We start from the raw sequence: 144,179 nt of genomic DNA on the forward strand, positions 1-144,179 counted from the left end.
TTTGACTTTTTGTAGAATATGGAAAACTGACAATGTATGGTCCTAGTTCAAAGACTTAGTAGTTAGAAAACATTAAGCAAGTCATGTAACTATTGGGAATTTCAATTTCCTTGCCTGTAAAATAGAAATAAAAATATTCTCTTACCTCATATGGTTATTGTGAATATTAAATAAGGAATATATGTAACCATTCCTGAACATTGTCTGAATTGTAGTAGAATCTCAATAAATGAAGTTTTGAGTCATTATTATGATTATTAAGGAAGTTACAAAAACTATCCAGGCATAAAATACGATAATTTTGATGTTACATACCAAGATTATTTCTGTTAATTAATAAGAATTACCGGGCAGCCCAGGTGGCTCAGTGGTTTAGCACCATGTTCGGCCCAGGGCATGATCCTGGAGACCTGGGATCAAGTCCCACATCGGGCTCCCTGCATGGAGCCTGCTTCTCCCTCTGCCTGTGCCTGTGTCTCTGCCTCTGTGTATGTGTGTGTGTGTGTGTGTGTGTTTGTGTTTGTCTCACGAATAAATAAATAAAATCTAAAGAAAAAGAATTACCTAATAGTTCTTAAAGAATTATTTCTATTTTGGTCTGGTTTGAGTTTTCTGATATCCTGCACTCTGAACAAAATACCTTATGAAGTGGTGGATATGGGAAACATATAGACTATTCCAGCTTCAGAGAAGCTAAGTACTTTTGGAAGACCCTCCATATCATCTGAATGTACATCACTAGCTCGAATCGCCCCACTGAACATCACAGGCAACGTTTCCTAAAAACCTCTTTTTTATAATAACTTTCTAAATTAAATGGACAAATTTGTAACTGTTTGAAGCCTGCTATATATAATGTAGAGCAAACTGATAGTTATGACTGGTCCTAGTCTATTGTTTAGAAGACATGCCAAGAACAGTTTAGCATCTTAGAAATAAAAATATGTTGATGACTATCACGTGTCTGACCCTGAGCTGAGCAATAAAGTACCAGAGACCAAATAAAATCTTAAAAATCATAATTTAGTGCCTGAAAATTCCATTCCAGCTGTGTTTCTCTGGTGTGAGAGCTTGAGTTTTCTGCCAAATTAAAGTTGAAACAGAAATGTAACATATTCAGTTGGTAAAAGTTCTCCTAGAAATAAATAATATCCAGTGAGTAAAGTTAGCCCTGATGCGTAGGCTTGTTTATAACTGCCAGTAATTTCCTGAAACACAGCTGCAGGATTAAAGACACAATAATGTTTAGCCTTTTCCAAAATTTCCATATCTTTTATCCAATAAAATCCTTATATCAACTCCCTAAGACTGTTAATAAAGTTAATTAGTTAACATAGTCTAGGTTATGCTCTGCTAATCAACAATCTAAAAGTCGGTGACTTAACAAAGTCAGTTAATTTCTTGCCCACATGATTTCATGCTCACTGAAATTCTAAGTGACTCATTGATCTAAACTCTTCTTATATTTTAACTCTACTGTCTTAACATGTGGACTCTACCCTGGCTATAAGGAAGAGTTAGAACAGCACCTTTCATTGGAAATGGAGGGCCACCACATGCATGCACTGCTTTGTATGAAGAAAAGTAGCATTCTTTGGTGGATCAGAGCTTGAGGACCTGGGTTATGGGTCCAACTAATACTTGCAGCAGTGGGATTGAGCACTATTTGAGTGTCATTAGTCCAGTATTCTCTTTAGCAAGTGGTAAAAGCAAGACTTGCCTTGAATTCATCAAAATAATATATTGAGGGCTCTTGGGACAATATATAATAAAATTATTCTTATTAAGGGATCAAGAAATCTTCATTGAATTAGGGTTGTTGTGATGGTCAATTTTATATGTCAACCTGGCCGAGGTGACTCATATACACTGCCTAAGTAAGTTCCCTCACTGTGGAAAAGAGACATGGACGGGGGAAATTCTTAGTTGGTTAAGGGAGCTGGACCCCAGCAATCAGAGGCTCTTCATTCTTCCCCTATCCTTTGTTTTGTTGTTGTTGTTGTGTTTGTTTTTTAAAGATTTTATTTATTTATTCATGAGACACACAGAGAGAGGCAGAGACATAGACAGAGGGAGAAGGAGGCTCCTCACAGGTAGCTTGATGTGGGACTCAATTCCCAGATTTGGGATCATGCCCTGAGCTGAAGGCAGATGCTTAACCATTGAGCCACCCAGGCATCCCTCCTCCCTTATCCTTTGAATGTGGGTTTTCCTTTCCTTCTGTGCTCCCAGAAGCTGCCCCAGGATATGGTTGGTGCTGAGACCACTTGCACAACACATATGATTGATTTCAATTAAGGTGTTAAGTGACAGTTTCGTACCACTCTTGCAGGACTGCATCGACTCAGAACATCAGAAATGGCTCTTCAAGGGACACATGTAATGAGCTGTCACTGTACCAAGGAGCTCACTGAAGGTGTGGAAGGCCCCTGGACTCTGCCAAGCAGAGACTTGGCTGAGGACAGTGACGGACCCACCTGAAACCTGGTCGCTCTACTTTGATAAGGAAGTCATTTTACAATCTGTGAAGGTGATGCTGGATTTAATAAGCTATGTACTGATTTTGAAAACTTCAAAACTGCTCCCAAGTGCCCTATTTTCAAAAGGTGATCATAAAATGTTAACTCTTGGTGTTCAGAGAATTAAAACCTTTAAATATTTTTCTAACAAGAAAAAAAAAGCTGGAAGATGGTCCCAAGTTCTTGAAATCTGAGGATGCTGCCATTGTTGATATGGTTCCTGGCAAACCTCTGTGTGTTGAGAGCTTCTCTGACTACCCTCTCTGGGCCGTTTTGCTGTTTGTAACATGAGACAGATGGTTGCTGTGGGTGTCATCAAAGCAGTGGGCAAGAAGGCAGCTGGAGCTGGCAAAGTCACCCAGTCTGCCCAGAAAGCTCAGAAGCTAAATGAATATTATCCCCAATACCTGCTACCCCAGTCTTAATCGGTGGTGGAGGAACAGTCTCAGAACTGTTTGTGTCAATTGGCCATTTAAGTTTAATAGTAAAAGACTGGTCAATTATAACAATGCATCATAAAACCTTCAGAAGGAAAGAATGTTTGGTGCACCATTTGTGCTTTTTTGTGCATGTGTGCCAGTTTTAAGTTATTAGTTTTTAAAATCCATACTTTCTAATGGAAACAACTTGACCAAAAATCTGTCACAGAATTTTGAGACCCATTAAAACAAGTTTAATGAGAAAAAAAAATAAAGTTTAAAAAATTTTAAAAAGCTACATATAATGTAGCTTTAACATTTGATGGGCAGGTGCAAAGATCTACTTGTCTTGAGGCTGCCCAAGACAAGCCCTGTATATCAGTCCTTGCTTATTACAATTGCCACCTACCAACCTGGAGTGGCTGCCTCTTCCTTCCACATTTCCCTGTACTGCAGTACATAGGGGCTGGCTTCAGATACACCCGAGGAGTTCCAGAGAAGTTTGAACCAATATACCCAAGAATATTTTCAATTGTATATGGTGGAAATTCAGAGGGCAGATGAGGATAGGGAAAGGGGGAATGAGGTGTGTATCAGATCTTTGAGAAGTACACCCTTTTACACCTAAACTGGTGTTCATTTTCCTATACGATATCCTACACATGGGAAGACCCTCAAGTCTCTCTGCCTAAAAGAAACCTTCCAAGAAACCAACATTAGGAGCCAATTTCTCATGAAAACTTTATGACTTTATTCCCAACTAGTGATTTCTTTTTTCTTCAGACTCCCGAGTCTCTTACATTCTGCACTAATTTTTTATTAACAGGACCAGTTAGATGACCCATTTGAATATAGAAGGACCTTGGTACATATAAGCAAACTGAATGAAGACTTAGATTTTTAGCTTATTCCTTAAACCCTGTATGAGTCTAGACTTCACCCTGACACGATTTATGTAACTTTGCACATATGACAATATATTAGCTCTTAAATTTTCATTTGTGACCTATGCGATTTAGATGGCCTTTAAATCACTTTCCAAGTTGAATGCTACTCATTGTTTCAAGAAATATGTTTTGGACCAGGAGGTCAGCTGTGTTCCTGGAGGTAATGACCAGTATTAATGATGTGGAGTTTAAGATACAATAGGGAAGATATTAACAGAAATTATGTATGCAATTATTTTATCTATATATCTCTCTGTATATGTGTATCTGTATCTTTATCTACATCCATATCTATAATAACTTAGGATATTGCCTTTGGTGGTAGGATTCAATGAAAAAAAAATTCCTTTCTTTCTCCCTGTCTTCCTACTTTCTTTTTTCTGAACTACTCTGCAGCCACTGTCAATGTAAATTTGATCTGGCACATCAGCCATCGCCCTAAATTCAGAGATGATGTGTTCCCTGTCTACAAGGCAACAGATGAGACTGTATGCCAAGCCCCTGCTCTCTATATCACTGTTCCATCCTTCATCATCTCCTAGAGACAGATTCACAGTCCTCAATGGTTTCACAGACTGAGAGCATTGTTATTATTTACACTTAGTTTCTTCCCACCTGTTTCTAAAAAAATGGTTTGTAGTCAAACAGAAGGAAAACAAAAATTTGCATGTTCTATCAATCTTCCTGTCTCCTGAGATGTGAGATTTATAATGGAAGAAGGCAGTATTAGAAGGAGAACTAGATAGGGACATAGAAGACTGGTTTCTGTGTTAAAGGAAATGATGTAAGATAAGAACGAGTGATCTGGGACTGGAAAGTGCTATCTACACATGAGGCAGCCTTACTAATATTCTGGGTGATTTTTGTTGTTTTGGTCATAACAAGTATATATACTTGAAACCCCATTTAACCCCTCAGGTTACTGTCCTATAGATTAATGGGTTTTAACCAAATATTACCTAACCTAATATCCAGCCTAAAGATAACTATTCGCTTAAAAACATATTACTTCTTAATTCGGGCAACTCATTGTATCCAGTACTACATAAATAATAGACATTATCTGTTGACATTAAAGAGAAGAGAAAGGCCAACCAATGGGAAGTAACTATGTTAAATAAGGTATTTAAAGACTTATTTTATTGTTATTATTATTCCAGGATTTAACTTCATTCTTTAGATATCAAATTCATTCATTTAATGTCTTCAATCCTTCGAGTGTTACTTATTCTCTCCAGGGAGAATTTATCCATGGTCCCAGTGTGTCTATCATGGCTCTAGCCATTACATCTGAAAACAAGAACAAGATAGTCCCATCCCAATCCCCTCAAATGGCTCATTTTTTTCAAGAAAGAAGATCTTTCTTGGAAGCACACTCAACAACTCTTTCTTGCTTTTCTTGCCACAGCCATGTGATCACTAGTCATTGAGTATGGTGGGGAAATCTCAATACATGTTATGTAAGAGACAGAGAAAGCATATTCATTTATTTTCTACCACCTTTAGTTAGGTCTTGTATAGGAATAAGTTTTCTGCTTGGCTCTCTTTGCCACTTCCAAACTATCTCTTACACTGGAGATAGATATATATATATATATCCCTAAGTACTTATCCTTAAATTTTATTACTTTCTTCACCTTATCAACCACTGTCATCTACCACTCACCAGTTAGTAGGTCTTTATCCATTGATGTCTTTAGCATCTGGGTTAGGGGATCTTCTTTACCACTAACTCTTATTACCATTATTAGTGGTCGTCACCACAACTCTGATAATAGTATCCAATGGCTTGGTTTGCCATTCTTGACATTCCATCTCTAATGACTGTGTCCCTTTCTGCTCCCATTTTCTGGTGCCCCTTTCCATAGTCTTAAATTGGAACTTGTCCCATCTATGACTGACCATTCACTAAGATATCTATTTTAAATGCCCTATTCTCTAACAACCATCTTATTCTAAGTAAGAAACCAAACTTTCTAGATAAATGTATTTTCTCTTCTCCTAGAAAATTATTTTAGATATGTGTCTCCCTCCTAAGAATGTTAGCTTTTCCCATGCCCACACATAAGGGTAACCGAAGACAATAGCTAATCTTGTATGAACCCAGTCATTTAAGATTTTTTTTAAATCTTTCTACCACTGAGATCCTGACCAAAATATTTCTGTCCTCCTTTTCTCTCTAAAATGTACAGACTTTCTTTTCTCTAACATCAGCCTATCCATCCCCTGCCCCACTCAACTTGTTCACAGGTAAAATTATTCATTATGTTCTTTCAGTCTTGTATTATTTTCTATAATTGCCTCAAAAATAAATCTTCAAATCCCTCCACTATTCATTTATAGAGTTGTCTCTCTTGCTCAGCACTTCAGCTGGCCTGGGTCACTTATTAGGTGGAGTGAGCTAGACATTCATCCTCAAATCCCTGAATCTTTGGTTGCTGTTTTAACAGTCTATGTTGGTTCCAAATTGCCTATTCACATAACCTCTAACATGGAAGCACCCAGTGTGGGCTATACTAGGTGAACCCAAATCACGTTTCTTGCACATGCATTGTGCAGAACACCATGACTAATTTCTGTTCCTATAAAACTTCCCCTTTGGTGAGGCTTCATTGGTGGTTCAGTACATGAATTATTATGCTACATACTTAATTCTGTATCTGATTTGGTCATTCATTGTTGCTTTATAGGTATGACTTCTGTCTCTTTCTCTAAATGGCAAGGTTTTTGTATTTTTAAGCCTTAGATATCATTTTCATTGACCAAATATATGTGCTTGTATATAACTTTCATTTATAAAGTGAACTGTCAAGTGAAAATGTGATTAGTCTCCTATTAAGGCAACTGTCTTTGTTAGCTACACTTGGACACAAGGTTCCAGCTGCATTGTTCCTTTTCTCTGTCATCTGTATCTTGTGATTTTTTAGAATCTGTTTTGTGTCCCCAGAGTACTTAGGGAGTCTCAGTAGAACTCTCCTCAGCTGCGCTGATGACACCCGTATAGTGGTCTCTTTAGACACCTAATGAGTGCTGGGGAGGTAGCAAAATTCTCACATCTAATAACTTCACCCCCATGGTTTGCCACAAAGCCTTGTATCCTCATTTTCAGATACCTCTTGTTAAAAATCAAACAAAGGTCTCTTCCACTCAGCAGGAGTCCTGGGAGGGAATCTCTTTAAGACCGGCAAGGCTGTCTCAAACTATTTTTCCATTTTCTGAAGGTGGTTATAATTTCATGTGTTTGAAATACATGTAGGCAGCACCTTTGATGCCTCATGCTCATGGACCCTGAATTCTGGTAGACCGGAGCCCAATTCTGGCTCTTCCACTTACTGGAATAACAGGATACTCAGCATCTCAGGACATCACTCCTTTAATCTGTTAAAAATGAGAATAATAGCATAACTTCAAACAATTGAACTTGGATACAGCCAGGCAATGCATGTGAAATGCTCAGTACAGACTTAGAATAAAAGCCCAGTGAATGTCAATTCTATTATTTCTGTTCTCACCTCGGAAATCTATATGAAGGGAATTTTTTTTATACCTGAGGAAAATGTAGATGCCCAAACATTATTTTATCACTGTTATTTATAAAATCAAGTAGTAAATAAAAATCTGAATGGGCAACACTACAATGAAGAATATATATGAAGAGATAGTATGTATTACAATTATGCTTGTAATTATTTTGGATAGTATATAAACATAGTTTTGCTTCAATTTAAGTGACTGAAACAAGATGAAATTAAATATGTAGTATGATGTTAGCAACATACAAATTATAAACATGGCTGATACAACTGATGATAATGGTTAGAGTAAAGCCATATGACCTGACAGTTTTGTTAACAGTGCTGATAGAAAGAAAGCAGCAGAGCATGGCTTACCTGGACATTTGCATATCAGCAGGATGGTGTAGCACATTGAAAAGAAAGGATGGGCAGCCCTGGTGACTCAGCGGTTTAGCGCCGCCTTCAGCCCAGGGCCTGATCCTGGAGACCCGGGATCAAGTCCCATGTCAGGCTCCCTGCATGAAGCCTGCTTCTCCCTCTGCCTGTGTCTCTGCCTCTCTCTCTGTGTGTGTATCTCATGAATAAACAAAATAAAATCTTAAAAAAAAAAAAAAGGAAGGAAAGAGGTAATGGAGTAGTAAGATAGTGGTCTCAGCCTAGTGGTCATGGAACCATGGATTTCACTTCCTGAACTCACTAAAGCATCTAGAGCAAGCCACTTCCCTTTAGTGAACCTATTTCTACATCTGTAGAAAAAGATCAGTAGATTAGGGCAAACGAATGAAAATGATAGCATTTTCTGAGGGTCTATGAAAGTGCCATGCAAACTTCATATTTTGCTTCTATACTCACAGCTCTTCAGGATAGTTATGATAATCCCTTTTTTATGTGTCATGAAAAAGGCTCAGAAAAAAAAAAACAGGTATATTTCTAGGTTTGCACAGCTAGTATCTTGTAGAGTTGAGATCTGCACATGGTTTTATTGGATCCTAAAAATCATATTCCATCTTTTGTCCATGTGACTGAATGTAAGAATGCCAGCATGGGGGAGCAGGAAGGAGGAGGCTGTATTATTTACTAAAGTAGGTAGGAAAGAAGAACCAGCACTTAGCCAAGAAAGATAGTCAAGAACGCTATTATTTCTTACCTTCCTGGCTTTCCTGGTCTCCCTGTGCACCTCTTCCTGCCGCATTTAAATTTGCACTTCAAGCCTGAGTAAACTTCTTCAAGCAAAAGTCTGAGCTCACTACCTTGCTCTACAAGTTCCCTACTACTTAAAAGAATAGTGGAAGTTCCTCAGAGTAGCATTCAGTATCCTCCAAGTCTGGTCTTTCCTAACCCCCATCCCAGAATTCTCTCCAATGATGCCAACACCAATGCCCACTCTACTCTGACTAGACCTCCACATTCCCCATTGGAACCCTATAACCTACGACTGTTCTGTCTTTCACCAGGCTTTTGCTTGTGGCATCTCCCCACCTACCACCCTTGGAACACATGCCCTTCTGCAAGCTTTGAGTAGAAACATCCATGTTCTTTGTAGAAAAAGGACCAGTGTCTCTTCAAGACTCATGTGGCCAGAGCTGGGAGAAATAGAGAATCTTGGACTTCAAAAGGCTTGTAGATTTGAATGCCAAAAAGGCTGCTGGAAATGTCAGAGAAACACAGCAGAACAAAAGATGAGTTAGATGGATTTTATGGTGTTCTTGAATACCTCAGACTGCAGTTGTTAGTTACAGTATATTGCTTATAATGGTGATATATGACGATATATAATTGCTTTTAATTAATTTCATAAATCTATTAATTCATATGTAGGTTTTTACTGTGTAAACTATATTAGTGCATTTGTGTTTATATAGTTTTATAGCTTATAGACATGAATAATACATGATTTTAATTTTAACTTTATTTTAGGATGATGAAAACTCTTTTTCTCTAGGGAATATATTATAATAAGAGCTATTCTTTATATTTGAAGACCTGTTTATATTTTAAAATATCTTTGGGTCATTATCTTATTTGATACTTGAAGCACTGCTTAAAATTACTAAGAAATTGAGGGTGAGAGAGGTTAAGTAATTTTTCTCAAGCTACACAGCATCCAAGAAGACTCGAGATTAGAATATATGACTTTTTCATTACCTTCTCCATAGGTCATGGTATTTTTTTTCAAAGAACTCGAAGAACAAGAAGATAATTTAAAGTTTAAAGATTTGCATATGTTTTTCAGTCTGTTCCTAGAAGGTGGGAGGTGGGGAACAGGGCACTTCTTCTTGCCAATTACACTTCAAATTTACTTTCTTTATTCCAAATTATATAAAAAAGAGAAAATTCTTCACTGATTGCCTTTCTTTCTGGTGAAAGTCCATTCTCTATTTATCAGATAACTTTTTGATAATTATGTCAATGGATTTGATATTCCTTTTAGCTATATTTATATCCCTAAAAGCCAAACTCATCAGCAACTGCAAATAAAGTCACCATCATCATCACTCACAATATTATTTTCACCAAGGCAAAATATAAACGATGGCATGGCTGAAACATATTGATCGTATTTCTTTGGAAAATCATGAAACTTCCTCTGAGATATACTATTTGTCATAACTGTATTTTTAGCCAAGAATAATGAATAACTGATAAAATGAAATATGGTAGGACATAATTGGTAAATGGAGAGCATTTTGCAGAAATCACTCAGAGTATTTTGAATTTCATTTCTAGTCATGGTTTATTTAACACTAGCTGAGCACTCAGAGTTGTGCACAAAAGATTGATGATCTTTTAGAGCAATTCCTAAGTGTAATATTATGTCTTAAAGAATTATGCCACTCTCTTTAAGGGTGCTGAGAAAGATGTTAGGAGGCATCAATAACAATTCAAGTATTACTAACCATCTGCATTTTGTAAATCAAGTAGACAGAGGGTTTCCCCATACATCCCCTAAAGGAATTAAACAATCCCAAAAGACATTTACTAAAGTATTTGTATAACAGTATAGTTTGTTACTGAAAGGTAATAGATTTGTGGATAACCCTAGATGTCTTAAGAAGAATGAAATAGAAATAATACAAGAATCTACACAGGGGAGAATTTCTCTGAAAGTTTGGTGTTGGCATTAATGTTTCAGTTGGCATTTCCTAAAGAATCATTTTTGCTCCCAACGGGGAAATCATAATGTTCTGTCTAGTGAGTGTTGTTCTAAATAGTTCTTCTGTGTCCTAAAGATTTTTACGAGGTTCTCTCAGTACATATATTGCCTCCAGGAAATAATTCATTCATTGAGAACCTTTAGATCTTAGAAACTTGAGAAGTTGATGTTTGTAACAAATACTTTCCACGCACCTTTCTCATTTCTGTCTTACTTGCTTGGTTTCTGTGCTTCATCTTCTCTTCAGGCAGTGGGATATCATAACATTAGTATAGGTTTAGAGTCAGAAAACTGGATAGGGGGGTGCCCGGATGGTTCCATTAGTTTAGTGTCTGCCTTCGGCCAAGGTCATGATCCCAGGTCCTGGGATGGAGCCTCACATAGGGTTCCTTGCTTAGCAGGGAGCCTGCTTCTCCCTCTCCCTCTGCCTGCCACTCTGCCTGCTACTCTGCCTATTTGTGCACGCTCTCAATGTCTCTTTCTCTCTGTCAAATGAATAAATAGAATCGTAAAAAAATGGATTGGAGTTGCAGATCTGGTATCTATTAGCTCTGAAGCTATGGACACATTACTTGGCTTCCTTGTTCTTTAGTCTTTTCATCTATAAGATGGTGATAATAATAGTACTTAGGAGCAATGCTCAGAAAAAAAAATGATACAGAATAGATTTTCATTTAAAGTAAGCTATTAAGCCTCTTAGCCCTTCTCATTCTGAGATCCCACTTTCAAGTTTGGGGAAATAATATACTATTGAGTATATTAGAATATACTCAGTATATTCTAACGTGCAACCCAGTAGTCGTTGCATCTGATCAAAGAAAAAAAAAGTATGAAATGTTCTGGTAAAATAGTTTGCTTTATCTTTTTGGAAGAGACAACTTGTTTAATTGTATTGGAGTCAGAGGATTTGGGTTTGAGTCCTGGTGAAAAAAAAATGATTCTACTGGTGAACAAACCACTTCATTTCAGAGGCTGTTTCTATTTTGGAAAATTATTAAAAACTGTTATTAATCTAGGTCACTGTGAGACTCCATATGAGGTAGGGCATGCAGTCGTATAGCTTTAAAAATGGAAAAATATAAGATATATTGTTAATATTAACTGTTAATATCACAATTACTGAGAACCAAATGGATTGCCAGGCTTCTTCCTTTTGCCTGTTTTCTTTCTTTCTTTCTTTCTTTCTTTCTTTCTTTCTTTCTTTCTTTCTTTCTTCTTCTTTCTTTCTTTTTCCTTTCTTTCTTTCTTTCTTTCTTCTTTCTTCTTCTTTTTTTAGATTTTATTTATTGATTGATGAGAGACACAGATAGACAGAGGCAGAGACATAGGCAGAGGAAGAAGCAGGCTTCCTGCAGGGAGCCCAATGCAGGACTCCATCCCCAGACCTCAGGATCATGCCCTGAGCCAAAGGCAGATGCTCAACCACTGAGCCACCTAGGAGTCCCCTTTTGCCTGTTTCTAGGGAAAAAGTAGAGACATCATGCTTTCCTTCCTATGCACTAAATTCAGAAGGATGCCTCTCCCTGACGAATTGCATGTAAACTTTCCATTCTATTGCTGAGAGGAAGCCAAGTCATCATTCAGGAGTCACGTGTCTTTGCCAATCTGTCTGCTAGCTGCTATGGAGGATGCAGTTAAGTCTTACATGGATCCTTTCTTGAGGAGTAGAATCTATTGGGAAAAGTGAGGATGAACACAAACTGGGTGTCAGAAGTGCTCAGAAGTGGAGAAAAAGCACATAGATGACATCTGGACTGTATGGCAGAGATTAACTGGGTTGAGTCTTGTGGGAAACAGAAGAGAGACAAGCAGCATTCTTAGAAAACTATGATGGCAGCATCAGAGGGAGGCAACGGGGTGTCCAGGATAAAGATAAATTTTCTTTTGACTAGGTCCTCCTATATCATTTGGAAATTTAATGGGACTAAAAACTGGCCACTGTGGAAGCTAGGCTTCATCCAGAAGATATGGGAGAGCTAATACAAATTTTAAAGCCAGGGTGAGGTGGTGACAGAACTATTTTTATTCACATTCTGGCATAACCTTGGTTGCTGTTGCTTCTGTATGGATCTACATACTTGGATCTCTTCTTTCACCTTAAAGGCCCCAGCCCTTTGTCTTTTTCTTTCCAGCCTACGTCTGCACACAAGATTCCTCTTCTTTCCCCCCTCCCAGAAACCTCCCCAACCTGTTCTTCTGTTGGCTTCCTTCTGTTCCATCCACTTAGATGTCCTTAGCCAGCTCACAACCTTTACAAATCAGCTCAATGCTTTCATTGCCTTTTTTGTCCTCTAGAGAGATTCCACTGCCCACTCACTGTGTCTGCCTGATGCTGCCCTGAAGCTTTACAGTTACAGGTGCCTAATGGTGGGTAATGTACTGGTTTGTTTAAATGCCTGTTTCCCCAAATAAACTGTGAGACTTTTGATGAAGTGGCCCATGTCTTACTCTTTTTTTGTAAGCCACTTTACTTCATTTTATTACCAACAGACATAACCTTATAGTTATGGGATATAATGTTGCTGACGTTGAGCACCAGAAAATCTAATTTGAAATTAGTTCTAAGGTACTCCATCGCCTTAGAATTCAATGTATTCACACTATAATCTTTAAATAAGCCTGTGCTTTGTTGCTGTAATTTTAATCTGATATTCATTCATTTATTAAATGCATGTGTATAGAGAGGAAGTTAGATTATGTGAAAAAAATCTGAGAAGAATATAAATAGACCTCAGTTCTAGACTTAGTTCTTCCTCCAAATAGATCTTTGATCTTAGACAATCATTTAAAATTTGTAGATGTGAGTTTGCTAGCTATGAACTGAGACATTGGTTGCATGTTCCCTGGGATTCCTTTCAGCTCTAGCATGCTATAATGTGTATAGTGCCAAACATAACAGAGTTTCCTTATGACTATCAGAATGAAGATAAAAACTGTAGATGTTTGAAGGAACCTAATAATTCCCCCTCCTTGTCCACCATATTATAGAACAACTGACATACAGGAACTGGCTAGATATTAAAACACACAATTCACTTCATGTCTTACAGATATCAGTTAGAAAATGAAGCCTGGACACGAAATCAGAAGAGGAATTCTTATTACCTCTTCCATGAATTGAGCCCTGCTATAGATGGATATCTAAAGGACTGCAGGGAACTTAGTACACTACAGCAAGAGTAGATGGGGAAACGTTCTAAGCTTGGGGGTAGGTCCTTCTAGAGGAAGACAAAGAACAGGAATATACACTACTACCTTTAACTTTGATCAGTAGTGTAGCCAACAAACACCCAGATTAAACACATGCCAGTGTAACTTTCTGTGCTTCACAGAGTAGTAAGTGACAGCAAGAAGACAGGAAAATCTACCCCTACATATTCTGAAAAGGTGGAAAGATTGAGATTTTCTATTTCTATATGTGCTGCCAAAGGGAGCACAAGAGATTTTCTATTTATAGGCAGAGAGGAACATAAGGTGAAGACCAGCACCACCAACATACAGACACACGGACACGCACACACATAATCTGTTCTACAAAATGCATGCAGTGAGGTTGGTTTTAACAGAAATGATCAAAACTGTGTTATTCTTTAGAACCTAGAATCAAAAGATGTCACTGAGATTGAGGAGTTGCAGATATGTAGCCACCACTTGGAGCACTTATCTTTCTGGGCTCATTCCTACTTTATGAAATTTTTATTATCCAAAAAAATTATAACAGGTTCAGAAGTGTATTTATTGGTTCAGGGTTGGAAGTCATATATCTTCTCAAAGATGTTGACTAAACATGATTCAAAGGCAGAAAATTAGGTATTGCAATAGTAGATCCTTCAATGTCCCCTCTCTGTATCTAAACAAATAAATAAATGCAAAGAACAGTGGGTATGGTCTCTCTTTACTCTCCTAGATACTGTCCCCATGCATTTTTTTCACATGCTTCCTCTTTGTATATAATGTTCTTCCTTATCTTGCCTGATGTAAATCTTCAAAGCTAAATGAACCTTCCCCACCTCCTCACTCACAGTTAAGAATCTCTCGCAGCCTCACTAAGATATCTTCCCTGACCTCTGAACTAAGTATAAAGTAGTCTCCCTCTAATCTCCCTACCTCTGTCTCACACCATGTATCCTCCTGTAATTCACTAGACGTTTAAGAGGACTTCTAATTTGTGTTCATTTGTCTCTCAAGTCACTGGTCTGTGCATTGCTCAAGATCAGAGACATTATATACACAAGAGGTAACCAATAAATCTTTGTCCAATAAATGAATAATTGATGCTTTTTTGTTCAGTGAATGAATAATAGATGTTTTAAAAGAAATTTTATAGATGCAATTAAATAGTTTGGTTTTATGGACAGTTTTCTAAATCCAAAGGTAGTAAAGTTGAAAATCTTGAGAAGAAGAAATGGAGACAAGATTCGAATGTAAGTGGTTTATTTGTGACGTGATTCTAGAAATCATGGGAGAGAAATGGAGAAGAGAGTAGGGAAGGGAAGAAAGTCAGTAAAAATTGTGCTAACTGGTTGCCATTGTGGGTTGCTGGACCTTCCTTTTGGTAGAGATCTCTGAAAAACCGCAAAGAGCAAACCTCAGGGTTCTCCCACCCAAGAAACGTGGAAGCTGAAATTTTAAGCACTGAACTCCTGTTAGTGATTAATTGAATCCTGCTTCTATGCTTCTATGCTGCTAATTCATTGGTACTTCCAGAACATCCTTATGAGAGCCATGTCAATTTTAGTGACCAGATAAAGCCCTTAGGCAAAAGTTCCTAGGTACTGGAGCAGGAAGTCACCAAGTCAGTAATAACAGGAACACTGAGTACAAGGGGGATTAGTAAATGTCTCAACAACATCTTTAAGAATAGCCAATCCATATTCAGAAAACTTGTCAGTTCTTGTAAGAACAAGCTTCTGACCATGTGCAAGTAATAGAGTTTGTATGTGATTTGTCCTTAAGTGGCTCATTAATCTTCTAATTATATTTTATCAGAGAAAGAGCTCAGTTTTTGACTTTGCTAATTGTAGGTTTGATATCAGCCACACGATATTTGTAACAGCCTTCAAAAAGGAAGCCCATAATATTGGACCCATGAGTAGCCTCCACTCCTACCACTGTGGGTGTTCACTATATGGGCACATTGAACAGGTTCTAGAGTGGACAATAACAGAGGCTGTTTACCCTCCACTGGAGTAGTTCATCTAATTTATCTGGTTGTGCAGGGGTTTAGCTGAGATGCACACCTTTTCTAGTGGGCATTGGCCTGAGATAAAATGATTTATACATTTTGGGCCATGTCATAGGTCCATCCCCATACATCGTTCTGAAAATTTCATTATCCTCAACTTCTTTTATTTATTAATCTTATTAGAGATTTATTTATTTATTTATTTATTTATTTATTTATTTATTTATTTATTTGAGACAGAAAGAGAGAAGCAGAGATACAGGCAGAAGGAGTAGCAGGCTCCATGCAGGGACCCGATCCCAGATTCCGGATCACACCCTGAGCTGAAGACAAATGGTCAACCCCTGAACCACCCAGGCATCCCCATTATCCTTAACTTTAGTCTTTTTCGAGGTAAGTTATTTTCATTGCTTAGGTATCTCTGTGTATATTTCTTACCTTTTACCACTTTTCTCATGAGGTTGATGAATACTACACAGCTGAAAATCTGCCAACTAGGGAAGAATGACCATCACCACTGTATCTCATGGATATCATTGATTGGGGTTGTATGCAGAAATTGTATATTTTCTGCTCACACTGACATATTAAGTTGACTCATTTATGAACTAGTCTCATGTTATCTTTCTAATGTCAGCTGGTCATAGAGAGCTCCTAATAGCACCATAAGTGTGGGCTGAGGAGAGACATTGGTCAGAAGACTCTTGTGATGTAAGGATCTGGATTCCCAAAGTACTATTTTAATAATATGATAGATTGATGCTGTGCTCTTCTGACAATATTTAGCTCATAAGGAATTCATTGTATGGTATAAAGGATACCATATATGAGCTCACATATGAATATATCCATTGCATACTCATTAGATGTCTCATATTCTATTACAGGGCTTCTACTAAGGTCCAGTAGTTTCCCAAAAATTCTGTTCAAAAGCGAATAGTGTTTTGGCATAAAGAACACAGCCTGGCTTCAGAGGTTTGTCAAAGAATCAGCATGTTGTAGAACACCATGGGTAACATGTAGATACCTTTACCTCCTTGAATGTACCCATATGATCTGCTTCCTGAACTAAATGCAGAAGGCTATATATTATGTTCTAACCTCATTCAAAACTGACAGCCCTATGAGTTATCTAATAAATGAGTCAGAAGTATGTTATTAAAAGTGATACTTGCTGCCTTCAAAACTCAAAATGGTCATCCAAGTACTTTTCTAGTTTCTTAGTGATAGGAAGGACAAGGTGAAATATTCTGAAATTCATTTTTAAAGAAATGTCTCAGAACTACCCAAACTTTCAAACCCTTAAAAACTTCAAAGATATGTGAAGCCTCCCAAACATTTTGGATTTAATATCCCACCTTTTGATGCATAAGTGCCTTTCCAGAATTTACAGACAACTTGCCATTTCATGTCAGGTCAAATTAACATGATGTTATCAGTTTAGGGCAAAGATATAAACACTACAGTATCCAAGTCAAATGTAGACTGTCACCTGTTTTCATACATAAAGTCTTATTGAGACAAAGTCATATTCATTAATATTTTTTATTTAAGTATAATTGACACACAATGTTACATTAGTTTCACATGTACAGCATAGTGGTTCAACAACTCTATTCATTATGCCATGCTCATCACAAGTACAGCTACCACTTGCCATCATTCAACATTATTACAATACCATTTACTGTATTCCCTATATTGTACCCTTTAATCCCGTGACTTATTTACTATATAACTGTGTCTGCAAATCCACCTTCACAAATCCCCCACCCTTCTCCCCTCTGGTAACCATGAATTTGTTCTCTTTATTTATAGGTCTGATTCTGGTTTTAGTTTGTTTATTCAGTCATTTTATTTTCTAGATTCTACATATAAGTGAAATCACAACAGGATTTGTCTCTCACCCTGACTTATTTCACTTAGTATATAGTACCCTCTAGATTTATCTATGTTGTCACAAGTGGCAAGATCTCATCCTTTTTCTTTGACTAATATTCCCGTTTGTGTGTGTGTGTGTGTGTGTGTGTGTGTGTGTGTGTGTATCACATCTTCTCTATCCATTCTTTTACCAGTGGACACTGGGCACCTGTGTTGCTTACATATTTTGATTATTGTAAATAATGCTGCAAAAAACAGAGGGATACTTATGTCTTTTCAAATTAATGTTTGTGTTTCCTGTGGGTAAATACCTAGTAGTGGGATTACTGTATCATTTGGTATTTCTATTCTCAATTATTTTTTGAGGAACTTCTATATTGTTTTCCATAATAGCTGTACCACTTTACATTCCCACCAACAATGCCTGAAGTTTCCTTTCTCTCTACATTCTTATCAATATTTGTTATATCTTGTCTTTTTTTATTCTGGCCATTCTGTTAGTGTAAGGTGATATCTCTCTGTGGTTTTGATTTGCACTTTCTTGATGACTGGTGATGTTGAACATCTTTTCATGTATCGGTTGGCCATCTATATATCTTCTTTGTAAAAATGTCCACTGGGGTCCTTTGCCCATTTTTATGCAATTATATACATTGCAAATATCTTATTCCATTTAATAGGCTGCCTTTTTGTTTTATTGATGGTTTCCTTTGCTGTGTAAAAGCTTTTGATTTTGAGATAGTCCCAATAGTCCAAATTTTTGCTTTTGCTTCCCTTGCCTTAGGAGACATGTCTAGAAAAGTGTTGTTATGGCCTATGTCAAAGAAATTAATGTTTACCTTCTTTTCTAGGGGTTTGGTTTTATGGTTTCAAGTCTCACATTTAGATTTTTCATCCATTTTGAGCTTAGTTTTGTGTATGGTGTAAGAAAATGGTCCAGTTTAATTCTTTTGCATATAGCTGTCCAGTTTTCCCAGATCATTTATTGAAAAGGATTGTATTTTCCTCATTGTATTCTTCTCTCCTTTGTCATAAGTTTATGGGCCATATAAGTGTGGGTTTATTTCTGGGCTCTCTATTATGTTCCAATGATTTATATGTCTATAATACCCTACTGTTTTGATTTCTGCAGTTTAGTAGTATATCTTGAAGTGTGTAATATCCACAACCATTAATTTATATAATGCCTATGACTCTTCAATGACAGAGTGTAGAAGTTATGACAAAGACTATATGGTATGCAAAGTCTAAAATTCTTCCTACCTGAGTCTTCATGGTAGAAGTTTGTTGAACTCTGATAGAGCAGAATAGTGCAAGCATGTCTAGATTATTCCCTTTAATCTACACTGAGACAGAGCAGGAGATTAATATGGTTTTGAATCAAGACTGTGAATATGTACTGCTACCTTTCCAAGTGGATGCTAATAACGTGTGATTCTCCCTCCTGATAGACATTCAGAAATGTAGTTTCCTCAGATCTATGGCTATAGAGCAGAGAATGGTGATTTCTTCTAGAAAAGATATAACTCCAGACAGAAGTTATTACTGAGACTTCCAATTTGCTACATTTATGAAAGATTATAATCACCTATCAAGATCCATCTTTTTTCTTTCCATTTTTACATACCATGTCAGTGAATTAAGCTGTATGTATAGGAAGACATAGTTATTGTATACTATTGATGATATAGCATTAAAATTTCTTCCCTAAACATATATGATCTTCATTTTAGTCATGGACTCTGGAGTCCAACAACTGGCTTAGATCTGGAAACTGGGTAAGAGAGAGTGATTTTCCATCGGATTAGTTGATATCAGCCTTCCTTCTTGTATGTTCTTAATCTTTTAAAAACTATATAAATAAAACATTATTCTCATTGGCTGTTCATCTACCTTGCCACTGGAAATGCCATCACCACGGTCCCTGGCTGCCTTCTGGAACTTGCTGCCTGTCTACCTTATCACTAATAATTGTGTGTACCACTTTGTCTCAGCTATTTGAAATTCTTTCATCCCTACCTATTAAGATAATACTGGCATCTCTTATTTATTCATAGAACATTATTATTTCTAAGCCTCAAGAACTAACCTATATTAGGATTGACTTAGAGCATCCTTATAGGTATATTCAATTCTAAATCACTGAAGAATGCCCCCTCTTTTAATAAACTGTCCCCAATCCAGCCATATATTGTTTTTGACCCTCCAGATCTATCCTTAGACATGTTCCTAATGATTCTTGATGGTGTTCACTATCTACCTCTTTTCAGAATACATCCTTTCATCTTTTGGCCATGCAGACACTAAATATTGGTTTAGAACAATAAAGAGAGGAACAGATTTTGAGAGGGTTAAGCACCACATTTGTTGGCATTTACCTTGGACAAAACCCTTGGATAGTCTTCATACAATGAGAGATTGTTCTTCTTTATAAAGAGTAGAAGGCCACTCTGAATCATAGAAGATTTAGGGAAATCTTAAGATTCAAGTTTCTCAAACACATCTACCCAATGTTCATATCCTACATCTTAAGAGTTGTGGTTTTTTTTAATCATGGACTTAATTTTACTATAGAAGACTGGCTGAATATTCAGACTTCATCCTAACTTGGAAATCTTAGAGTAAGGTCTTGAGCCTACTAGTCAACAAAATCTATCTTCCAGGTGAAGTTGAGGGTGTTTTAAAACATTTCCATTGGGGTTTACTTTATTTTAGTGTACCCTGGGTTAATAGTTGACTAAACTGAGACTAGTATGTTCTTATTTCAGAGATCTGTGGTAATTTTTAGTAACTTGAATCCTTGTTTCCAATTGTCCCATCAAGTACATCTTCCCACACCTATGTCTATTCTATCACCTTTCAGCCATGGTTGACTGTCTTATTAACCTAACTTAGTACACATTACAGTGCCATATTACCATTTGGCCATTAACCATCTAATCCCAGAATTTTGTTCCTATGATTCATAATTCTACTTTTGGCTCCAATTATCATAGGTTCTGTTTCCCTTGAACATATTCTGATACAAGTTTTTGATTACAGTAGTTGATTTTGAGAGGGGTCACAGGTTGCACCAGTAGGGAATGGGGACATAAATCAGGGAAGACAAAAATCTCAATACAGTGAGTGCTAATGAAAACTTACAAGACCAACCGAGGCTTGATGCCACTGGAAACTACATGAAATATTTCTCTGTTAGACATAGGCCAATGTGACAAAAATTGAGCTGAATGTAAATAAAACAGGAAGTAAAATGCCCAGTCCTTTAGGGAGCAATCTGGGACTTTGAGTATAATAGGGATAACTGAAATATGAGTCCATGAATAAAGAATTAAAATACTCACAAATGCTATCCCAGAGATAAGATCTAGCAAGGAAATACATTAAAAAATATCCCCTCATGTAAAAAAAGTATATATATAAAAGACTTTATGATGAAAATTATGCTCTCTACTCTATACTTCCCCATTACTGGTCTTACTAACCGGGATCATCTACTATTAACAATTTATGTGTTTAGTTCTTATTGAAGTTATGACAGAAATGTGCATTGCCTTAACAAATATTGTTTTAGTGAGAGCTATGTGTGTTCCATCACTTCTCATCTCTGATTCCTCTTAGTAGTAAAATTATTGCTTACTTCATATATTCAGTTGTCTTTGCATTTTATATAACTATATACAGAGATATGTAGAAAGACATAAATACAGATATAGTTAATTATTGATACTGTATATATTTTAGATAGCATGTCTTGGGATGAAGATAATAGTGCACTTATCTTTCACTTGGAGAAAAGAAGTTTGATTTGAGTCTTTCAATGACATTATTTGACTTCCAGGGTTAATAATCGTGTGTATTGACAAACTAGTCTTTCCTTCTACATAACATCAAGTGAATCAATAAAAAACTAAAACATAACAGTAGCAACGAAAATAAATGGAATAAGCAGCAATAAAAAAAGCAAAAATAGAAAATTAATCCATATCTAGCAAAAATTCTCAGGCAGCTATGAGAATCTTTGTCTTTTCTTTAACTTTATAGGTTCTACTGAATTATTTTGATCTTTTTAATATATAGCCTGAAATACTCTTTCCTTTGGCTCTTCATCCTGGATATTAGCTATACAGAAAGTTATGCTATCAGGCAAAATTCTTAACTTTAAAACTTGAATTTCAAGTTGTAGTAACAACAATGAACATATTTTAGACATGTGTCTGGAAGTCTAAAATAAAGTTATTAATACAGGAGAAATGAAGAAACTTAGAAAAATAAAAATATTTCTGGATTAGGAGCGTGGACACCTAGATTTAGGGTTCTGTTATTTCATTGACTAAAACTAATCTTAAAATAAAAATAAAAATGAGCACCTTGTTCATGCAAGCTCTCTGCTAAGTACTGAGACCAGAGTAGGGAAAAAAGCACATACAGATCTTGTGGTCTTAAAAGAGAATATTCCGTACATACCAAATGTGATAAATAGAGCAAAGAGGTAGAGAGAAAAATGTCTAAGACAACCCAGAGATGAAGGGCTTATACCAGTTTTGATAGACCAGGAGGTTTTCTGGAGGCAGAGGTGTTTATATTTGAAGTCTAAAGGAGGAATAGGGTTTTGAAAATTGTAGTGGCTCCTGTGGGGTAAAAAAGAACATTTCGAAGAGATTATATTTGTCCTGTAGTGAGACAGAGTACAATAATTTCAAAGATATCACAAATAATTAGGTTCATATAAGTTCAAAAATATTACAAATAATTAGGTTCATATAGAATGGGGGTCATCAAACACTTTCCATAGGGGGTCAGATAGTAAATATTTTCAGGCTTTGCAAGCTTTGTAAGAACCAATCTCTGTTGCAACCACTGGAGTTGGCAGGAAGACGGGCATAGACAATATGGAGACAAATGGATATGGCTAAGTCCTAATTCAACTTTATTTGCAAAAATAGTCAATGGGCACTAGCTTGAAATCCCCTGATTTAGACTCTAGAAAGCAAATGGGTTTTGAGAAATTTAGGGCTACTACAACAAGCATGGCACAGACTATGAATGATCTTGAATGGGAATGTTTTAGGACCTCTTTTTGTCATTAATTAATGGTCACTGAAGGTAACGAGAAGTTAAAGAGATCATGAGCTGTTATTTGATCTTCCTCTTTCATGAGTAGATTAAGAAGGTAAAATAGAGACAGATTAATCCAGTCAGGAAGGCAGTGTAGTAACCAGAGTAAATAAGAATGAGCTGAACCCCAGGCCCCTGCACTATTTCTTTCCCTCTACCTGCAACCTTGCTATGTGGCCCCAGGTGTGCTGTGTAGTTTCCAGGTTCTGTGAATTATAAGACTTTATTTTTTCAAAGTTTCCTGATGGTAATTGCTTTAGGACATCTTGCAATAATAATAAGAAGAACCACAAGAATTGGTCCAACCACAACATTCCTTATTGATAGGCTGAGAAAGGCACAAAACAACATACAAAATATTTCATAGAACAAGCTTATACTAAACAATTATTTATTTTTTAGCTGAAATTCCATTTAGAATGAGCATTCTGGATTATAATTTGCTAAATCTGATAAACCTACAAGTATGTATTTGATGTAGTTTGTAATTAGGAAAGAGAGATATGGGTGTGAAATATAAATCTGGCAATCATATACATATATAGCTCATGAGAGAAGCTCTGAACTAACCAGCTCTCTGGCTCTGGCCAAGTTAACCTCACCTCACATTTGTGTAATGTGGAGACTTCATTAACTGATTTTCTCGAGCCTTTTTTGCTTTAAGATAATATGTAACTATAAGTATACTTTCTTGAATATATTTACTTGTTACTGTTGTGCTGTTAGCTGCTATGAACAAAATTTACTGTAATTGCACAGAGTTCATTGCCATATTGAATTTTTAGGGAAAAGCAAATTGCCATTTGCATGCAAAAATATCTCTAGTTTGGCTTATTTTCAATCCTTTCATAAAAATTAATGGTCAGACATTCTGATACAGAAATATTTATTTCTCTAAAACCACTTTCTCTTATTCATTCACTTTGGTCACAGTATGCCATTTTTGGATCATAAATTTTGATTTATACTCAAGTCACAGTGAGGGGATATTGATTCACTTGAACATATTTGATGCAGTACATTTCTGAATGCTACAGTTGCCTACAAAACAGCAAAATTATTTCTCCCTATTCTTATCCTCAAGGGAACTTCTTTTTTTTTTAAGATTTATTTATTTATTTATTCATGAGAGACACACAGAGAGAGAGAGAGAGAGGTGGAAACACAGGCAGAGGGAGAAGCAGGGAGCTCTATGCAGGGAGCCCGAATCCTCCATGCAGGATTTGATTCAGGGGCTCCAGGATCAGGCCCTGAGCTGAAGGCGGCGCTAAACCACTGAGGCACCCGGGCTGCCCTGAGGCCCTATTCTAAATAGCTAGTCAGAAAGCAAGAAACTCCTCCATAGGCCAGAATAATGATGTCAGGGTCCCTGACCCACACAATGTTAAGACTGATCATAAAATAAATTTAATTATATTTTGATAATTTAATAATACAGACATGACCAACTACATTGTGAAGCATTCATACTGGTATCATGATCGCTGTAGGCAAGAGACAGAGGCACAGGATAGCTAAGTGATTTACCCAAGTAGATTGCCTCTGTGAATGAAGGAACTAACACTGAACATAGGGATTCTGCTCTCAAATCTTATTCTCTCCCCATTGTAGTATGCTGTCCTTATCAATTTCATAGGTTCCCTCACAAATAACTGAAGTTACTTTCAAGGAACTTATACAAGGTAGTGATATAAAGAATGTTAGATTTAAACCAGATTTAAAAAGGAAAGAGTCAATTCTACAGTCTGCTCTATCAGCAGAACTATCAAAAGATGCACTGCAAACTGATTTAAGAAGGTACATCTCATGTTAAGTGTTTGTGCCACAAAAACAAAACACACAAAACAACAAAAAAGACACAAGGACATACTGAGACGTCGGCTATGTCAATTACCTTGATTGTGGTGATTTTATCACTGTTGTATACATATGTCCAAATTTATCAAAGTGTACACATGAAATATGTACCCTTTTTGCATATCAGTAATACCTCAATAAAGCTGTTACAATAAAATAAAATAAAATAAAATAAAATAAAATAAAATAAAATAAAATAAAATAGAGAAAGGGTAGTTCCTATCTCTTAAGGAATTAGAAGAGATAATCTGAAGACTTAGAAGTTTAAGAATGGCTGGGTACAAAAGACACTTGAGTAGTATATATAGTTAAACATCATCTATAGACTTGTATTCTGTTATATTATTAATGAATCAGTCTGTATCTAGATGTGGACAATCAGGATTTTTAGAGGTCTAGAAACTAGCCATGGAAACAACACCTAAAGGAGTCTTAGACATTTAAGTTGGAAAAGAGGATATGGGTGAATCTGAATGTCATGTAGAAAGAGGGAGACTCATTCTTTGTGACCCCAAAGGACAAAGATAGAGCCATAGATTAATGAAAAGTAAAGGATGATAAAACAGAGAGAAGGAAAAGGAGGAACAGGATAATAACAAACTATTATCCAGTAACCACCTAATGTACACCAAAGAGTTTGAACATGCAATTAATCCCCATGCTTCTATTAATTTACTTGGAGGTTCTGAGCCGAGAATTTGTAGACATTTTATTGTATCCAGTATGCATTTAACTTATAATTATTTTTGCATTAAAGGTGTGTAACAACAACAACAACAAACTATGACTTTCTCAAAGATTCATAGACCTTATTATAGATACAAAGCTGCCAAATATAATTTTTGTTTCTCCATCTTACTAAAGCACTTGATCTTATGATATCGAAGATGAGGGATGTGGTGAACATTTGTTAGGATTCACTGTCCAGCTTCTTTTCTCTTTTCTTCTGGTACCAGCCTCTCCAATTCCCCTCAGCAATCCTTTCTTTCAGTTGCATCCTAAATGGTTTATGTAGTTCAAATACTTCACTGTTCTATGAGCGACCATAGTTTTAAACAACAGATTCTATTTGTGTATTTCTATGGCTATGTCATCACACAGGTCACAAGAACAGGTTTGCTATCCAATTCGGGGCAAAAAATGGTAAATTTAGGGCATCCTTCCTTCTCTTCTTTCCCCCCTTCTTTTTTTCCTTCTTTTTCTTTTTCTTTTCCTTTTTTTTTTTTTTTTGATATTGGGTACAGTGAGACCTTGATCACTGGTTTCAGTGCTATGAGGACATGAGCCTGGAGCTGATAGAGACCTCATCTAGGGCAGTTAGGAAATGAATTATGGAATTATCCTAAAATATCATAAAAGAAATCAGAACATAAAGGGGGAAAATAGAATGTCAATGATTCAGCTTCCTTTGAGCTCTCAGATATAGCAAAGAGGGAAACCAGGACCACCTTTGAGTTTAGTAGATACCCAAAAGCTTATTTTAAATGATGCTGGTTTGGGAATGCTTTTCATCTCTTATAATTGATTAACATAATGGGATGTCCTTTGTTTGGGCATTCTTCAGTCCTGTCATTCCTGTGTCATTCCTTTTGTTTCCCAAACTCTAGAAAGAACTCATCAACTCTAGCATGCAAATCATTGCAACTGTCTTCCATAAATACATCTGCAACTTCAGCTTCTTTATATTCCATGTACAAGTGATGTCATACAATATTCATCTTTGTCTGTCTGATTTATCTCATTAGTATAAAGTCTTCAAGGTCCGTCCATCCATGTTGTCACAAATGGATTTACTTCCGTCTCACATCTAAACAATAATATATTATGTTATGTTGTAATATATAATACAATATATAATAATTGTATTATTGCATACATATTGCAATATGTATGTTACATTTTCTTTATTCATCCACTGATAGATATATAGATTGTCTTCATATCTTGACTACTGTGAATAATGCTATAATAAGCATGGAAGTGGAGCTATCTCTATGAAGTCTTGCTTTCAATTCCTTTGGATATATACTCAAAAGTGGAATTGCTGGATCACATGGTAGTTATATAAACCTAGAGTAGAATGGTAGTTACCAGGGGCAGGTGGAGTGGGAGAAGAGAAGAGAGGTCCTTTAAGGATACAAACTTGCAAATAATAGATAAATGTATCTTGGAGGTCTAATGTCCAGTACGGTGATTATAGACAACAGCAATATTATGACTATCAGCTTACTAATATTATTAATTATTCCCACCACAAAAAAGGAAAAGATAATTATGTGACATGATAGAGGTGTTATCTAATGCTACAGGACAATCACATTGCTATATGTAAATGTATCAAATCAACGTTGTACACCTTAAACTTATGCAAAGTTATATGTCAAATATATTTCAATGAAATAAAAGTAATGAGGGATTATGAGAAAAGATAGGAAGGAAGGAAGGAAGGAAGGAAGGAAGGAAGGAAGGAAGGAAAAGAAAAAGAAAGAAAGAGAAAGAAAGAAAGAAAAAAGAAAGAAAGAAAGAAAGAAAGAAAGAAGAAAGAAAGAAAGAAAGAAAGAAAGAAAGAAAGAAAGAAAGAAAGAAAAAGAAAAAGAAAGAAAGAAGAAAGAAAGAAAGAAATAAATAAAAAAGAAAGAAAGAAAGAAAGAAAGAAAGAAAGAAAGAAAGAAAGAATCTGGTCACATTTAACACATGATGCCAAAAGGTGACATGAATGCCAAAGTGATATGGAACCTGCAGGGCCAGGAGTTAGACACTCAGGGGCAGGGGAATTTCATGTCTACCCCAAGGCAGGCTGGACAAAGTTACAGGAAGGTGGCAAATTAAAATCCCCCTAAAGCTTAATGTTGAGGTCTTCTGACAGTGATTTGCTTCTGCAGAAAATTATTAGGCTAGGGTAGAGGGAGAGAGAGAGTTTAGGGAAATGAAAATTCTCTAAGTCAGGAGAGAGCATAATGCTTAGGAACAACAGAGGTCAATTAGGCTAATATAAACAGAACAGGGGATCATCATAGGAGCATTGACCAAAGATGAAAATAGGTTAGGCTTTTTCATCATGGAACAGAATTTGTTCACTATACTAAAAGACATGACAAATTATAGGGGCTGAATTGTGTCTCCTCAAAATTCATATGCTGAAGTTCCAACCCCTGGTAACTCAGAATGTTACTGTATTTGGAAGTAAGGTCTTTAAAGAAGTGATTAAGTTAAAAACCTTATTGGGGTGGAGCTCTAATCCAATATCATCAGTGTCTTTATAGTAAGAGGAAAAGACCAGGATACCTGTAAACAGGATGATGACCATGTGAGGACAAAAGCAGGAAGAGATTATCTGTTTACAATGAAGGAGAGAGGACTATAACAGACCCCTTCCTTTAAGGACCTCAGAGGAAATTAATGTTATCAACACTTTGATCCTGAACTTCCAGGCTCTATGACTGTGAGAAAATAAAATTCTGTTGTTTAAGCCAAAATAAAAATTAAAATAGAAGTATATATATATATATATATATATATATATATATATATATATAAAATCTATAGGTACCAGTTAATATAGACAGAACATTGGTTCAAATCCCAATTCTTCCCCTCATTTAGCTGTGTGATCTTCATGTATACTGCCAGAAATATGTTTCTCTAAGAAAGAGTTCAACAGGTTGCTCTAGAGTTAAAGAAAGGTTTTTTTTTTATAATAATTTGATAAAACAATTAATCTTATGCTTTGATCAGTAGAGGCCCCTAAATAGGTACACTTTTGTTTTTAATGCTTCAAATTTTTATTTAAATTCTAGTTCATTAACATATAATATAATATTGGTTTCAGAAGTAGAATTTAGTGATTCATCACTTACATACCACGACCCAGTGTTCATCACAAGTGCCCTCCTTAATACCTATCACCCATTTAGCCCATCCCCTGCTCACCTCTCCACCAGCAACCTTCAATTTGTTCCCTATAATCAAGTCTCATTGAGTATTATATGTAACTGACAAATTATCAAAAACATCGGAAAATAATGATGTACTATACATTGACAAATTGAATTCAAATTAAAAAAAGAAAGCAATTAAGCAAAAAACAAAAAGGAATCTCTTATGGGTTCACTTCCCTCTTTTTTTTTTTTTAGCAATGTGGATAAAGCTAAAGTGTATTATGCTCAACAAAATAAGTCAGTGAGAGAAAGATAAATCCCATATAATCTCACTCACATGTGGAATTTAATAAAACAAGTACACTTGATTTTATAAGATGCAGTAGTAGTCTCATAGAGGTCACACTGGAAGAAGAGGAACACTTATTTATGAAACCCCTCTATTCCATACCATTTTTGAGTTCCTAAGAAGGTCATTTAATTTCTGGAAAATTAAGCTTGTCCATTGCTACTCACTTTGCAATTTTTTTTTGTATTGTGTGTAGGTGGATGTAATTAAGACAGGTTGTTGGACAGCCTAATGACATGGTTAGAACATACTAAAGAACATTTCCTTGAATGTAGGCTTCAATATAATGTCTTCTCCCCTTTCACCACTGACTCCCCAGTATTTAACACAACTACTGGCATATAAAATCTATTTAACTATCATTCCTTGGATTAATTAGTTAATATCTTGACATTTAAAAATCATTTACATTATCTACTAATTATTGTATTAAGTTTTTATTAGTAGTAATACATAGAGAGGTTTGATTTCCATCCCACCTTCAAATGGCTGAGAAGTGACCAGTCAAGGAGGGAAAAATTGATTGGGGTCAGAGCATTGGAAATATTCTCAAAAATCAGCTATTCCTTTTCAGAGTTACTAAATATTCCAGTTTGCCGAGAAGAGTTCTGATATAAACTTATTATCCAGAAGTAATTATAAGTGAGACCTCTTTTACTTTCAAGAGTGTTTGAATTTGGATAATAGATTACATGAGACTCTACTGCTATTGACTGTTGCAGAAGGAAAAAGCCATTCTCTAGCTCTGCCAAGTGATTGCGCGCTCAGGAAGTCACGACATGGCCCAATCTCTTGTTGATGGCTCAAATTCTAGGAAGTGTATATCTATATTTCTCCTTCACCCACCTGTTATTCCCCAGAACCATAAAAGCAAACAGAGATTGATTCCATTTTCCATTTTTCTTGCCTCTAAGTGGAATTTCTGTGAATATTTGAAGACTACTATGTGTTCCCATTAGTCTTCTCATTTTTGAATGAGATATTACTAGTTACTTCAATTTTTTTCATAACTTGTCATTTCCAGTTTTCTCATTATGCTGGGCACACTCTCCTGGATGAGCTCAAAGTCACCATGTAAAGCTCAGAATCAAGGGTATCTGTCTTCTCCTTCATTATATATTTCACATCTCTGTTCTTCCTGTTTCTCTTCCTCTCTCTCTTTCTGTCTTCGTCCCTCTTTCATCCCTGAACAAGAGACAACCAACTGTCTGTACTTACTCTTTCAATCTGTTAGGTTCTTGAACTTTATCACTACTGTTGATCTATGTCTCATTCTCTTGTGCCATATTTCTGGCCCTTCTGCTGCTTTCATTTTCAACAACTGTTTTATGATTCCTTTCTCTTCTGTTTGTCTTTCTCTCATTTCCTTTCCTCTCTGAACCAAATGTGCATCGCTAAGCATGAGTCTGTTGTTCATATAATGTCACTCATCTCCGTTGTCACTGAATAACCGGCAGTTGTGAGTGATGTGACTAGCAAGGTCAGGCTGTCAAAAAGTGGAATCTGAAATGTCAAGTTGAAGGTAACAGGACCTGTTTTTATCCATATTCTGTTTCTATTTTCTTGCAGATCACATTGTGTTTTAAGGTTCTGTGAAACAATATTACAGATTTTCCTGCTATCATCACACCTAGCATTCAGCAGAGATGATCCCTGAAAAAAAAAAAAAAAGAATAATGAGGTTTTGGTAAGAATCTAAGTGTGAAATTAACTCAAATAGAAAAGGTTTGCATTCTGAAGAAGCCCGGAGGAATAAAAAGCATTAAATTGCAGAGTCAGATTGACCTGCTACATAGATGGACATTATTTCAATGTTGAGAGATAAATCTAGAGTTGGAGGTGCCAAAATGCAGTCATTTTTGCATTTAAAGGGACCCTCATTAAACTTATGATTAACTGAATAGACCCACTGAAGTTCTCATTGAAACATGGGGTTTAAAACTGTATGTGAACATTCACAGAGGTCTATTCAATAGATTTTAAAGATAACTATTACATATTTAGTGCTCAGTATGTTACTGGCACTGTGCTAGACATTTTCGCACTTTTGTTTTTACAACTTTTAAGATCATTTTGATCTTGTGAATGAGTTTCGGAAACAATACAAAGAAATCTCATATACCAGTAGTTTTTGACTAGCGGTGATTTTATGTCTTCTCTCTCAAGGATATTTGGCAATATTTGGATACATTTTTGATTATCACAATGGGTGGAGGAAGGATTCACTTGCTTCTAGAATCAAGTGAGTAGAGGCCAAGGATGCTGCTCAAAATCCTATAATGCACAGGACAGACCCTACAACAGTGACATACCTGGCTCCAAATGTCAGTAGTTCTGAGGTTGACAATCCCTGCCAACTGTCCATCCAGATTCTACAAATGTTAACATCTTATATAGCTACAGTACAGTGATAAAACAAAGGAAAAACAGGAAACTAACATTGACACATTACCATTACCTAATCTATAGACCATATTCATATTTTTCTAATTATTACACTAATATCTTTTTTTCTTTTTAAATCCAGAATCCAACCAAGGATCTCGCATTTAGTTAAAATATCTCTTTAGTCTCCTTTAATCTTTCAAGACCTTGACACTTTTGAAGACCATTGGCCAGACATTGGGTAATATCTACTTTGATTTTGTAGAATTTTTTACTTTTATGATTCAGGTTATGTATTTTTGATAGGAATAAGCAAAAATGATGTGCCCATCTTAGTGAATCATAGCAAGATGACATCAATTTGTTCACTAGTGGTGATAACTTTGATCACTTAAGAGGGTGTCTTCCAGGTTTCTTCACTGTAATTTTATTATTTCCCCTTTGTAATTAATAAGCATTCTATCACTTAATAGATTATGTAAATATACCTTTCCTCATCCTATATCCATCCATTAATTTTAGTACTCAATAATGATTCTTTCCTGAAGAAAAAAAAAAGTTGTTATACTAGAGTTTGAGCAGTAGTGTTTTCCTATTTCCTTTATATATTTTTAAATTGTTTATTGGTTGTAATTCTCTTATAAAGATTTACTTTCCCTGTCCTCCATGTATCTACTTAGTCAATTATTCATTGATTTTAGCACAGACCCAAAAAAATTCTATTTTTTTTCTTAGGGTTATACCCTCATTACTATCATCATCATCAACATTCTTCTTATTATTTTACTCTAATGCTATTATTGTTGCTGCTTATTGTTATTATTGTCATACTTGGCCATTGAGAATCTCTTCAAGTTGCCTTTTATGCTTTTTTTGAAATATTTTCAAGTTTTGAGAACTTCTTTCCTTTATGATACTACAAGATATTCCAGGCTCATCTTACACTTTTCTGCCCCAATTCTGGAATCAGCCATTTCTCCAAGGAGTCCTAGTCCCTTTTATTTGAGAATAATACTTGGAAATCAAGCTGTGTTGGTGAGTATCCACACCGGTTCTGGGGCATTATTGCTTCTACTTCCTCTCAGTACATAGAGTAGGAAATATATATATGCATATACACATCTATATTTCTATATACACCCACATGTATGTCTAAAAACATATGTTTAATACATAAACCTCCGATTTCAACCTGACACCAAGGTTCTATCCTTTCTACTTTCTCAAATATTTATAATTTTTCCCCTGACAGTGAGAAACTGGCTTTCATTATTTGCAAAATTCATTGATTAGCCTCATCATAAAATATAAATAAATATTGTTAGCATTGCTAACACGTATCAATGTGAAAACACACCTATTGACTGACATAAAATATTTGTGTACAGTTTTTGTTTTGGCCTTTTGTCTTAGGTTATATGATAAAAATACTTTGCTTTGAAATTTCCTTTAATTACTTTCCTTTTCTCACTCTTGTTGTGCAGTTTATTTGTAAAACAATTTTTATATCCATTTGTTTCAATTACATCCCCCCCCCTTTTTTTAAAGATTTTATTTACTTATTCATGAGAGACAGAGAGAGGCAGAGACATAGGTGGAGGGAGAAGCAGGCTCCTCACTGGGATCCCAATGTGGGAGTCAATCCTGGACCCCAGGATCATGCCCTGAGCCAAAGGCAGATGCTCAACTGCTGAGCCACCCACACGTCCCTACTGCATTCCCTTTTGGTTTCCCTCTTTATTATTGCCAACTTTAGACATTCAGAAAGATTATAGAAAAATGTTAAAAGTTAGAAATACACAAAGCTGTATTAAGAGAAGTATCACACTTTACCCCCAGTCCAGCTATCCCCATCCCATCTGCCCATCCTTCCCACGCCATTTCCATTCTGTTATGGAGATAAGCAATCTTACTGATTCCTTCTTTATCCTTCCTGTGTTTCTTTTCACACAAATAGATATGCCCTGAGCCAAAGGCAGATGCTCAACCGCTGAGCCACAGGCGTCCCAAAGCCTTTTACTTTTTGACTAATTATCTGGCCTCATTATTTGCCACTACTCTTCCTTTTTTTTTTTTTTTTTTTTATTTTTTGCCACTACTCTTCCTAATCTCAACTCTTGAATACTCCTTGCATACTCTCTAAGCTAGAGTCATACTGAACCACAGTTTAAAATAGTCTTCCAAACACGTCCATTTCTTTCATACCTAGTGAATTTTCACAAGCTGATTCTTCATTGATTAGTGAGGGATCCATTTGGAAAAATTCTTGGCACTTAAGATAAGTGGCACCTCCTATGTAACAAATGTAACTTTTTTCTTAGGAACAAAGGAGGTTTATCTTTCTTGCTCCTACAACACCAGAATCTACATATTTTTCTTTGTCATTTTATATTTGAATTTTCTGTCACTCTCCCCTGAAAGTAATCTCTTTGCAATCATAGTACAAGTCATGGTCCTTTTATGAATACCTAAGAGGTTCAATAATAACTGGCATCTTTTAGGTGACTAGGTAATTATTTATTAAATCCAATATATTTAAAAATGAACACTTTTAATGATGAAACAGTTAACAGGATTCCAAACTCTAGATCTGATGATAAATTTTTATAAAGCCCTATTTATTTTATTTATTTATTTCTTAAAAAGTTATTTATAAACTCATTCCTACTATAGTGCTCATTCTGTTTTAGACACAAAGAAAATTTAAGTATCATATTTGTTTTCTAGCATGAATATATTACATAATATTTAATTATATTTTTGCTTTTAAGATTTTGAGATTCTACTTTCAGATGATATAGTGTGAATTGGTTTTTACTCTTAAGCAGCATAATACTATGCTTTTCTGGTAGCAACTCCAAATATGCACTGGATAAGTACACTTTGCTTCACACAGCCTTTTGCTTTTTATGGGATGGACCGTCCCCATGTGCAGGGGGTGTAACCTGGGCCTATTTAATAAAGTTATGGCATATCCCTTCTTACTGTAATTGGTTCAGTAATAAGCACATGACTCAATTAGTTTCGATGAAGCAACTTGGTGTAGTGCTTTTGTTGAAATGCTAAGAAAATAAAATTCACTCATGGTGATAAGGTTGCTGTGAGGACTGAATATAAACCTGAATATATATCCTGGCAGGTGTCTTGTCCCAATAAGAATGGAAAGATACTTCATGGAGTAAAACAAAGCCGAAAATGGAACAAGCAAGGCAAAACCCTGGTGCCAGTAACTGAGCTCTCAAAACCAGCTCAGCTACTGGATTTTGCAGTTATGAAGTCCTCTTCTATGTGGAACCAAATGAGAAAGTTTTCAGTAAAGACAAAGAGAGAAATCCAAGCAGTAAACTCTCTAAAGCAGAGGTTAGAAACTTCTTTTTTTTTTTCTGTAAAGGGTCAGATAGTAAAATTTTAGGCTTTGTGAGTGATGAGATCTGTGTGACAACTATTCAAACCTATTGTTCTAATGAGAAAAGATTCACAGACAATACACAACTATGTGTAGCTATGCTCCAATGACATTTTATTTATAGAGATTGAAATTTGAATTTCATATAATTATCATGTGTCTCTATTATTCTTGTTTTGATATTTTCTTTTTTTTAAGATTTTATTTATTATTTATGAAAGACACACAGAGAGAGAAAGAGAGAGAGAGAGAGGCAGAGACACAGGCAGAGGGAGAAGCAGGCTCCATGCAGGGAGCCCGATGTGGGACTCGATCCTGGGACCCCAGGATCACACCCTGGGCCGAAGGCGGTGCTAAACCGATGAGCCACCCAGAGACACCCTGTTTTGATGCTTTCTAACCCTTTTAAAATTATTTATATTTATATAAATATTATATATGAGTCATTCAGTTATAGGCAGCAGGAAGTGTTTGGTCCATGGCCACAGTTTGCCGACAGTTGTTCTACAGTGGCATGAAACATTACATGGGATACTAGAAGACAGAACATTTCTCTTCTTTCTAGACCATGTTCCTGATTTATGGGATTCCTTTTCAAAGAAAGGCACTGGAAAAGTAGAACAGGCACAATAATATGGGTATATAAGATTCAGTATAATATGTGTGTATTCACAGAGGGAAAACAAACATACTATAGTCAAAGGAAAATATATTAATATGTCAGTGAAAATGAGTTAAAGGGCTAAATTAAGAGAACACCTTATAGGTAAATCTGTCCCATGATAGATGGATCTCAGTAGTAATTCAACTTCTTCCCTTTTTTCTGTAATCATGCTATTTGCCATATAGCTTTACCAATAGACAAAGAATTCTCAGACACATGAGTGAGCTGAACCAAGATCAGAGGCATCTGACCATCCAGATGCTTGAACAATAAGAGATTAGTTTTTTGTTTGCTACAGATTTTTTTGTGGCTCTTTCTTATGCAGCACTATTGTTGCAAAAATCAATTGATATAAAACTTTATGGAATGACAAGCAAAACCGGACTGAAAAAAGAAAAATCTTCACAGTTGTGAAGCACTGTCCTTTCTTATGGCTGCAAAAGCGAGATGAGCCAAGAATAATTTTGGTATATCACTAAATAGAGTCAAGATTTAGGTACAGGTTGAACACAGATGCCCAGATATCTCAGGCACTGCTCAAATGTCTCAGTATGAGAACTCACCTAAAAGAAAGAAAGAAAACTCTTATTAAGCAAAGAGCCACTTGGACAGGAAAATAAATGGTAAAAGAGGGACAGCAAGTGGTCTCAAAACCACCACATTGTGGGAAGGCATGGAAAAAGAAGTTTGTGCTACAGAAAAGAATGAGAACTTGAGAAGAATTTGAGTTTAGAATTAAATGGTGAAAATGAGTTCAAATATCCAAGAGCTTTGGGGTATAGCATAGAGAGTTTGTATCTCCCACTGTCTTTGGTTAAAAGCCATATCAATATTAAATCATGCAACTGCCAAACATTCATTGTTACCTGTACCATTTGATGGTAAAGTGATCTGGAAATAGCCTGGGATTGGATCATCACAAAGTTTCATTCTCTTGGTTATCTACGTAGGAGATCAGATGAAACCAGTACTTACCTGCTTAGATGTTTCTCCTCATTCAGGACAGTAAACTTTCTGTGAAGGGGGTTGGATATGGAAGTAGAACAACAACAATAATATCAATAATAACATTAACACTATCACTTAATGAGTTCTTCATTTTCCAGGCACTGTGAATGTAAGAAATTTACCTGCATTATATGAGTAAACCATCCAAAGAAACCAAGTATTCTTATTGTTCTCATTCCTTCATGGTTAATGAAAGTAAACCTTAAGGAGGAAGTCAAGTCATTTACCTAAGGTCACACAGCTAATATATATATATATATATATATATATATATATATATATATGAAGAGTCTTTGATAAATTTTGAGTTTGGGTTTTAGTACTGGAAGAACAGGGGAGGTGATCCATAATTTTTAGTGGTCAGAGAAGTTATTAAACAGAGATGCTTTTTCTGGGTCTTCAAGAGTGTATAGAAGAGTACCAGGTACCAGCAGATCCATCAGGGGAAAGAAAAGAGCCATTGCTGGAAGAGAAGACAATTTTTTTTTTCCAAGACACCCAGGCACATGCATGGGAAGTGTAAGAAGGATAATGAAGATGTGGTATATATATATATATATATATATATATATATATATATATACACACACACACACACACACCATATATATACACCATAAATATACATTCCATATATATGATGGAATGTTACTCAGCCATTAGAAAGGACGAATACCCACCATTTGCTTCAAGGTGGATAGACCTGGAGGATGTTATTCTGAGTGAAGTAAGTCAATCGGAGAAGACAATTATCATATGGTTTCACTCATATGGGGAATATAAGAAATAGTGAAAGGGATTATAAGGGAAAGGAAGGGAAATGAGTGGGAAAAATTAGAGAGGGAGACAACCATGAGAAACTCCTAACTCTGGGAAACAAAGGGTTGCGGAAGGGGAGGTGGGTGGGGGGTTGGGGTAACTGGGTGAGAATCACTGAGGAGGGTACTTGATGGGATGAGCACTGGGTGTTATACTATATGTTGGCAAATCAAACTTCAATAAGAACAAAATAAAAAAAGAAGTTTGAGATGGCTGGAAAATATGGTGTAAAGTGGCAATAGCAATAAATTATACTGTGAATAGGCAAGAAAAGATAGTAGAGATCATTTTCTGCCATATTCCTAGGTCTAGGTTTCATTTTATAGGGCCTCGGTGGTCCTGGAGAGATTTCAGGATGGAAAATGATATGTTCAGATTCAGATTTTAGAATTTGTGCTTGCTCTGACTATGCAGTGAATAGCCTGGAGATGAGTATGATCAGTTTCTTTCTCTTTTTCTTTTTTTAAAATTAATTTTTAAAAAATTTTTATTTAAATTCAATTAGCCAACATATAGTACATTCTTAATTTCAGGTATAGTGTTCAGTAACTTATCAGTTGTGTGTAACACTCAATGCTCATCACATCACGACATCATGTGCCCTCCTTAATACCCATCACCCAAATACCCCATCCTCCCCTCCAGGAATCCTCCATTTTTTTTTCCCTATAGTTAAGAGTCTCTCATGGATTTTCTCCCTCTCTGATTATTGCCCATTCAGTTTTTCTTCCATTACCCTGTGATCTTCTGTGTTGTTTCTTATATTCCACATGTGAGTGAAACCATATGATGATTGTCTTTCTCTGTTTGACTTATTTTACTCCATGTAATACCCTCTAGTTTCAACCACATCAATGTAAATGGTATTCGTCCTTTCTGAGAGCTGAATTATATATATATATACATATATCACATCTTCTCAGTCATTCTCAATGAGGAAAAACTAAGAGCTTTTCCCCTAAAGTCAAGGATGGACACTCTTACCACTGTTATTTGACATAGTATAGAAGTCCTAGCCTTTGCAATCAGACAACAAAAAGAAATGAGGAGCATTCAAACTGACAAAGAAGAAGTCAAACTCTCATTCTTTGCAGATGACATGATACTTTATATGGAAAACTCAAAAGACTTCACCCCAAAATTGCTGGACCTCATACAGCAACATGGCAGGATATAAAACTAATGCACAGAAATCAGATGCATTTCTATATAATAACAATGAGACAGAAGAAAAAGAAATTAAGGAATTGATCCCATTACAATTGCATCAAAAACATAAGATACCTAGGAATAAACCTAGCCAAAGAAATAAAGGATCTGTACTCTAAAACTACAGAGCACTTATGAAAGAAATTGAGGAAGACACAAAGAAATGAAAAAATATTCCATGTTCATGGATTGGAAGAATAAATATTGTTGAAATGTCTATGCTACCCAAAACAATCTACAGATTCGATGCAATCCCTATCAAAATACCATCAACATTTTTCAAAGAGATCGGTTTCATTTTTATACATTAGGAAAAGAATCCGTTCAATGTAGGCAAGGTATCTCTAAGTATATTCAACAATATTCTATTAATACAGTTCCTATTTGAAGTACACCAGGCTGAGTACTAACAAAGTGAAATAAATCCATTGGCTTCAAAAATTAGCATATGGAAACATAGGGTGTTAGACTTTGGATCTATGAGAAAAAGAAAGCTCCACTTATTTCACCTCTCCAACTAGCTTCAAAGATATAGACTTTCCTTTCTAAAATTTCAGGAAGAACTACTGTGTAACTTCTAACAAAACATACAATTGTCTTGGGTGAATTCTGGACTAATTTATTTATTTTAGGGGGAAAGAGAGAGTAGGAGGAAGAAAAGAGGGAGAAGGATAAGCAGACTCCCAACTAAGCATAAAGCCCAATACAAGAGTCAATCTCATGAGACCCTGAGGTCATGACCTGAGCTGAAAATAAAAGTCAGATGCTCAACTAACTGACTGAGCCACCCAGGCATCCCTGGACTATTTCAACGCTTCAAACTTCAAGAATCTTCACTTTCCCATTTTGCAACAATTATAAAAATCAAATAGCTTCTTATATTTTATTTCAGTTGTAATAATTAATCTTCTCAACATTCTTCTTCCCTGAGAAACCCTTAGAGGCATCTAGGTTCCCTTAGAAATTAAAACAACTAAAATATGTCTTCAAATATAAAATTATAACCATTTTACAAATAAATGAGACGAGTCTACACACACATGCACATACACACACACACACATTCACTGGAATGTAATCAAAATGTATCAGTAAGACCAAAAATCATCAAACCTTGATGTAACTACCCGTGTAGCATCTACTTCTGCTAGATTCTTGGGACTCAAAATATATATATATATATATATATTTATATTTAAGATTTATTTGTTCATGATAGACAGAGAGAGAGAGGCAGAGACACAGGCAGAGGGAGAAGCAGGCTCCATGCCAGGAGCCCGACGCGGGACTCCATCGTGGGACTCCATCGTGGGACTCCAGGATTGCGCCCTGAGCCAAAGGCAGGTGCTAAACCGCTGAGCCACCCAGGGATCCCTCAAAATATATCTTGAGGACTTAGAAGAGATTCCTTTGCCTTGCTAAGTGTAAGCTTCCTTAACTAAAACATGGGATAAATCCATCTCCTAGAGGGCTGCCTGCTGGGGCAAGAGTTAGACTGAAATGTGAAGGCTGGAAGAAGTCTGTTGTATGGGAAGTTGGTGGAACAGTGTTACAGATGAAGTGACAGTAGGTATCAAAACTAAAAGGTGTCAGGACTACAGTGAGGCTATCATGGCTAGCTAGAGTCCAAAGAATGAAGGGCAGGCTGCAGTTATAATTCAATCCATGCCATATGGCAAGTGGGAGCCTGACAGGAGGCCACTGTAGGTCAAGTGGAAGAGATTGAATCGAATGTTAAGTGCACTAGGAATATAAAGAAAAGTAAAGTATAGTGTGAAATATCCTGGTTTACGTTTTTAAGGAGTTTTGGAGATAGGTAGTGGTGATGATTAAACGATATTGTGAAGGCAACAAACGACGCTGAATTGTACATTTAAAAAATGGTTAAAATGGCAAATTTCATGTCATGTATGTTTTACCAAAATTCTAAAAAGCTGAGAAAAAAGACATCTGTGCTTTCAACGTGAAGGACTAACTTAAAAGAGGATGAAGAGAATCAAGGAATGAACAAATGTAAAAGGAAGAAGAGAATCAAGGAATACAGTTAAAATGTAGAAAGCTCTTCATTCAGTCCTTGCAAACCCCACCGTGTGTTAGGAATTGTTTCACACATAGAAACCAAGACCCAGAGATGTTCTGAAGCAGATCTGGGATAGAAGCTTTCGTCTTAGCACTAAATTAAAGAATGCATTTATTGCCAAATTCATACCCTTGTACCTCCTCATTGCTCAATTTTGATGTTTAAATAAACTTTGCTTTTCATTTCAAAGTCTGAGAGGTTTTTCCCAACTATGCATGAAAATTCTCATCAACAGAAATATTAATAATTCTTTTATTGTAACAGAGCAATTATGCCATATATAGCAACAATTACAGCACATGCATTAAAATAATCATATTGTCTGAAATTTCTGGCAGAAAAGACAATTAAGATATTTTCCCACTTAAGTTTTACCTATTTCACTATTTGTCACATTGCTTATTAAGTGAATACATTTTTATTTTTTTAGATCAAATGACACCACAGAAAATGAATTTTAAAAGTGGATTTGCCAAAAAAAAAAGGAAAAATCTGTAAATTACAAAAAGGTCTATTTCATGGGATTTGTGTCAGCATCATTCTTTTTTGCAGACTCTTATAGTAAGTAAAAAGAAAACTTTGATACTTAAAGCTTCATAATAGAAGATCTGTAATGATAAGTATAATCAGAGGAAAACTGTACCAGAATTGAAGTGCCTTTGACAATGCTTAATCACATTGGGCAATTGAACACGTTTGTCCAGAGAGAATGAATTCCAATGACTAAGATTTAGGCATTTTGGTATCACAAAAGAAGTCCACAAACTCTCTGATCAGTTAAAATAGAATTGTCTTCCATTTGCAATAATAATTTCCATAATTGGACCATGAAAGTAGAAGCAGGGCAATGCAGTATTAGAATGATTTTGATAGGAGCTTATGATATCTCCATAGTGCAAAAATGTTTGATATTTATCTCTGGGTGCCTAGAAGAAGTTTTAGCATTTGCACAGATCAAAATAATGATAAATCTGACGCAATGATTTGATTTCATATAAAAAAACTACCTCTGCAACTTTAATTCTGATACATTTCTTTCAACAACATCGATTGGTTATGGTCATCTATGTGCAATTACCTCCACAAACATTTATTATGTGTTTCCTCTGTGTCATGCATTGTGTTTCAGAAAGATGAATAAGCTGAAATTTTATCATGGTGAAAAAGGGGATAATAGCTTTAGAGTACTGAAGTCTTGGATGTGCCACTTACTAATTCTACAACCTTTTAAAAGTCCTGCAGATTTATGCAACATAAATATTCTCATCTGTAAAAATTGACATATAATTTATCTTGCATGGCTATCATGAGAATTTCTCAGGATAGTCTACATAAAGCACTTGGCACAGATCCTGGAACATAATACATGCCCTTTAGGGTAACCCACTCCCTCTGTCTTGGCTTCAACAAGTTCACAGTGGTGGTAACAATCGAAAGTTTTCAAATTGGTAGACTTATTGAAGATATACTGCACCTTGTATGTACCCATGCCTTGCTTGTTTACCAACAAATACTTATTAAACTTCCTCTATGTGTTAGACCATGATATGGATAATGGGAAAATGTCATCAAACAAGAATTTTTTCCCAATTTCATTGAGTTTACATTCCAGTGCATGGGATGATGAGCTAGCGGTTGATTATTAACAGCATAAATTTTTATGGTACTTACCATCTTTCAGTGATTGGTCTCAATATGTCATGTACACTGACTCATCTGATGCTGAAAACAACCCTCTACAACAGGCACTATTATTTTTGTTCCCAGTTTACATTGGAGGAAATTGAGCTAGAAAAGTATTCCCAGAAGCTACCCAGACTAGTATGTGGCAGAGGTGGGATTCAAATTTTGTCATGTAGTTTTTTGAACGCTGTTTTTTACTGCTGTTTCTTTGAACATGTAAAGAATTTAGGTTGGGTGTTTAGCTGCACAGAGAGATAGTAAACTTGACAGGTGCCCGTCATTCATGGCAGGCAATTGGATTTTATTGAGAGTGTAATGGGAAGCTATTAGAAGGTTTTAAGCATGAGGGTGATGAAAACATCTTTACATTTTATAAATTCAACCTAAATGTAATGGGGGGGGGGGGTTGCTCAGGGTGAGCTGTGAGGAACTATGAAGACAGTTCAGACTTGATTTTAGAAGTCAAGGTAGGGGATCGCTGGGTGGCGCAGCAGTTTAGCGCCTGCCTTTGGCCCAGGGCATGATCCTGGAGACCCGGGATCGAATCCCATGTCGGGCTCCCGGTGCATGGAGCCTGCTTCTCCCTCTGCCTATGTCTCTGCCCTCTCTCTCTCTCTCTCTTTCTCTCTGTGTGACTATCATAAATAAATAAAATTAAAAAAAAATTAGAAGTCAAGGTAGCAGTGATGAGAGCTCTTGAATGTGGAAGGAAGAGAGGGATCAAGCTGATTATATTTTTGTTTTGAGCAGCTGCATGGAAGGTGGTCTGTGCCCAGCAGTGGAAAAGTGACTGGGGTGATTAGCAAACAAGAATTTTGTTTTAGAATTGGAGAGTTTGACAGCTGTCAAGAATCCACTCGAACACACAAATCGAGCACATAGTGAAAAGTTAATGGTTAGTGATACAATGTGAATGCATTGTCACATAGCTGTCTTGAAAATTATGAAATATAGGGGCACCTGGGTAGCTCAGTTTAAGTATCTGCCTTTGGTTCAGATCATGATCCTGGAGTTCAGGGATCCAGCCCCATGCTGGGGTCCCTACTCAACAGGGAGTCTGCTTCTTTCTCACCCTCTGCTGCTCCCCTGCTTGTGCTTGTTCTTTCTCTTTCCCTCCTCTCTCCCCCATGCTTGTGCTCCCTCTCTCTCACCTTCTCTTCCTCAAATAAATAAATACAATCTCTAAAAAACAGGAGATTGAGAAAGTGCTTATAAGGAGACAAAAGAATGCAGACAAATAGAAGGAAGAAAATTTGGAGCCTAAACTCTCAAGATTTGAATTAAAGAGAGTGGAGCCAGCAAAAGAGACTAGAGAAGGAATGGCTAGAGAGGTCAGGGAAAACCCAAGGAAGCAGAGTGAACAGAAGCCAGAAGGACAGATACACCATTTTACTGCCCTAACGGTCATGGGGCAATAAATTATTCTTCTCACTCACAGTTTCTAGATGAAGAAAGAGAGGCTCCATGTGGTAAAGAGTTTGCCCAATGTCACATGCAGTGTGGATACAATCCACCTTTTAATATACTTTTATCTTTTGGTTTATGAAATATGTGTATGAATATATAGGAAAGCTGTACATATGAATATATAATATATTCATGTAGTATAATATACTATTAATAGAGTATATTTAGGTACTAAATATGTTCATATATGTATTATATGTATGTTCACATTTGTATATATGCTTCTTGTTAACTCTACAAATAATACTAGTAATAGTACTCTAATCAAGATAGAAGCAAAGTATTTGCAGAGCCCAAAGAGGAAGTGAATATTAATTTGCTTTCCTTAAAATGATACCCAAAATGTAATATTTTTCTTAGAATCTGAAAAATAGTTAGGAATTCCTCAGAATGACAGATATGACAAGAAGAGGCAAGCATTCTGGACAGAGAACGAGCAGAAGTATAACAAACAAAGCCATCATGTAGAAAATACATTGCATTAAGGTTTTGTGTGTCTGTGTTTTATGTTTTTTTTAATTTTTTTCTGGAGTATGAGCACTATAGGAGCAGAAAGACAGTGGCTATGGAAAAGAAAGAAACATGACACCAGAGTTTTATTTTTAACACAAATGAATTTGCACTTTAATCTGTAGGCACAATAAGGAAACTTCAGCTTGCAAACTAGAGTAGCATGTTAGTCCAGGAGAAAAATAATTTTGACTTCAAAAGGAAATAAGGTATTTTTGTTGGCTCAGCACTCTTTCTTTGAGGAAAGCTTGGCACCACTCTGAACTGGTTTTGACAGTCATCCCTTCCTTCACTTTGTCCAGAGGGATGGATAGCTGGCTGATTGAGATATTTATAGTGCACCAACCCACTGGGTTCAGTGGTCAAGTGATGAGCCATCTATGTCCTTCTCTTGTGTAGTAGATAACTCCAGGGAGAATGAAACTGTCTTCACCACAACCACAAAGTTGATACCACAAGAAGCTAGAACTGCCAGTGGATAGTTCCCAAGTTGTTTGAAAGTGTGCAGAGACAGAGGCCTGTGCCATTGTTCTGGATCTAGCCATTCCTAAGACACTTTTCTCACTAGACTTCACAATTAAATACATGGTTAGTTGCCTTTTATCCTGGAGTACATTTGGGTCCCATCTACTGGAGTGTAGTGGAAAATCCTGGGAGCATATATTACCTGGTAATTATATCACTAATCCTGATACAAAATGAAGAGGATATAACTCTGGAAATAAAAATGAAATGCCAAAGGGACAGATTTGAGACCTTTTGGAAGGAACAGATGTTCAACTTAATTTGACACAAAGAATATGGGGGTATTTGGTATTTAGAATCACCGTCTTATTGAAAATGGAATGGTTGCTGATATGACAATGTATAGGTAACCATCCCAAACCTCTGGTATGACAGAGGTGGAACAGAGCAATGAAGAAATGTTTTATTTAAAGATTAAAAATGACTATGGTCTGGTGCTCTTGGAATCTGAGGGGTGTGTAGAGGAAGGCACGGGTCTAACCAGTGTAAAGGCAGAAACAATGGTATCAGAGAGCAAAGCAATGTCTGAGCTAGAGTGCACATTTGGGAATTGTTAGCCATTGATCTGTGAGCCTTGGGTTGACAAATGTTTTTAGAGAAAGAGAGAAAGAAAAATGCAGGGAAAGAGTCATACAGCATTATTGCATGTTCCTCGAAAATGAGCTCAGCTCTGTTTGTTGTGGCACAGTGGCATAGCATGGCTCATGAACAAACTGTGCAAGGCACAGAGCGAAGCATATAGTTTGTAGTGCCCTTTAAGACTCCCCGAAGGCTCTGAGGTGACTTTCCATTTCTATATTCATTTTATAAGGAAGGGGAGTGATAAGATCACTTGCAGCCCCAAATTAATAAAACTCTAGAGTTTTATGATTCTGTACCCACTCCTGTGTGTGTTATGTTTAATAAAAAATAATCAAAAAGTTGTCTGTACCAAAACTTCTTAAATGTGGATGTACCTCTACATTTTAAAACTATATGATCATTTTAAGGTCATTTTTTTAAGATACACAAGTGCATAAAGCCCTACGAAGACAGTTCAGCTGTCCCAATGTCAAGTAGAAATCAGTCAAGCATTAATCTTTACTGCAGAGCCATTGTATTTACCAGCAGTGTTGTTTCATATTCTTTGCTCTTAGAAAAGGCTCAACTTCACTTTCTCAGAGCCTGTTCAAAGCATTAGCTAAAATATTTCTTGCCAAAAATATGAAGATTTAGTATATGTACAAAAATAATTGATTTTAAAGTAGTTATTAAGGAAAAATTATCTGTGACTATAACTATGTAAATTATTGTGACAGAAATGGACACAATGAAAAACTGCATTTGGCATTAAATAAATGAATTCATGGTTGGGGGCTCTAGTTCATTGTTCTTATAAGTTTCTGTTTAAGTGCATTTATATGTACTAGAGACTATAACCGTCCTCATTTAAAAAATCAATCAATAAATAAATAACCAGCATTTCTAATTTAGTCTGAAAAGATTACTTAAATGTACTTTGTTTAGGGTGTAAGCTTTAACAAATATCTTCCTTTTCACTTATTTTTCTAGGCCTGGGACATCTCACTTTAGGATCAATGAATTATATTAATAAAATGATACAATGTAACCAAACAAATGCACTATAGATTGTAAATAACCAAGTTGATAATCATTAACTATTTAAGAATGGTTAATTGTTTTACAAATACATGATGCAATTTAAAATGTAAATAAGAACAATAAGTTAAGAAAGATGGGAAAATGTATGTTCGCCTTTTTTCCCTATTGGATATATCACACTCCATTAGAAAAGTGGCCATGAACTCATTTATCCCTTTAAGACTCTTTTCAGAAGACTTTATTATTTTATTTCACTCCTTAATTGATGTCAGTGGATGTTAAATGTGCCGTGGGCTTAAGTTTGACTCAGGAGAGAAAAGGCCTAATTTATTATCGAGGGTTTGACTTCCAGTAGCTGTGTTACCTTGACCAATTCATTGCATTTTTATGGCCTTCCGTTTCTTCAAGTGTAAATTTGGAATACCAATCATTTCCCTATTTTCCTCATATTTTTGATGCAGGAACCAAAGAAGAGAAGGATGGCCATCATTTATATACCTCCAAACCTTCACATTTTTAGTCTTCGTGTATTTTTTAAAAAAAGATTGTATTTATTTATTCATGAGAGACACAGAGAGAAGACTTCATGTATTTAAAGAAGACTACACAGGAATTTTTAGGATGGAATCTGACTGGTCTCTGGGGCAAGGACTCAGCACATAACCACTTTTTTGACTAAATGTTCCTTTCTAAAAGTCTGCTCTTCTGCTTTGCAGGTGTAGAAATTTGCTATTGTGGTGGTGTATATTCCATCAGGAGCTACTTATATTCAGGTGACTGAGGAATAAGCTAACAGGAGAAAACTTTAATTTATAATAAATGTTACCCTTTTAGAGATAGTCGTTGGGCCTCCCCACTTTGAAATATCTCGGAAGCCAGATAAATCATCAGAGGGCTACTTATCGATTATAGATTAGCGCAAAGAGATGGACTCAAGGGATATTTCATCCTGATGAACTATTGCAAACACACCCCTTTCAGGGTGCTGGGATGTTTGGGTCCAGCAGATTCCATCTCAGACAAAGTATTGAAGACATACACACATGTTCCTCTTCTCTGCCTCCTCCTTTTCATAAGCTTCAACTTCTCTCTTTCATTAAGCTAGTTTTCTTAGAAAAATGCCTGCTACCACTTTTCATCATCCTAATTAAAACAAAGTTTTCCCCAAATTCATCTCCCCATCAGCAATCTACGTAGATGATTCACCTTACCATTAATTTAGGAACTGTAATGAAAGCTCACGGTATTTTAAGTTGTACAGAGACATACTACTTTAAAATAAATAAGCATTTTTTTAAAGATTTTATTTATTTATTCATGAGAGACACAGAGAGAAAGGCAGAGACAGGCAGAGGGAGAAGCAGGCTCCATGCAGGTCTCCAGGATCACACCCTGGGCTGAAGGCGGCGCTAAACTACTGAGCCACCCGGGGCTGCCCACAAACAAGCATTCTTAACTTAAGTAAGTTTACTATTTTTATTATTCCTACTATTTATTTAATCTACTTAGTCCATTCTATTTTACATATTTTGTAAAATTTTCTTATTTTATTTTTATAGATTTAAGAACAGAAAACTGAAGTTTAGAGAAGCTGAATCATTTTTTCAAGGTCACGTAGCTAGTAAGCCAGGACATTGTCAGAGATGAGCAGTTTGCCTTTAAGAATGATTTTAGCTCTTATGCTATTTAAATATAATAAAATGTCATTGATAAATAAAATATCAATATCATTCGATAATATTTCTGAGAGTTTTTTGTAACTATGTGTTGGTATACAAAATGGTCATCATATCTTTATGACAAAAATAATATCATATTCACCTGGGTTGATTTAAAAATCATTCCCACAGTATATTATTTGCTCTAAATGCTTACATTAAAGGGTATTGTTTGATCTTCTTGATATAATCAATCCCAAATTATTTTTTGACTACTGCCCTCACGGAGGGTGGTAGAGACAGTGGGCAGAGCAGAGTTTTAACTTGTCTGAGGGCTTATTTACTTGCTGTGTAAGCTTTGATCCATCATGTGACCTTTTTGTTTCAACATTGGCTTATTGGAAAGTTTACTATTCATTCTTACACTTTCACTGTGAAACACTGAAGTCCAAAAGAAGATGGAAAAAATAAACATAAAGTGAAACACAGGTCATAGCTCTCATGGAGAGAATGATTTCATGAGGAAGTCACAATAACTAAATAAAATTATATTGTTATAAGGAATAAGAACAAAAGCAGTGCTGTGTTCTTGAGAGCCTAGATTATGGCTCTCTGGACAGAAAAATGAGTCTCAGTTTCTAGCGTTTGCTGATTACCATGGTATAAACACTTCCATCAGGGTCAATTTCAAGCTACCAAGAAGCTCACAGAATCTCTGAGTGTTTTATAATCTGCTGCTGTGATCCAGTAGAAGCAGGTTCCCACCATCACTGAGTGTTCAGGAGGGATGGTTTTCCTATCCAGAAACTTCTGCAAACATCAAAAGCATCAACTGAATTAGTACATGTAAACTGCCCAACAGAATTGTATTTTTGCAGAACAAGTCTCTGAAAACATTAATCCCTTTTTATTCCACATGTCTGCTTAAGATGTTGCTTGACTCCATTTAATAGATTGAAGATCCATATAAGGGTTAAAGGTTAGAAAATTTTTCTATCTGTATCAGGAGTCTTTCACAGAACTGTGGTTTAAATTATATGGTAAACCATTTGTATTCATGCTTTAGGAGTCAGAGTATAGACTTTTAAAAGTCTCAGGAGTAGAGATTAGTATACATGCCATGATGGATAGATGGGGTAAAATGGTTATCTGCAGGTCATTAATTTTGTCCTAGTATTCATGGTTCTCTCTTGAGAATAAATAAAGTCCACACTTTCCCAGACCTTAGTATTAAAACTTTCATGTAACCTTTGCCATCTTAACTTTTTTTTTTTTTCATTTCTCTTTATCAGTATCCTTTTCAAATTCATTATAACGTCATTCTTACTTCATGTTCTCCTTGGACTTCCACCAAACTCTTGGGTTTCACTTTTTTCTCCTTTATCTTAAATTATTGCTGTTTCTTCTTTCCTCTTTGTGTTTAGCAAAATGCTATTTTCTAGCTTCTGCTTTACCCTAGGTTTGGAAGTAGTAACTGGAATATAATTTTCATATAAGAAAGTGCATAGATCTTACACATACAGTTTGATGAATGCTGACAAATGTGTACCTGATTTTGAGATCACTTATTGTGTTGCTTCTATCAATAGTTTACTCTTTATAATTGCTCGTAATTTGTTTAGGTATTCTCTTATTGATGTACATTTGTATTATTTTATTTGTATTATTTTCAAGTTGAGTTAATTATGAATAATGCTCCCACAGACATTCTTATTCAAATCTTATCTGGGATATATATACTTGTACTTTTTTGGTGGGGCCATACTTTGGGGTGAAATTGATGGATTAGAGACTAGATATATAAATAATGTTGTAAGAAACTGCCAAACCACTTTCCAAAATGGCTATGACATTTTAACTCTTATCAGCAATGTATGAGAGTTCTAGTTACTCCACAGCCTCACCATTATTTGGTGTTTTCTGTTTCCTGGCTTTTTAGTTGTAGTCATTCCAGTGGGTATGCAGTGTGGTAGCTCATTGCAGTTTTAAATTGCATTTAAAAATTAGTTTCAGAGGTAGAATTTAGTGATTCATCAGTTGCATACAATACCCAGCACTCATTATGTCACATGCCCTCCTTAATGCCCATCACCTAGTTATTCCATCTACCCACCCCTCTCCCCTCCAGCAACCCTCAGTTTGTTTCCTAGAGTTCAACATCTTTAATGGTTTTGAGTTTTCCTTTTGAGTTTTCCTTTTATTTTATTTTTCCTTCCCTTTCCCTACGTTCACCTGTTTTGTTTCTTTAATTCCACATACAAGTGAGAGCATACGGTAAATTGCAATTTTCTGGAGATTGATGATGTTAAGCCTGTTCTGATGTGCTTATTAACTCGCTTATATCTTCTTTTGTGAAGTTTTATTTTTCTCATTTTATTGATTTGTAGGAACACTTTATATATTCTGAGTATAAATTCAGTGCCTGATACATGTATTGTGAATATTCAGTCTTTCACTTGTCTTTTCATTTGTTCACAAAGTCCATGGAGGGGCATGAAAAGATGGTACTTTGTGCTCTAGTAAATCTACGCCTACAAAAAATATTATCTGTCAGTTGGAACCGGTGTGGCAGAGAGAATAAAGTGGAATTAGAACGGAAACGATGATTGGAGGCTAGCATGTATTAAAGAAAAAGGACAGAAATAAGATTAGGCAGAGGGAATCATTAAACTGAGATGCAGATCTGATAATATGCCAGTTCAATAGGGAACTCCAGACAAAGATGGCCAGTTAGAGGTGCCCCATGTTGGGCAACGGTAGTCAACAATTGCTCCGTAGTCTTTCTCTCACTGAGATCACCATAAGCAGAGTGGAATCTGGAAGGGTGACCTGAGCAGTATAAGCTATACAGTTATAGGCTGCACTAAGTCTGTCACAGCCCACTGTGGATTATGCGATGTGGATCCATTTGATTTAGCAAGTCTGTCAGCAGATTTCCAAAGTGGTTATAACATTTTAACTCTAAACCAGCAATATATGAGTGTTCTGGTGGTCCTATCTCCTTAACATTTGCTGCTATTGGTCTTTTTAAATTTCAGCCATTCGGGTGAGTATGTAGAGTTCTCATATGGAAATTAACATTCCCCCTGATGACTCTCAAGCTTACAACCTTTATGTGTGTTATTCTTTTGAGAAGTGGCCTGTTTCAAGTATTCAAGTATTCTGCTCTTTATTTTCATAAGATTATTGCAGTCTTACTGTATAGTGGAGGATGGGCGCCCAGTCACCAAATTTGGTTTGTATTTCCTGACCCATGGTGCCACATATACACTAGAGAAGTGTGAGAAGATTTATGACATATGAGTCTTTCTAGAAAGGACAGAACAGCATCCACAATGCTTGAGAGCAAGGTAAGGAGTCTGCTTTGGAGTTTTTATGGTAGTTAGAAGGTAAGCTTGGATTGATGGTTTTCTTGTGTTATAGACTACCTGCAGGCACCAAGAAAGGGAGTCTCTGGGCTTCTCATCAGCTTGCCCAGTTGTCGGGTGGCAGCAAAGGAAGTAGAAGTGTGAGGTTTGAAAACTTTCAGCAGTCAAATATCAAAAACAGTCAGACTCTTTGTTACATTCCTTTTTTTTTTCTGATGACCTGAAAGAAATATTTATATATTATGGATGCCTGTGTTTTGTTTGATAACTCAATTGTGAGCATTTTTCAAGTCTGTGGTTGGTCTATTTATTTTAAAATCTCAAAGAAAGAAAATTTTAATTTTGAAGAAGTTAATGTGACATTTTTTTCTTTGATGTACAGTGATCTTTGTGATCTGCCTCCAAATCCTCGCCCTTTGAAATGTCATGAAGATATTTTCCTGTTTTCTTCTAGAGGCTTTTTGACTTTGACTTTAGGTCAAGCCAATAATCCATTTCAAATTATAATTTTCTGAATCAAGTTATGCGGGACTTGAGGTTTTTGTTGTTTCTTTTCACCCTCTTATTCCAGAAACAGTTGCTTAACAAAATATTTATTTTTTTCCCATTGAAATAACTTGGTAGATTGGTCAAAACTCAGTTGATGGTTTATGGGTAGGTTGGCCAGAACTCCATATGCTGCTCCACTATCACTTAGTTATCCTTAAGATGATACCACAGTGTCTCAAGGACTGAGATTTTTTTTTTTAAGATTTTATTTATTTATTCATGAGAGACACACAGAGAGAGGCAGAGACATAGGCAGAGGGAGAAGCAGGCTCCCTGCAGGGAGCCCAAAATGGGACTCAATCCATGACCTCAGGATCATGACCTGAGCCAAAAGCAGATGCTCAAACTCTGAGCCACCCAGGCATCCAAGGACTGAGCTTTTATAACAAGTATTAAAGTCAGGAAGTAAAAGTCCTCCAGCATCTTTCTTCTTTTTCAAGATTGTTTTGGCTATGTCGTGATTGTTTTGGCTATGGGCAGCCTTTGTATTTTCATAAAAATTTGAAATTTAGCTTGTCTATTCTTTCAAAAGGGGCTGATTTAGTTTTGATAAGGATTTTATTGAATCTATGAATCCATTTTGTGAAAACATATATTAAAATATTATGTTTCTAATTCATGAATATAGTGTAGACTGTCCCTGCTTTTCCTGCCACTGACATGCACAGATTTCAGTTACCATGGTTTTGAAGTCCTAGATCAAGAGGAAAAGGTGAACTGAGCTATTAAAAAATAAGGTCAGTGAAAATTTGCACACACCTCAGATATAAAAAATACTGTTTTTCTGTTTTGTATAAATGTTATCCTTTGTTGTGCTAGAGTCTATCTTATCTTAACTTTACCAAGTTTGTCATTTGGCGTAGCACAGAGGCAAGGATGGGAGGGAAATGGAATAAAGCATCGAGGCCTCCCTGTGGTCAGGTGAGCAGCCAGCTCTTCCTTCTGCCTGGTTCCTAGGACCAAATTGTTCACCCACTGTATTACAGTGACTAAAGTACTAGGACTTCCCTGGTTCTTTTTTGTTTGTTTTGTTTTGTTTGTTTGTTTGTTTGTTTTTTTGACCTCCCTGGTTCTAATTAGACATACACTTTTCCCTTTTAGTATTGGAGTCTTGTTTCTAAGCACTATTCTGGGGCTTGGTAGCTGCCATACTTACCTTGTATTGACTACCTGTTTGCTGAGATCTCTCCAGAAATAAACACAGTCAGAGATTTCCCCTCTGTTGGAACCTCCACACTGTACCATTTGGACTTGTGCTCAGACTGGTGCTCACCTTGTTCAGATTTTTTTTGAGTAGACAAGGGATCAAGGAAACATATTTTGTCTGATAATATTAATGCATATATGTTGAACATAATTTTAAAAATGCTAAAATACACAATGAAAAAAATAATTAAGATCATCCATAAGCTCCCAACTCAGAAAGATAGCTATTGTTATAGCAATGGTTTACAATTTATATGAAGTCATCCCAATATACATACATATAATTCTGCATATGTTAATTTTGAAAATCTTATTGTATTTACTTACTGCTTAAATTACACAAAAATATTCCTTTTTAAAAAATATAAACATTAGGGCACCTGAGTAGCTCAGTCATTGAATGGTCTGCCTTAGGCTCAGGATGTGATCCGGGGTCCTGGGATCAAGTCCCGCATCAGGCTCCTGGCAGGGAGCCTACTTCTCTCTCTGCCTGTGTCTCTGCCTCTCTTTGTGTCTCTTGAGAAAAAATAAATAAAATATTTCATATATATATATATATATATATATATATATATATATATATATATAATCAACATAAAGCTAAATTCTCTGTGGGGTGTTGCCTTGGCTGAGGTCATGTACTTCCCAGAGCTTCCTAAAGCCAGTAACTGAGTAAGACAGGGTGATAAAGGACCTGGGCATGTGGTTCAATGCAGAACAATTCAAAGGTGCGGATCCCACTGCAGAGCTCCTTCATGGGTTAGGTGAAGCTCCCTACACACTTTCAGGCCCAAACTCTTGGTATGTGCTTCCAAAGAATCATAGGCACCCTGAGCTTGAACTTCTTCACAGACACAAAGATGTACATAAAAATATAGTTCCTAATCTCAGAGATAACTACTATTATCAATTGCTGTTCACCACTATTGCAGACACACACACACACACACACACACACACACACACACACAAAACTATGGTATTTGTTATGGACTGAATCTTTGTGTTCTACCTCCAACATTCATATATTGAACTCTTAATTCTCCAATGTGTTGGCATTAGAGGTAGGGCCTTTAGGAAATGATTATGTCATGAGAGTAGAACCCTCATGAATGGATTAGTGTCTTATAAAACAGACCCCAGAGAGGTCTCTTGTTCCTTCTGCCCGTGAAGATACAGTGAGAAGATGGCCATCTGTGAACCAGGAAAAAGGCCCTCATCAGATACCAAATCTGTTGGGCACCTTAATCTTGGACTTCAAGACTCCAGAACCGTGAAAAATAAATATCTGTTGTTTAAGCCCTCCAGTCTATGATAATGTGCTATAGCAGCCAGAATTGAGGAAGACTGCATTATTTTGTTATTTTAGCATAGATTATACTGCATGTATTTATCACTGGGGAACTTTATTACTTTTTCCTTTCTTCTCAAAAGTATGTTTAGAGATATATTCATGTAGGCTGACCTACCTCATCATTTTAAGTGCTGCTTTAGTTCATACTTATATACTCTTGACATAAGGCAGTTTATTTAGCTATTGCTCTATTGATAGACTCTTAGATTGGTTCTAGTTTTCATGTGTTTATCAACAATACCAAAGATAATACCTTTGCATATGACTCCTTTTGCAGAGATGTGACTGTATGTCTAGGTAAGTGCTAAAAAGTGAAATTACTGGGTCACAATAATAGTCTTACTATCATATGTCGTCCAGCATGGCTGTGTTAATTGAGGCTTCAGCAATGAATATGGCTAACACATTCCCGACATCCTCTCTCTCACCCTTAATGTGTTCAAGTGCATTTTGCCATTTTTACCCTGTAAATTTATTGCTAATGTCTTCTTTAAAATGTTTATTGAGATGCATTTATCTTTCAGTATTTTCTTTTCTCTCTTTTATTTCATTGCCGTCATCTAAACTTTACAACTTACATAATGCTTTCACATCTATAATCTCATTTTATCCTCACAACAGTTCTATAAAGTAGGCAGAGCAGCAATTCTTGGTAATGAAGTTTGAAAGAAAAGATTTCAATATAAATGTTCATCTATAATATAATAACACATAAATAGGTTTAGAAGTAAGGTTCTGCAGTATTTACATATATCTAATATTCTAACATTTTGTTTTGCTATTTCCTGAAAAAAATAAAACATTTCTTACTTCTAAACCTTGCTATATTCACTGCTCAGTTGAAAAATATCTTAATTCAAGGGCAATTGAGAGAGTTTATTCATTTAAATATTAGGCAGCTTTCCCTCTGAGCAAATTGTCTTTTTTTTAATATGGTATTAATTATCTTCACAGTTCCCTAAATTCAGAATCCAAGACCATTTGCCTTGTTATTGCTTAAAACAGTATAATATCATCTGTCTAAAAGTTATCCAACAACTTCTGAGACTTTAATTAAATTTTCATTCTTTTCTTGCTGCAACAGAAATGGAATTTTTCTTAGATAAAATATACATATAAATTTGACCCTGAAATTAGCAGCTCAAGGAGTGTAATGCAAATTTTAATGAGCTATTATTGGAAACCAGTAGACAAGATGTGACAATGGATTGCAAAATATAATTTATGGCACTGTCCTTAATTTTCAAACTAATTTAACTTCTGGAAAGTTTGGCACTGCCTTAAATAAACGGTTAACTAAACAATTGACAGAATATACAAGCCCTGTCTTTTCAGGGATATTTTTGCCAGTAATCTTGGCCACCTCTGCTATTCCCTCTCTCTCTCTCTCTCTTCCTCTCTCTTTCTATATATTATATATAAAATAATGTCTCTCTTCTTTTGTTGAATTATGTATCTTAGTACACACTTCTTAGTTAATCCCTTCTTCTTTCTTTCTATCTTTGTTTTTCTAAGATTTTCAAAGCTGAGGTCACTTACTGTATGCCATCCCATGGCCAGCCTCCACTCCACCATCACAATATCAAGAATAATTGTGCTCCCCACAGCAGGTTAGTAACCAGTAAGAGAACCAATGGGATATATAGCTAGAGATTAGAAGAGAGGTAGGGATAGAAGTAGATAGAGAAAGAGATGAGAGAGAGAGAGAGAGAGAGACTGATTGTAAGGCATTGGGCCATGTGATTGTAGGGGTAAGTCCAACTATAGGGCAGGCTGACACGCTGAAAGCTTAAACAGTTTTCTATGTTTGAGGCTTCTTGAGGTTAAGTTCCTTCTTCAGGAAACCTCAGTCTTTGCTTCTAAGGCCTTGTACTGTTGATCAGAAAAGGCCTCCCCACATTATAAAGGTAAATTTGCTTTACTGGTAGTCTACTGATTTCAGTGTTAACCATATCTAAAAATTACATTCACACTAAGACATAGACATATTTGACCAAACAACTGGGTGTCATAGCAAATTTGACACATAAACTTAACCATCACACCCTGAAATAAGACTCATACCTTAGTATACCAGGGCAAAAGGTAAGAAATGAGAAACAAATCAAAACAAAACCAATGAGGGATGCCTAGATGGTTCAGTGGTTGAGCATCTGCCTTTGGCCCAGGGCGCGATCCTGGAGTCCCGGACTGAGTCCCATACACGGGCTCCCTTCAGGGAGCCTGCTTTTCCCTCTGCCTATGTCTCTGCCTCTCTCCCTCTCTCTCTCTCTCTCTCTCTCTCCGTGTCTCTCATGAATAAATAAATAAATAAAATCTTAAAAACAAAACTAATTTAAAAAACAAAACAAACAAAAACAAAGAAAAAAAAAACCCAGAGACCCAGTAACATAAACACAGACACCTAATACTTATTACCTTCATCAGCACTTTTTGTATTTAAATTTTAAGTCAGGAATTAATGTGTATATTTGCATGCCATTTCTTTCTCACTTAGTTTCTTTACTTTTAGATAAATACCAAAAAATAATATGATTCCCAGTGTTTCACTGTAAGGCACTGAAACTTATATTGGTTAACAAAGTTATCCATACTCACATAGTTGACAAAAAGTCTTAAAAATGTACCTACCATCTGAAGATAAACAAAAGAACAGTTGAGATTTGCTCTGGAAAGGAGCTTTTGCTGAGGATATTTGACTCCTTTAAGTTATAAAAGGAGAATAGGAAAAAGAAGCAAGATATTTGTGCAGGGTTAGTAACAATAGATTGCACACTGGTTATGGAGGAAGTCTAAGGATCCACAATTTAAAAAAAAAAAAGTTGAGGTAATGAACTTGAAGAATTGCCATGATGGGCATTCTAAAACAGTGATCTGGGATGATAGAATGGGATCTGTGGAATCATGGTGTGACAGCAGTGCTCTTACGAACGGTGTAAGATCCAGGTGTGTGACAATGGGAGCAGAGGAAGAAGGAAGTGGCATGAAGGAAAAGTTTTTGCAAGAGGTAAAGAATTGAGAGGCCAAGTGATTTATGAGTTATCTACTTGTCTATTGAGACATTTGGGAATTATGATAAGAGGAGTGGTGGGAGGAGAGGAGAGGTGTAAAGCCAACAGCTAAGGTCTTCCACAAATGGAAGAAAATGGCCATAGACTTCATGCATAACCTCATCTACGCAGTGCAGGTTGGGGCATAATTCTGTGGTTTGATCTTTAAGGGAAATGGAGGTGGAGACTGGGTAAGGATGTAAGGGGAATATTTGGGCACATTTTTCTAGGGGAAGATGAAGTGAAAGATATATGAAGTCAAACATGTTCAGAGCCAAAATAACTGCAAGCAGCAGTTGGTGTCATAAGGAGGGAAAACCCAAGAGTTTGTAGCCTTCCACCTTGGCAGGATCATGATGGTTAGGTTTCTATTAGGTGATCATTTCGTGATGCCTGGTTAGATTCTCCAGGAGCAGGAAAGCTATGTGAAGTCAGGTGTCTCCCTGCCCAATCTTATTTTATGCCTATCATGCAGTTGGATTATGCTTAGCTACAATATTTTCCACATTCCTGATTTGGGGAGAAAAGATCTGAAATAAATGGAATTTTGAACAGAAAATGATATCCATGTAATGTGCATCAAGGGGTCACCATTCTCTTCTTCCAATTTTACAAAATGCAGCATTACTTCTTTAAATGACATGACAGTAATGTCATTCGCTGCCAACTAGCTGTCATTTTGAAGCCAAAAAATCATCAGACTCTTGTATCACAGATATTAGAGAACCACATGAAAAAATGTGTTGACATTTTTCACTCATAATAATATAGGATTGATTATTTCCATATTTAATTTATCCAAAAATATATGTGAAAAAAATGTTCAGTGACTGAATCACAAATGACAGCAACTGAAGGGAAGGTAATAAGACTTTATATTAAAAAAAAAAAAGCCACCTACCAGATTGTAATTCTTATATTAGTAGAAAAAAATGATCTTACTCGATGGTTTAGAAGCAAATATGAAGAGATTCAGTGATTCTTCTGGAGTGTACTTTGTAATAAATTTGATCTATAGCAGCCGATACGAAATTTGTTTTAATGTGGCATACAGAGACATAAATAATTTGCTTCCTTCTCTATATCTTGAGACAACTTCGAGTTCTTGATGATTTTATTAATATTAGAGAATTCTGGCACTGTTAAGATTCTTAGAGATGATATAATCCACTTCATCATTTTATTGTTGAAAAAATTAAGGAAGAGCTAATCTGGAAATGCTAATATTCAGCAGTCATGCCTTATAGTAGGTTAGGCAAGGCCTATTATTTAATTCTTTTTTAAAAGAGTTCAATTTAGAATATTAGGCCATCATGAAACCTGGAGATTTGTAAGAGGATTATTAGGCTGCTCTTTTGTTTCTTACACAGAGCAATGTTAAATGAAACTTGGACATTCCCACAGTGGCTTCAGCACTCTGCTTATGAGATATATTATTCTTTTCCCTTGAACTAAGCATAGTTGGGTATTGTGCTTCTCATATTCACTTGCTTCTTATAATATATTCACCCCATATGAAAATAGCACCCTTAAGATTCTGATTGGTCTTCTTTCTTGGGAAACATGCAATAAAAGGGGTAGTAAAAATACCTACAACTCTTGATGCTGCAGTTACTGAAGACTGTACCTGAGCCTCATCCTATGTTCCCTCTGCCACATATTTTACCAACTCAGTGAGCACCTCTGCTACTCTAGGTGACTTGTTTGGTGTGGCAACCTGGACTTCATTCTTAAAGGTTCTGAATTCTTGGTTTTCAAATCTATCTTATACTTTGACTGATGTGTTTGTCCATTTAACAGTAAAACTGGTTATCATAATACCAAGAGACACTTACTCCAGTTTATCACTTGAGTACCAAACATATTCTTCCTCTCTTCATGATGTAGGAGAAAGTCAATATCTTCATACCTGGAGTTAGTTAGCCCTTCCAGTGTGATGATATCTTTCCTTGCATATTAGTCTCCTAGCATGAGGATCCTGATATGATCAAAACACAGCCAAATTGTAGAGTTTAATGGAACTTCTATAGCACTATCATGTGAAAACATTCTCTCTATAAGAACCAAGACCTCCAAATTCACAGATCTTAAATCTGGGATTACAGGAAATGTGTATTTCCTGACTAGATAGATGGTGTGGGGGAGTCAATCCTACTTCCACTTATAGTTGTTGAGCAGATGCATTTCACTTATTGAAGAACCACATAATAGTCATTAATTTAGGATATACATTCTGTCTTCATGAATGATAACCCATCTCCAACCTGGAACCTCAATTACATATTTAAGAGGTCAATCCACCATTGTATTTCTCCAAGACCTCTGAGGTGGTGTGATATATGATAGGAGCAGTCAGGGATGCATCTGTGAATTATTGGCAGTCAGTGTCCCCAGAAACTGGAAGATGGATGTGTCAGACCTGAAGGAGAGACATATGAGGCACAGACCACTTAAGTGGTTTTGATGCAGCCTCCCTGATAGTGAGTATAACATGTTTACAAGGTAATCCTGTGGACAAACATTTTACTGGACCTACTATATGAGGTGTAAGATTTTGACATCAAGTGAGAAGCTGGAGAAAAAAATATTACCAATATTAGTGCTAGGGAGGATGTCAGAAAGGGTTAACAAAGGTTGTTGTGAACACTGAATAAAATATAACCTATGAATTTGCCTAAAATGGCATTTTTTATACTAGATAGTTAATATTTGTTGAATCTTATGGTCTACAGTCAGATTTTTATCAGGAGTGAACAATTATCCCAATAACTTTGACAAATGAACATTTTTCATTTGAGAATCAGCCTCTTTGAGTGCTCAGATTATAATAAGTCCAGAGTTGGGGGAGATAAACAAAAGAGGGGTTACCTATCTGCCAGTCAATATAATTTAATTAAACCTGGGATATGTGAAGAGGTAATTGCAGTGCCTGGCTATCTTCACAGCTAATTTTGTCTGTGTGGAAAAATGTTCTACTTATGTAAAATACATAGCAGCATAATCTCCTGATAGTAGGTAGGTAGGGAGGGAAAGAGTGGATAAAGACTCCAAAGAGTGTAGTGAGATTTTACACTAGCCAGTAAGGTGATAATAAAGGGGGGTTATCAAGGACAAGTAAAGCATTCAGAGTTGGTAGCCTGGATGAGAGATATGATGAGCAGCCTGAAGGGTGTCAGGAAGTTGAGTTAGTGCAGGAAACCTGGTGTATTTTAGATAATATTTGGTCAAAGTAATTCCCACTCCATGAAGTGGAATATAGCAGCAGACATTTCCATACTAGACATCACACTCAACTCAGATGAGTTGCAGCAGCGTGGCTTCATGGGTCACGTGTATGGGAGCCAGAGGCAAGGCACACTCCTGAAAGAGGGATTAATGAATCCAATGCCCACAGGGACCAACCAGACAGGACATATAAGTGACATAAGGTAGTTGCAGCAAAGGGAGTGGCAATGACAATCGTGTAATAAACAGCACGTGCAAAATATGTGAAGGGCTCCATTCGAATTTAGCCTCAGCCAATGGGGCTTTTGTTGGAAATGAGCCAGTATTGCAAGATCTCAGATATTTTTCAAGATATTTATGTAATATTTATATAAATGTATGTAAATTCTGGTTTTTAAATGTTGGAACTAAATAAATTATTAAAATCTGGCTGAGCCAAACAACGAATCTAAAAATCAGAGGTTACCTATAGACCTCCACTTTGCAACTCTGAAATAAAAGTTTGTCAGAATCTTAATGTAGAGGGTAAATGCTATAGAAACCATTCAGCAGTCCAAGTATAAATCAGAAAACTTAGGCACCATTCCAGGAATCAGGGTTGGAATATCATAAGAGTGAGCAAAAATCTAGAGTTATATGGGCAAACTAACCCTCCAATCGGCACCATGTATGTCTGAAAAGTTGGTTTGCAATCTCTTCAGGAAATTTCCAGATGTGATCTGAGAATAGATGGCAGTGACATATTGAGAAAGAGACAGGCCACACTTGATTAGTAGGTGGTATGTGTAATAAGCAAAGGAACTTACACATGGGGCTTATCTCAAGTGGCAAAAGGATAGGTAGATCTCACATTCCCCACCAAATATTATAAGTTTATATACAGACTTTAACTGGGATTAGTCACATATACTGTCCAGAAGGCCATAGCACCATATCATTGTCTCAAGGCTGTGTCCCAGGGGTAGCTCCTGGGAACAGGAAAGGCAACCAAAACCCACATTCTAAGAACAGGGAAGTCACGAAGAGCTTCTGAGTGTTGGGATCCAGCTCACAGGTGAATCAGTTACATCTCCTCGATGGCTTTCCCCAACACTGCACTTCTCATCATGACCAGCTCTTCCCACATGCTGTCTTCTTCTGTGGTGTGCTCTGAACACTCAACAAGGGGTCTCACTAGCATGAAGGTGGCTTCTTTGGTGGCTATCTGGCAACTTTGGAAGTAATGCCACAGCAACACTACAAGTATGTGCAAGAGAAAACACAGATAAGATAATTATTTCCAAAATCAGTGATGCTTTGTCCACCAAGGGCTTCATAATTAGAACCATTGATTTAAGTCCCCTAGAACTAGAGTTGTATCACTTAGAGCATTCACTTGTGTACTCATGTGATTAAATAAAGATGATACATTCAAATACTCATCAAGTATGAACACACAACATTTTGTTTGAATAATGGGATAAGTCCTTCCTTATGAGGTAGTAATATTTTGGAAGACAGCTTTTTTTATTGAAGACATTTCAGTGTTCACTAAGGACAGGCCTTGTTGGCTATCAATTCAGGGCTTGCTGGGTGACTTCAGTAGGGGTGTCCATGTGTGCAATAATGTCCTTCAGGTCAATGGAGGAAACAAAGGCAGTGGCCATATGATTGTACCAGAACATGCCCACCTACCAATGAGGGGAGAGAGGTTGGTAGCTTTAGGAATGTGACCTGGTGGTACATAGCATATATGTTGGCTGAGGCAGGCAGCACTGTCAAGCCTGAGGGTATGGACTGGGGACAGGTAGGGGTTTTTGTCCTACCTCCTTCCTCCTTTTGATGGTGTGTGTTCCACTCCAAGTAAAGTGTATTTTAATAGGTCTAGCTCACAGCAGGACAACGGGATCCAAATGGAGGCTGAGTAGTTATGCAGAGGTGCAGAGAAACTCACCCATCTAGAGGATGTGCCATTGCAAATTCCAAAAAATAACTTCTTTCTCAGGCATGATGGAGTGTGGTGTTTCAGTAACATGATGCCTTGATTCATGGAGAGAGTTAGGGCAATAGCTATTTCTCAAGGCTTTCATATCTTTATAGTATTGGGTGCTTTGGTAGGGGTCCCAAGTCTGTCATAAAGAGCAACAGGCCTACTGGTTGATCACTCAGATGTATTAAAGTTTGGGACAGTAATTTAATCTACTTGGCTGAAGGTAGTTTTATCTGTTAGTAACTCAATCTGCTGCTTTAACATTTCATTTTTTTCTTTCTACCAACTCTGATGCTTGCAATTAGAAGGGGAATGAAACTTCCATTCAATGTCATGGTCTTTTGCCCAGTCTTACCAATCATGACCTTTGGAATGAGCCCCTCCATCATAGTCTAGTCAATGAAGGTATCCACACATGATACAGTTTCTCTAATCCCCTACAGGTGGCAACCTAGTTTGCATGGTAACAGGGAAACTTAAATTAGGTCAGACACTATGTCCACACAAGTGAGGTATATTTAGAATTCTTACTCAGGGGGAGGGGACCATTAGAATCCATTTGCCAATCTCTTACCAGTTGGGAACTCCAGTGAGTGGCCCCAGACTCCTTTGGCCGTTGCCTTGGGTATTGTTTAGAATACTCAGGATCTATTGTTACTTGCATTAACTGAGTCATTATAATGACTACATTAACCAAGTCATTATATTTCAGAGCAATCCTCCATCCTTGACATATTTCAGAGCAATATGTCATCACATGGGTACAACAGAGGCAACTTTCTATGCACCCAATCTACTATATTTACTGAAGGGTAAGTTGCCAGGATTCATACCTGAGCTAAGGCATCAGCTTCTTGATTGCCAGGGGTATTCAGGGCTGTATGAGTCAGGATGTGGAAGACAGTATGTACCACCTCATGCTCTTGTAGGCTGATGCAAATGTCTTTTCACACATCCTGACCTCACATGGGCTTATTTGTGATTACCCACCAAATAGGAGTGTATCCATGGGGCCTCTGCTAGAGCAGACAGGGCATCAGGGGTCGAAGGGCCAGATGAAGATGGTCTGAATTGTTATTCAGGTTTTTAAGGCTTTCTGTAGCACAATAAACAAAAGATTAGATTGTCGGTCTCTGTCTAGCAAAGGTACCTACATCAATGAGGTCAAACTACATTTGATTTTGGGTTATTTTTACAAGATCTTTTATAGCTGATTGAGATAACCTGTTGGCTTTCTGAGTTCCCTTTCTGTCTTTCCCACAGTCCACACTCATTCCTGGGATTTGTCAGTTTCCTCAGATCAATGATGAATTGTCCAACATCATCAAGATCTAGTCTCCTGACTGGGTCCAGTATGGATATCAGTGTCCCATGTCAGATGCTAGTGGTGAACTGGAGAACTTTAGCTTCATTTCTGTAGTGAATGTGGCTGAATAAAGGCCTTGAAAGATAGACACAGGTTATCTGTCTCATTCCCAACTCGCTATGATTTTGTTGTATGTCTTCTACAGATTTACAGGGTCTCACGTGGCCAGGAAGAAGCTCATTGAGCCAAGGATCCCTGTAGGCTAGAAGAATCCAATCTATAAAGGAGCTAATACCTTGAAGCCCTTGGGTGCCATTCAGGCACTGCCAGAGGGCTGCATAAATGGTGATGTTGCATATTTCCTCTCCCTCCTACCCCATCAGAGAAAAGCCTAGTTATTTCTTCTGGTCTTTTGCTGTAACTTGACAATCATATCAGTAAGCTTGGGGGTGGGGGTGGGGGTGGTATATTCTTTCATTAGGAATATTTCCTAAACTGGGGGCTTTCCTAGAGCTGGGATTGCTGATGCTGTACTTCTGTTTTCCTTTGTATTCGAGGTCAGAGGGCAAGGGTGTTTTGTGTGCTTTATTGTCACTCACCACAGCATCCTCCTCTTTTCCAGGAATTCTCTCTGCCACAGTGTACTCAGTGTAGTTTCTCCAGCAAGCACATTAAGGCAGTCATCATTTTGGGGGTGACCTTATACTCACATAATGTTTCCAAGCACTGGACATAAGGGCCATCCCTGCCCACCTGAAAGTCTAGGGCCAACTCAGGATTTGCCCATGGATGCCTCTCCTCCAAAAGGTTACTTTTCTTAGGTCTCCTGGCTGCCTGTCAATTGTTGGTTCCCAACCTTTTCTAGAGTGTCCTGGGTAAAATCTGAAACCACTCTGTTTGGAGGGCAAGGAAAGATGGAAGAAAGAAGCTGGCCCCTCCAGTTAGGTAAGTGGTGGGTATAATAAGCAAGAGAACATACATATGAGGCTTGTGTTAGTCGGCTGCAAGATGAGTAGATCTCTACATAAGCTGACCAATCTTTATCATTTATACAGAGCCATTAACTGGGTTCAGTCATGTGTTTAATCCAGGTTGCCTCAATAGGACCTTCACCTTTCTAAGGCACATCCTAGGAATGGCTCTGGTTATGTGAACAGTGGGCCAAACCCACATTCAAGGACATGGGTGAGAATGAGGAATTGCCTGAGTCCAGCTTAAGGGTCAAGCAGCAGTCATGTCCTTTCCATGAATTTCCCTAACAAGTGTGTGTACTGTTCATTCTTTCCTAGACTCACTACAAGCATCTGTAATCACCAATAATGAGATGGCTTACTTCACAGAGTTCTTGAGAGGCTTACATGGGGACCATATCTTTAAGTGGTAGAGAGCTGACTGGCACATCACATGGCCCATGCACTCTAGCACTACCTTTCCTCTCTATCGTAACCCCTGTGCACTAAACAAGAGGATGAAGAATGCTGAGGGGAGTCCTGGCATCATTTCTCTTCCAGCAATATTTTTGGTAAACATGTAAATGCAATTTTTTCTTTGTAAAAGATACCTCCACTGCCTGTAATTGTGCTCAATAATTTTCACATACCATCTATTATGCAATTTAAACTCACTCCCTTCTCTCCTCCAAAATGAAATAAATGAAAAGGCAAATGCAAAAACAACTTTGGTAAAAGCTAGGAAAGGCTATAAAAATGACATATTACATAGGGGTATGACCCAGGGACTTCATAAAATAATTTAGCATCCAGAACTTCCTCATGATGAGTAGTATAATAAAATCCCTGGAACTACCATCTCAAATTTAGGGAAGGCCAGGGGATAAAAAGAGACCACGTTCACATTTGTTTTTAGAACCTCTCACCTTGACTGTTTTTCCTTTGAAAATGAGCTCAGGCTTGATTTAGAAAAGAAATATAAAGTCGTATTAAATCTTCTTAATATCATTTTGAATGCTGTGCTACGGATTGTTCTCAATAGCAATAGGACCTTTCTCAGCAAAGAACTTTTAGGTACAAAACTAGAACAAGATGAGCTGTTGTACAAATGTAATGCTCTGCCTTACATGACAGAAGGCACATATACATACTTTTATGCACTGAAGATAATTACCTGCTTTACTCTTTAAGAAAGGGAACAACAGAATAAAAATTTCTGTAAAGGGACACTAGCCCTCAATCCATATAGACAGATTGTAGTCTTGATGCACAAGACTTGATGCACAGTTGTTTTGTCCAAAGAGAACCCTGAATTATGATCTTCTGGGAGTGGGTATTGCCACACACACACACACACACAGAGGACTAAGCATAGGTGATAGGTTAATGTAGTTTAAATTCTTTTTATGTATTGAGTAGCAATTTTATTGCAGGGAGTTTTCTAATAGCTACTTCTTAGAAGTAAATATTATAATCTGAATTTTACAGATGTAGAAACAAACCCATAGAGGATAAATAAGCTAACATACTGCTGGCTTTCATGTGCCCTTATATGACTTTGTGTTTATTCGTCTGTTTATATTTGAGGCTAGTTTATAGCTGTGTATATGTGATCTCTTTACCAGCTCTTGATATCAGGGTTATGTTGATTTTGAAAAATGAATTGGCAAATGTTTTTCTGTGTTCTAAGAAAATTCATATACCACAAACATTATGTATTTCTAGAAAATGTATAAAAGCTAAACTATTCAACTACTTCAACTCAGAGAAGTTATTTTTTTAAAGATAGAGAAGGATGTGGAGGAGGGGCAGAAGGAGATTGAGAAAGAGAGAAAATCTTAAACAGGCTCTTTGGAGCCTGATGCAGTACTCAACCTCACAACTCTGAGATTATGACCTGAGCCAACATCAAGACTTGGGTGCTTAATTGCGTGGGCCAGCCAGACACTCCTATACTCAGAGGCTTTTTGAGAATAACTCTTCGAAAACTGATGTACTGATTATTTTGTCCTGAACTTTTTGCCTCTTCAGAATTTTTACTACGTCTTTACTTAGCTAAAGTAATTTACATTTCTGCCAGAAATTTATCAATTTATTATTGATATATTTTTAAATTTATTAGCAGAAATTGTGCTGTTCTCATCTTCTTGGCGATTTTATAAATGTTTTAATAAGGAATGTTGGAAGGTGAAAAAACTATTGATGGTGAGTTTTTCATAATTTTTGCCTTTTTTTGTGAGCTTGATGACCTAAGGATTAGGGTAGTAGCCTCAAAAGTATTTTATTAGCAAGAGACAAAAGGATAATTATGTTGTCATTTTATATTGATGTGAAAATCAAAACCAAACACTCAGACAAATTTAACACTTGCACACTTTATTGTGTAACGTCAGAACCAAAAATGTGCATTCTGTCCTTGATAAAGATGTTTAAGGAAGCTACAGTTTCAAAATAAGATTAATTAGAAGAATGGGTAGGGTGGATCATTGTGGAGATAGATATGTTGCCCAACAGTCATGAAGAATCACCTTGGCTTGTGTTTATAATGCCTTAGAAAGTTGAAAACAAGAATCTTTAACTTACATCCAGTCAAAATTGTATAATGAATAGACTATCCATCTAGCTTTGTTAACAAAAAATGAAAATGCCAAATGTACCTGGGGCTCTTTTCCACATTCCTCACATGTGCTCATTAATTTCTTTATTCAGTTCACATAGTTATGAAGCATCTGGTCAGATACAGGAACTGAGATAAAGTCGTGAATAGGGCAGACAAGTCCCTTAATGGAGATTGTGTGGAGAAGACAAAATAAACAAGCAAACTGACAAATGACATAATCTCAAATGGTATCCATGCTATGAAGGACATAGTGAGGGCGATGTGATAGAGAAAAGAGTGGGTGCTACTTCAGGAGGCTCAAGGGAAGGTTTTTCTGATAAGGTGAAATTGACAGAAGGAAATAAAAATGGAATTCAGTGACATGAGGTCCTAGAGGAAGGGCATGGCAAGCATGTGGAGCAACAAACACAACGGTTCTCAGATGAAAGAGGGATTGGCACATCCTAGGACACTTCCACATGTTCTAAGCTTTGAGAGTGGTGGAGAGAGCAAGATGAGAGGAACACGGTATGAGAGGCGGAGTTAAGACTACAAAGGCCTTATATTTAGCAAACAAAGGGATTTATGTTTTAGCTTTGCTGCACTGAGTGATCATATGCAGTAAGGAAAGAGCAAGTGAACAAGAGAAATAAACATCATTACTATTTGTCAGTGTGGTTTTTCAGGGTTCTAGACTCAGAGGAAGAGGTGTTCCAGTTGCAGCCTACGCTTTTGAAATCAGCCTTGTACCATAAAGTAGAAACCATGCCCTCTTCATATTGAAGGCAGTCAACTCTGCCTTTAGCTATTCTTGTTTAGGAGTTAAATTTAACATGTTGACAGAATATGATTTTGGTGTTATATAGGAGACTCGTTGGATAGGTTTTGGCTAAGAGAGTGAGAGATGATAACTTATTTTTTTTTAGTGGTGTTCAGACATAATTTTCTGTGTATCTGATTTTTGAGCTACTGGAAAAGTTTGAATTGAAGTCCTCCTTTAATTCTTAAAGAAGTAGAGTTCATTCATACTTGAGAAATAGAATTAGAAGATCTAGCAAAGACAAAAAGACAGAATTTTCTCCTAATTTCTATCTATTGTCATTTACCCAATCTGATACTATTTTCTTTGCCTCAAAAGAAAATGGGAAGGCATAGTAAATACAAACAGTTTGTATTTAAATGGCCTTTTTAAGAAGGGAATTGTTGAACTATGTCTCTAAACAACCCAATGTGAGACTATTAAATATCATCGTCAGGAAAATAGACATTTTTAGCACTGGTTATGTGAAATAATGCTAGGAAAATCACTATTGCATTATGATCTGGATCTACCTACTTGGAAATATATATTAGAGTGAGTTGTAATCTCCCTACTCTGTATTGGTTTTCTATTGCTATTGTAACAAATCACTACACACTTAGTGGTTTCAAACAATACAATACATTCTTTTATAGTTTTGGAGGTTAGAAGTCTAAAATCATCTGTAGTGTATAAAGTCAGTATGTCACCATGGCTGGCCTTTCTGGAGGTTCTGAGAGGAGGGCATCTGCTTACCTTCTAATGCTGTGAGGTGTTCCTTGGCTTATGGTTCTTTCCTCCATCTTTCAAGAGCATCCCTCTTATCTTTGCTTCCATAATCACCTTGTCTTCTCTTCTGTTGTGAACTCCTATTGGGTATCTCTTATGAAGACAGTTATGATTACATCTGGTCAACCCAGATCACCTAAGATAATTTCCCCACCTCAAGATCTTTAGCTTAAACACATCTGCAAAGTCCCTATACCCACATAATGCAATATTCCCAGGTTCCAAGGATTAGGACATGGACATACTTAAGGGGCCTTGGGAACACTATCCAGCCCATCAAACTATGTAAGCCAAATTCATCCACAGTTTTCTATTTTAGTTCATATAACCAGGCCTCTAAGAGCCTTCCCCCTTTATCTATTTCCGGAATTTTTAGTGACCTTTCCTTCAAAAGAATATGAAAATACCAAAATCATAGTACTAATCACAACACATTTTTTTCTCTCCCTGAAATACTTGGCATCACCTTGTTCTTAAGATACTTACCAATTCCTGATAAACAGAACATACGTATAAACATGTCAAATGTCTGAGTTAAATGAGGTCATGTCTTCCATAGTTTTCTATTTGTGCTCTACTTTAAAAGACCTATGTTTCTAGAGGGTGCAGAGAATATAAGAGAGGAATTCTCTAATCCTTAAAATTATAAGACTTATCTCTCACGATTTTTTTATTATTATTATAAAAAGGAGGCCACACACTGGAATGACCTAGATTTCCTTAAGAATTTTGAAGCAGTCCATGACAACTTAAGAAAGGGTCAGTTACCAGCTGGGAGCTGGATAAAAAACTGAGGTGGTACCACAGTGTGGATTGTTTGATAAGAATAGTGAGCCAATGAAGGGGGAAAATGCATATATATTTGGCCTCTTCTTTTATCTATGACCCTTTGTAAGTCTGCCCTCATTCAAAGTTAGTGACTTTGAGATTTCAAGCAAACAAAAGTGTATTTTATCATTTTAGTCTATTGACTAGCACTTATACCATTGCTTCAGTAAAATCACAATGTAGGTTGTCTCTATTTTTTCCCCATACTTTCCATAATGTCTCATATACTCCTCCCAACTTCCCCAACCCAATGACAGGCATCTCCATTATTTCTTCATTTATCTCCTGTCAATCTAGATCCCTCTGATCATTTGCAGGTGGTTGATGTTGCAGTTAGCTCAATAGATTCACTGCTTGGTGGAGACTCATATACCAAAGGCCCTCTAGTAAGAGAGAGGCTGACCTCCTGTTGAGTCAAATTGGGGCAGTGAACAAGGCCTGGAGGAGGAAGGGGTAGGATTCTGCAAGGAAATGTAGGTGGCTAGAGGAAGAAAATCCTTGGGTTCCTTAATACAAAGTTAGGTAGACAAATAGGGAAAGAAACACACTTTTTTTTTTAAGCTAGAGTGAGAAAGTCTAGCAGGAACAGGGACAGGAGTTTAGGGTTATTACATGGTCATGATAATTCCTGTTTTTGACTGTGTCAAGTGTTCTCTGATTTTTTTTTCTCATGTAATGACAGTCTCTATCAACACACCTGAGACCATCTAGTCTGTAGTCAGAGCCACTAAAGTTCAACAGTGTTTATGTAATTTGCCTGAGGACACACAGCTAGTATGTTGCAGAGTTGAGATTTAAAACCACCAATTCAGCAAATCTGTTGCATATTGTACCTAGGGCCACAGAATTGCAACAATATGAATACTGGTCTATCTCACTCTCATGGTCTACCACACAAAAGCTACACTAGCCACACAGCTAACCTGGAGCCACTGTGACACTATCCAATGAGATAAGTTAGGTCACCTTAATAAGTGTTAAAATAGTAAAGAAAGACATATTATGTTTGGGAATGTGTGTGTGTGTGTGTGTGTGTAGTGGTAAAACATTGAGTAGCAGTTGAGATTCAGAGGCACCTATGTTTTGATGTCAGCTCTGCACCTGCAACTGTAGGATCTTTTGAAGATACTTAATCTTTCCAAACCTGAGCCTCCTCACCCATAAAATGGGGAAGATAATAGAATTATAGTAAAAGTTAAATTAGTTAACTAATTTAACACTAATTAACACTAATTTGCCCATGCTCAGATTACAAGCTCAGAATAAATGCTCAGTAAATGTTAGTTTTTATTAACATTTTATTATCATTATTATTATTATCATCATCATCATCATATATTACTTTTTTTCAAACTACAAGCCATAGGTGTTTAAAGATCTTCATTAACACACATTTTTTCTCCATTACTGATGTAACTTTATAGCATAGGGTCAGTAAACTCTGGCTATGAATTTTGTATCCTAAAGGCAAGCCCTTACGGTCAATGATGGAGCATTTGGCAAAAATTCAAAGTCTTCCAACATCAGAACTGAACTTTTAAAATATGGAACAAAAGGAGACAAAGGAGACAGAAATTGTCACAAAGTTGTGTGAGGAACAGTTGAGAGAACTGAAAATACTGAGTCTGAAGAAGAAAACTGACTTGAAGAGTTCTGTAGATACTCGAAGAGTCATCCTAACAAAGAGAGATTTTACTTTTTAAAGAGTGTCTACAGACATCTATGACCAATGGATGATGGTTACAGGAAGACAGTTTGAACTAAGCTATTGAAATGGACTGTTCTGTGAGCATCAAGAATATTGAGGTCAAAGACACAATGCGGGAAACCTCATAAGAGGTTTATAATATCTTCTTTTGATTCCCTCTCTTTTCTTTTCTATGTGATAGAACCACTTGCCTGAGACTACACTTTGTTTCTGCTAGCCACATGATACATAAGGGACCAGAAATTTTATGGAAACATTGGTGCCAATGCTTCTTCACTTTCTAGCTCCAATCACCAGGATGGTGGCCCTGATGGGAATTTGAGTCTAAAGACTTTCCTATTGAGAATGTACATTTTCTTGGAGCATCCATTTTCCATTGTCCTTGCAAACCAAGAGAGGTGGCAGCAGGAGGTGGACAGCATTTCAAACTAATTTTTTCTGGATGAATTAACCAATACTATTAAGACTAGCTTATCCTTACAGTCTTGTACATCTCTTAGAGTCTCAATTACCAGCCAGTATTTTAAGTTGAGAATTTCTGTCATATTATATTTCTAATAAATATATCAAATCTACCTTTTTTTGTAATTTAGTTGTCAAGAGATCTTTAAAAAATATGAAGCCAACTATTAGTTTCTAGTGTCTTCAGAATACTTTTTATTGCTTTGCTCAATTCTCTAAAGAGGCCAGTGTCCTTCAAATTGTAGGTCACTCTCTGCACATATAAGCATCTTAGTTAGGTGATACTCTAAGCCAATGACTTGTATATTTCTTTTACGAAATTAGAGACTCATATGTAGAGTCCTTTTCTCTGCCCCTTTGGTGTAGACCTAAACGCTCCTTTTCCTGCAAATGCTCACTTCAAGTGCATAGGTTTCATGTGAATAACAGATTCTTATCTGTGTAGGACTCTCACCTGATGATCTGTAACTACCATACTTTGTCATGCATAAAATACTCATCTCAATTAGTGAATTAGCAGCCCATCAAGTTAATGCCAAAGATATGAAACTCTGAGAACATTCATTGCAACTAATGAAAATATGTTTAGAAATCGCTTCTCCAAATGAGTCACTAGCAAGAAATTGGCTTATTATTATAGACTGTATTTGGTTCTGAAAAATCAATCTTCCCTTCAACTCTGTCATCTAGCAGCTCATCAGATATTTAAAGCATCAAATGAGCTGTCTGCCTTTAACCGTTCTTAGAAATTGGAGCATTTTCACAGTTTATCAAGTGACATTAGGGCCATTATTGCACAGATTGAAAACATAGTTACAGCAAAATAATTGAATGACTGCTATGCTTCTTTAAATGTGATCGTTCTGCTCACGTTTAGTCATCATTGGCTAAAATAATAGCTGCCTTTCTTGGAAGGGTACAGATTCCTGGGGAGGCATGGGTAAAAATATTAAGCATCATACATTATTTCAAACATCTGTAAGTGTTTGTATTACACATTATGAAAGCCTTGATATAAAATGCCACAATTGAACAGGAAAATATTAAAAATGTCAGCACTATTATATCATTTCTGAAGACCAATTTGCCTTTTTTTTGTAAGGTTATAATGAGCCTGGTTCATTTTGCTTCCTATCATTTCTCTTTTCAGTAGTAATGGAAAATTTCCCCCTTAGGCACAGTATGCTATTCTTGTCTTAGACGATTAAGCAGAAATGAAGAAGATCATAAAGGTGAGAGATTTTTCCACAAACAATATGATGCTCAGTACAGTAGCTTGCACGATTTAGACTGAGGAATTCCAAATGAAGTCAAGGATGGTGGTTTTGTGATGCAGCGGGTCCTATAGAAAACAAATAACAAAGCTTCCATTTCTCACCACACTGGGAGGTATGTGGGAAGGCAAAGTTTAGCCTTTGCCTCAGCCTTTCTTTGAATGCTCAATAAGCTGTCAAACAATATAATTTAACTTGAGAATGAATGTAAAGGGCTGATCTCAAGTGCATTGAAGCTGGAATAACAGGAATGGAATAATTGTAGGTCTATTATATTAAACTGGTGAAAAACTTTTCAGTAATTATTTTTTGTTGAGGATTAGCATTTGTATATCAAATGTGTCTGAAACAAAGAAGGCTCATTGCCTATTATGCTTCCAGAAGCAAAGGTGTTAATTGTACTTCTGAGAAAGAACTTAAGAAAAGCATCTGTTTTAGAACAACCAGAACTGAAAGTTACTTCTGCTTCTGCCACTCTTTGCTAATAGGACTCTACAGAAGCCATTTAAATCCACTCATCTTACTTTTTTGCCTCCAAATGGAGCTATGTATTAATTGGAACCATATGAAGCTGTAATTTGATCATGTCTTACTGACCAAAAAGGGCAAAAAGTTCACGGTGTTGCTGAGAGAATCAGTGAATAAACCAACAAACAACCTCAGGGAGAACCCATAGTTTGGTGCCATCAATTATCTTTTGTCTTCGATCATGAACCCTTAAGGCCTCCCACATGCTGCGCTGGCACCAGTGCCTTGTTCAGAATAAGGAAGCATCTGGTAATAATGAGTATGATTGCATGTGTTAATCAGTGACTATGCACAGAACTTTGCATGCAATATCTCATTTAGTTAATCCTTACAGTATGATATAGGTCTTATAATTATTTCCATAAGATGAATTTGCAAACTGAGATCACAAATGAGAAACTGGACTCAGGAAGGAAATGTAGAGAACCCATGATCTTAACTAGAACCCTATTATATCTTCAGAGACCTCAGGGATATATTTTAAATTTTATAAATAGGATTTTCTTGCTTAAGCCTCCTGTAGAAGCCCTTAACATTTAATAATTATGCATAGTCACATGATACTGAAGATGTTTTAGTCACACAGAATTCTCTAGTTAGGCTTCCAGGATTCAAATCCCTTATCTATATGACCCTTTATATTGGACAAACCACGGTTTATTTGTTTTTAACTTATTTTTAGCTCATATATATTGATCCTATAGGTATTAGACACTGTTCTAGGCATTTGCTCACATTACCCCCTTTAATACGCATGATAGTTCTAGTGGATGGCATTCTGCAGAGGAGGAAACTTGCACACAGAGAGCCTACATAACTTACTCAGGGTTATATAACCAGAGAACGCAGCCAGGATCTGTACCCAGCAGCCTGACTCGCAGTTTTACACTCATAGCCATGATACTAGATTAACACCTAATTTCAGTTTCCTCAACTTTTAAATGGGACTTAATGAGAATACTCATGAAAAGTTTGGCACATACTATACTCAATAAAAGTTTCCTATTATTATTGTGATTCGTTACATCCTATTAGCCATTTCCTTACGAGCTTTGCAACAATGATACATGTTATATAAGTGCTGCCAGTCCTAATTTCAGACGGAAAGCTGAGCCTTATCAAAATAGATTGATTTGCCCAAAAAGATACATCAAAAGAGCCTGGAACCTAGAGCTATGGACTTTTAATCCACTGTTTTTCTTAACATTCATTATTCTATTATATTTCATTGTAATGTTTATTATTAATTTATAATTTTGTCCACCTCTTATCAGTTTAGTTTTACTTTCCCCCACAAGCCTGGATCCAGAGAGTACTCTCCTGTAAAATCCTTGCACACAGATCTCTATCATAAAATATGTTTCCTGGAGAACTTGACCTGAAAGTTTTCAAGAATGTGGAGACCTTCTTTGCTCTGTTGTTTAATGTGATCTGAGACTAGAACATTTCAGTGATGCCTGGACTTGGTTAGGGCCATACTGACTGTGAATAGGGCTGTCTGACTCTGAACCTTGCCTGTTCTAACATGATCTTTCAATACCTTCAGCCTTGTAATATATCAGAACTGGCCCCAAACAACAAAACACAGGTATTTTAAACTATTCTCACAATGTGTCCACATTCCTTGTCTTTGGTTCTTAAGTTGTGGCCAAAGATTTCATCTTTGGCCTTTCTCATATAAGGTACCATTTCTAATGTTCTTGGCATTTGAAACTTGTATTCCATACTTGGTCCTGGCTGCACACATTTACAAGCATAAATAACTTCTGCTACCATAGGTGAGCAGTCTTTCACTCTAGTTTCCTCCTGGGATTAAAAGCATATTCCCTAGCCCCCATCAAAGATGACTTCAGCCACTAATCTGACTGCATAAGTCCTCATATGTCAGGACAAACCCCACCTTTGAATTCATCTATCACTTCCCAAATTTCATTGAAGGGAACTAGAATCTCAAACTTGTTAAAGGCATCCCCCCAGAAAGGAAAGAAAAAAAAAATTAAAGAAGTCATTAGATAAAATTGCCTTTCTATAAAATTCCTTTTAATAATTCACATTTTCTTTTACATGTTAAAGGCTCTCATAATTTTCACAAACAAGAAATTATTTATGCTTATCTTCACTTCCCCTAACTATTCTCCAAATCTGAATTACATATTACACTGTTTTGTGCCATATCTGGCAACCTTTCACAAAACTGTAGCTTGCCTTGGAACAAGTATGGGGAACACAAAGCTAGTTCAACCTCTGACCCTATTTAGGATCCCTCTGTGTATCTGAGGGTGATTCTCTGACATGGAAAGATTTACTACATTTTTATTTCACCTGATTTTTGCTCTTCATTTCAGATATTTAGGTTAAATTCTTGCATACCAGTAGAGGTCATGAAAATGAATAAAAAGGCAGTCATCATGTGTCACATCTCCCCTGAGCTCCAGGAGAGAACAGCCCTATTTGAAGGAAATTTAATGAATAGAGGCCAGGCTAGCCCTCTAGATTTTCCATGAATATCTCCAGAGAATAAAGAACATTCATTTCTAAGGAAGATGATTTCACTGCTAGATTGTTCTGATTATTATAAATTATCTTCATTATAATTTCTATACACTGATCCCAGATTGGCCCTCTGGAACAACATTGAAACTAGTTTATTATTATTACTATTACTATTTTTAGTATTGTGCCATTCCTTCACATATTTGAAGACAATTTATTCTATTCAAGACTTCTCGTCTCCAGACTCAATATTAAATGTATTAATGTTCCACAACTGGCATATTTTGAAAAATCATTTTCAAATATCTTCCTCACATATAAATATGCTAGTTTACCACTAGAATTTGTATTTCCAGCTCTTAGCTACTCCTGAGTAGCATATTTCTATAACAGCATTCACATTCAGTTTTTTGGGTAGTCCTTCAAAGGTATACCAAAATGAAACAGAAAGCTATTTCAAAGGAATGAGAAACTTTTGCATTTCCTCTTAAGGTCTCCCTGCAAATAAAGGATTAGATGAGAAAACAGATAGGACTTCTATTTTTAGTCTTAACTATGATGAAAAGACCTCCTGTGCTGTGATAGCTGCATTCTTCTGTGATTTCCACCCCAGCTGGCATTTGTGTCATTCAAGAAATGGGAGTCAGAGTATTGGAGATTACTGAATAGCATTAGGTCCTCCCTGGGAAATGAAAAGTCAACACCTATTTTGTTTTACTTTCCCAACTTACAGAATTACCATAGTTCTTGCCAATATTTGACATTTGAAACTTAAACAAATTACCCATAGGCACAAAGCCACTTCACGCAGATTTTCTTATTTAAACAAAATGTCATTGAAAGGAAATCACAATACTGGAAAATCACTGCTTTCTCAATGACTGAATATGGTTGAGGTCCTGTATTGGGAGCCAGTATAATTTGATAATCAAAGCATTGAATATGATTTATCACTGAGTATAAGTGAACTCCACGAAATCATGTTTTCTACAAGTATCAAAATAAAGCAATAAGAAGCCAATCAGAGAGTAATTGAGAAGTATTAGACTAATTAACAAAGCAAGATAATGAGAGTCCTTTTAATTATATTATCGATGTTCCTTTTAAATCAGTGTTTATTTCCTTTTTTCCTAAAGAGGAAGTGAAATATAGGTTGTGGTGTGCAAATCTAACTGTCATCTTATGCCTAACCAGGTTCGGGAAAGTATACTTTCGGACTGCATGTTGGACAGCTTTCCTTGACTCCATATCATTTTATTTGGGACAGAAAAGGGAAATGAAAGAGGAAATGAATGGTGCTTTCATGATTATCTCTGGAATGAGATAATCATCCAAACTGGTGTCATCATTTTGATCTATCTATTAACTGGTTAGGTGGAAGTAAGGGAGGAAATGTGCAATTCTATTCCTTCCTTTGGTGTAAACATCACATTTGGTAGGAAACTCAGGTTGGTTGAATTGGTTAGCTCTATTGTCTCTCTCTTTTTTTTAAAGATTTTATTTATTCATGAGAGACACAGAGAGAGAGAGAGAAAAAAAGAGAGAGAGAGAGGCAGAGGCAGAAGCAGGCTCCATGCAGGGACCCTGACGTGGGACTCGATCCCAGGTCTCCAGGATTACGCTCTGGGCTGAAGGCGGCACTAAACCGCTGAGCCACTTGGGCTGCCCCTACTGTCTCTTTTATAAATGCATCTGACCCCTCAGGAAACCCAAGAACTTATTCAGGTCCCCAAGAAGTTGAAAGTCATCGTCAAATTAGACGTGAGAATCCCAGCAGCTAGAAAAGTGGAAGATGTAAACAGCAAAATCTATGGGACAATTTAGGCTGCTTCTTTTCAAATGAAAAACAAATATTAAACAATTAAAGACATATAAATATATAATAAGGTAATATTTAAAAGGGAAATGATAGTCATAATTTATAAATATTTTATAGACTTCTAACTTGAAAAATGAACTCTCTAGAGAATGGAGAGAAAGCCATCATCCATTAATGTATTTTGAAACATGAAACATTTGCACCATTGGAAATATAAATAGTTCTATATTTCCAAGACTGAAAGGTAGATATGATATACAATAATAATTTACATTTTCTGCCTCCTCACCATAGTCTTTATCTGAAACCATCAAATCTTTAGAAAACTTGACTTTGATTGGTTTTATTCATTCCAAGTTTTACTTCCTCCATATGCTAAAAACCTAAAAATAAAAATGAATAGAAAACTCAGTGCACTAACATCCAAATTGAAACCAAACCAAACCAAACCAACACAAAACAGAACACAAAGCCTTACAGTGCCCTCACTTAATATTGTACAGTTTGTGTCCAACAAGCAAGTGAGCAGAAGCTAAAATTTTTGATTTACCTTATTACTTAACCTATGTAAAGTTTATGGTGAGTTATCATTGATTCAAACCTTATACATACATTGACTTATTTATTCTTAAAATAACCTCAGAATCCAGATAATATTATTATTGTTATTTTCTGAAGGAAGCTGGCATTGACACTAGCTGTCAGGCTCTGGAGCCTCTTTTTTTTTTTTTTTTCATACTTTATGTGTTAAGCTGGCTTTCATAAAATGTTACTCAAATATCAGAGATCATTCCCCTACTTCTCCTCTTACTATTTACTATAAAAAAATATCTAAGTTAAGTTAAATTCTGTTTTTCTCTCTCTCTGTATATATATATTTATCCAGAACCTGGTATATAGTAGTAATCAATAAATGGAAAGTGTCATTTTGTTTCTTATTCTTCCTTTTATAATGTTGGGAAATATCAGGAAGGGAGACAGAACATAAAGACTCCTAACCCTGGGAAACGAACTAGGGGTGGTGGAAGGGAAGGAGGGCAGGTGTTGGAGGGGAATGGGTGACGGGCACTGAGGTGGACACTTGACCGGATGAGCACTGGGTGTTTTTCTGTATGTTGGTAAATTGAACACCAATAAAAATTAATTTAAAAAAAATATAAAAAGTAAAATAAAAAATGACTTCCAAAGATAGCAATAAAAGAAAAATAAATAAATTAAAAAATTTAAAAAAATAAAAAATAAAAATAAAATCTGTCCCCAAATTTACCTAGGAAAACCTACTCTCTCACATACTAAATCAGCTTATTCAGTGCTTATAGAGTCCTGATAAATATTACAAAACAAACTTTATAATCTGAATATTTTAGAGAGTAAAGTCTATAGCAGAATCTGGAAAATGTGTGAGCCTGATTTTGGCAGGTACAACATCAGTTTAGATTTGTGCTTGTTCTCACTAATCCCTATGTCTCCAGAGGTCTTGTCTTGGAAAGAGAATTGTGGAACAGACACTGAGCAAGACTATATATAATAGCCAAAGATAACACAAGCAAGAAAAGATCCTATCTTACTGATGTTCCACTGAAGACATTGTAAGATCTAAAGTTTTTGCCACTAAAGCAGGGGAACCACAGGCTGGAGGCTGCCTTGCCAGAGTAGAGCAGGTACAAGGAGTGAAGAATAGTAGCACAGGAGAACGGGACAAGAGACAAGAAAGGATCCTGAATACCTACCCAGGAGAGGCTCTAAATGGATTGAAAAATTTGTACCATATGCTAAACTCCGAGTATGACAGTGAATCTGAATCTATAAGGGTTTTACGGATGACCTGCAAATTTACAACTTTTTCACATGGTTGTGGGAGAACTAAGGGAGTGTTGTTGTTTTGTTTGTTTTTTAAGACAGCTTTAAGGGGAACGTAGGTGATTTCAGACAGCAGTTTCCATAATGCTCACCAAAATTATACTACAAAAGTCAAAACAATTAAAAAGGGAAAAGCTCAAATGCATGTGGCTCTTTTATTCTCAGCTACATAGATGTGGAAAGTTTCCCACTAAGGATGCTCATGAGGGTAAGCTATCCTCTGGCTCTTGTCTGTTTCTTCCCATAGATCTATAACAAAGGTAATTCAAAAGTCTTGGTTTGCTTTAAAATTGAATGTCACCTAGAAGCACCACTATAATTTTATTCTTTCAGTTGTACCCACCGACCTGAGGATAAGTTAGTTGCTGGTGGTAGATCCAATTTTAATGTAGTGGGTTTCCACTTGCAAGTTTGACTTTTGCTATCCCCAATAAAGACAATTAAGTAAACCTCATAATGCTTTAATTGAAATGTTAACAGATAATTGCCCATGTAATTATTACAAGTCATTTTATTATCATTAGAGGAGGATAAAATTCATCTGTATAATTCAGTATCAAATATTACTCTATTACTGAGATATATTTAATGTTAATGCATCTGTTTTATAACAACTTGGGAGTTTTCATTTTGGATGAATACAAAGGGAATGCTGATTCTGGGTATAGGAAGCATTTTATAAAGTAGGAATGTTGCCTCTGGTGAGTATCATTTACCAGGGTTTTGGCCATCTCGTTCTCAACAGTAGCTCCTAAATATATTGGCCTTTGCCCTGGAAGACCTCCTGCATTCAACATGTTGGTGACAGCAAGTAGTTCCCTATACGAAATGGGAATTGGAGATGATGAAGTCTCAGTCTGCTGTGTTTGGTTTTTGTGCCCCCTCTCAGTCATGAGGCAACTCTCTGGGTGCACCTGTGAACCTCCCATTTGGTGCCTTCCACTACTCTAACATTTAGGTGTTCTCCATCCATGACTTAGTGACTTATTGGTCATTTCAGAATGTTCTATACTGCTTTTGTTTAACTTTATTTTAATGTAAATTTTTAATCTAATTTAAATTTAATTGGCTAATCTCAGTGAGATTGATTTTGTTATTATAATCCACTTTTATCATTACCCTGTTAAAAAGTAACTGAAGGGGCACCTGAGTGGCTTCAGTGGTTGAGCGTCTGCCTTTGGCTCAGGTCATGATCCTGGGGTCCTGAGATCAAGTCCCACATCAGGTTCCCTGCAGAGAGCCTACTTCTTCTGCCTATGTCTCTGCTTCTCTGTGTCTCCCATGAATAAATAAATAAAATCTTTTAAAAAACGTAACTGAAACCCCTTTTTTAAAATGCATAACTGACCTTGTACTTTAGCAAATAACCAATTTCAACAATACCTTCCTAGGATTTCTATCATTTAGTCCTTTCTGATGGCACCCCAATTTTATTCCATATTCCAGGTCCTTCCTTTAAAATATTCAAAATTTTCTGGAGATTTTCTGTTTTTCTCCTATTAAATTATTTAATAAGTCTTCATTATAAATTACTATTCTAGTAATTGTTTGAAAAAATAGATATCACATGTGAAAATCTTGGTTTTCTAGTTTAGTGCCAAAAAATATCTATCCTCTATCTATCTATCATCTATCTTCTATCTATCTATCTATCTATCTATCTATCATCTATCTATCTATCATCTATCTCTTACAGGGGTCAGTCAAATTTGCTTTCAAAAATAAACTTTTCTTACTTTTTTTTAAGGATTTTATTTTTTTATTCATGAGAGATACAGAGAGAGAGAAACAGAGACACAGGCAGAGGGAGAAGCAGGCTCCAAGCAGGCAGCCCGATGTGGGACTCGATCCTGGGACTCCAGGAACACTCCCTGGGCTGAAGACAGGTGCTGAACCACTGAGCCACCCAGGGATCCCCTAAACTTTTCTTACTTTACCAAATTAAGTCATAGACATGTAATATAATATAAGTAATTTAGATTATTCTTATAATTCAATATTTGGAAAATATAAGTTGGGAAATAGAAACATTTAGTTGGTATGTTTTTTCTTCCTTGGTGCATTCCTCCTTGAATTTGGAACGAAATCATATTTTCTTTTGCACCAAGATGTCAGAGTCAGTTCTTGTGTTTGTTGTTGGTTGAGATGTTCAGTTCAGAATTCAGCACTGGGAATGACATGTATCCATTGTATAATGAGAAAATGCTACTCACATATATAATGGATGTTTCTGAATATAAACAGACTGTGTAAAGTGATATTTGATCAATGGTTTATTTCATAGATGGTGTATATCTAAGATTTGCAGTAGTCCAAATGGCCATATTTATTGTTTCTGACCATCTTACACTGCAGTTAAATAATTTATTTTGGAACTCTTCATTATTTGATTGTTGTTAACTGGCAAAGGCAAATGGTAATATTAATTCATTTCATAAAACTGAAAATAAAAAAACATTTTTGGAAATCAAGTTTTAACTTCACAATTTTGAGTATATACTACTCTGATTTTTAGAAGAAATGACTTAGTATGCCAGATTAGTCTCTCCGGAGAATTTCTAAAGAACTCAATTTCACTAGAAAAGAGTGGAAAATGTACTTATTTAATTATTTCTGAATCCCCTTGAAGATAAATATTCAAAGAGTTTGTATGACTATAATGTCAAACAAAAATGCCTAATTGTTCATTTGACTTGTATTAGTGAGCTTAAGGTAGGGCTTTTTCTGACTTGATATGAGCAAGTACATTTCCTTCAACAGACCAAACATAGATCCTGCATTTTCATTACTTAGTTGTCCAGCTATAAGGTATATGACAGGTAAAATGTATACCCAATTCATCAAGAAAAGCTTTAACTTTCTATGGATAAAACCATGGGAACATTTCCCATGCCCAGTATTTATTGTTGTCCCCATTAGGGACCATATGAAACTCTTCAGCATAGGTAATTATTGGTAAATGATGCAATTAATGGATTTAAATTTGAGGTCTTTTCAAAATTGTCAAACTTGATTTGTTTGTGGTTTTGTTGGTGGTGGTGGTGGTGGCGTTTTTGTAGTTGTTAGTATAAGAATACTGTCAGCCATCAGGTTCCAAATCAATTCAGATTTGTCCACATTTAAGTTTTCAGTACTCAAGAAGAAGCTAATTGGGATTTATTATGGGTACCATATGTCTGAGTCTCTTGGTCACATATAAATTGCTCTTGATAAAATAGCTAATTTCCTGTGAGTTTTCCTATTTTCCTCCAACATGCTGAACAATTTCATTTCTGAATGAATTCACACTTACAAATGCTTGTTTCAGGTTAGGAACTATAATTTCTACAGTACTCAGAAGAAACTTTCAAATACTTTCCTCTGGTAAATGATTTTGATACTCAGGTATTTTTATTTATTTTTTCCACTTATATTTTTCATCAGCATTGTTTAAACTATTGTCATTCAAAAACAAACCTGAGGGGATCCCTGGGTGGCTAAGCGGTTTAGCGCTGCCTTTAGCTCAGGGCGTGATCCTGGAGTCCTGGGATCTAGTCTTGCGTCAGGCTCCTGGCATGGAGCCTTCTTCTCCCTCTGCCTGTGTCTCTGCCTCTCTCTCTTTCTCTCTCTGTCTATCATGAATGAATAAAACAAAACAAAAAAACCTGACTAAAATTTTAGTGTTTTTTATTTAGGTTATTGAGTTGTTTTGATGCAATTATTGCGAGTACCAGTCATAGTACCTCCATATGTTTTACTAATCCATGACAACTCGATTTCTGTGTGTTGACATAGACATATTTTGTTTGCATATTAAACCATGTAGATATTATTTTCATTTCCAAAAGAGAAATACATTTTCCTACATTTCAGGAAAATTGACAGAACTTTAGCTAGAATTCTTTAGACCAAAAACTTTTTAAGAGGATTAAAAAGGGGTCATTCTTGCCACTCTCAAAGAAAAAAAAAAAAAAAAAGAATTATAACAGAATACTGTGAACAAGTTATGTGCCAACAAATAAGCTAAATTACATGAAAATGAGAAATCCTGAAAAAGGTACAATCTACCAAAATGGACTCAAAAAGAAGTAGGAAATATGAATGAACTTATTTTTTTTATGAATGAACTTACAATAAGAAAAGAGATTGAATTAGTAAACACTTCCCATAAAGAAAAACCTAGGACCATATGATCTCACTGGTGAATAAAAACATTCATCAAACATTAAAAAAATTAATAATAATCCTTTACAACTCTTCCAAAAATAGAATAGAAAGGAATACTTGCCAACTTATAATATGAAGTTTTCCTTTCATTCCAAAATCAGACAAAAATATCATAAGAAAAAATTACTACAGACCAGACCAATATTCTTCATTAATATAGAACTTACAAAATCCTGAAGAAAATACTAGCTAATGAAGTACAGAAACATATAAAAAGAGTTATATCAACTGAGTCAAAGTGGGACCAAGTGGGATTTATGCCAAAATACAGGTAGGTTTAACACACAAAATCAATGATGTAATGTACCATAACAATAAAATAATGGAGAAAAGAACACATGATTACCTCACAGACAAAAAAAGCATTTGACAAAGCATTGTATAAAGCATGACATTGTATGAACATCCAACTAGGAATAGCATAGGATTACCTGAAGCTGTTAAAGTGTGTTTACAAAAAACACACAGATAACGTTGTTGATGAAAAAGTAGTAGTCTTCTCAGATCATGCTCATTCTCATCATTTCTATTCCATACTGTATTGGAAGATCTAGCTTCAGCATTTATGCAATAAAAAGTAATAAAAGACATTGGATTGTAAGAGAAGAAGTAAAACTATATTTAAAGATGGCATGACCCATTAGAACTCATAAAGGAGTTCAGGAGTTTTGTAGAATTCAAGGTCAATATATAAAAAATCAGTTGTATTTCTCCATACTAACAATAAACATTCTGGAAATGAATTCAGATGCTATTTAAAATAGCATCAAAATAATAAAATATTTTAATAAAATGAATTCATTAAAATTTAATAATATAAGTGGAAGACTTGCACATTGAAAATTATAAAAATTGTTAAGAAAACTTAAAGACCTAAATAAATGAGACATCCCAGACCTTTGGGTTTGGAGACTCAGTATTGTTAAGATGCAATATTCACCAGATAGATCTACAAATTCAATAAAATACCTCTAAAAGTCCCAAATGCTTTTTGGCAAAAATCAACAAGCTGATCATAAAGCTCATATGGAAATGCAAGGGATTAGAATACAGAAAACAGTTCTAAAGAAGAAAAATTTGGGGAACTCATACTTCTTATTTTTTTTTGGGGGGACTCATACTTCTTGATTTTAAACCTGACTACAAAACTACATTAATCAAGACATAAGGGTAAAAATAGAGATCAATGTAATAGAATTAAGAGTCCATAAGTAAACCCATGTATATATGGTTAAGTGATTATTGCCCACAGTGCCAAGACAATGAAATGTATATAAATGTTTTTTTTTTTTTCAGTAAATGATGGCAGGATAGTAAGATATCTACATGGAAAAGAATATAATTAGACCCCTCTGTCACATCATATACAAAAACCAGCTCAAATGAATAAAAAATCTAATTTTAAGAGCTAAAACTCAAAAATTATCAAACGAAAACAGGGAGTATGCCTGGGAGGTTCAGTGGTTGAGCGTCTGCCTTTGGCTCAGGTGGTGATCCTGGGGTTCGGGGATCGAGTCCCACATCAGGCTCACTGCGGGGAGCCTGCTTCTCCCTCTGCCAGTGTCTCTACCTCTCTCTCTGTGTCTCACATGAATAAATAAATAAAATCTTAAATAACGGAAAACATAGGAGTAAATCATTTAGCCTTGGATTAGGCAATGATCTTTTACATATGACACCAAAAACAGAAGTGACAAAAGAAAAAAAATATGTAAGTTGAACTTTATCTAAACAGAAAACTTTTGGTCTTGAAAAACAATCCCCAGAATGGGGGGAAAGAATTGAAAGTAATATACCTGAAAAATAATTTGTACATGCAAAACATTAACAAAATTATTACAGTACAATAATAAATGAATTATTAAGCTAAATGATGGATAAATAATTTGGATAGACATTTCCCCAAAGACGATTTACATATGGACAATAAGTACATGAAAATATGCTTGATATCCTTAGTCACTAAGACATGCAAATTAAAACCACAATGGAATACCACTTGACATCCACAAATATGGCTATAATCAAAGAGCCAGACAATAACAAGTTTTGGTGAAGATGTGGAGAATTTAGAATTCTCTAACACTGTGTGTTTGAATGCAAAATAGCGCAGCAGCTTTGGGAAATGGTTATGCAGTTCTTCAAAATATTAAATATAGAATTACCATGATTCACTATTTCCATCCTAGGTGTATACCCAAGAGTAATGAAAATATAGATCCACATACAAACATACATTATGGTCCACAGCAGCATTAGTCATTATAGCTAAAATGTGGAAACTCCAGTTAGTTGATGGGCTCCAAATGCACATCAGCTTATAAACGGATAAGCAACATATGGCATATCCTTGCAATGGGCCATTATTATTTCCCAATCAGGGGATTTAAGTGCTAATTCATGTTACAACATGGATGAACCTTGAAAACATTAAGTTAGAGAAGCCAAACACATGAGCCCATGTGTTTTGATATCATTTCCATGAAATATCCAGAATTGGAAAATCCATAGATACAGGATATAGATCAACAGCAGGATATGGGGAGAAAGGAATATGGTTAGACTGCTAATGGTTGTGGGGTGTTCTAATGAGGTTATAAAAATGTTCTAGAATTATATATTGGTGATGATTGTACAGCTAGGGGAATATAATAAAAATAATTGAATTAGATACTTTAAAAAGTTGAACATTATAGCTTTAAAAGAATGAAGCATATCTGAATTTAAAAAATACTTGGAGTTTACAATGCTGAATAATTAATCTCTGGAAGCAAGCATACAAAATACACAAAGATGTAAACAGATATCCAGCACAAAGGTAAAAAATGTTGATATTGGACTGAATGTGGTGTTAGTTGGCATCTGATTTTCATGGTGATCTCTATTGGATGCTAACTATGTTTCAGATAATTTGTTAGGGACATGTTTTACCTGCACATTTTTCATCTAAATCCTCATAATAGTCTGTGAGGATTTATAAAATCTCTGATTTTACAAATGAAAAAAACAAAGCTTTAGCAATAAGAAATTAGTACAAAATCCTTCTATCAGTGTGTGGCCAGATTTGAACTGAGATATTCTGACTCCAAGGTCCATAGTATTCCACTGAAGTGCAAACCTTTCATTAATTAATTGACAGAATAATTGATTGATAAATTATATAATTTACTTAATAAGTACTTTTTTCTTTTTTTTTCAGTTTCTATCATAGGTCACTTTTATTTTTTTAAGATTTCTTTTTTAAGATTTTATTTATTTATTCATGAGAGACACACAGAGAGAAGCAGAGACATAAGTGGAAGGAGAAGCAGGCTCCCTGCACAGAGCCTGATGCGGGACTGGATTCCAGGACCCCAGGATCATGACCTGAGCCAAAGGCAGAAGCTCAACTGCTGAGCCACCCAGGCATCTCCACAGGTCCTTTTAAAAGCAAGGCAATACAAGAGTGAAATGTCAAGAAAAATCAATACTCTCATGGGGATAGCATTCTCATGGGAATAGGTAAACAACCAGGAAGCAAATTAATTTTGGTAAGAACTCTGAGAACATAAAATACGAGGACATGATAGAGATAGATTGAATGGTCAGAGGAGTCCTTGCAAAGAGGGTGATCTGTAAGCTAACACCTGAATGATGAAACCAACCAGCTCTACCAAAATTTGGAGGGAGAGAATCTTAAACATTGGGAGCAGTGCAAAAGCCCTGCAGCACTGAAAGTGCCTGGGCAGGAAGAAGGAAGATAGCGCTAGGGTATAATGATGGAAGTGGAGTGACAGGGTTGAGGTCTGAGAGACAGGCAGGGGTCAAATGATAAACTTTATAGACCTGAGCAATGGGTAGGGAGAGGAAGGGAATAACAGTCATGATGATCTGGATGGTAGTGATGGTGATGATTATAAATCTACCAGAAACAAAATCAGTGTGCATACCTGATATATGTCAGCACTTTGTTAAGTGGTTTACATACATTGTTCTTATTTATTATTCTCCAAGAACTTGGTAAGAGAGTTTTTTTTTTTTTTTTTTTTTTTTTTTTTTTTTTTTTTTGGGAGTAGCTCACTCTTTATTAATGGAAGGCCCTGGGTCACTTGGAGCTGGTGTACTTGGTGACGGCCTTGGTGCCCTCAGATACAGCATGCTTGGCCAGCTCTCCGGGCAGCAGCAGACGCACCGCTGTCTGGACCTCCCGGGATGTCAGTGTGGTCCGGCCCGAGTACTGGGCCAGCCGGGCAGCCTCGCCAGCCAGCCGTTCAAACACATCGTTCACAAATGAGTTCATGATGCTCATGGCCTTGGAAGAGATGCCGATGTCCGGGTGCACCTGCTTTAGCACCTTTTCCATAAAAGAAACCAAACCTCAGAGATGTTAGCTAACTATCCCAAGATCACACAGATAAATGAGTGATAGAGAAGGAGTTTGCATCTGTATGATTCCTTAACCACAATTACTAGCCCCAGCTGCCTTCCAAGGAAAAAAATCTGTAACAGAATATTATGCACCTTTATTATTTAATGGCATTTTTAGTTGAATTAATTAGAAGTTTTTGTTGCCCTCCAAATGTTTCTTGTGTGTGTTCTACTCTCACTGTGGTTGGTAATAATTCTCAAAGATTTGATGTTCATTATTTATATTTCTGGAACTCTAAGAATACCGACATCGTGATTTCACAAAGAACCCCCATGTCTTGAGTTGTCATTCTGGGTCACCACCCTTGAGGATATTTTTGGTGTGCACCTTATGTTCTAGGGACAAAATATCCCAGTCTTGCTGCAAAAGCCAGCATGTGCAACTCAAAGGCTACGGCAGGTTTAGATTGTCACTTATTAGGCAGATCGTTCTAAATAAGCAGGCAAGATCTTGTTATTTTGACATGCAGTTACTGAAAAGAGCTGGCAGTCTCAGGAGCATAAAATGAAATGTCAAAGAGTCCAGGGATATGTCATTGTCCGCAAAAAGCCATCAGCAACTGCCTGGAAAAACGTAAGATTTACATTTATTCCACAAAGTAGTAAACACTATTGACAAGTGAAATGTTTCCTGTGTTCTGTCCCCTGGGAGGATTTTAAGAAAGACAAATGATACCTTTTTTGTGGTTGTTTTTTAAAAGGTTCAAGTATGGGTCAGAGTGGTAGAGGAAAAGCTACAGAGCTGCTGTGAAATAAGACTCTGCCCTTTCACAGAAACACATCCCATCTGAAAGTGATATGAAGAAGCGAGAATAGGAGAAACTCTTATTTTCCTTGACCTCATACAAAGTTGGAGCTCTGCTGATCATTGATGGGAAACTGAGGCTCAGCAGGCCAGGAGGTTGCCTAAGACATCATTACTAGCTAGCGACAGAACCAGGTTTTTAACCCAGGCAGTCTGCTCCTAGAGCCTGCAAACACACTCATCATATGAAGAAGGAACCATACCCTATACATCTCTTCTTCAGGGAGAAGAGGATTCTAGTCATACTAGCTGGCCAGGTTGAACATGACATCCAGGGAAATAGTTTCCAGAGACCCTAAATCATAATTTCTGACTCGTTTATTAAAAAAAATCTCTACCCAGAATATTTTGAAATACTTTAACACGTCTAACATTGTATAACAATTATTATATGCTTATTTATCTGCCTGATCCACTCTCTTCCATGACTAGAATACAACCTCAAGAGATGAAGTGATTTCTATCTTATATCCCTCATCCCAAGCCAAGAGCCTGAAAAGTAGTAAATAAGTAAATGATTAAATAAATGAATAACTCAAGCTAGAAATAGTCTAGCAAATGACACTTGGAAGCTTTTGCCAACCTTCACATAGAGTTATGACTTGGGCACTCTTTTCAATTCCTTGAGATAAAATTGTTCAACCTTTCACTTGCCCTGGAGGGAAAGGCCAATCTAGCATCATTCATCTTCCAGGTAAGTTCAGAAGTATGTTTCAGGTATTATGATTTATGGTAAAGTTTTCAGCATAATAAGGGAGAGATCGCTACCTCTTTCCCACAGTTTCAAAATAGCTTATTCTAGGGTTAAAGAGCATAAGTAGATTGTATACAGTCTTGTTTGTCCTCCACTGAGCAGGCTTACATATTTATTTATTTTCCTTGGAGATACTGCAGTTTATCTCTGTAGGTGTCCACATATCTGCAAAGCATCCAGGCAAGGATTTTCAGGAGGATCTTGGCCAGAGGCAGCCAATATGGCAGTGGATTAGCTTTTCATTGATTGCCTGATGGGACAGGATGTGTGGGAGGGTCATACTAACTGGCAATCCAAGTCTCAGTCTTGAAATAAGATCAGTTTGTGCCTGCAGAAAGGATTAAGACAGAGTGTGTCTCTCTCCTGTTAACATCAGCTCTAGCTCCATCATTGTTACTTGATGGCCTCAAGCTTCCCCGTGACATCTGCTCAATCAACCTACTGCAGTCCTACTGGGGTCCTAATGGACTATTGATCGGAAAGTTAGCAGAGCAGGGTTGGAATTAACATCAGACACAAATATGAAGCCAAGATCTACACCTTCCAATCATATATTCTGACTTATACTCAGAGTTCCTAAATCCAGATCCAGTTGACATATAATGAGTATTGAATCTATACCAGGCACATCCTTGGCTGTTTATATAATTTACTTAACCTTCACCTAAAAGATAAATAGTTTTGCTTCTGTTTTATAGTGTAGAAATTGGGACTTAGATTAAGTGGTAAAAACAGAGTGGAATTCATTTTCTGGACATTTATTCTATCGGTCTTTCTATGAAGCCAGAGATGATTACTACCAGTTAATAGCTATGATCTTTGTACTGCTAATCATGACATTTTCAAGTCTATTATATCCCTACGTTATAGGTGAGCTTTTGTCCATAGATCGGTAGATGAGCAGCATATAGCTGTATGTGAAAACAGGAGTATGAATAAGATGTCCAATTATGATACTCATTATTATATTTCACAATAGCCCTCAAATCTTTTGAGACCACTATTTTACATATTTCCATCACTCTGGTTCAAGCCACAGTCAGCTCTTGATGAAACTTCTTCACTGGCCTTCTAACAAGGCTTTGCTTTTCTATCTTTAACAATTCCAATACATTCTCTTTTCTATAGCTCAAGGTAACATTTTGAAAATGGTATTCCAATAATTTCATCGCCTTTCAAATAAAATGACAAATATTTCATATGTCCCTTAAATCTTATGTTAACTCTTTAACCTCACCTGAAGCCATTCCCCCATGCCAATATTTTATGGGATATCTAAAAAGGATATCAAAGAAAAAAAAAAAGAACTGCTGGAAACAGGATGCTTGACCACTCTTCTGTTATTTATTGCTTCATAATAAACCATCCCAAAAGTTAGTGACTTAAAAAAATCACAATTATTTTGCCCACAAGTATGCACTCTGGACAGGGTTTGGTAGGTATAGTGTGTCTCTGCTCCACTGGGTATCAGCCAAATAGGTTCAAAATCATCTGAAGTTTACTCACTTACATGTAGAATGGCTGATGGTGGCCATTTGGCTGAGACATTAGCTGAGGTTGTCAGACAGAACAGCTACTGGTGATCTCTCCTTGAGGTCTGGACTTCTCAAAACATGGCAGCTGGCTGCTAAGGGTGAGTGTCTCAAGAAACAGAATGACAAGTGGAAGCTGTACTCCCATTTATGTCCTAGCCTTGAAACTCAGACATTCTCTTTGTCGAGGCAACCAGAAAGCCTGCACAGTTTCAAAAGGAGGAGAAACAGATTCCATTTTTTGAAGGGAGAGAATTTTAGAAGAGCATGTAGGACTAGAAATATTTTTTGTAGCCTTTTTAGTGGACAGAGCTAAGGTACATTTGCATTTCTCTCTCCCTCAGATAGATACATGATAGATAAATAGATATTTGAGTGTGTCTCTGTGTGTGTATGTGTATATATATATATATATATATAACACCTATATAGATCCATGAGATGCCTACACACATACAGAGGTGTATGGAAATCTGTAAATCCAAGAGTTGATACCAATATTTCCCATCCAATCATTACTATCCAACAACATAGGGCTTATTCTACTTTTTTTTCTTTCCATATTTGTAAACCCCTTCTCTAATACTGAGGCTCCTCCTTTCCCTACTATACATTTTTGTTTGATCAGTTTCCCTCTAGACAACCAGACTTTCATTGTTATTGCTACTGCCTTGCCTGGTATGGACACTTTATTTAACCTGTCCAGCTCCTTCCACTTTGCTCAAGGCTACCTATTTGCAGAGAGCCTCCGCACCTCATCAGTTTCCATACTGTGTGAGTGCTCTCTTTGCCTTCCTCAGGCTCTGAATTCCCATGCCAGCTACACCAGCTAGAGCTCTGTTCTCAGCTTGCTTGGGCTCTGTATTTTGCCTATGCACATGGATGCTTTTCTCACTCCCCTGGGCTCTGGCCCTCCAGGCTTCTCACCACCTACTTCCTCACTCTGCATGGACATTTTCCTTATCCTACTGGTACTCCAACACCCATCAAGGGCACTCCTCTATGTAGATACTCTCATTATCTTGCTTGGTGCTGAAACCCTAAGATGAGCCATCTGTACTACATGGATGTTATCCTCACCAGCTGGCTGATTCTTCATGACTATCTATCTCATGGAGACACCTTCCTTGACATCTTACACAAAGCTGTCCTTCCAGACAGTAAGTCCTTCTATGACTATCTTGCTTGGCCTTACCTAAGAGCTCTAAGATCAAACTGTTCAGGAATTTGAAGGGAAAGATCTGTTGGTTGGGTTCTTTGGAAAGCAAATGCAGAAAATGGAGTTAGGAGAACAAAAGATCCACTGTAGAGTAGCACCTTAGAGGAACTGGGCCCATCAGGCAGGGAGAGGCAGGTTATGCCAACTGTTGGACTGTGAGGCAGATGCAGATGTCTCACTTCCCGGAATTTCACACCACTCCTCTTCTCTTTTACAGAAGACCTCCATTTCTGATAACTGAAAGAAACCCAAAGAAGACTTTTGCTTTACAAAAAAGGTGAAATGCAAAAGTAGCATCTGGCATTGCTTTTGCAGCAAGATGAGTCCTTATAGAGACAGCATACATCCCAGGAGCCAGAGTGGTCCTGCCCCTCTCCTTCCCTGGGACCAACACTCAGCATTCCAGCAATGAACTTGCAGAGATTGATGGGGGTCTCTCTTCTTCATGCCATTTTGGCTTCAGAAAATTTTCATAGTAACAGTCTGTTTCAAATAATGGGAAAAATCTATATATGGAAGCTTCTGCAAGTCCAGTGAAGAGTTCAGGAGTGAAAACTGTCCTTCAAATGAGCACCATGTTTGGCTTGACCCTTGTGTGACAAGCCTGCTCAATCGAGAAAAGTGTGGCCTCAACTCAAACTCTAAGGCAAAACTGAAGGGGTTACAGCTGGCAGGTACCAGTGAGGCATAATCCTCAAAGCTTGTCAACAAATTCTTTCTTGAAGAGGAATTTGAGAGGTGCATCTCTGCATCTGTCACAGATAGGGTATGAAAAAAAAAGAGAAGGGATTTTTATTAACTTTTGTTATGTGCCAAATATCAACATAAACACACACTGAGTAGCTCAACCCACAAAAGTTCAAAATTGAGATTATTGGCTCTCAAACATCGTTGTCTGTCAGCATGATCTTGGGTGATTGGCAAAAATATATATATATATACATAATAAATCTAGACTTGGAACCCCTCAAAATAGGTCTCCGAAACCTGTATTTTTTAACAAGTGGCTCATCATTCAGAAAATTTTTAACTCTGCCTTTGATCCCTCATCTACTCAATGAATATTTCTTGTAAGTCCATTTTTATCACCATGGTATGTTGACTGATCTGGCACTTCGGTCCTGCTTATAACTCTGGAAGCTGTGGCTATTGTTTTGCTGAGTGCAACATCTTGTCCTTTTACTGTAAATCTATTTTGCTCTGGGGCACACTTTTATAGGTCAAGATCCCTGCTGTGTTATTGAAAAATGTAGGTTGCGCTGTAAAGAGCAATTGCTTCCTTCAAAGTCACAAAGTTGGGCCTAGCACAATAGATATTCTTGGAGTATGGATGCCATAACAAACCTGGAATGTTAAAGTTATCTGGGCGAGTTTTTTGTATGAATCTGACCTGCCTTGCCAACATGAGGAATTAAGCATTAGGAACATGTAAGAGAGATACTATGGGCAAAAGCCAACAACAGTTTCTGGTATTTGTTCTAGTAACACTGCAACCAGCCTATCAACCTTCTCCCATGCTTCTGGTTTCCTTTGACTTGCTGACCCCTTTGTTCTGAACCCTGACTCCGTTTTAAGTTTTTAAGTTTTTCCTTACTTTTTTTTTTTTTTTGAGAGAGGGTTTTTTTTTTTTTCAAGATTGATTTATTTATGATAGAGAGAGAGAGAAAGACAGAGACAGAGACAGAGACAGAGACAGAGACACAGGAGGAGGGAGAAGCAGGCTCCATGCCGGGAGCCCAAAGTGGGACTCGATCCCGGGACTCCAGGATCGCTCCCTGGGCCAAAGGCAGGCACTAAACTGCTGAGCCACCCAGGGATCCCCAGTTTTTCCTTACTTTGAAACATACTTCCTCATCTTTGACCTCAATGGTATTTTTTTTTTTAACATGATTTGGGTCATTTTTCTTGTTTTACAAATAAATACACACAATCATTAAAAAGTGCCTCTACTGTCTCCCAAAGCACCATAGGCAATTATTTTAACAGAAAAGTCTTCATTTCTAAAGTGAGTTGGCAGATATGTTAGTCTTTTTTCATAAAATCTTTTGCTCCAAATTTTTATTGCTATGTAAAGAAACGCCCAAAATGTAGTGGCTTAAAATAAATATAATCGTTGATTTTTTACATGTATTTGCAATTTCAGCAGGGCTTGGAAAGAACAGTTCATCTTTGCTCCTTTGTTGTTAGCTTGGGCAGCTCAAGGTGAAGGATTACTCTATGGCTGGAGGGCACTCACCCATGTGTCTGGTGGTTGATGGTGTTAAACTAGAACTGTTGGTCAAATACCTGTGCATGTGGTTTCCTCTAAGCATGGCAATTGTGTTCTAAGAGTGGCTTCTTCAAAAGAAGAAGTTGAAACTGACCATTTCTTAAGGCCTGGGCCCCAAATTGTCCATTTCTATTGTCTCTAATCTATAGGTCAGGTCAAAGAGTCGAGATTCAAGGGACGGGGACATAGAACTCACATCTCAAAGAGAAGAATGTCGAAGGCTTTGGGGGGCATTTTTAAATATTGCCATACCAAACAGATGATAAGTCAGATTTGTAGTGGTGAGAGTACTAACCCTACTTGTAAGATTAATTACTTTCGACAAAATTTATTCCAAAAAAGAATCCTAGGTTTAGTGCTAAGCAGTGGATAACACTTAAAAAAATATGTGCCTTCATGAAGCAAAGGAAAGGACAGATAAAGTGCACTTGATTGAGTCCACTATGTCATTATTCTAGAAATAAGATCTAGCAGGGGGAGGACTTCCTTTGGGGTTTTCTCTGGCAATGGAGGAGGAAGAAGATGATCACCCATTATAGTATGTCAGATTATTCAAAGTACTAACATGGACAATGTCCCGTATGTTTCTAAAAGTATCCACCAAAAAAAATTAGTGCTGCTGTTATTCATATTATACCAAGGGTAAATTTTGAATTTGTAATATTGGTGGGTATGTTCAGTGTTGCATAGCTAGCAAGTAGAGAGACTGAAATTAAAGTCAATGTTCCCTCAAATCCCATGCCAAGGCAAATTTTGTTAATATGCAAATTTTAGATTCTAAATTAAAGCAGAAGATCTGAACTTAGATTGGCAAAATGAAGAACGCACATTGTGAAGCTTAAAGAATCCCAGTGGTTCTACTTAAATAGAAGGCATAAGAAGCTTGGTAACAAGAAAAGAGCTGGAAAATGTAATCCCCTTGTGGTGGGATGGTGTTCCTGACAGAGGGAGGACGTTGTTGAATGCTCAGTAACCAAAAACTTGTTCAAATCATGGGTAATCTGCTTGGAAAGACGATTAGCAGCATGGCTCATTCTATCTGGCATAGCCTAGTAGCAGGGTTAGTGTAGTTGACAAGTTATGTTCTAAAACTGGCATTCATTAGCATGGAAATACCAAGAAATGTGTCCACTCATCAAAAGACATCACCTTTGGAGCCATGGAATCAAGTTTTAGTCCCATTAGCATGGGGAAGGCACAATCTCAGCAGCATAGAGAATCTAATTCAAGATAATTAAACTTCACAGTATTTATCTGGTTCTCAAGGAATATTTCATAGAAAGCAGATATGAATGGGAAGGTACAAGTATTGCCACTTATGGAACATCTACATTATGCTAGGTGTTTCCCATGGTGTTTCCCACTCTCTAGGTGGCCAAACAATTTCTCCCAACTTCCTCCCTTCCTATCTTCTGCCCTACTATTCTTGGGAAAATTGTACCAAATACAGGGCAAAGATAGAGATAAGGCAATAGAGTAGGCTAATGTTCTGGGTTGGGATAGGGGAGGAGCAGAATAGTTCTGTTCCCATTCTGACATTGTCCTCTCTAACTCAGACTTTTGTGGGAGTTTTACAGGTCCTGAGAGGAAACTCTATCTTTGGTAGGTTTAATAGGAGCAGTATAGAGTCAAAAGAACAGAAGTGTGGGATGGGCAACATAGATTGAGCTTCATTTAAGATGATTTGAAAAAGACTTTACAAAGCTCTTAAGGTTTGTTTATGATATCTCTGAGTTTTCAAGGGTTGACAACTGAGAAAGAACTCTGGAAGAAAACAACGATAAAGAGAATTTATTTATCTTCAGTTTCTTTTATGTTCTAAAGCTCTGAGAAGGAGACAGTTAGACTGAAATTTGAGGTCTTAGTTTGCCATGACTGACACCCATCCCCTTCTTGGGACTTACTTATGGATCATTTTATCTCACTAATAATTCTGCAAAGCCATTGAATTTGTTTCTTATGGTTGCTGTAACAAATTATCATAAACTTGGAGGCTTAAAACAATATTCATTTGTTCTCTTATAGTTCTAGAGGTCAGAAGTTCAAAATCAGTTTCACTGGGTTGAAATGAAGACGTTAGTAGGGCCATGCTCTCTCCTAAGCTCATAAGAGGTAATGTATTTCTTTATATTTTCCAGATTCAAGACTGCATTCTTTGCACTCATTGGCTCTTGGCCATTTCCTCCATCTTCAGAGCCTGTAATGTAATATCTTGCTTCAGTGACTGTATTTTCTTATTCTCCTTCTTCTCTTGTAGTACAATCTATTTCCCTCTTATAAAGATAATTACAATTAGAATCAAAGTCTGCATGGATAATTCATGATAACCTCTCCTTCTTAGATTCTTAATCACATCTACAAATTTTATTTTGCCATAGAAGATAACATTCACTGGTTCTCAGGATTAGGACTCAGAAATGTTTGGAGGCCATTGCTCAGCTCACCAAAACCACATTTCCCTGTGTTTTTTAGATAAAGTTATATGAACGTAGATAATGGATTAAAATTCAGATCTTCTCATGTTTGTTCTCCCTTACTCACAACTGTTCTATTGCCTTCATCCTAGGATGGGCACCCACATTCCCACCTGTAGGGAATCCTACTGCTACAAGATTCCAGAGTGCACAGAGCTCACCCAGGGACACAAAATATCAGATTAGATGACAGCAAATTTAATGACAAAGCCTTTCATGGCAAGTTTTGAAGTGCACCCCCATCATCAATTATACATAGAGTGAGAGACAAGTTTTTTTTTAACTCCTTTGAGACTCGTTTTCCTCATCTTCAAAATGGGAAAATTATATGTGCCTAATAGTCCATGAAGGTTATTGGAAAGATTAAGAAGAGGAAGAAAGAAGAAATGCTACTTGAATTGTGGACGCTATAGCCAGCTGAAATCTTTGGGATTTGTGAATTTATATCCAAAAAATAATGAGGAAAGCAAAATTTTCATTTTTCTGATACAGATACATCATGCTTTGATTCTTTATCTTCTGGGTGTTTGTATGAAACACTTGACTTAAATTTTAACTTTTATCTGAAGCTGCAGGTATTATCAGCAAACCTTATTACTAGACAGCAAGAAATAAATTTTTGCCTTTTGAACATTCTATCAAAAATACTTTTTGCCTTATAAATATTGAAAAAAAAAAAGAATTAAAAATCCTCCTTAGAAAGAAAACTGATTTTTTTAATGGAACAGCCTATTACACTGACCACTTTCCAATCTGATTTTTTTTCCTATCTTTTTAGTTTATCCATGTTGATGTATTGCTTCTTATATAAGCATAACATAATCCCACAGACCACATGAAAATTTCAGTGGCCAAATGCATCCTGAATAATTGCTAGTCAATTGACATAAACTGCTTTGCATCTCCAGAATCAGAAAGCAATAAAACTGAATCTGACCCAGGAGTTGCCAAGGTGATGTGTGGTAAAATAGAAAGATCACTAGACTGGGAGCCTCAAAAACCATATTCTAATCCATTTTGACAACTCTGGTCTTTTCCGTTTCTGCTCTGTCTCTGTCACTTCTTTATATATGTTCATTCCCAACATGACCTCAGCAAGTAGGTCCTTAATTATCTCTCCTTTGGGCATTGGTCATGTGATCTTAACTAGTTAACTCTGTCAGCAATGTAATATAACTGCATGCTTCTGAACACTTTGTTAATATTCTGATTACTAAAAAAAAAAAGATAATATTTGCTCATGGGGTTGTTATAGATCTTAAATGGCAGGTGTAATGTTCCTATCACAGTGACTAGAATAGGATTGGCATCTAAGAAATACTAAACAGATATCATAGATTTCTTTGTTTCTTTCTGTTTCAGCTTCAATTAATATAAAATAGGTGTGTTAAGTTAATTCTTTAAAAATACATCTATGATTATGTAACTACCCTATCCAAAAATCTTCCTGTTTCCTATCATTTGACTCAACCCACATCTGATTTGTTATTAGTCTTTCTCATCCCTCACTCCAACAGCTTGCCATTTTATTATACTGTAATCCTTGCAAGTCTCTAACATTCAATTTGTTGACTATTTTTCTTTATTTGCATTTTTTCCTGCAGCATGCCTATCCAAATCCTAGCAGCCAATAAAATATGGGGCAAAAGTAATATGTTATTTCTGGGCCAAGGAAATTAATGACCGTTCATATTTTTATTCCATCTTTCTCTGTTGTCTTCTTGAAATATAACTTCTTCAATCTAATATAAACTCTCTCCAAAAAAAAAAAAACAGTAAACAAAAAACTGTAGCCAATTTCATAATTACTGGTTAAATCACTTTAGGAATACTATATGGCTAATTCTACTAAAGCTGAACATATGTCATGCTCCTTTACTCATCAATTCCACTCCTAGGCATATATCCAACAAGATAATGTTCTTATTTTTACTACTGTTTAGTAATATTGAAGTGCAATAAATAATAGTAATACTGGAAGCAACTTAAATGTGCATCAGAAGTATAATGTTTAAATAATTGTGGTGTATTCATGTATTGGAGCACTACACAGGCACAAAAATGAAACAAACAAACAAATGAACAAACGAAAACTAGGACAAAATATGTTGACATAGATGAATCTAACAGACCAGATATTGACCAAAATCAACCAGACATTTATGCTCCCTTTACATGAACTTTAAAAACAGTCAAAGGTAATCAATGGAAGTAGAAGTCAGGAGGATAGTTAATGTTGGGGTACTGAAAGAGAACATGAAGGGGGTTTTGGTAATGTTGATAATAACTTTTAGATAGGCTAAATGGGTAATGGGTATTAAGGAGGGCACTTGTGATGAGCACTGGGCATTGTAAATGAATAATCACTAAATTCTACTCCTGAAGCCAATCAGACTATATGTTAACTAACTGGAATTTAAATACAATTAAAAAAAAAAATCTAACTGTATGATTATTTTTACCTTGTGAAAAAATGTTAATCTCCAAATTAAAGAATTGTATGCTCTGTCTAAAATATATTATAATTTAATAGTATCTTATTTAACTCGAATACCATAGCTAGAAAACTATAGATTGGGTGACAAAAGCAGAAATAAATTTCTGATAGCTCTAGGACTGGGAAATTCAAATCAAGGTGGCGGCATGGGAGGATTCTTTTGGAGTGCTCTTCTTTGTCCTGTAGGTGGCTGCCATCTTGCTGTGTATCCACATGACCTGTTCTTATGTTTTTGTGGGGGGGGAGGGTAGTAAGAAGAGGAAGCAAAAAAAAAAAGGAAGCAAGCTCTCTGGAGTCTTTATTTTAAGGATACTAAACCCATCACGGCAGCCCACCTTCATAGAAGCCCCACTCTCATGACTTGTATAAACCTAATTATCTCCCAGAGGACCAATACCATCACAATGGGGGTTAGAGTTTTTACATATGAATTTTGGAGGGACATACTTCAGTCCTTTGTAAATAGCATGTTATAAAAATAACTATAAACTTTAACCTCTTAAACTCTTCTATTCACACCACCCTAAAAGTATCCAGTGATTTAATTCTTAGAATACAATGACAACAACAACAACAACCAAATGGAAGTTTTTACAATACTCCAATACTGTTCCTTCTCATACACCATTTGCAAGCCTTTGATATTGAGAGTTAAGCCCCCTGCTTATGCCATATGGCATTGGAGAGATTATACACATACTCAACTCTGTCCTAGCTTCTAAAATTCACCCATTCTACTATATGACTTTTCTAACTCACTTTGCCCACTTCCACTGACCAATTCTATCTCATATTTTTGCTAGCAAACAAGCTTCCTCTGGAATGAGAATTTTACTCTGAGTCTCTGACAACTTGAGAATATGTTTCATGAGAGTCTTGCCAATTCTCCCACCTAAGACCACCCTTGTGTATCCTCCAGTCACAGACTAGAGCTGCATTCCAAATAAAAGCCTGGGAACTGCTATACAATCGAATCAACATCAAGTTAAGGTAAATAAAAAGCTTGTACTCCAACCTCTGAGACCCCACAATTTACCTCTTGAGTGATCTTCAAAGTTCAGGCTTTCTTCGGGTCTGTTTTCTAGGCCTGGTATTTTGTTTTCCAGTTCCATTTTAGCCAATGTTATTCAGGACCAAACATGCCAGGAATTCAAGATCATATTGATTATGGGACATTTTGATATTTTCCATCATTTCTCCTTCTTTTGTCTCAACAACGACCTTCTCATTCATTTCTTGTAACATTCAAAGGATAGTTAGAACTTTCCTAGGATATTCACCATTTGAATTAAAGAGAAGGAAGAATGAACTTGTGTAAGTCAAAAGTAGGAAAATACAAATTCTTCAAAGTCAATAGAGCATAAATCAAAGAAATCCAAGTGTGAAAGGCAAAAATACTCAAATTTGGATGAGTTCTTCTACTACCCATGTCTATAAAGTGGGAGTGTGCCAGGGTTGGGGAGGAAATGATGGACATAACCAGATCATTTATGGGAGTTCCACTGAGTCCTTGAGTCTCTGAATATAGATGTAAAGGAGTACATGTGCAAACAAATCTCTTGTTTTCTCAGAAGAGAAGAGTTGTAGTGGCTACACTTAGATGTGAATGGCATGAGACCTTGTAACATTAATGGCATTCTTCTTCAGGTTAATCAACCTGCTATTACCAAATTGTTAGGTAATAGTTTAGACACCTGGAGAATGAAAGGTGTTATTCAACAATGAGATTGCTTTCTTAAGTTCAATTAAGTGGCATTTTACAAACAAAAGTTATCATTAAAGAATTCCTTGTATTCTCTGGAGTGGTTAATGGATTATACGATACCAAGTTTCTAAATGTCATGGTCCTAATAAAATACACTAAAAAGATTGTTTACTAGCAGTTGTTTCCCAATAAAAATAATAAATGAAAGTTAAACCTGTAACAGTGTTTAAGAATAATCAATATTCAGAGAGATGGAGAAATATAATACAACACACCCTTGTTATTTTTATTTAGTCTTTTTCTCCTATGTTTCTTTCCCTCCTTCTCTTCCTCCTGTTCTGTCCTTCTCATAAATCAAACTCATTTTACTAGTGCTAAAATAAACTAGACAATGAGAAATAATATTAATGTGCTTTGTTAATTGTCTTATATTTTGGTGCTAACAATATCAACATTTAGTTGTAAAATTAATAAATAACCAGTAGAATCAGTACATAATCAATAAAAAAATCAATAAGTCATCCTCCTCCCCTTCCTTCTCATCATCAGCATCCCTGATACTGGTAAGGGTGATATAAAATAAAGTGTGAAGTACAGCCACTCTGGAAAACTGTGTGGAGGTTCCTCAAAGATTTAAAAATAGAACTACCTTCCCACTCAGCAATTGTACTACTGGGGATTTACCCCAAAGATACAGATGCAGTGAAAAACTAAGACACCTGCACCCCAATGTTTATAGCAGCAATGTCCACAATAGCCAAATTGTGGAAGGAGCCTCAGGGTCTATTGAAAGATGAATGGATAAAGAAGATGTGGTCTAAATATACAATGGAATATTACTCAGCCATTAGAGACGCGAATACCCACCATTTGCTTCAACGTGGATGGAACTGGTGGGTATTATGCTGAGTGAAGTAAGTCAATCGGAGAAGGACAAGCATCATAGTTTCATTCATTCGGGGAATATAAAAAATAGTAAAAGGGATTAAAGGGGAAAGAAGAGAAAATGAGTGGGAAATATCAGTGAGGGTAAGAGAACATGAGAGACTCCTAACTCTGGGAAATGAACAAAGGGTAGTGGAAGGGGAGGTGGGCAGGGGGATAGGGTGACTGGGTGACGGGCACTGAGGGCGGCAGTTGACGGGATGAACACTGGGTACTATACTATATGTTGGCAAATCAAACTCCAATAAAAAAATACAAAATAAATAAAAGAAAGTGTGGGTGGGAAAATTGGTACAACGATTATGAAAAGCCTTTTAAAGAGATATATTAATAAAATAATAAAATCTTAATAAATTCAGTTATAGCAATTACATTTCTGAACTCTATCTGAAAGAAATAATCCTAAATATGGATATATCATTACATTCAAAAACATGTAATGTGGTTATTTATAATACTAACAAACTTGAAACCTAAATGACCAAAAAAATTGGAGTAATTAAACAAATTACAGTATATATACTCAATGGAATATTATACAGGATTTAAACTGAATTTTTATGAAAAAGATGTCATAAATTATGTTATAAATATAACCCTTATTAAGGGAAACTGCAGGATAACTACTGTATATAATGTATGATTATAATCATGTTAAAATTGTTCAGAAAAATGAATCTAAATAAATTGTTACCACTGTAGAATTTAGACTGTGGGAGAGTTCTCCCCTTTTACCCATATATTTCTGTTTTACAAATTTTATTTGATGACTCTGAATTGATTTTTATAGTAAAATAAAAATAAACATATCTTCGAATGAAGTTATTTTGGAAATTTTGAAGGCCAATGCTTTTTAGTTAACCCAAATTTACATATCATGCTGTGAATAAACAACTTAGCAGAGTGTTAAGCACATAAGGAAAGCAGAAATGTTGGAAGCACCATCCCTCTACTCAATGACTCAACACCAGGAGGGGGTTGCAGATGTGAACCCAATTAAATATAAAGTAATGTAAATTCTGCAGGAGTCTACAAGGTAATTGTAAACTAAGTTCTTTGAGGATACAAAGAAGGAAAACCTTATTTGCAAGTGGACTCAGGGATACAGATGGTAGTAATATTTGGGATAGCATTTTTATGAGGGGTACCATTTCCACTGACATAATTCCAGAACGTTAGTTCTGGAAACAGATATTCCACAGACAAAGCCTCAGGCAAGATGTAAGAGTTACATACAGGGAAAACAGGATGGGTTAGTTTGATAGGAAGCATTCTCAGGAAGTACTGGTCTCAGTGACAGCTGGAGATATTGTGCACATGCACACAACACAGAAAGACACACACACACACACACACACACGCACACACAGACACCAAGATAGGAAAAGCGTTGATATAAGTGAAGAACACAAAGAGGCCACTTTAAGAGGAAATAGAACATACAATTGGAGAAAGGAAGGGAATAAAAATACATTCCTTTGTAATATACACTATACATGCTTTATTCTAAGGTACTTACCTGAATATTAGCTATTTAGAAAGTCTTTTCCCACTGGGAAGGCAGAGAAGTACAGCATGTGGAATGGGAGACAGGAGCCATAGAGGAGACGGAGTTTCAGCCAATCAGATAAATGCAAATATATTGGGTTGAATTTTCATTAAAGCCCTATTTTAGGAAGCTGATTTACCTGAGAAGAAGTCCCTTTATGTCTTTCCCCCTCTGTCTGGCTACGTGGATGTGGACATGGTAGCAGGGAACTTAATAAGTATTTTAGATTGTGAGCTAATCTTGAGCATTTATCCTGTGTGAGGATAAATAAGTACAGGAAAGGATCAAACCATACCAGCCTAAAACTGTCCATTCCTCAAATTTCTTTCATAGAAAAGAAAATAAAATGTCTTTCAGAAGCCCTGTTATTTCAATATCCATTTTGTGACATGTAGATAAAATTAATCCTATCAAAACCTTTATTTACTAAGCTGGTTTTTGTTTTTGTTTTTGTTTTTTTTTGCACAGTAAATATTTATCTATATTCTGCCCTTTTACAGAGCAGTAAATAGAGAATCAAAGAGACTAAATAATATGTTCAAGGATCAAGTAGTATGAGTAGGGTGAACATAAAGTTAACCCTCATCTTAGGGTTACCATAGGTATGGTCTTTTTAATGGTTGTTTGTGTGTGTGTGTGTGTGTGTGTGTGTGTGTGTGTGTGTGTTTTAAGATTGATTGATTGATTTATATTCAAGAAAGAGAGAGAGAGAGTATGAATAGGGTGGTGGGGCAGAGGGAGAGGGAGAAACAGATAAACAGATTCTCTGCTAAGCAGGCAGTCAGAGGAGAGATCCATTCCAGAATCCTGAGATCATGACCTGAGCCGAAGTCAGATGTTTAGCCAACTGAGCCATCCAGGTGCCCCATAGATGTATGATCTTTATACAACATATGTGCCATTTTCTATCTCAGATGTCTCTGATAATTATCCTTATTTTAATGCTTAGCCAACTGTCTTTCCCCTTTGTATTTAGCTTTTAAGCTCATTTTAGTTAGATGATAATAATAAACACATAAAACATCTTACCTTCTAGTGATGCATTTCTACTCACATTTGGTGAAAGCAGGTCATATGGCTACTTTTAGCTTTAGAAGGGACAGGAAAGAACAACCAAGTCTTCCATGTCTGGGAAGAGATGAGGGAGTGATTTACCAATATCCCTAATGACTAAGTAAGAATTTTGATCTAGTAGTAAGTTAGCTTCATGAATGGTTCTACCCATTTATACTCTCAATGCTAATTGTACTGAGTATCTCTTATTTACTTTTGTCCAGTCATGCTGATTTTCAACCTAATAGGCAAACCATGATATCTCACTATCATTTTTATTACTTTTCATTTATTTGATGATTATTAAGGTGGAATATTACATGATTAAAAGTCATTTGTGTTTTACTTTCAGGGATATGATCTTTTATGTCATTTTTTTTTTTACTCTTTTTTCTTATAGCATGGTACAGGGAACTAAAAGTCAAACTAAGTTTGCATCCTAACTTGGACAATACATGTAATATTTCTTAACTTTTCCAAATGCACTGTGTTTCATATATAAATATATAATGTGGATGTATTATGTATAATATATAATATAATATGCATTTTACATATACTATACAGCATGTAATATGTAGTATAGCATAATGTATTATTAAATATATTTAATCAGCTTATAATTTTGAATTTTATAGTTTTTAAATTTATTTTTTTAAGTTTTATTTTATATTTATAAATGTTTCTCCTATTAATTATATGTATATATTTTCTATTTTAATTATATATATTTAATTTTACATCCAAGGATGTCTACTTATACAACTATTTTCATATGACAGTAATTTCTTGTGCCATTTTATTCACAGAAGTACTGAACAGTTTTTCTAGAGTTTGACTCTAAGTATATTAATATGCTTATGACAGTTTGATGAGATTTTTTCCTATATTGCTTTTTACTGTCAGCATGTAATAAAGCAAATCTATATAGAACCATTAGTTTTTCATTTGAATTCATATGGATATCGTAATGAATACTTATTCTTAATTTGTTAAAGTTAATTATCTCTGCTTTCTTAGACATCATAGCATCTATAAGATATTTAATTATAATTTCCCTCTTCACTGATACCACTTTATCCTATTTTTCTTTTTTCCTGATAGTATTCCCAGAATAATATGAAAGCTTCCAATGCCATTTTAATCTTCTATAACCTGGCTTTTTGTCAAGTCCTTGTATTTCTTTGTATTTTCTCTGACTCCTACCCTTTATATCTAATTGTGTGCTTCTCAATTTATCATCATTTTAACTTATAAATAAATGCACTGTGATTTCCTGAAGAACATGAAGTAGATTTTTTCCAATGTTGTATCTGTTTTCTAAACTAAAATTGAGATAAATTTATTTGAAATCTATTTGGAGGTAAAAGCAGGAAGAAGAATATCTCCCCTCTGCCGGTCTCTTTGCCTCTACCTGTTGCAGACAAGATAGAAAGAGTGTCTGGTTCTCTAATTATACCCTCCCATACTATCCATGTTTCCATTAAGAAGAGTCAGGAGTACTAATTTCAAGGCATTATGGTCTGAGAATATGCAGGGGACGATCCCAATCTTTTGGTATCGGTTAAGACCTAATTTGTGACCCAGTATGTGGTCTATTCTGGAGAAAGTTCCATGTGCACTTGAGAAGAAGAATGTATATTCAGTTGAGTTTGGATGTAAAGTTCTGTAGATATCTGTGAAATCCATCTGGTCCAGTGTATCATTTAAAACTCTCGTTTCTTTGGAGATGTTGTGCTTAGAAGACCTATCGAGTGTAGAAAGTGCTAGATTGAAGTCACCAAGTATAAGTATATCATTATCTAAGTATGTCTTAATTTTGGTTATTAATTGATTTAAATATTTGGCAGTTCCCACATTCGGGGCATATATATTGATGATTGTTAAGTCCTCTTGTTGGATACATCCTTTAAGTACGATATAGTGTCCCTCTTCATCTCTCACTACAGTCTTCGGGGTAAATTTTAGTTTATCTGATATAAGGATAGCTACCCCTGCTTTCTTTTGAGGACCATTTGAATGGCAAATCGTTCTCCAACCTTTTATTTTCAGGCTGTAGGTGTCCTTCTGTCTAAAATGAGTCTCTCACAGGCAACACCCTTTTGAACTCAGCCACAGTAACTTCTTGCAAGATACATCCACGAAGGCAAAAGAAACAAAAGCAAAAATGAACTATTGGGACTTCATCAAGATAAGAAGCTTTTGCACAGCAAAGGATACAGTCAACAAAACTAGAAGACAACCTACAGAATGGGAGATGATATTTGCAAATGACGTATCAGATAAAGGTCTAGTTTCCAAGATCTATAAAGAACTTATTAAACTCAACATCAAAGAAACAAACAATCCAATCATGAAATGGGCAAAATACATGAACAGAAATCGCACAGAGGAAGACATGGACATGGCCAACATGCACATGAGAAACTGCTCCGCATCACTGGCCATCAGGGAAATACAAATCAAAACCACAATGAGATACCACCTCACACCAGTGAGAATGGGGAAAATTAACAAGGCAGGAAACCACAAATGTTGGAGAGGATGCGGAGAAAAGGGAACCCTCTTACACTGTTGGTGGGAATGTGAACTGGTGCAGCCACTCTGGAAAACTGTGTGGAGGTTCCTCAAAGAGTTAAAAATAGACCTGCCCTACGACCCAGCATTTGCACTGCTGGGGATTTCCCCCAAAGATACAGATGCAATGAAACGCCAGGACACCTGCACCCCGATGTTTCTAGCAGCAATGTCCACAATAGCCAAACTGTGGAAGGAGCCTCGGTGTCCATCGAAAAATGAATGGATAAAGATGTGGTTTATGTGTACAATGGAATATTATTCAGCCATTAGAAACGACAAATACCCACCATTTGCTTCAACATGGATGGAACTGGAGGGTATTATGCTGAGTGAAGTAAGTCAATCGGAGAAGGGCAAACATTATATGTTTTCCTTCATTTGGGGAATATAAATAATAGTGAAAGGGAATAGAAGGGAAGGGAGAAGAAATGTGTGGGAAATATCAGGAAGGGAGACAGAACATGAAGATTCCTAACTCTGGGAAACGAACCAGGGGTGGTGGAAGGGGAGTGGGGGGGAATGGGTGACAGGCACTGAGTGGGGCACTTGACGGGATGAGCACTGGGTGTTATTCTGTATGTTGGCAAATTGAAACACCAATAAAAATTCAATTTATTATTAAAAAAAAAAAAAGAAGTGTCAAGAGAATACAAAGGTTTGGCTTGCCCTGGGATCAAGAGGGTAGCTCAGCCTCTCTATATTCTAGGAAAAAAACACAAAGCATTGCTTTTTTTTTAGTTTCATGTCATAACTGTGAGGAAATATGTGACCTCAGAAGCCTATATCCTCCTATTAAGATCTATCATCCTATTAAAGCCTCACCTCCACTCTCTGACTCTGGGTTCCCAAGGCTTATCACCTGTACTTTTCCCAGACCAAGTCAGAATTTACAAGAAGCCCTAGGTGACCTGGCACCCCATTGTGCCTGGAATCTGGACTCCAGTGGCTCACTGGAGCATGCCATCTTGTCAACATTCACTTTCCTCTACTTCAGTCTATTCCCCTTCCCATCCCCCATCATCCATTGGGAAGTCATTTATGTGACCTATTTGTTTATCTCTCTTGGGTAGACCATGAGCCCAACTAGGATAAAGATGTTTGTCTATTTGGGTCTTCTCTATATAATCACAGTCTATAAAAGTACCAGACTCATGGTAAATAGCTAGTAAATATTTATTGGCTATTGAGTAAATCAGTTAATGAGTTTATTTGTTGTTTATCCCTTTTTACTTTTCATACTGTTATTAATGTAGTCCAGTTTGTATTTTTTTTTTCATTGATACTTTAATAACATCAGGTTTATTTTGAACTATTATCAAATACAGTGAGAGTATTTTTCTTCGGGTTTGCTTCATGTTTATCTGAATGGCCTATGAATCTTATTTTAGACCTTGAGGGATCTGTAGTGTGGATCTTTTATTGCTTGTACTTGCCATGGTCTGGCTGGACATGAGAAAGGATTGAACAGTGGTCAGGTCCAGCAAACTATCTGACTTCACTAACTAGAGTAAGTAGAGTCAATTTTAATTTATCATTATTGTTTCTGTCAGTAAAGTGGCAATGCAAGAGGTCTTGACTCTAACCTCTGGATTTTTGTTCATTTTAGTCTTTCTATAGGAACATGTACTCTGTATTCAGCATGGTTCCTGGTATACTGGAGCTCATGGAAGTATCTAACCCACTGGAGATTTTTCATCCAATTCAGTGTCTTCTCTGTAAACGAGAAGCTGTGTGAAAAAAGTTCCATTTCCTTTAGACTTCCTGTTTGGGGTCTCTATGAATTAATCTCCAAACAAAAAAGAAAGACACAGATTTCATAATTTCAGCGATGAAGGAGGGTTTTGCTTTTCTGGTCAGTTTATTTTCTGGTTAGATTAAGTCTAGAGTTTTCAATTTATATACCCATTCTCCCTTTTTATCTAGCTTTTTTTCTTAGTCTCTGGTTCCCACTGGCCCAGTTCTGGGTAGCACAGTGGAATGGGAGACAGCAAACCTCGCCAACCTCATAAGTGCTGCAGAATGTCACTTAGCTTCTGAAGTGATGTTGTTTTGTTAGTCATTTTTAGCTGATCAAAAAATAATAAATTAAAAGGCAAAGCTTCTAAAATTCATTCTCTTTTGTTTAACTTTGTCTATAACCAGACACATATATTGGAAATATGCAGAGTTAGCTTGTTATAGAAGGAATTCTTTATCCCAGAGGAGAATGCCAATTCTAAAAATATATTTTTACATTTTCTTTTCTTTTATGTTGCCTAAAAACATAAGAAGTACTAGTTCTCTCTCCTTATCTCCCTCTTTCCCCTCCCTCCCCCACTCTCTTTCTCTGTGTGTGTGTGTGTTTATGTGTATTATCTCCCCATCTGATATGACAGATTCTAGTCCCTGACTTTTTGAAGGTGCTAAAAGGAATCATGTACCAGGCCTTGGCTGATAATCATATTCCTTCAAGTTACCTTGGTGATTTGACTTTTTAAAGTGTATTATTGAAACAATATGCATTCACTGATTTGCATGACAAATAAATTACCAGTTTGAAATATTGAATGCCCAATGAAATTTAATCATGATGTTTCAGATAAATTATAGTTACCATGTACTTTCTGTTTAAAAGGTAATTCATAATTTTTGTTCAGTAAAACAAATTTTCTTGGTATTTACCCTGTGCCCAACACTTTGCTTTCTGTGGGATACAAAGAGGAAGGAGAGACAGCTCTTTGCCCTAAAACCCCCATGGTTTGGTGTATTCAGGTAAGTGGATGACATTAATGGCATCTTCTTCACTAAATTATATGTCTTAAGTGTCAGAGGAAAGATTCTACAGCAAACACCTTCAGATTATGAGGTTTCTGCAAGCCTAGACTTCTCTCTTCTGATTTGAAGTTTCTAATTGTTACTGGATTTCCCAGGTTTTGGTCTGTCCATCCCATACACCAGTTCTACTGTTTGTCCAACCACAGCATGTGTATATATTTATGGGTAATGAATTTAGCACTGGAGGTAAATGATGAGCAACAGAGACATGTCCTCAGCCTTTCTGGAATTAGAAACTCATCATGGAATATCAATTTCTTGACCTAGAATGATGATGATGGCGGCAACTCATTTTTTTCTGGCACTTGTATGCTAAATCTATATTTAGGAAAGAGGTATTAAGCTTTTTCTAATCCATAAAGAGTTAAATTCTGCACTAGAGCCTTGGGCACTGATAGTGTAAATGTGAAATTCCAAAAGTATTATCAGCATAATTTCATGACTGATAGGGCATGGGGCATTAGAGAGAGGGAGAAATAGATGCTATCTTGAGGGGTTTTGTCTAGTTTCCTTGGTAAATGGGTATCCTATTAACTAAAGTAGGGAATAAGAAAAAAAGTGTGGAAATGGGGTATGATTTAGGGACAGTATATGCCATTTTAAGCATGTTAAATTTGAGTTTTTAGAGGGTTATTTAAATGACTATATTAAAGAGAAAGTTACATTTAGAAAAGGCTAAATCTTCAAGAGGAAATCAGAGCTAGAGATGAATAAGGGGACCTCATCTGTATTCAGTTACCAGTTATGTCAAAGACAGGTTTGAAAGAGTATGTGAAGCATAAACCATTACCTTCAGTCCTATTTTTTTTCAAATGGGGACTGCAATGGTGCTGGATGTTTGTGTCTCTCTAAAATTCATTTTGAAGCCTTATCCCCAATGTGATGGCATTTGGAGGCATGACATTTGGGAGCAGACTAATTTATGAGGGTGGAGCCCCCATGATAGGATTAGTGTCCTTATAAAAGAGACCCCCAAAAAATCTCTCATTCCTTTTGCCATGTGAGGACCAGCAAGAAGATGGCTTTCTATGGACCATGAAGTTAGCCTTCATCAGACACTGAATATACTGGCACCTTGATCATAGGCTTTCCAGCCTCCAGAACTGTGAAAAATAAATGTTTAATATTTAAGCCACTCAGTTGATAGTATATTTGTTATATCAGTCCAAACAGATTAAGTTAAGAGCTCTTATACTCAAAGTAATTAAGTTACTTGACTGTAGTTATGTAGCAAATGAATACATAAAGTGCAAAGCCAATATTATTTTTACTATATTGTTGTTAATTCTGAAAAAGGATCTGAAAGAGGATGATGACGATAATTAGGATGATGAAGATGATGGTGATGATTATGAGAATGACAGTGATAGATTGATCACATTCATTGAACAATTGCCACATACTATACTATAGCATATATGTATATATATATAATAGATATTTATATGCATTATCTTATTTTATATTCACAAAAATGCTAGGTATAAATGTATTTATTACATACATTTTACAGAAGAGAACACTGAAATCCAGAGCAGTTAAGAAATGGATTAGCCAAAGCCTAACTTCAACTTCTCTGACAGTTAAAATTTTTTCTCTAGCCCCTGTATCATACTCTTTTACTTTCATCTACCCATTCATTCACCCATCCAACCTATCAACTAACCAAGCAAACAATATTGTCAAGTCCTTTCTCTCTTCTGGTAATTGCCACAAAGAACTCACAAGTTTAGTATAGAAAACTGAAAAATGAGAAATTATTTTATAGTTGGCTAATAAGCTATTCCCAAAAATTGACTTGAATGAACAGGATGCTTTGCTTTATTACAATTATTGTTATCAGCAGTGAAATATTCCTTTTGTAATGAATCATCTCATAAATATTTTAGTTAAAGAAAAAGTTCAATAGAAACTTATATTTGGGGCACCTGGGTGGCATAGTTGGTTAAGTGTCGGACTCTTGGTTTCAGCTTAGGTTGTGATCTCAGGATCCTGAGATCAAGCCCCATGTAGGGCTCTATGCTCAGGGCTGAGTCTGTTTCAGACTCTCTCTCCCTCTCCCATTATCTCTCTCTCTCTCTCTCTCTCAAATAAATAAATAACTCTATTTATAAAAGAAACTTATTCTTTGCATAATCAATGGTTTTCCTTCATTAACAAGTTTGTTTGACAGGACTTGATACAATGGACAGATCTTCTTGGAAAGGAGGTTTTTCTTTTTTTAAGATTCTATTTGTTTATTAATCAGAGACACAGAAAAAGAGAAGCCAAGACATAGGCAGAGGGAGAAGTAGGCTCCATGCATGGAGCCCAATGTGGGACTCGATCCTGGGATTCTGGTATCACGCCCTGAGCCAAAGTCAGAAACTCAATCTCTGAGCCGCCCAGGTGTCCTGGAAAGGAGGTTTTAAGGAAGGGTTTAATGATTAGGTAGCTTCTTTGTTTTGATTTATTTTTGTGTAAAATGAAATAACTTGCATCCATCCACAGAAAGTCACTGTGATTTTCCTACTCGGTGAGATGGCCCACCATTAGCCTAGGGTTCTTTGATGCCAAATGTCTCCATTTTCATAGGGCACTTTATACTACAAGGTTATAATAATCAATATTTCTCTAACCATTCTAGTGTTCCCTCCTTTTCTAGATATTTTCTTCTTAGAAGTGTTTCCAGTCCTAAATGATGAAACCCAGTGTTAGACACTGAATGTGCTGAAGATCATAGATAAGGTCAAGGCCCCACTTGCTGTATTTCCCTTGACATCTCCTAGTACTATGTGTAGAAACTTATATTACACAGGAAACATTGTCTCCAGGCCATTACTCCCAAAGGAATAGAAATGAAGCCAAAGTGAGGAGAGGACCAAAATCCTCCAGTGAGAAAAGCCTTGGTGAGTTGCCAGGGGCTATTAGCTTCAAGTTTGGAATCTGGCCAGAGTTCAATTCAAGCTGGGAGGCAAACTGAGAGCAGAATCCCATAGGGAGGGGCTGCAAGAGAGAACCAGTAAACATAAAGTATAGCTCCAGGGAAAGTTGATCCTATATTATTATGCTAGAGCTCAACCTCTTTTGAAAAATTTAGATACCTATCCCCCAGTGAATTCTCTGCTTGGCTTTAAGGACATAGTACTCTAAGCCAGCTACCTGAATGTACTTAATTGTTTCTGTGTCTTGGGTATGATTCTTTTGTACATATTTTGACTCAGTAATCAAGAAATTAGAACATATTCATCAAAATAAAATTTGTTTTGCTAACAAACCCTCTAGGAGGCAGAAAGGACATAACATGCCTAGTTATGCATGTATTAACTTGTGCCATTTATTGAGCACTTACTCTGTTCCAAGTTCTTTTGGTAAATAATTTTATATAGTTTTTACTACAAAATCTGGATAACAGATATTATTAGACTCATTTTATCTTGAATTCAGGGGTTAGAGGTATCTTAAGTACCTTGCAATGGTCCAAATACAATACATAGTGAAGCCAAAATTCAAAGTTGGTCTTGCTTTCTATCACTATTATGTCTTATAAAACTATTGCCCAGGTTCAAATTCATTTCACATTGCCTCTATTATAGCCTTATGAGCCAGAGGGTTGGCCTATAAAATAACAAAATCAAGCAAATAAATAAAAAAAAATTAAGTTTCTTGATGTATTAGAAATCATACTGCCTTCTTTGATCATTCACCTTATTTATAACATTTGGCCAGAGATTACCTTTCATGAAGACTTGAAATTAAAATAGAAATAGACAGTCCCCCAACTTAGGAATTTTTCATTGTAAGGAACATATCAAAGTATGCTATAGGCCCTGTGAGGATACTCCAAATTTTTGAGTAATGATAGCATATTTAACCTTGTACGATTACTACTGTTGATAATAATAACTAATGTCTATTATTAATTTACAGTTTTAAAACTTTTTCATTTTTACTGCTTCATAAAATCAAGTAAACTCTCAAGGGTCTACTTTGAGGATGACTCACTTGAACATCTAAATTAGAATAATACATCATCTCAAATGAACTGGTTACATAAATATAAAAATAAATACATGTGATCTCATATTAAGGAAAATGATGGATCTTAAAGCCCTTTGTAAACTCCAAAGTTCAGCATCATTGCAAGAACCATTATTAATCTTATAATAAGTCAAATATCTTCCTAGGTAAAAGACTCATTTAACAATGTTTAGATGGGCAGTAGCTTAGCCTCTAGTAATGAGGAATCATAATACTTTATGAAACAACTCTTTCCTTTTCTCCCAGATAGAGAAAGAGCTTCTTTATATTAGGTCAAAATCTATTTTTGTATATGGTAAGGTTTTAGAAAGCCAATCAATACCACCTTTTCTTTCTGGAATTTGGAACCCACTGAGAAATAGAAAAAAACATGGAAATAAAGCTTTGTGACAGATAAGTAGAATTAGAGCATGTTGCTGAACCCATGACCACAACCAAATCCCCTAATATGTTTCCCTCTTGAATAGAATCTTGCCCATAAAACTACAATTTTTCTGGCATGGTTACCTCATTGATGTGTTACTTGGAAATGAGCAACTCAAAAAGAAAGTGAGAGAAGGTTGGAGCTACAAATGTCTTATCTCTATTTCCAAACATACCAAAAAGATAAATCACTTACAAGGAAAGTGACAAGAGAAATCTTAAAGAGAAGAAACAGAAGCCTGTTAGGCTTCCTGGAGAGTGGATAATTTGTTCTATGGATATAGAAAGAAGGAGAGGCAAATGCTCCTTTTTAACTTATTAATCTCTCGGGTTTTGTTCTGTAAACTGTTGTTCCCATCAACTAATTCTATGGCTGATCAGACATGTGTCTGTTTCCCTCAAGGGACCAGAACAATAGTTTTTAGGGCAGTCTTTGGTCTTCATTCAGGAGTCCTTTCTCCCAATTCCAAGATTTGTTTCTTGGTTTTCTCCTCTAGATATACTACTAGTAGACATTTTATCTTTTACTCCCTCCACCAAAGCTAAATAGCACAGAACAGTGATTAAATCCTAAAGCCCTGTTAATCTCAAAGTTCAAAACGTATTCTTTGTTCTACTATTCACAACCACTCCACTTGACATACAGTGCTTCAGTAGTTAGGCAAGAGCTTCATATGACAGCTTAATGGTACTCATTTAATACAGCATTCTCGGTATAAAATATCCCCATATTAGCATGTAAACATCTTCCCCCTAATGAATCATCAGAGAAGATGTAACACATGAACATCTTATGCCTTTCCTCTTTTAGGTTAAATTAGTAACCTTTATTCTGGTCCAGTCATACATTGACCCAGCATGGGTATAGCTGCCTCCTAGGGCACAAAGATGAATTAATTCAACAACTATTGCCTCTTGAACCTCACTTTTAAGAGTTTAGATTTGAGTATAGATTTCCTCATGGCCAACCCCAGACATTCTGCATTGACCAAACACAAGCTAAAACAGAATAATAATCATTCATAACACCATTTCATATATTCATTCATTCACTCAACTCACAAATATTTATTAAGTGCCTATCATGTGACAGATACTATGCCAAAAGTCAAGCACACAGCATTGAAGAAAACAGACAGGGATGCCTAAGTGGCTCAGCAGCTGAGTGTCTGCCTTCAGTTCAGGTCATGGTCCATAAGTCCTAGAATTGAGTCCCACAGGGAGTCTGCTTCTCCCTCTGCCTATGTCTCTGCCTCTCTCTATGTCTGTCATGAATAAATAAATAAAATCTTAAAAAAAAAGAAAACAGAAATTCCTCACTTATGAAACTTATATTCAATTACAAGATGCAAAAATAAATAAATAAATAAATAAATAAATAAATAAATAAATAAATAAACAAATAAAAATAGTAAAACATATGTGGGCTTGATGTTGACCCATGCCAAAAAAAGAAAACATACAAAGCCAAGGAAAAGTCAGAAAACATGTTGGGGGTGGGATATAGAATGACATTTTAAATAAAGTAACAAGGACAAGCCTCTCTACTTCATATTTGAAGGTAAAACCAGTGTATAACTGGAGGTAGACCCCAAATGCACTTTTGTGGAGGCTGGGCTAGGAGGCGAATATGAGTGGGGATTAGAGGTAAAGAGGAAAGTTATAAAAATAAAATAAGAATCTTTCTTGATACCTATAAAGATAGTGTGGCACAAACTTAAAAGTATGAGTGACTCAACTGTCTGCATGTACTATAAAAAAAGGAAAAACTCAGGCCCAATGAGTAGTTATTTCAGGTAAAATTAAGTCTCAAAATCTAGTACTTGGTGCAATATGGAGCCATTGTTACTGGTGCCAATCAAGAAGCCCACTGGAGACTCAGCTTTTGAGAGACTGTGAAAACAGAGAAAATCTTGTTTTCTGCCTCACCAGGTTACCAGTTAGCCTATCTGTGTGAATCCAGTAAGTAAAGCCTGTGAACTTAAACTCTATGAAGGGAAAACACTATTGGTAGGAGTGTTAATTGCAACCCATACCTACTCTCTAGGGTGGCACCACGAATACTCCTGTGTCCTTGCAAAGGTTGTTAGCAGCCCCAAACACCACATTGTCTTACCTTCACTTCACATTTAAAGCTTCTAAAGTTCATTTCCATAGTGCCACAGCTTTGCACTGAGTGTGGGCTTCTTAATGGCCCAGTCTCTCTCATGAGCAGCTACTTTTAGCCTCATCCCACAGTGCTGCCTGCCATGACCTTTTGCCATGGAATCTCCTAGGGCTAGGAGAAGCTGCCTTCTAGCAACAATTTCCTCCTTGTCGCTGTATTTGTTTGTGTTGAAGACTCACTCTCTGCAGGGATGATTCCTATGCTTGAGCCCTTAGGCACTGAAGTGAGCATATTAGTTTCAGTAATTTTTCAGCCTACCACAGTGAGGATCAATACCTTTGCAGTGAACTCAAGACCTTATATTCCTTCAATTTTTGAGCATTCCTGGCTTCAAGTAACACCTCTACTACATCTTTTTTAGCACAGTAGGATAGGACCCTGATGTCCTATTTCCATGTAATTTTCTTTACCCATGCTTCTTTAAGGAAGGTTCGGTAGTTTAGTCCAGCTTAACTTTTGTGTTGATTGTCTTCCTTCTCTAGTAAGCTAATGGAATTTGCTGAATCTGAGCACCATTTTTCCTATCTCTATCAAAAGAACAAGAAATGAAAGGAAAGATGGTAGTTGGTCCCATAGCATCCTCCGTATATTTTTATAAAGAGGTACAAAGTAAATGATTTGTGGATTTGACAAAAAGCATCCATTGTCTACAACAATCTGCTCCTCTTTTACCTTCCTAAGTAGGATAAATCCACCCTGGTGACATTCTCCTTTTAGATAAAAATTGAAACCAGGCCTGGTCTTGCTTTATCATTGTTCTGCTTGTTTCCCTTCAAGGGGTATTTGTTTCCTGTGCCTTCCTTAGAGTCTCTCAATCCCTATCATCCTCACTCATGGCAGTGGGATAGCTACATCCCTAATGACCGCTGAACTGCTTATAATACACTCCACATTGGCTCTGAGTAGCCAAAGTTCTTTTGCTTGATCTCTTTGTCTCGAATCAGTGCTAATTGTCTGCCACCACTTTACACAGCTGTTCTGATCTTTTATGGAAGTTTTCCCTTTTATTATGACATAGCTCTTAACGGCCTTAGATATGTCCTGTATCTGGTTTCCCTTGGGGGTCTCTGCACTCTTCTCTCTGGAATAAAGCCTTCTTCTTATGTATGATTGGGGGTGGAGACATCACACTCTCTGATCTACAAAGACATCTGCTTGATTCTTAAACTCCTTTCAAGGGCATTCAGCCCAAGTGGATCCCCCTTTCTCTGTCATATTCGTCCAGTATGGCCTCCCTGATCCAGTTATGCCTTATGAAACCACCCCTTCTTCCTCCACAAATACATTGCCTTCTTTAAAGTCTCTGCCATTCTCCACTACTTCTATTGGGATAGAAAGGCAAAATAGTTTTAAACCAATTCAATATGAGAAAACTCCTAGAGATGGAGTGCATGCTACAGGTGTATGCCTTTTTATGTTTTCTGTTTTCTTAATTTTTGAGTTGGCAATTGTTTCATCAAGTTTCTTCTTCCTCATTCCAAGAATATGACATAGCCCCTGTATAGTAAAGACCTTATTTATTTTTATTTATTCATTAGTAAAATCCACTGACTTTTTTGTTCATGAGGCTGCATATTTGTAATTTCATGTCATTATTCAGAGTATGTGTCCTGGTTCTCTATGAATGCAAAAGCCAGGCATCATGCTCTGTGGCTTATGCTGATCCTAACTGCAATCATAGTGTTAAGCCACTGCCTGGGGCTCTTGCAAAAAAACTCAGGATGGGAGCAAAAATCATCTCATCTACTAATGCCCAAAGCATCTCTTCACTGAGGAATCTTAATTGGGCCCAATTCTTTTCCTTATTACCTGCTCCCTGACTTAGCCCCACTATGTAAGTCAGGGAAAGGTTGACTGCCATGGTCTGCATGCTAAGGCCCCTGGGATATGCTTAATAAAGCCAAGGGGCATCACTCAGGCTCTCACCTTTTTAAAAATAGTTCCTTGTCTGTAACTAACAGCAACTAGACGTAGCTGTGATCCACATTGTAAAAGACATTAGCAATTTGAACCTACTAAAGCCAGATCCTAAAGCATTTCTTTCTAGTTGAGTCAGAAACATCAATTTGTCTGAATTTTATGTGCATAACTTTGGTCCCTCATTCTTAAGATTCTGAGCCCAGGCCCCATTTATAATAGCATTCTTTGTTGGTCTATTCAAATCATGATCCAATCATGAGGAATCAGAAAAAGTTATAAAATCTTATCTTTATTACTAACAGAGCTGATGGGAGCACCTGTTGCCAACAGGTTTTTAATGCAACCTGTCAGTTGAACTTAACCACCCAGTCCTTAAGAGGGCTAGAAAACTCAGAACCTTACATACTCAAGATCCTGCCTTTAAAAAGAGGGAGGAAAGTGTGTGATAGTTAATTTTATGTATCTATCTGGCTGGGCCATGGTGCCCAGATATTTAGTCAAACGTTATTCTGGGTGCTTCTGTGAGTGTTTTGAATAGATTTTGAGTAAAACAGATTGCCTTCCACAATGTGGATGGGCCTCATCCAATTAGTTGAAGGCTTTAATAGAACAAAAAGATTGACTTTCCTAAGCAAGACGGAATTATTCTGCTAGTAGATTGCCTTTAGATGTCATCTACAACAGGGTGTCTTCCTGGCTAACCAGCAGGCTGCACCTTTGGACTTGGATTGCACCTCTTCCTAAGTCTTCAGCCTCCCAGCCTCCACCATCAGATTTGGGGCTCACCAAGTCTCCACAGTCATTTGATCGAATTACTTAAGATACATTTCTTTTTCTATATACACAGGTCCTATTGGTTCTATTTCTCTGGAGAACCCCTGACTAACATGGGGGACCTAGTGGGAAATACTGCACATTATTAGTTCCCTTTCCAAACTCACCATCTCATCAACCTGATGAATTATTCTTCCTGCCTCAGTAACCAGAGAACAAAGTGGGGGAGATAATGCCAGTCAGTGGTGGTTTGCTCGTTTCCCTCTTGGAAATATGAGTAGGGGACTTCTAACAGCTGGATCCCAGATCTTCCTTCTAGAGTGACACAGAACTAGTTTAATCTTTTCTACACACAATAGCCTCATACTTACTTTTGCCAGTTTTGATCTTCATCCACTTCCAGACTAAACAGAGAATTTTCAACATTTTGCTTTTTTTATGAAAGTCGAGTCACTTTGCATCTGAGTTGTAGCCCAGGCACCAGGTGTAAAGCAGCAAATGCAGACTTTGATTCAGACAAACCTGATTTCAAACCACAGGTGCTCCCATTGATAAGTTCTCTGGCATTAGGTAGCACAATCCCTTGACTCTCATTTTTCTCTGTTGTAGATTTGAAGTACCAACGCACCTAACAGAATTTGCATAGGACTTAAATAGATTAATAAAGATGAAAATATTTTGCACAATGTCTAAGGCACACTTTCCAGTTATTACTACATTCCTGAGATTATAAAAATGCTCCCATGAAAAAGGGATCCAGGATCCCCAAACGCTGCTTTAACAATGTGGCCACTGCTTTTCTCTGTCCGTTTCCAAGGAAAATGCTGACAAAATTCTTTGCTTGACTAAACTTTAGGCAGGCCCCTGAAACTTCTCCTAGGTCCATCTGTATACTTCCTTGTAAAATCTAGTTTTAGCAAGAATGCTAAGTCCATTTAGCAGGAATCTCCCACCCCATGTATCTGATGGTCCTGGCCTGATTTCAGCAGAAATCCTGTTAGGTTGGTTTTGTAAGAACTCTGGACCAACTGCCTACCCCCAGCTCATATATACTCTTAGTTATTTTCCATCCCCGGTCCCTCTTCTCTTCTTGGCTACAGATCCTCACTGTCCTTGTTCTATTCAGAACGAAGCCCAGTTCTATAGTGGGTTCTCTTTTTTTCCTATTACAATAGTCCTGAATAAAATTTGCCTTCACCTCTTTAACTTCCATCCAACTCTGCTTTAATTTGACAACATCCACAAAAGGAGAAGAGGGAAAAAAAAGCAAATTACACTTTGTATTTAGTAGAGCCTTTGCCTAAAATACCAATGCAGAGTTCTCTGGTGACTTGGGCCAGAGGAAGTGCTTTAGGTTGCAGACCTCCAGATATCTCCCTTTCTTCCTATCTCTCTATTCCCTCTCCCTCTCTCTTTATATGTGCAAAGGTAGCATTAGCCTAACTAGTTATAAAGGAGTGCAAAGGAAGCTATGAGAGGATGAGTATAGAATAGAAGAAAGGAGAGAGCTCAAGACAGCTGGCACAGATACGCTGCTTTCCAGCCTACATGGGACCTTGTCTTATTAGGTCCAATGTATTCAAGGCACATAAATGGAGAAAGTTATCCATTTGCTGGTGTGTGTGTGTGTGTGTATGTGCATAAATACATTCACTAGAAGGCATGTTCCAGTCAAATAGTTCTGAGCCACCAACTTTAAAACTCTTGAAGAATTGACAGCAGGAGGTGATATGATATCCGTGCAAGAAAAGAGTGAGCATCTTATGTATCTTGTTTGTCGTCTCTTTGAAATAGTCACAGGCTGGAAGTACATCAAAACACTATTCATTTCATTTCTGAAAAGAATATTTCTTATCTAAGTATCCTCTATCCAGCATTTCACTTAGTAAAGACACAAATCTATAGAATGGGCAGTGCATCGGGTTTTTAGTTTAAGGAAGAAAATTAGAATTCCAGTTCAGGAAATTATAAAATCCAGGGATTGTATGGCTTCAGGCACAACCAAATGCAGGTGTTTGTAATGCTATCACATCTTTGTCTCTTACAGTATCTCTTAGCTTTAATTTCCTCTGTGTGGGCTCCATCTTTCAGTACTCCTGTCACATATCTAAGTGGTGCAGTCAACAGGACAAGGCTAAGTGTAGTATTTATGATTCCAGGTCTCAGAGACTGATTCACCATCTCTCAACATCTATACCACTTCCCCAAGTCTTCTTCACCCAGTTTAGCCAATATGTTATAACTTGCATCTAATGTTAGGTCATGGGAGATGAGACCTTGTCTCTGCCATTGGCTTAGGGTAATGAATAATTGCTATGTTTTATGGATGCCCTAATTCTTTGAGGAATATTCCTTTCTCTAAGAATTTCCCAGATAATGTACCTAGCCCCTGCAAGATACTACCCTGCAATCCCCTTTTCCAGCCTCCCTTGCATTCAGAGAATAGGTGTGAGTACTGCATTCACCCCATCAGACTCATCCATGGGAGATTCATTCAGAATAGAACAATAGGAGGAAGCAGGGCCATTTGAATGCATCCATGGCAAGGATAGCTGTTGATACAACACATCTTAGAGATGTCTTGTTGCCATCCTTGGGCTTTGTTTTTGGCCACTTATCCTCATTCATGAATGACTCTGTTACACTCTTAGATTCTTTGTGCCACCTAATACCAAGAAGTTCTTTTTTCCCTTGACTAAATTAGAAAGAGGTGAATCAGATGTCTGCAATGTATTACTCTAATATAGCTGCCCACCCTGTTAATGGGAAGTGGAGGTCTTACTTTGATAGCCATAGCATCTTGACATGGCTTGGGAAAGGGTAAATTCTCCAACAGAAGCAGTGCTGGGTTATCAAAAGTCCCTGCTACTCACTCAGATCTGTAGCAAAGTACCAGAAATAGTTATGAAGTGATTCACTGATTTGTTAGTTAATGAGAAACTCTCTGGAATATCCTCTGGAGAAAGAGGTATTTCCTTACTTTCATCTACTTGGCTGGCCCTTCACAAGCACTGTGCAGGGGCAGGCACCTGAGGCTGCCATCATGCTCAGGGCCACAGCCCTCTAATTCCTTACTCCACTTCACATCCTAACCCTGGCTTAGGATACTGGTTCCTTCCATCAATATTGAATTGCTCTCCTTGATTCTCTTCCACATTTAGGATAACATACTTCTTTCTTCAGCTTTTTGGGGCTCTTTTTCACCTTGTTTGCAATTTGGTATAATTCTATGATTTTTACATTTCCCATAGAGGTTCAGTAGGCATTCTGCTATCTTGGCCTCATTAAATTTCATCGGCCAAGCCAATCATCACTCTTCATTTCATAAGGGAAAGATGGCCCAGACATATCCTATAATGTACTGGTGTCCTTATAGCCACTGAAATATCCACCATATCTACTACTTTGGTGGGGGCTCCAAGTCCTTCCCTTCCATTCTACAAATCCCACCATTGAGCATTATATGTTTATTGTTTATGTTTATGGAGGACCCTCTGAGAGAAAATATCCAACTGGGATCTTAGTAAAATTGGCCTTTGAGTTATTGTTAAGGATTCACTTTTTAAGATAAATTTTCTATGAAATTTTGTATGCTTTTATGACAGTTTTCAACTCAGCTTTTATAAGCCTGGTTAATGATGTTGCAGCTTCCCCTGGGCATTTACAGGTCCCAGGTGCTCTTGGGTGGCAGCTGTTACAAAGCAGCTGGAAGATGGTGGGCTTTACATAGACAGTACAAGCCATATATATATAGGAAATAAAATAAGTGCATTTTATAACAAAGTAAAGCTAAATTGCTTGTGAATCAGTGTAACTCCTCAGAATAGGACAATGGGATGTACTGTGATAAAGGAAAATGCTAAGGACTGTCAGTTAGGAAACCTGAACTCTAGTACCAGCCTGCTTCTAAGGCTGTGTAACCTTGGGATGCCTGGGTGGCTCAACAGTTGAGCATCTGCCGTTGGCTCAGGTCATGATCTCGGGGTCCAGGATCGAGTCCCATATCGGGCTCCCTGTGAGGAGCCTGCTTCTCCCTCTGCCTATGTCTCTGCCTCTCTCTTTGTGTCTCTCAATAAATAAAATCTTTAAAGACTGTGTAACCTTGAGTAGGTTCTGGAATCCATCAGTACTTCAGGGTTTTCATCTGCAAAATGAGAGGTGTGGACTAAATCAGGTATCAGCAAAAACTTATTTTTTAATCTGTTTTTTTTTTTTTATTGAAGTGCAGTTGGCACACTAGTTTCAGGTGTGCAACATACTGGTTGGACAACTCTACACATTGTATCATGCTCACCACAAGTGTAGCTACCGTCTGTCACCATACAATATTATTACAATACCATTAGCTATATTCCCTATGCTGTACCTTTCATCCCTGGGACTTATTCATTCAATAACTGGAGGCGTGTACCTCCTACCCTTCACCCATTCTGCCCATCCCCACCCCTGCCTCCCTCTGGCAACCACCAACTTGTCATCTGTATCTATTGGTCCGTTTCTGCTTTTTTTTTTTTTTTAACACTTATTTGTTTTAGATTTTACATAAGTGAAATCATATGGTATTTGTTTTTTTCTGACTTACTTCACTTAGCATGATACTTTCTAGTTCTATCCATGATGTTGCAAATATTTTAGGCTTGATAGGCCATATATTCTCTGTTGCAATTACTCAGTCTACTATTTTGGTGTGAAAAGAGCCATAGACACTATATAATAGAATGAACATGGCTGTGTTCCAATTTACAAAAGCAGGCAGTGGGTCAATTTGATCTATGGGAGAGATCTTGCTGACCCCTTGACTAAGCGATCTCCAAAGGCCACACATGCCTATTCTAACATTACCTGATCCCAAATAGCAAAATTCTCAAAATAATTTTAAAATTAGATTGTATTAAAATATTTTATTTACATTAAAGTCACATTTTGTAATATTTTCCATGATGCTTGGCCTCTCACACTAGTTCCTCAGTACTGTAATCCCTTCAGTTTTTACGGAAGTGCACACACACGTGCACGCAACACTTATACACACATACACATCTCCCTCAAGTTCAAATTGACAGACTCTCAAACTGTGGCCATCTGAAAATCTGTATCCTAAATGCGCTCATTACTTCTCAGCAATTTTGATAACTTCTGAAGCATAGGCTGACCCAGAAACAATCTTATTATTCCATCAATTGAATAAATATTTATTAAGCACTTATGTACTTGGCATTGTGCTTGGAGCTGGGAATGAAATATTGGACAAACCAGGTATAGTTCATATCTCCAAGGTCTAAATAATCCAACATAATTGATTTAACATTTTAATCATATCTGCTTAATAAGTTTTGTTAATTTAGTCCTGCAAATATAGACACATGAACCAAAATACCTGTGTTCCTGTCTTAATTTACTTGAATGACTTTGGTCTAGTTCTTTAAGTTTTGTGAACTTTAGTTTTCTTCATGTAAAATAGTGATAATTACATACCTACATTAAAGGGTATTTGAGGAGCATGAATGGGTTCATTTCTTATGAAATGTTATTTGTAAGGGACAAGTTTTATACATACAGTGCATTATTGAGAGAAAGCTTTTTATAACCTAATGTTCATTTAGTTTAGAATTGTAAGATCTACATTTATATTAGCAATTTTCCCTAGGCCTTTTTCAGAATTTTCTAATCAGCCCCATGGGTAATATTATCTTTATTTATTAAACATTTATTATAGATATTTTATTGTATATATCATATTATGCATATTTTATTTTCATGAAAAGTGGACATTAATTTCTTGACAATCATATGACCTATATGTTAAAATTGGCAAATTAATTGTGAGTCATCCACACTGTACTCATTTTGGGAAAGTTGGTTTCTCGAAGTTCCCATATGCATTGAAGTTCCCATCACATCGTCATCCTCCTGGACCCTCCATCCCATATGGAGGTAAATTGGAAACTAGCACTGGTAATGTCAATGTGTGTCACTCAGAACAGGACATTGAACTAGTAATTTGGCTGAATAATAAACATAATATGGTATTAAATATTATTGACTGGTCCAGTCACCTTCCTGGGTACCTAACATATATGATCGCATCTTTTTTTTTTTTTTCACAAATACCTTGTTTGATATTTTTTTCCATTTTAAAACATGCTCACAGTTAACAAGCAGATGGACCAGGATTCAATCCCAAATTAGTCTGACTTTGAAACACCTGCTCATTTCTCAAATTATACAGTGTTCTTTCCTTTTATCTTCCTTGGTTTTAATCTAAATTTAGCTTTCAGCTAGTCTAAAACCATGCTGGAGAGCCATTGAGATAACTTGGTTTCTATTCATATGAGAAGAGTAAAACCTTCGTGACTAAGAAATCCTAAAGGAGAGACCAGATGCTGGAATGTAGTTAAAATACAACAAACCAGAGACAGAGGGATGGGATGAACGTGAGAGCATTCTTTTGCGCCTGTATCTCATCCTGGGGGTAGGGCCTGGCATACTGGGAAAGGCAGTGCATCAAAAGATAAAATAACTCTAAAAGAGCAAAGACATGGTGAAAGGGACACATCAACAATAGGTGTGGTCAGCCTTCCGGGTCAGCAGGGATACTTTGCCTGGGTCCTATCTGAGGTACCCTGAGGTTATGTCCTGGAAACAACACAGCAAGCCTCCTTAACCTTCATATCAACAGCAACATCCATACTCAGAAGCCTAGCAACCCTTGTGAAAATGGTAGGTGCATTTTCTACAGGTGTTACTTCAACTCTGCTGCTTTCTATTCTCTTAGAAAGGGTGAATGAGGGGCACCTTTTGTGGCTCAGTCAGTTAAGCATCTGCCTTTATCTCAGGTCCAGATCTCAGGGTCCTGGAATTGGGTCCTTCGTTGGGCTTCCTGCTCAGCAGGGAGTCTGCTTCTCCCTCTGCCTCTCCCTCCAGCTCCTGTTCTCTCTCTTGCTCACTCTCTCTCTGAAATATTAAAAAAAAAGGGGGGGGGTGAAGGATTCTAGCTAGTTTGAGAGGAAAAAAAAGAAACAGACTCAGAAATGCTCAGTAGAAATTTACTACGGATCTAGATTTCCACAGGACAACTGGTTGCAGAATTTTATAGGGGCACACATACATATGCATACATGGACACATATACACATATATGTACCCATGTATAAGAATGAATGTATACATATACAGACACACATATATGTACACACATAATGCTTCTTGCTTTAATGGTTACAAGTTCTAGAATCCATCTTTATTTACCATTTCAGTTCCTAAGACAATCTATTGTATAAAAATAGTGATGACTCCATTGAAGCTCCTAATCATTTCATATCCACTTACCATCATCATGTTCTTTATTATAAATTCTGTAAAACAACATAGAAGAAAAATTACAAATTACCTGGGCATACCACATTCCCATCCCCAAACTCCCCACAAATTGCTGTGACTCCTTCTAGTCCTTTTGAAAGTTAAGCCCACAGAGTACCTGCTTCTATGCTCCAAGGATGAGGAGCTGGCTACCATGAAAGGAAATCAAAGTTTTCATTTATTCTCTTTCGTATGCCTGGAGTTAATTCTACACACTCAACCTCAGAAAATGACTCAGGTCTCCTGACACCCCTAGAATCAAAGAGTCTCATTCTGCAAATGAAAGAGAAAAAGAGAGAACAGATATATTTTTTTTCATTTTTCTTCTTATTTTATTTTGTTTTATTTTTTTAGTAGGTTCCATGCCCAACGTGGAGCCCAATGTGGGGCTGGAACTCAAGACCCCAAAAACAAGACCTGAGCTGAGACCAAGAGTCAGAGGCTTAGCCAACTGAGCCACTCAGGCACCCCAAACAGAACTCTCTAAAAGAATCCACAAAGCTTGTAACACTTCTTTGCTGACCTAAAATGTGCACCCCATGCCCTTGATGTACCAAATCTCCTGCTTGAAGCTCAGCTCTTCCAGGAGAGGCTCTGAGGAGGTATCTTTTGGTATACTTGTAGGGGACAAAGAGAGACTTTGGGGAAAAAAAAAAGCAATTTAATGGAATTTCACATCCAGGATCTTTTACAGGTGAAACTTTGGAGAAGTTGCTTTCACTTTGTGACTTTCCATTTCTCTCCAGGGAAAGGTTAATAATCCCTATGCTCCTCAACATCATGAGGAAAGGGCTTTGTACTGTTGACAACCCAGAACAATGCCTGGCAAAGAAACAGAACTAGTTAATAAAGGAAAAAGGAAGCAGGAGGGGGATGGTGGGAAGGAGCGTAAAACAGGAAAATATGAGAATTATGTCTGTAAATTTACTGTGTCTTCATAAGCCCTTCAATTAATGCTACTTCCTATTCACTTTCTCTCCCTTTCCCATCCCTTGGGGATATGGCCACATCTGTGTTCCAACTAACCATGTGTATTTATATGTATATATTTATAAAATTTATTTGTATTTTCACATCGCTCTAGCTTTGCAATTCCTTGGTCTTAGATGTCCAACAATAACATTGTTGTAATAAAGCAACTGATATTTGAGTCTCCTTTTCTTTACATCTCACAGGTAATTGTGACTCATTACAAGGTGATTGAAACCCGTCAGTATCCATGCTTATGCTGAGTGATGGTGATTAAGGAGGGCACTTGTGATGAACACTGAGTGACATGGAAGTGTTGAATCACTAAATTGTATACCAATCACTAAACTGAAGCTAATATTACATTGTATGATAACTAACTGGAATTTAAATAAAAACTGAAAAAAATATTTTAAATGAAAACAGCTACCTTGCTTCCCTTCTTTCTTCTCTCTCTTTCCTGTCCTTCCCCCCTTCCTCCCTCCCTCTCTGCTTCCCTCTTCCTCCATTCCTCCCTTCACTTTTTTCCTCTCCTTCTAAGAGAAGAATTATTATCTAGAATTCCCTTCCTCACTGACTAATAGTCTTGTGGGTTTGTTTATGGAATAGATTATATTACGAGTTGAATTGTTTACCCTACCAAAAATCCGTATGTCGAATGTTGAACTCCAGTACCTCAGAATATGGCCTAATTTGGAAATAGGGTTGTTGCAAATGTAATTCATTAAGGTGAGGACACACTGGGGTGGGGTGGGCCCTCTGTCTAACTTGCCTAGTGTCCTATGATAAGGGGAAATTTGGACAGAGACACACATACAAGAGACAACAGGAAGGTAGAGGTCAGGGTGATGCATCCACAAGTCACGGAACGCAGGCATTGCCAGCAAACCAGAAGCTGGGGGAGAGCCTTGAACAGACTCTCCCCTAGCACTTTTGAGAGAGTACAGCCTTCCTGTTGCCTTGAGCTCAAACTTTTGGCCTCTGAACTGTGAGACTATAAATATCTGTTGTTTAAGTGCCACAGTTAGAGAGACCGTTGCAGAAGCCCTAGGAAACCATCACATGTTACGAGTTTATCTTTTTAGACTATTCTTTTTAACCGGGTTTCCCTATTGATTCATTTCTTTCTTTATGCATTATCTTTATGAGATCCAAAGTGATCTTTAAAGTATTAAATATAATCACCCACCCCTCATCCCCTTGTTTTAAAATACCCTAATATCTCCCTGCCACCCACTGGAGTGAGACTAAGGGACTTGTATGTCTCTCCTTGTCTCATATCACACTCTTTACCTAAGCTGCAGAAACACAGGGTCCTCTCAGATCCTCTGACCCCTTCTCTGGATCTCACTGCAGACTTGAGTCTGCCATTCTTTGAACAAGACCCAAATGGCACAGAGAGGTCAGCCCCATTTCCCTAATATTCTGCTCTTCAATTGTCATGCAGGGCACAGCAGACATATTTTTCTATGATTTTAGAATTTTTCTGGCTGAAAAGATAGCTATTTGTATATGCTAAATTCTGCTTAAATCCCCTTAGGCCTAGTATCATAAGCTTCAGTAATAAATCAAGCAAACACATCAAAGAAATAAAACTTTGCTGAGCTTCATCCCTGAATCACTGAAAAAGTGTCCTTTGGCACCCTGGCAAAAAGCAGCTTTTAGCCTGATGATTTCTCCATTGCACTAATTCCTTTTTTTTTTCATTGCATTAATTCCTGATTTCAAAGACATTAGGTGGAGGGGAAGGTGATAGCTCTTCAGGGTCTTCAAAAGTGGAAGGAAATGAAAACACTTAAAATCTCCATTATGCTTGACTGCTCCCCTCTACTTAGCTGGGAGCTTCAGGTTTTCATTATCTTTTTACTAGTAATTAACTTACCTGAGCATAATAAACAAATAATAAAATGCTGTGGCAGAAAAAAAATTAGTCTATAAGCATTCCCTAGGATTATTGAGAAAGTCACAGGGACAAAAGATGCACTTAAGATGTAGCCATCCTTCCTGAGAACCACCCCTTAACAATAATTCTGACTGGAGCAATTTTCCCAGCTTCCCATCTCTAGGCTCTTATGAAAGTATTTTCTACATGCAGGCTTTCTTATGAAACAGGTCTACAGAATCAAAATACTCTGCTGCACTCTAGGAAGAAGGGAGAGGAAATCTTTTGAAATATTAAATGGGTGAGAAGGCTTGAAAATTTCCCAAAGAGTAATTTCCCCTTGAATGAGACACTGTTAGGATTGAAACATTGAATACTGAATCTCTGCTTTGAGACTTTCTCTAAGGTTTATGGACACTTTGGATACAGGGACAACAGAAAAGATGATGGCACTGTCAACGTTTCCCATTTACTCCTTTGTTGAATGTGAAAGAAAGACCAAAAAAAGAAGGAAAAAAGAGGCTATCTTTGATTCTCTGAACCAAGAGGGGTTTGATTAGTGGGATTGTGATTTGAGTTTTATAAGATGTGGGCTGAAATCGAACCATTCTGGCATTTAATTCCAGGGCCAATTCCACTCTGTGCTAATTAACATGGCACAGTATTTCCAGCTAAAGGATGAAAGCACTTTCCTGGAAGAACTTCACAAAGTCTAACTTTATGAAGCCTAATGATAGTATAACAGAATTTGGGGCTTCATATCTCATTGAATTTTTGCCATCAGGTTGCTCAGAGAGACGGAGACCTGAGAGGAAATTTAGAAGGGATGCAGAGTGGTTGTCAGGGCACATGAGTGATACTCTTCACCTGCTCTGCGTGGTTTACGTTTTTATCACTCCACACCCTGGGATAGAGCAGACATGGTACATGGACTTGCAAGGCTGAACACTCTGCTGGAAGACCTAGCTTGTCACTCAGCAGTGGCTTTGGACAAACGGATTAACCTCCTTGATCTTCCACTTTCTCTTTGAAAAACTTGAAATTATAATACCCCTTTCAGAGCTTGTTATGAAGGACTGATGTAATATATATGAAGCATTTTGAAATAATGGTAAGTATATTCCTAATAATACTTACTATATGCCAGTCTTGTATAAGCACTTTAAGGTGTTTTGGCAAATAATAAACTTATAACTATGTTTTGTTATTATCCCTATCATCTGGATGAATAATAGGTACCAGAATGTTTAGTTTCACAAGGTATAAACTTATACTGTGTACATCTGTTATTATTATTATTACTATCATTAGCATTTTTTAAATTTATAATCTTATTATTTCTCATCAACATTAAGTGCAAAAATAGGACAGAACAAAAGGGAAATATTCAAATGTATAGATGTAAGTGTGTAACATTCTGGATCTTTCCTATTTATCTGACTACCTTACTTGCTCTTACATCATTGTGGATATATTTCAGATTGATGGTTTAGGAATGTACCAGGAAGCAGAATTCGATTTGGTTTTGTTCACTTCTGTCCATCTCTGCTGTCCCTGGCCAAGCCATCCTCTTGTCCAGCCTGCATTAAAGAAACAAGTTCCTCAACAAGCTTTTTGACTAGAATCTCACTCCCTTCCTATCTAATCCCCGCACTCCATGTGATTTTTCCCAAATACAACTGTGCTGTTCTTCATGGTTTATCATTGACCCCGTAGTGAAGTCTAAACCACTGACGATGGCTTGCTTATGTGGAGGCCCTTCACTCCCCATTCCCCACCTCATCTTCGACTTCCTCTTGCTCCACCCTCCACCCTTGTCCCACACTGCTCTATACTCCCCAAGCTCCTGGGCTTCCTACGGTTATAGTCAATTCTGCCAGAATACAGTATGTGCATTCCTAAAAACCATGCACTGTGTAAAATTATGCAATATAAGCCATAAGACTTATGGGGTCAAGGGCGTAGCAGACTCTAAAATTTCATTTGTGACATACATAGAAAAAAAGACAGAAATCTAGTAAAAATGGGAGCACAGTTTTACACCTGCCAAGTGGTTAAGACACTCATAAAGCTACAGAAAAAGCAGTCCCTGACCTTGAAAAAGACCAAAAGCTTGCTCAAGAAAATGAGAATCAGAAGGGTGAGAATCAGACTGTGAGCAGTTGCAAAGTGGTGGCAGGAAGGCTACCTTGGATTGGAGGGAAATCTGTCACAGTGACATGGAAAGCAGGGTGGGCCTTGTGGCACTTGGGGGATGACCAAAGTGCCAGGGAATGTTTGAGGCACTGCATGTGTTGTTTTGTGTATTCCTACACAGCTCAATTCAGCTGGGTGTGATTTTCTGCATTCACCAATGTCTCTCAGTGTCACACATAAGCAAATGCAAAATCCACCCATGTTCAAATTACCCCTTAATATATCAATACATTAGAATATTGCCTTTTCAAAACAAGTGGTACAGACAACTGTGTTTTGATGTGCCGTGCTCTGTCCTGTTCCTGGGCCTATACTGTGATGGATTTTTCCATAGAACCCTTACTCTACCTCTTTCACTTTTGTAAATGCCACTCATCCTTTAGATCTTAGCTTAAACACAATTGACTGCAAGAAGGCCTCTTTCAGAAGAACTCCAATGTATTCCAAGCAAACTTCTCTTTAACTAGTCCCATCCTATTTTCAACAAAACTGTTCCTAATCCTATAACCAATTCAAAATACTCTGTGAGAACATTTGTTTCTTTATCTGGCCCCTCCTTCAACAAAGTCACTCCTCCCCAGTCTTTCCCATCTCAGTTAATAACAACTTCACTATTTTAAATGATCAAAAATTTGACATCCTCGTTAGCACTTCTCTTTCATACTCATTGCTTAGTTTATCACAAAAGCTTGTTGGTTCTGCCTTCACAAAATATTTAAAATCCAACCACTTCTGGCCAACTCACTATTGTCCTTGTTCAAGCCACCACCATCACTTGCCTGGGTGACACTGATGTTCTCACTGGTCTCCTTCCTGCCAATTTGCCCCGTAAGGTCTATTTTTAATACAGAAGCATAGTGATCCTTTCAACACTAAATCATGTTACTTCTCTGCCAAAAATGGCATCCAGAGTCCTAATAATCAACTTAAAAGGACTTAAAGGATCTCATATTATTCCCTGTCCAACTCCAGCTCATCCTTCTTAATCTCTCCTTCCCTCTACCTTTCAATCATACTGACTTCTTTGCTATTTTTTGAGCACACCAAACACATCACATCAGGGCTTCATGGCTCAATTAGTCCTTTATTAGAAACACTCTTGGTGGGATCCCTGGGTGGCGCAGCGGTTTGGCGCCTGCCTTTGGCCCAGGGCGCGATCCTGGAGACCCGGGATCGAATCCCACGTCGGGCTCCCGGTGCATGGAGCCTGCTTCTCCCTCTGTCTGTGTCTCTGCCTCTCTCTCTCTCTCTCTATCATGAATAAATAAATAAAATCTTTAAAAAAAAAAAAAAAGTTCTTTAATCTAAAAAAAAAAAAAAAAAAAGAAACACTCTTGGCTCAGATATCAGTATAGCTTGAGTTCTTACTCCTCCAGGGTCTGCCTAAATATCACTAAAACCCTTGTGGTGAGGTTTCCCCTGACAACTCTAATTAAAGTAGCCAAATCATTGTCCTGTCATCATTGGCATGGTTGTTCCTATTCCCCTACCCTAGTTCATGTTACTCCACAACATTCTGCATTTTTCTTCTATATTTTATTATTGCATAACTTTTTCAATTAGACCATGAAGACATAGGATTTTTTAAAAAAATATTTTATTTATTTATTCACGAGAGATACAAAGAGAGGCCGAGACATAGGCAGAGGGAGAAGCAGACTCCCCATTGGGAGCCTAATGTGGGACTCGATCCCAGGACCCCAGGATCACAACCTGAGCCAAAGGCAGATGCTCAAACACTGAGCCACCCAGGTGTCCTGAGGACCTTTGTTCGTACCTGTATCTTCAGGAGGTAGAACATTGTCTGGCATGGAGTAGACATTCAAAGAATATTTATTGAGTAAAAATTTCAGATTTGAGATCATTGCATGTGCTATAAATTGTTCATAAAAATTACTACAGGGATCCCTGGGTGGCGCAGCGGTTTGGCGCCTGCCTTTGGCCCAGGGCGCGATCCTGGAGACCCGGGATCGAATCCCACATCAGGCTCCCAGTGCATGGAGCCTGCTTCTCCCTCTGCCTGTGTCTCTGCCTCTCTCTCTCTCTCTGTGACTATCATAAATAAATAAAAAATTAAAAAAAAAAAAAAAAAAAAAAAAAAAAAAAAAAAAAAAAATTGCTACAAGGATATCAATATATTTTTTCCAAAATTGGCCATGTTTTTAGAAAACCATGTAGTAACAGTATGATTTGTTTTTATTGATAGTCTTGTTGAAAGAAGTTCCATTTTTGAAGTGTTCAATGAGGAGTCTAGCATCTAAGGAAGTCTAAACTACTAATCTAACAGATCTGATGTAAGAGTTTGGAAGCAAAACAATAATGACACCATTAGTGAATGGGGTGTGCATTTCCCAAGAGTGCATATCAAATAGAAATATATAATAGTGGAATTTGTTACTGGGAAACTTGGACTTCTGGCCTCCCCTTGCTCTTCACACTGCATAATCTTCATTGTCTGTTGGTATAACTACATAGCTATAAGAGTTGAGATGATATTTAAGACTCAAGGGCTTACCAGTTAACTTCAGCTGGCTAACTGGGTTATTTTACTGCTCTATTTATACATTTATTTATTCATTTGTTTTCCTATTTGTTTACAACTCCTGAGATGACAAAACATGGGTCCAGCCATGTACTGCACACTCAAAGTTTAAAATGTAAGTTCTAGAGAGATAGTAGGAGCTTGATGTCAGAGCTGAGCTTTAATCTTGGTCTTATCTCTTGTTATCTATGTGACCTTGTAAAAATCACATTAGAACATATGTCTAAGAATCTACTCAGGAAAGGATAGTAACATCAATTAGCGTGCTAACTGGGTTTTTCAAAGAGAAACTGCTCTGCAACAGTGAAATTCAGCTTCACCTGCAATGCTGTGTATAAATTTAAGCTGTTTGGCTTGGTTCTTATGTGATATTTGTGATTGATGAGTTTCTGTATTTCTGTGACACTGTTTCTCTGGGAGAAGGAACCAGCACAGGGGCCAGATTGCTAACAATATCATTATGATTTTATTATTGTCCTGGTTCTAGAGATCCATAACTTGGTTTTCTATTAGCACATTACTCCAGTAAGGCAGTGGGAAAGCAATCACTTCTGGTGTGGGGCAGCGCAAGCCACCTGGCTTTTGGAAATGCCTATTTGGATGCACTAGAAATTAGAAAACTAAGTGAAGTGACCAGCATGAAAGGAGTTTTTCCTTCATTGTGCATCTGCATCCAGTGTGTGAGATGATAGTGTCTCTGGAAAGGGAGACGCATAAGACCCATTAACATTTGGAGGATAGATGCACACTCACCAAGTGGTAAATTTGCCCATTAGGGTAAGAAATTTCATCAGCAATTTCATTTGCAATCTAAACACAGACAAACAGGAGTGTTGTTAGACTGGAAATATCCTAGTGGGACCTAAAATTGATAGATTTTAATTTTAAAAATATTTTAAGAATACAAACAAGAGTCATTATTGTGACCTTAAAAAAGTGAAGAAAACTTGGCATGAAAACCTGAACAAAATGCTTACAGCTTTTCTCTTCATGGGATTCCAAGATTGAAGACTCACGAAGACAATTTATGGAAAAAAAAACTTACCTTCCACATTACTTAACGTGTCACTAAGCCTAATTTAGGCTAAATCATAATCTTGTTATATTAGTTTTCTAGGGCTGCCACAGTAAATTACCTCAGATGGGGCACCTAAAGCAACAAAAATCTATTATCTCACAGTCTGAAGGAGAGAAGTCTGAGTTCAAGGTGGTGGCAGGGTTGCTTTCTTCTAAAGCATCTCTCCTTGGCTTGCATATGGCTGGCTGTCTTCTCCTTGTGTCCTTACATAGTCATCCCCCTGTGTGTGTCTGTATCCTAATCTCCTCTTCTTGTAAGGATGCCAGTCAGATTGGGTCAGGCTACCCAGATGACCTCATTTAAACTTATTTATCTCATTAAAGTCCTTATCTTCAAATAGTTATATTCTGAGGTGCTGAGTTGTTAGTAATGAACACATGGATTTTTGTGTGTGCATAGGAAGGGAAAGTTTTCAGCCCACAATACTCATTCATGCAAAACTCGAATGGTAGTTCTTCTTAGCCCATCTTCCGGAAGAGAAAATGGAAGTTTGGAATGCTCAAAAGTTATCATATTATCACAGCTAAACAAAGAGAAAGAGACTGAAGGAGGAAGCCATACTGTTCTTCTCTCCTTCCAAAGTGCTCTTTGTCTTATTGAGTAACATTTAGGGAGGATGGACTAGAAAAGGGAAGGAAAAAAAAATAAAACAAAACATAAGACTATGCTAAACTGCTGTTTCTCTTAATTTCGAGTTTTCATATCATAACTGGAATGTTGAGAAAACACCAATGATCTGAAAGCATTCATTTAACTTCTCAAGAAATTGAGAACTGAACCCGGCAATTGAACTTAAAAATCACTGAACATGTAGTTGTGTAAAGTACTTGGATAATTTATATATCAGCGATTATTTTCCCCATGCATAGTTTAATATAAAACATTAAGATATTTAAGGAATGGTATAAAAATAAATATATCTTGTTTAAAATATGCCCTTAAATAATCTTCTCAATTTTATAACATTGGAGTCTTTCCAGTGCAACTCGATTCTTTATGGAATCTTGTCCTTATTTTCACATGGGATTCAGGCTACTGTAAATTGGAAGGAATTAGTGTTGATATATATTTACCTTGACGTTCTATATGCAGTTTCTTCAAGGAAAATATATTAATATTGCTCTGTCCAATCCTAATACAGCAGAATCAGAATTTTGTCAGAGTCTGCTATGTCTTCTTGGGAAGACATCATTTCTCAATCATTCAGAGTTGCAGAAAGGGAGAGATGGGAAGAAAAGTGGAATAGAATTGAGGGATCTTGTATTTTATTCCCTCCTCAGCTACCATCGTGTCTAGTGATATTGGACATGTTACACAACCTAACTAGACTTCAGATGGCTCATCTGTGAAAGGAGTATATCAATCCATATCATGTAAGTAGCCAATGAGATCATCCGTGTAAACTATAAAAAATGTGTGAATGTAAAGAGTATTATTTTATTCCTTGAGGAGGAGAATCACCCCATGTTGCATTCCAAGCACTTCGTAAACACTGGGAATTCAATGAGAAACAAGCACAATCCAAGGGCCCTCGGGTGGCATAGTCAGCTAAGCATTGATTCTTGGTTTTGGCTTAGGTCTTCATCTTAGGGTCATAAAATTAAGCCCTGCATTGGTCTCTGAGCTCAGTGAGGAGTCTGCTAAAATTTCTCTCTCTCTCTCCCTCTGCCACTGCCCATGTGCTTGCAAGCTCTCTCTCTCTCTCTCTCTCAAATAAATAAATCTTTACCAAAAATATAATAAGCACAATCCAGTTCTAGGAATCTAACAACAGAGCAAAGGAGAGATATAGCATTTGTGGTTTCAAGTTCCAAATGATGCATGCTATAGGATAGACTGATATAGTATGCCATTGGGAGGATAAAAACAGAATTCAAAACCCTGCTGGTGGGTAGGAAGTCAGCAAAGAGTTCCCCCAAGATGATACTAGAACTGAATTGACTACAAGCAGGATGTAGTCACATCAATAGAATACATTTTTATACATTATACCTTCTATGAGCTTTTATATTATAACCAATTAAACACTTCACACAGAAGATAATGAGGGATTCGGTTGTACTTTGATATTATTGGTGATTTTTATAATAAAAGGTGGCTTCTACAAGGATTTTTATGGATTTTCTGAAACTTTTCATCTTTTGTGGGTTAGTATTGATATTTCCACTATGATAATTGTGGCAGGGTGTATTTTCCAAAGATGGCCAGAGTGACATTTTTCCATCTTGAATGCTCCTCTGCAAAGTGGCTCTGCCACTGCTTTCATTCAAGGGTGGTGTCTTTGCCTCCTATTTTAAGATGAGTTTTTGAATACTTCAACAAATAAAGAATGCCAGAAATAATGCTTATCACTTTGCAGCTGGTCATAAAAAATTGTGTACCTTTGCCTTGTTCACTGTAGTAACTGTGTGGGGGGTGGAAGTGAATTCACTCTCTGGAATCACCATGCTGAGGAGGTCAAGCCACATTGAAGGCAAGTGTAGGTACTCTGGGCAGCAATGTTGGCCTTTGACATTCTCAGGGAAGGCACCAGGCAGGTGAGTGAACAAAACTTCAGATGATACTCTCTCTGGCTGCAAGTCATCCTTTTCTAGTTCTTGAGTTCTTCAGCTCTGGCCCCCAATATCCCATACTCCTATATATTCTCTGAATCCCTAACCCCAAAAATCCACATAATCAAATGGCAAGCTGCTAAGTGTGGGGTCAAATTTTTATGGAACAAGGAATCAAAATAGAATTTGGTACTCAAAGTGACATGCTGCCATAATGAAAGCCTAAAATACGTGACACTATCTATCAACCAGACAGTGAGCAGATTCTGAAAGGGTTTTGAGGAAACTCTTAGGGAAGCTGTTCAGGGAGGGAATCCTTATACAAGACTGGAAGAAAGGTAGTTCTTGTTGTATTGTAGCATGAAGTTTGGCAACACTATTTGCTGTGGTGACGTAGGAAACACAAATATTCTTAACCAACTAGCAAATTTGCTGGAGGTGACTTCCAGGCAGAATAAGGAAACAGCCAGCCAATTTATTTGATTCATATTGACAAAATTTTTTATGGAAATGAGCTAACAAGAAACTACTCAGGGGATCCCTGGATGGCTCACCAGTTAAGCGCCTGCCTTCAGCCCAGGGCATGATCCTGGAGACCCGGGATCGAGTCCCACGTCGACCTCCCTGCATGGAGCCTGCTTCTCCCTCTGCTTCTGTGTCTGCCTCTCTCTCTCTCTCCATGTTTCTCATGAATAAACAAATAAAATCTTAAAAAAAAGAAACTGCTCAGTTTTCAATCAAAATGTATGGGAAGTATGAAGGCAACAGGATAAAAAAAACCAACAAGGTAAAGCAAACAAAAGAAAAAAGTCAGAAAAAACACAAACAACAAGTTAGAAAAAACACAAACAACAAGGTAAAGCAAAGCAAAGCAAAGCAAAGAAAAGAAAAGAAAAGAAAACAAAAAACAAAAATAAAACTAAGTGATAAAGGACCCTGAGCAAAAATAAAGTAAAAGATACTTTCAGGTTAAATAGGAAGCCAAGATTGTTATAAAAATCCTTTCTCAGACTTCAGAATTACCTAAGTTAGAGCCTCATAGACCTTTCAAATAATCAAAAGCTTTCTAAAAATCTGAATAATGTGTTTGTAGATGGTCTCTATTTAACTAGAGGGCTTCTAAAGATCTTAAAGTGGTGCCCAGCAACCTCACAAGGAACCCAAGCAAAGAAGCGCTTATCCCCAGGAGATTTGTGGATATGTTTTCTCCCCTAAAATAATTAATTATAAGTGGATACACAGGAAGCCCCAAAAGTATTTAAGAGAACAGAACTAAAAGGGCTCAACTGTGCAAAGAGAAAGAGTTCTCTGAAAACCCACATGTTTATAAGCAGGAAGCAGGCTGAAAAGGCTGTTCAGTTACAAACATGACTCATATCTTAAAGAGGTGGAAAATTGTTTCAGAAATCTGCACTAAAGCCCCAGTCAGCAGGACTAAGTGCCAAAGATAACAACAGGGAATAGCACAGACCCTGATCAAGAATTGACGACATGCATTTGCCTGGAGTTTAGAATTCTTTTTTTTTTTTTATCATCTCAAGTCTTCTATTTGAGTCCTTTTGAAAACAAATGGCTATAGTAGTGGTCTGTGCCTGCCCCATCGCTGAATTATGGATAATTGTGTGTGCGATATGTTAGTGGGAAGGGAGACAATCTTGTGTCTCTTCAGTTTAGAGAATTTTTTTTAGTATTGCAGCAGTTTTGTCCATTTATTTTTATGGCTATATTAAGGTATAATTAATATACAAAAACTGCACATATTTAGTATCTGCAATTTGATGAATATGGACATGTGCATATACCCATACAATTGCCATAATCAAGGTAATAAGTCCATCTGTCACCTCCAAAGTCTTCTTTGGGTTCCTTTTCTGTGTGTGTGTGTGTGTGTGTGTGTGTGTGTGTGTTAAAAACATTTAACAAGAGACCTATCATCTAAACAAAATTTTAAATTCACAACATTGTATCATTAGCTATAGGCTCTATGTTTTACGTAGACCTCTAAACTCAGTCATTTTATATAACTGTGACATTATACCATTTATTAGTAGATCCCCATTTCTCCCTTTGCTCAGTCCTTGTAAACCACCATTCTATTTTCTGCTTCTCTATTTTCAATAACTCATATAAGTGGAATTATTCAGTATTTGTCTTTCTGTGACTGTCTTATTTCACTTAGCATAATATCTTCACAGACACAAATGGTAGAATTTCCTTCTCTTTTAAGGCTGAATAGTAATATTCCATTGTGTATATACATATTCTTTATTCATCCGTTAATGGTCATTTTAGTTTTTTCTATATCTTGGCTATTGTATTGTGAAAGGGCTTCAGTAAACATAGGAGTACAGATAGCTTTCCTAGATCCTGATTATAATTCTTTTGGATATATATGTATAGGAATGGGACTGCTGGATCATATGACTGTTTTATTTTAATTTTTGAGTGACCTCTATATTATTTTCTATAGTACCTGCACTATTTTGCATTCACACCCACAGTGCACAAGTGTTCCAGTTTCTCACTTGTTACTTTTTGTTTTTATAAATAATAGACATCCTACAGGCATAAGGTGATAGTTCATTGTGGTTGTGATTTACATTTCCCTGATGATCAGTGATATTAAGCACCTTCTCATATACTTGTTGGCCATTTGCATATCTTCTTTGAACAAATGACATTCAAGTCCATTTTTTAAATTGAATTCTTTTTACTATTGAGTCATAGAAATTCCTTATATGTTTTGGAAATGAACCTCTCATCAGATACATGGTTTACAAACATTTTCTTCCATGCTGTGGACTGTCTTTCCATTCTGTTAATTGTTTCTTTTGCTATTTACAGATTCTAAATTTATAGAAACTATGCAAGAGCCATCACACAGAAGGGGCTTCATGTGGGTATGGATATGGATCTGATTTTGATGATAGGATTCTAGACTTAAAGCTGATACTATTATGGACAAAAATGTGCAAACTTAGCAAAAGGCATAAGTGTATTTTTATGTTGGACCAATGTATATTTTCATGACTAGTGGGCAGTCTGTGGCAAGTTGTATTCTACAAAAATGGGAATGTCAACCCTGCACATGCTCTTTTACAGTGTGAAGGCAAGATCTGGGAAGGGGGACAAGGGTTTACGACTACTGTGGATATGGCAGAGGTCACACACTGCAATTTTTTAGGCTTAATCCTAAAAGGTGATGAAGTTTTACTTTATTCATTGGAACACTCTTGCTCAAAACCCTAGCTGTTATTGAGATAGTTCAACTGCCCTGAGGCCATTCTGTGGGAAAACCAAGTGACATGTGAGGTGACGTGTATGCACTGCAGTCAGCCCACCTAATCTTCAATCTCACCCAGCCCAGGCTCCAGAATTGTCAGATAATTCCAGGTCCCCACCACCAAGGTATATGATCAGTCTTCAGTTCATTTAAGCTGAAGCCTCAGATATCATGGAGCAGAGACAAAACATCTCTGCTGTGCCCTGTCCAAGTATTTTAGCCTCAAATTTGAGAACATCATAAGAAATGTTGCTTTAAGCTACTAAGTCTTGATTCAATTTGTTATGCACAAAAGTAATCAGAAGTACATTTTAGAAAAAAATATTAAAGGATACTTTGAATTCACATTTCTATTGTAAAATAATGCTAGAAATATCTAAGAATATAAAGACAAAAATTAAAAAGTCCCTTCACACATACCCTCAAACCACTCCTCTTAGTGTAAGTATTCTCTGTTTTAAGCTAGCTAAGCATTCTCCAAGATGTTTTCTGTATTTATATAACTTACATATAACATACATTATCTTTTATGATAATTTATAGAATACCAGTCTTAATGTTCAAAAGATTATTATGTGATTTCCAGTTATCTTGGAAATCCTAGCATTGCAGCATATATAGATATATATCATTGCTTTAAAAAACTGAATGTAGAGCTGAAGTATGACTTTTATGGGCCCTTTCAAATTGTGCCTTTATGGGTCCCTAGTACATTAAAATAATAATAATAATAATAATAATAATAAACAGCATTATTAAAAATATCCTTTATGACTGTGTTTGGACAAAATGGATATAATCTAATCTGGAATAATTATTATGTAATTATTTATTATATTTGCTTATTATTAATTTTCAAAGAAATTAAAATTAAAATATTTGTGTGGACACTAGGCACTGTGCCTACTGATCCTAACGTAGAATTTGGCTCTGGCTAATGAGAGTCTCATATTATAAATATTCACAATTTATTTAACCATTTTTCAGTTGAATACCTTGTAAGATGCTTCTGCTATGAAAATAATTTTTACTATTGAAATGATGCTGCAATTGACATAGTTGTACTCTTTCTCATTTTTAGGCACATACATAAGTATTTTTCTAGAACACATATCTAGAGTGAAAATTACTATATGATGGATATATGCATTTAAAAAATGATAAATATTCCCCAAATTGCCTTCTAAAAGGACTATAGCAATTGATAAGCTTTTTTTTTTTTTTTTTAGGATTTTATTTATTTATTTGAGAGAGAAAAAGAGAGAGAGAGCACAAGTGGCATAGAGGGACAGAGGAGGAGAAAGAAGCAGACTCCTCACTTAGAAGGGAGCCTGTCTAGGGATTTGATCCCATGACCTGAGCTGAAAGCAGTTGTTTGGCAAACTGAGACACTCAGGTGGTTCAGCACTGAAGGGAGGTTGACAATCTTTTTAGGACTGGAGGGGAAAAAAAAAAAAAAAAGGACTGGAGGGGGATTTCCCTTTCAATGTAGACAGTGTTTGATAGTATCAATAATTTATATATAATATAGAATTTTTACAGAACTGTTAACAAAGAAACTTCACTGAGCATGTGCATTTGTTTGTGTTTCTCTATGATTATATGAACATAAGAAATTATATAAAATGATACAAGCAAGCTCCTACTGCTGGCTATCCAAATAAAATGATGGAGAGAGGTCAAGGATAGAAAAAACAAACAAACAAAAATAAAGAACTTATTATTTTTAAAATGAATGTTTTAAAACAGAAAGTAGAATATATGATTTTACAAACAATTCTATAAATCTTTTTCTCTTTATGATATATACCCACTGTTTCCTTCACCTCCAGTGAAGGAAACAGTGTAATTCTGATCTTTAATCAAGAGACAACCACTGGGTGGGTCAAAATTGGACACCTGACCTCAAAGCATTCAATCCTTAAGCTGTCCAGAAACTCATGAGATTTGAATTAATGACTAAGAAAAAATAGCATAGAAGATCTACAACCTTCTGCCAAAGAAGAAAACACTAGTAGCCAGCCCTTGGAACCTATAGCATGGCCTGGTTCTTCATTTGTAAATATTAAATAAAAGCAAACAAACAAAAGTTGTAAACCATGTATAGCATGATACCATTTCTATTAAAAATAAGTGTATCTCAATTGTTTTTGTCCATTAATTATCTGCCTCTTGTGTTTTAATGTGTCTTTTTTTTTTCATTTCTATATTACTTTTCTTTTTTTTTAAGA

General features: G+C 36.7%; 1 long non-coding RNA gene across 1 annotated transcript; it reads left to right on the forward strand.

The window, feature by feature from the left end:
* The first annotated feature begins 15,720 nt into the window (after window positions 1-15,720).
* On the forward strand, window positions 15,721-107,488 carry LOC121490172. Its single transcript, XR_005987527.1, has 4 exons — window positions 15,721-16,132; window positions 97,192-97,278; window positions 100,941-101,127; window positions 107,442-107,488. It is a non-coding gene; the product is annotated as an uncharacterized LOC121490172 (long non-coding RNA).
* Window positions 107,489-144,179: the final 36,691 nt, after the last annotated feature.

Source organism: Vulpes lagopus, chromosome 4 (genome assembly GCF_018345385.1).
Source record: "Vulpes lagopus strain Blue_001 chromosome 4, ASM1834538v1, whole genome shotgun sequence".
Taxonomy (NCBI): domain Eukaryota; kingdom Metazoa; phylum Chordata; class Mammalia; order Carnivora; family Canidae; genus Vulpes; species Vulpes lagopus.